A 129,533-nucleotide genomic window follows, 5' to 3' on the forward strand; every position below is an offset into this window, starting at 1 on the left:
AGGACTATCATTAAACACAGTCATTTTCTACCTGCCTGCCTGGGGTCTCTCTGACTACGTGGATAGAATGGGGAAAGAGCTGAGCTAGGGAAGTGGGAGGCCTGGCTTGGGACCTGCTCTGTTGTGGAAGCCAGAGTAGCAGCCTACCCCACCACCAAGCCTCTGGTTCTTGGGGCTGGGAAAATGTTTAGGGCCCCTCCTGCTCCATTCCTCCATCTTATCTCACTGGACTCCCTTAGTGGCTTCATAAATGGCTCTCTGCTTCCCCTACTTGCCCCTCAGACCCTCAGATCATCTTCCACTAAGTGGTGGTCACTTTATCTGTTCTTGCCATGCCCCAGCCTCTGTCCCACCATTGTCAGGACACAGAACAAAACTCATATTTACCACAGCTGACCCTTCCTAACTCTCAGGTGTCTCCTTGCCTGCCATCCAACCCTGTGTGTATCTCTTCCATAGTAACACCTACTATAGCTGCAATTTTTATCAGACTTAACCATATGAAATTGTCAGCAGTGGGCCATTTTTGACCCACTGCATTGTTCAAGGGGATACACAGATGTTTTGACGCTTTCGTTAATCTCAGTCCTCACCCCCAGCTCTAAGCGTCACAGGACAGGGCTGTCAAGTTTCACCACAGGGCTCAGCTTGTTGCCAGCACAAAGCACAGGGTTAAGGAATGGAAAAGGTTCCCACCCTTCCAACACTCATCTGATGCACTAGCCAAACCAAATACCACCTGGGCTTTAGAATCCTGCCAAGTTGGGGAGCCTTTGCCCACGCTACCACCACCCAGTGTAGTCATTCTGCCCATTCCAACAGCCGCAGGAACAGATGTGGGCCCAGAACTGAGATATCTGTTCCTAGGAGCCCTCTTATCCGCTCAGCTGAACTGCATTTTCCGCGTGGAGAAACTGAGGCATGGTACTTTTGGCCTCCTCCTCGCGTTCAGGTCTCAGTTCGTTCCTCTTCCACTGGAGTGAGTTTCAGTCCCAGCTTTAAGACTGGGAAAGCCACCACCTGAGTCAGGGCCTCGGTTGCTATTTCCACCTGCGAGAAGTTTTCGTCGGTACCTGGATTTGGGAGACAGACTGGGAGGAAAAGAAACGGGTCTAGGCTCCTTTAAGGGACTCGCGGGAGCGCGCCTCGGCTTTTTGTTTGGGCGGCGGCAGCGCGCGCGTCAGCGTCAACGCCCGCGCGTGCGCACTGAGGGCGGCCTGGTCGTCGTCTGCTGCAGCGGCTGAGGAACCCGGCGGCCGCGCGAGCACTTGGCCCAGCCCGCTCTTCGCCTCCCGACTTCGGCTCCCCTCGATTCGGCGCGTCCTGGCGCCGCTTTAGCCCTCCTGATCCCACGCAGCCCGGCCTTGGCCACCCGCCTCCACTGCCACAATGATGATGATGGCCCTGAGCAAGACCTTCGGGCAAAAGCCCGTCAAGTTCCAGCTGGAGGACGACGGCGAGTTCTACATGATCGGCTCAGAGGTAGCCCGCGGCGCGTCCTCGCTCTCCCAGGCCCGGCCCCGCGGGAGCCTCGAGGCGGGTCTGCGCGCCGGGAACGCGCGTTTCCATTCATCGTAGCGGGCGGGTGCGCGCGCACACGCGGCGCGGCCCAGTGGGGCGCGGCCCAGCGAGGCGTGGCCGGGTAGACCCCGCCCCGCGCTCCTCTGTGATTCTGAAAGTACTTACCCATATCATCGTGGTCGGGAACGCATCCTGCTGCCAGGGCTAGGGCTGAACGAGGGGCCACTGGTTTCACGCTGAGTTGGTACAGTTCCAGGAAGACACAAAAGAACGGGGTGTTTTGATAGCCCCTGCGACTCTTGAGGGGGAAGATGTTGGCAATCTCATGTGCACCCCCTCCCCCATTGCTACATTTGGGATCCTTGAAATCGCAGGTTGTAAACACCGGTTTAAGGAGGGCTCATTCACATTGTGTTCGTTGCCTTCGAAGTGGGCTGGGAGGTGTTTTGACAGTGTTTTGAGCTTCATTTACCGGGGAAGAAACAGGTTGGGAGGAGGAGGATTGCTGTTGGGTGGATAGGATCTTCCTAGTTCATTTGAGGGATAAGGCCCCAGTCCCTGAGCTTGGTCTGTCAACAATTCAAAAGCAGTTGGCACTTTGGATATCTTGGACTAACTGAATTATTACAGCGGAAACATCCTAAAGACCTTTAATCCTGAATCAACTGGTCCTTTAATCCTACAGCTGGTCCTTCAATGGTAGTTTGTACTAAGTATGTGAATTTTTTTTCAGATTGCCTCAGACTAGCCCTTCTTGGTCTAAAGGCAGCCCTCAGTGTATATTCATTTTTTTAATGGATATACAATTCATATGTGCATATAACAAGCAGTAGAGTCTTCTCATGTAATGAAATAAGTGCTAACCTTGCTAAGCTAAAGCAGTTACAAAATGCCAAGGGTTGCCTTTCCTTGGAGGAGTTTTCAGTATCAGGGGAAGCTGCCAACATTTCATTCTTGTTTTTACAATTTTTGTTGTTCTTCTTCGCAGTTGAAATAGTGTGAATGAATTAAGCCTCATGATGGTCACTCCGAGGCTATCTGTGATTCCAGGTTTGTCTTAGTTGTATTGAATAATGAGACCCATGTTCTCAGCATCAGAATTTTAGTGTCACCGTTTTTCATCATTTTGTTTTTTAAACAAAAGGCAGGATGCAATAAAAATTTCCATATCACATAAATGCTGCTCTTCAAAGATAGCCGTGCTGGGGAGATGGATCCAGTGCCTGTCCATCTGCCAAGGTTTAGAATAGTCCTCATAGGCTTAAATGCAGGATACAAAAGGCAGTTGAGGAGTTGCAGTATGTGATAATGGCAGGTTGTTTAAAGAAACCTTTACCTTATCTAATTGGCAAGAAAAGCAATCAGTTTGGTCTTGACTCTAAGTGGGTGGTACTTTTGAAGTGCAACTTTTATTTATTAGGTGGAGCAAACTGAGAAGAAGCATGTGGCCAGGTGGGAAGAAAGTCAGGAGGCCTGGTTCCAGCTTTGTTCTGCCTCCGTATCACTTTTCTCATAATGAGATGCTTTGTCTAGATGGCCTCCAAGTTCTTTTCTGTATCACATTTTAGTTTCTAGAAAGTTAACGGCGCTCTTCTCTTTCAGCCTTGTTGAATGAGAACGTTGTCCTGAGACCCGGTCAGTATAGACCCACATGGGAGAAGGGAGAGGAAGTTTGCTTTCTGAGCCTGGCTTAACAATCGTTAGACCTTTCGGGGTCTGGGAAAGGTTCAAGATCAGAATGCTGTTTGTCGATCTTCAGTAGCCCGTGTGACTGCATTAGGTGGATGGCCTCCAATTCCCTTCCCCTTGGGAGACAGGTACCATATTCAGGGAGGTGGGCCGGCCATAGGATCACACTCAGTGCCTCCATGCCATATCCATGGAGTGGTTTTGGGAAGGCACCTGCAGTTGCAGTGAGTATGTGTCACTATTCTCCTGCCATCTGCAGGCAGCTGTATTCAAGCTAGGGTCACAGACCTGAGAGGACCCTAGGATATCCCCAAGTCAACACCTTCATTTCATAGGCAAAAGCTGGTTCAGGGAAACCCAGGAAGGCAAGCCCTGGTCTCCTGTGTTCTGAAGGGGCCTTAGGAAGGGTCGAGAAGTCCTGGAGCTCTGCAGGACCTGTAAGGTAGTGGAGGATGTTATTGTCAATGTCTTTTCAAAAACCTAATGGAAACTATACATTTACCCTTGAATGATAATGGCACTCAAGCCAAATAATGCACAGTAGGTCTGTGCCTGCTGTATAGAGCATGAGTGATTCACTGTGGTCACCTTCCATCACACTGTTCAGCAGATCTGGTTGTCAATCATCAAAATCTTTAATTCATGAAAAATAGAGAAATGTTTTTATTTAATAGATATACTATGCTGGGTAGATAAATAGGAAAATAATAGAAGTGGTTCTTTGTGGAGTGAACTCCAGAGTTGCTGAGCATTTGACAGATGAGTAAAGAGACCCAGAAAGGGGAAATAATTACTGGTCACAGGTGGAGCCGGCATCTGGCACCCAGTACACTGGCCATCCTCTGCCATGTAATTCACATGATCATTTTGGAAAAGTCAATGAAACAGTGGAATTTCTTTTTAAAAACTTTGGGACTAGATTTTTTCCTTTTCATTAAGGAAGCCATGCTTGAGTATTTAGTACAAAGCAAACTAAAGCTATTATTTGGGGAAGTAATGATTTATATAGCAGTCTGGTGATTGCCGATAAGTCCTTTTTAAATTTTTCGGAAAATTCCTTTGGTATGCCTGGTTTGAATTTTATTACTAAACAAAGCAACAGGGCCACGGGGGAAATTATCCTGCATCTGTCTAAAATTAAAAGACCTTTTTGGTGTTTATTACATCTTAAAAATATCAAAGTGTAGTCCTTAAGATGAAAGTCAAAGCAGCCTTACGTTTTCGGAAAGTGCTAGAGATCTTAGTCCGAAATCAAAATTACTGTAGGCTTGTTGGGGAGCTCTGGAGGCCTGCCTCACAAAGCTTGGTCCTGTCATCAGGTTGCAGATGTTGTTGCCTCTGCCCAGAGGGGCAGATGCAGGCCAGATGTGCACTGCTGTTGAACCCTTGATGTCAGCAGAATGTGTTTTTATCGCTGGCGAAAGTCTGGTGCCTGATAGCCAGCTCATCTGATTGTCCATCGCCTGATCCAGTGGAGCCTCTGCGCCAGGACCCTTCCCTCTGTGTGGAGATGCGACCCTCATAATGAGCCTTCTTGCTTTACTCATAGGTGGGAAACTACCTCCGTATGTTCCGAGGTTCTCTGTACAAGAGATACCCCTCACTCTGGAGGCGACTAGCCACTGTGGAAGAGAGGAAGAAAATAGTTGCATCGTCACATGGTAAAAAAACAAAACCTAACACTAAGGGTGCGTCTTCACGAGGGTTTGTAAACCTGTTTCAAAACCACTCGCTTATGTCATGAAGATAAAACGTTTTCACTCCAGTGTCTTCACTGCAGCCTTGACCTTAGTGTGGCAGGGAGCATCCTAGGGAGGGGGCACACATGCAGCTCAGACATAAAAGTGGCTCCAGATAGCCACTGGTGGTCCTTTGTCAGGCATTTTCAACAGGGCCAGGGGGTGCCTGGGGAGGGCAGGGCTGGGATAGTGGGTGCTGTGAAGACATGTTGGTCTCAAAACGTTTTAGGAATGCTGTGATGCTCTGCCATCTGCCGTGGGCATATTGCCATAGTCACCCTTCATCAGCCCAAGTGGCGGGTGGTGGCCCCAGCTCCCACTCCCCTCTGGGGCTTTCACCGCTTCGCTTCCCAGAGCACATCCATCCCATAGCACTTCATTCTGGCAGCCAGTGTGCTAGAGCCCATGTGCATGTCCCTGCTTGTTGTGTCTGAGGTGTGCCTGGGGCTTGATAGGTGAGCCACCTGACACTAGTGACAGTAGAGACAGTAGCGTGCTTCAGCCGTGGCAGCTCTGTGCAGGGCAAAAGGTTACTCTCAGACACTCTGGGGGCTTCATCAGGAAAATCTCATGGTCCATTTGGGTTTGGACACAGCACAATGTTTGGCAGGTAGTGAAACTGCTTCCCTCTTGGCAGTGGCGCCTTGTAGAGAGCTGCCCGGGGCCTGGGTGAAGACCCGCCCTGAAGCCCTGTGTATGTGTGCCTGTCTGTGCGTGCGAGTGTACGCTTTGCAGCCTGTCCTGTTTGGTTGTGTTTATAGGTGCTACTGTGGTCTTGTCTACTGTGGGCAAAGTAGTGGTTCTTTTAATGCAGGAGCCGGAGCTTCTTTTTATCTGCTGCTATAACATTTCCACTCACTCGTTTTTAAAAATCTCCTTTTTGTCCTCCCTCTGCTCCCCAGTAGGCACCAGTCATTAACGCAGTGCGTTCCCAGCTTTGCTTTCCCCTCTGCAAGCCTCAGGTGAAGTCTCGGTGACTCTTCTGCCTTGTGCTTTGGAGACACTTCCCCCGTAACTGATTTGTTTCTCCAGGAGAAGCCAGGCTGGACCTGCAGACAAGTAGCAGCTCTTGACCAAGCTTTCCTAGAAGAGCTGTGGGTCGAGTTGCCTAGTATCTGTCCTGTTTCCTAGACAGCACATGTTGATTGGCGCAGGGCCAAGAGTTCATGTTCAGTGTGAAGCAGCTCTTTCCAACTCTCTGGGCTCTTGTTTTAAAAGAAAAGTATTTTTCATCTTTCATTCCATCTTTCCACTTTGCTTGATGTTGTGGATTGCAGTGGTGTCAGACCTCTTCCCACTGGTGGTATAACTCTGGAGTCTTCCTTTTCTCCTGAGAGCCCTCGTTGGCTGTGCTGCACTGTAGCTGCTGCTGCTGCCGTTGCCCTGTGTACTTCCTCTGTGCCCTGAGTTGGTGCTCCTGGGACAAATGAGTCCAAGGAAATCCTCAGGGACTGTTTACCCAGTAGGACCTCTAATAAAGTACTCAATCCAGATTGCCCTTTTGGAAGAGGCCAGCATTCAGCAGTAGTAAGGTTGACACCTGCTTTTCCTACCTCCTGCATGCGAGGACTTTGATATGCTGCATCTACTGGCTGCTGCTGCTCGCTGTGCCCCACACCAGCAGGGTGACCGCAGTGGTGTCTCTGTTTACAGATCATGGATACACGACCCTGGCCACCAGCGTGACTCTGTTAAAAGCTTCAGAGGTAGAAGAGATTCTGGATGGCAATGATGAGAAGTACAAGGCTGTGTCCATCAGCACAGAGCCCCCTACCTACCTCAGGTAATGCACCCTGGCAAGGACGAGCTCTTGGGACACCCTTGGCTATTTTTCTCATATTCCAGAACTGGTTGGGGTTAAGTTGAACTGAAATAATTTTCAGCACTTCACACACTGTGCTTACAAATCGTTTTAACCGGGTTTCAAAGTTTCTTTACCTTTGGAATTTCTAAGAAACACAAGCCACGTCTTGGGTTCTGGAGAGTGGTTAGAAATGCTTTGAAGGTGGGACTAATCTGTCAGAAAAATTAGTAGCCTAGATCAAGTCACAAGAAACAATAGATTTTAATGTACAAATTTAGAACCTTTAAGTGTGTCTATAGTAACAATCAAGCAGGCAAGTAATTGGGAAGCTATATTATAGAAAGAGTCTATTAATTTAGATTTATCAGAAAAACTTGGATACCCTAATAGATAACTAGGTAAAGGGTGATCTACGCCAGAAAGAGTGAACAAACACACTTTCTGTGATGTTTGTCCTCATATATAATTAAAAATTTTCAAAGTAAAAAAATGTAAATAGCAACATGAGAAATAGGGGAAGATGTGACAGAGGTACACTCACGAATGCTGCAGTGGCCTGTATGTGGGCGTGATCTTTTTGTAAAGTATTATGACATCAATGTTTTTTTGTTCTCTGGCCCATTAATTTCACCCCTGGAAGTTTGTCCCAGAGAAATAATTTTAAAAAACACCACCACCAGCAAAAACCATTATATGTACAGGGATACCCTTGAGAGCACTGTGACTGATAATGGAAAATACAGATCCGCTTGAGTGTTCAGCCTTGGGGAGAGGCTGAATGTGAGAGTACACCCACTGGAAGAGACGAGGTCGTAACCTCACATGTCGTAATTAAGTAGACTTGCAGTAACCAAAAACGTGGTGTACGTGAGTGAGACCTGCAGAATATCTTCTTCACTCTTTCAGTTCTCAAGAATACATGCATTTATATGCAAAAAACCCCAGGAACACTAAGTGGGGTAGAGAGGGTTATTGTTTCTAGTGGTGTAGTCACGAAAAATCATTTCTTTTCCCATTTTCTCTCAACTTGACTTTTGGATTGTTTCTATAATCTACTCCCTGCCCTGAAAAAGGTGGCACAGATCCAACCTGGCCAGCGTTAATAGATGTGTGCTCTACAGATTTCTTTTTTTCTCTGAGGGATATGGTAAAAACATAAGGATAGCTAGACTTTCTCAGGGGAGTGGCAGAAGGAAATTAGGTACATATGGATGGGACTTTCAAGTCTGCACATGTCAGCTGGGAACCTTTTATGGGGCAATAAACACTTTCTTAATGATCGTGTCATATGAGGAACAGCTGCGAAGAGTAGAGTCCTGTTACCCCTGAGGTCAGAACTACTCGGGGGAAAGGGGTAAAGGTATGAGGGAAGCTGCTTCAATGGGCTTTATGCTCAGGAAGCACCTTCTCATTGCCCAGTCAGCTCCATAAGAGGACTGGCACCTTCCCTCCTCTTCACTGGGCAGCTGTAGCAGAGGCTGGCTGCCCTCTCTTGGGCAGACATCCTGGCAGTGGAAGGGGGTTGAATTATATGACTCAGATTCTCAGATTCGTGTATGGTGTGTATTCACACTCACTGTGTCTTTTGCATAACTTACATTGTCTACTTGTGACAGCTACCAGACAGGAGGGGTTGGTAGAGCAGCCCAGACCTGAAATTGAGCCAGATTGCTACTGAGTTGGGGCAGAATTTGGGGGAAGGGGGAACCTCAGTGCAGGCTCTAGGAGGCTCGGAAAATAGGTGATGGGCTAGACCCTCGGTTCCCTAGCATAGGCCCAGTGCACTGGCATCACCCATGGAAGCTGTAAAGAATCTGTAAGTCCCAGGCGCTCCCCAGAAACTGGAGTCGCTTGACCTAGGTGAGGCTCAGGAATGTACCACTTAAAATTTTGTGCTCTAAATGAGTCTGGCCAGGATTAGAAACCACTGGCCCAGACAGGCTGTGGCAGGGACCCCTGGTCTCACCCTGGTCTAGAATCCTGGAGGCCATCAGTGTTGCCTAGGCCATCTCAGGCTGGACTGCATGTCTGAAATAGTCCAGTCATGTGTCTCCCTGCTTTAAACCCGTGGGGACTCCCAGCCATCTGCTGAGTGCAGTCAGTTTCTCTCAGAGCACACCAGCCCCTGTAATCAGGACCCCTTTCTGTGTCCCATGTCTCCAGCCTCAGTTGAACCCGCAACCTACTGTCTCCTCTCTACTGCTACCTGCGCTCCTCCTGAAATGCCTTCTCTCCAGCCCCCCACCCCAGTGAACACCGACTGAGTGTTAAGGCTCCACTCCTCTGAGAAGCCTTCCCCTTGTGCCGCTTTCCTGCAAAGGGCCAGTGCTTCCATGCAGCCATGCCCAGCACATACCATGTTACATGGCTCAAGCACTGGGCTGAGGGCTTCCCTGACTTGTCTGGGGCCCTTTTGCTCCCATCTCCTAGCTTGGGTGCCTCTGAGCTGGTGTGGGTGGGAGCCTAGGGAATAGACACCTGAAGAGTTTGGGGTGCATAGAGATCCCCACCAGGGCCTGGAGTCCAGTAGGGGCACAGTAGGCATCCACTAACCACGACTTGGTACCTGGTGGGTGGTATCAGGTAGACTGAGTGGAGAGATTTCTCATGTCTTCCTAGGGAACAGAAAGCCAAGAGGAATAGCCAGTGGGTGCCCACCCTGCCCAACAGCTCCCACCATCTGGACGCTGTGCCGTGCTCTACGACCATCAACAGGAATCGCATGGGCCGGGACAAGAAGAGAACCTTCCCTCTCTGGTGAGTGCACCTTGCCCTCTGCACTGATTCCGCCTCAGTCTTTGAACACCTTTTAGTCTCCTTCTCCCCAGAAGTGCTCTGCTTTAACCTCCTGTCCCCCTATGAAATTGTTTTCCCTTGGCTTCCAGGATGCCCGTCTCCGGCTTGCTCCTGCTCTGCCTTCTTTAGTTTCACCATTGTTTCCTCATTTCCCAAGTACCTCGAGTGGAGTTCCTGGTTTCATATGCCATCCACGTGACTCTCGCTGTGTTATTTTGGCTCCTGGAACAAATCACAACAAAATGGGTGGTTTAGTACAACACAAATTTATTCTCACAGTTTTGGAGGCCAGGTGTTTCACTGAGCCAAAATCAAGATGTTTTCTGGGCTGTACTCCCTCTGGAGGCTCTGGGGGGAGATTCTGTTCCTTCCTCTTCCAGCTTCTGGTGGCTGCTTTTATTCCGCGATTTGTAGCCGCATCACCAGTCTCAGCCTCTGTGGTCACATGGAAGTCTCTCTGTGTGTGAAGTCTCCTCTTCACACACAGAGTCTCCGTCTCTCTTTGATGAGGACACCTGTCATATAATTTAGGGCCCACTTAGATAATCTTGCAAGATTCTTAATCACATCTGCAAAGTACTCCCCTCCCCCCTTTTTTTTGTCATATAAGGTAATAGTCACAGGTTCCAAGGATTAGGACATAGCTGTCTTTTAGGGGGCATTTTTCAAGCTTCCGTTCCCACATGGCCTTGCTCATTTCTTCCCAATATCTGTATGGCTCACCGTTTTTCTTCCTATTTCCATCTCTCCCTCCCTCCTATCTCCTTCTTTTTTCCCTCCCTTTTCTTCCTTCCATTCTCTATTTGAATGTTGCTTTCTCAGGGCTGCCCTCTTTAGAATGGCCACTCCTGTCCCTTTCCTTGTCTGTATGTCCCAGAGCATGAGTCTAGCATGCGATATACTTTCATTTGTTTGTTTGTGCCCCAAGCTCTAAGAGTTCTTAGCCCTCTCCTTGTTCCACAGATGCCCTTAGGTTTCCCATGCTCTCCAAAATCCCCCCACTCTTCCCTCTTTATCTCCGTAAAACCCAGATGTGACCATGTAAAGCCCTTGCTCAGAGTCCTCCTGCTGTTCCCTCTGGATAGAGCTGGATTCCGCAGCCTGAGATAGAGAAGTTTTGGCACCTTGACCCCGTGACTTCCCAGCGCCCCCCACCCTGCTCCCCCACCTAATCTGCACCTCGCCTTTGGTGCTCTGTCTGCTGCTGCCCCAGTAGCTCACCCGTTCTCCCTGCTCTTCAGCCTTTGCTCAAGTATTTTCTCTTCTGGAAATACTTTTCCTTTCCCACAGTTTTTTGTGAAAGTCCTTCCTGTTTTAGGGCTTATATCTCTCTTCAGAACATGTCTAGGTCTTGTTCCACTGCCCAAGTCAGCAGCTTCCTCTCCCTTTTCCATGTGTCCATGAAATATGGACCCTGCTGGCCTCATCTTTGCCGACTCAGCCCTTAGTCGACAAGTCCCTGTGAGAAGTGGGTTTTCCCCATCTGGCCGGGTTTGTAGTGACCAGTAGTACAGAGAACATGGGGACCCACAGCACCCCTCGATGACTTTCCTGCCACTTCACTTCCAGCTTTGATGATCACGACCCAGCAGTGATCCATGAGAATGCGTCCCAGCCTGAGGTGCTGGTCCCCATCCGGCTGGACATGGAGATCGATGGACAGAAGCTGAGGGATGCCTTTACCTGGAACATGAATGGTATGTGGGGCTCTGTGCAGCCCTGACCATCCACCATGTGAACACTCCCCTTTGCTACCTGCTGCCCATCAAGCGGGTTCTAGATACTGAACATGACATTCAGAGCATTGTGACCTAACTGTAGAGGGTGCGGACTCTGGGTTCAAATCCTGCTTTTGCCACTGTTTTTTGTGAGCTGGGCATATGAGCGTGGGTAGTTCAAGGGCCTGGCATGCAGGGCACAGAGATCGATGATGACTTTGATGCTGCTTCCTGACCCTTCACGTACCTCCCCTTTAGCCATGTCTCCTGCCCTGCCCCCCTGTACTTTTTGATGCTGCATGTTCACGCCTATGTCTCTGTCATCCCCTTGGCTGGGAGTCCTGTCCTCACCCTCTCCATTCTTTTTTCCATCCTCACTCTTTAAGTCCTGAGTCAGATGCAGGCTCTTAGCTCTCTTCGCTGGCTCCCAAAGTCCAAATGTGACTTTGTGCAAATGTAGAAGAGAAGGGTTAGGAGGAGACATCTACTAGAGTACTTAGAGCCCTTATCACATCTGGGAAGGAGAATTAGCCATGTTTACACATGTGTTGATTTTCTTTCTTTTTTTTCCTGAATCTTTCCGACTTTTTACAACAAACATTTGTATTCAGACAAAACAAAAACAAAAACAATGTTATTTTTAAGTGAATAAAAATTTAGAGTCACCAGAATCTCACCACCCTAATAGTTTCAGTTTTATATTTTCCCTTCCAGTCACTTCTGTATACAAACATACTCAACAAAGTTGTTGTTATAGTGCGAGTATAATTTTATTTTTCTTCACTTAATAAGTATCTTCCTGGTTTCTTTGGTCTTTATAATTGGTACAGAATTTTCTGATGAGTTGTGGTGCCTTAGTTTGCTAAAACTTCCCGTTATTTCGTGTTTCCATAACAGATAACAGCTTATAACATTTTTCTTCCAGAAAGAATTTCCTCAGGGAAGAATGTTTGTGGTTGTTGATATGCAGTGGCCTTGAACTTTCTGGAAGGATTAGGCTGCTTCCTTTGGTCATCCCCTGGCAATCGGCTTGCTGGGCCTAGTCCAAGGCCCTCTGCCCCACCCTAGGAGTAAGGCCCGAGAAGTAGGGTGCTGTCTTCAGGGCCCACAGACTAGCTGGCGAGAGAGGATGTTGGCAAAGGGATGACGTGGCCAAGGGGAGACATGGTGAGGGGAGACATCAGTGAGGGGTTCCAGGAGGTTGTACTAAGTATAGACGGGGGCAGGTGTTGTGCACTGGTGAAGACTCAGCATGGGGACGATGTAGCTCATGAGTTCCAGGCCACCACCAGTGCTGTGCATCACCTGTCATAACATTCCCCGTTTATCTCAGCTGGCCTGCATTATAGTTACTTGTTATTGCATCTCTCTCCCTCTTCATTTCAACACCTTGAGGTCAGGGACTTTGTGGGTTTTTTTTTTTTTTGCGTTTCACAGCAGCCAGCACTTAGCATAGAACCTGGCCAAACACAGGAACTTTGTTCCTGTACATGTATTGCCTTGTTACTCTTCTTTTAACAACACATTGAAAGCTCCTACTATTTATTTATACCCCTGCCCTGTTTCAGAAGGGATATAAGGCAGCTTATATAATGGATGCTTGATATAAAAGAATAAAGCAAATGAAAAAGAAGTGGTTAGGAAAAACTGGATAAAGGGTAAAATAAAACTAGGAGGTATAAAATGAAGCCAGCGCTCTGGCTCATACTTATAAATTAGTAGGCATCATTATTTCAGAGATGGGCACGGCCCTCAGCCTTTTAGAACCAGGCAGAGAGAGACATGGCGATTGGTTCTGCAGTTCTTAGCGTGGTCAAGATTAGCAGCACCTGGTGGCTCAGAAGAAGCAGAATCACACGTAATACTTAAATTTGAGAGAACCTCTTCCCATGGGCTTCATGAAGAGGACACAGTATAATGTAATGAAGACCAGCATCTGTCCATGATTCCTCCAGGCTGTTCCTCATAGGAATCCTCATATACTATACCATATCCCACTAAGAGTAATTTAGTACAGACACTTAGAGGACCAAAATAGTGTTGTTCTGTGAGCTCTTCCTCAGGCTAGAGTGGTAGTGTGTCTGAGAGCTATGATTCTTAACTGGTGGTTACTCCTAACTCTTAATTGGTGGTTACTCCGCACTCCTTCATGGAAGTTGAAAGAGCATATTCAAAAGTGCTGTTGACATGCTGTTTTTTTAAGTTATATTCAACTTGCTAATTTAAATTTCAAATAACTTTAAAGGCAGGCTTGAGAGTGTTTATGAAAGGGATTAAAAATATAAAGCAGTACTAGCTGAGCAACATGAACGTATGTTATTCAGGCCATCCTTTCTAACCAGGATTTGTCTCCTGCATGCTCTTGGTAGATGTCGGTTAACAATGAGTTTGAGGTTATCTTCTCTGAGAAGGAATTTAAAGGGAGCTTATCTGAGTTGCTGGTGAAGTGTAGCATCATCTGCCTCAACATTCAGCCTCCTAAGGGAGTGTTAAAGTCCTCCAGAAAGGATGAGCAGCTGAATGAGAGTACATATCTACATAGATGCTACCTTGGCCCCAAAGAAGCATGGGGGAATCCCAAGGAAGGGCCATAAACTGTCTCGGGAAAAAGTATAGAATCTGCTTCTGTACACAGGCCAGGGGTAATCAGAGTCCTGAGGGTACACAGGCCAGGGGTAATCAGAGTCCTACACCACAGGGTATGGCTGCAGGAAGCCCTTTGTAGAAATTTGTTTCCACAAGATCACCTTGGATGCTTAAAAAATCCCAAATGACAGATTCAAGAAATTGAGTGAACCGGAACAGGATAAACATGAATTTATGCCAGGACACATTATAATTAAACTTCTGAAAATTAAACACAAGGAAAAAATCTTGAGCAGACAGGGAAAAATGGCACCTTATCTACAGAGAAAGACTTAGAGTGACAGCAGATTTCTCATCACAAACCATGGAAGCTGGAGGAAATGGCACAATGTTTTTCAAGCAGTGAAAGAAAAGAACTGCCAATCCAGAATCCTACACCCAGTGAAAATATCCTTCAGGAATTAAGTGGAATTCTCAGATAAAGGAAAGCTATCGCTTGTAGACCTAACCTAAAAAGAATGGCTGAAAGAAGAGAAATGAATAAAGATGAAACTTTGGAACATCAGGAAGGAAGAAGATGATAAGCAAAAATATGGGTAAATCCAACAGGCTTTCCTTCTCTTCAGTTTTCTAAATTATGTTTAACAGTTGAAGCAAAAATTATAATACTCTCTGATGTGGTTCTAAATGTATGTAAAGGAAATCTTTAAGGCAATTCCATTATACATAGGGGAGAGTAACGGGACATAGAGAAGTTAAGGTTTCTATATGTCACTTGAATTGGTAAAATAAAGAAACCAGTTATGTGTGTATAATGTAATAAATACACAAAGGACCACTTAGAAATGCTATACAAAGAGTTATACTCAAAAACACTATAAATAAATCAAAATGTAATTCTAAAAAATGTTTAAGTAACCCACAGGAAGGCAGGAAAAAGAAAACAGGAAAAACAAAGTAAAAAAGGTAGACTTAAGTCCTAATATGTCAATAATTACTAGTTAAAAAATAGAGATTGGCAGAGTGGATTTAAAATAGACTCAATGACATGAGCTACAAGAAACTCATTTCAAATATAATGGTTGTTATAGGTAGGTTGAAAGTAAAATGATAGAAAAAGGATATATCATGTAAACGTTAATCAAAGGGAAGCAAGAGTTGTAATATTAGTATCAGATAAAGCAGACTTAAGAGCAAAGAAAATTACCAGAGTTAGAAAGGGACATTAAATAATGATAAAAGGGTCAATCCACCAAGACAGGAATCCTAGATGTGTACATACTAAACAACAGAGCTGGAAAAAATATGAAGCAAAAACTGATAGAATGAAAAGAGAAAGACATCCACAGTGATATTGGAGACCTTGACATTTCTCTTTCAATAACTGGTAGAACGACTAGACAGAAAATCAGCAAGATGGTAGAAGGACCCAATAGCACCATCAACCAACAGAGTCTAATTGGCATTTATAGAACATTCCATCCAACACAGCAGAATACCCACTCTTTTTAAGTCCCTATGGAATATGTACCATAAAAACCATATCATGGTTCATAAAACAAACCTCAACTCAGTTAAAAAATACACATGAACCTGAGTGAAAATACAATATATAAAAATCTGTAAGATATAGCTGCCGTAGTGCTGATATGGTAACTTATAGCACCTGACACAATAATTTATAGCACCATTGTACATAGAAGAAAAGCCTTAAATCAATAATATAAGCTCTCATCTCAAGAACCAAAAAATGAAGTGCAAAACGAAGTCAAAGCAAGAAGAAGGCAAGACATAATAAAGAGAAGAACAGAAATCAACAAAAGAGAAAACAAAATAATAGAGAAAATTATTGAAACTCAACTGGTACTTCAAAAAGATCAGTAAAATTGACACACCTCTAGCAAGACTAACCACAAAAGAGCGAAATATAAATCACCAAATTGAGTAATGAAACAGAGGCTACCACTACAGACCCCACAGGTATGACAAGGAAGGGAGTACTACAAATAACTCTACATGTATAATTTTATAAGGAACACCTACAAAAAATTCTGTAGCTAACATATTTAGTGATGAAAGGCTGATCACTTTTTCCTTAGGATCAGGGACAAGGCAAAGATACTTACTTACTAATACCACTTTGTTCAACATAGTGCTGGAAATACTAGCCAGTGCAATAAACCAAGAAAGTGAAATAAAAGACATCATGGATCAGGAAGGAAAACATAAAACCGTCCTTATTTTGTAGATGACATGATTGTCTACATAGAAAATCCCACGCAATCTCCAAAAAACAAAAAAACAAAAAAAAAAAACTGAGTTCAGTAAGGTCACAAGATAAAAGATAAACATACAAAATCAATTGTATTTCTATATACTGTCAGTGGACAAAAATATGTTACGATTTACAATCACTCAATAAGAAATGGAATACTTAGGTGTGAATCTAACAAACGTGTAAAAGACTCATAGGCCGAAAATTACATAAAATAATTAAGGATCTAAATGAATGGACAGACAACCATATTCATGGATTAGAAGATTCAAGATGTCAATTCTCCCTCAATTGATATGCAAGTTTAATGTAATTCCTATGAAAATCCCAGCAAGATTTTTTATAGATATAGACAAAGCTGTTCTAAAACTTACATGGAAACACAAGGGAACGAAAGTAGCTAAAGCAATTTTGAAAAAAGATTAAAGTGGGAGGAATCAGTCTCCAGCCTTACTATATAGCTGCAGTAATCAAGACTGCATATGAATCTACAGTTACCACAAATTAAAAAGGTTTATTTTAAAAAATGTTGTGGACAGTGTACTCATAACGTGCTTAACCTAGGGCGCTAGAGCTTCCTGCTGCAATCTTGAAAATAAGCTACATTTGCTTGCTATGAGTTATTGAACATAAGCTGGCTGAGTGTGTGGGGGTCTGTCCTGATGGTGCTGTTAGGATGGCTGGTCTCTAGCCCTTCTGGGCTTGTGAGGAAATAGCGGGATTGGATATCTGTTAAGCAGACCTAGTTCTTGATAATGGAATCATGCTGTGTGCTCATGAGGGAATTCATTCTTTGTTTTCTCTTGCCTGTTGCTCATCCCAGAGTAGAACGTGGTTGTTAAGGTTTGGATTACAAGAACAGGGCAAAACGGGGAGAAAGCATTTGATCACACAGTACTTTGCTGTAGTCTGGCCAGTCACAGACAGTCCTTCTGAGCTCACTCCTGGTATAGTTACATTTTCAGGATCTAGGACTGATTACACGCCTCTACGTTTGTCATTTCGTTGAGTTCCTGTGCTGCCTAGAGTAAGAAACTGAGTGAAGTTCTGTAAAAAGCCACAAGTACCCTAATTTCCCTTAGAGATTTTTCTACTGGTGAGGAAGTGGTGAACAGACATGCATCTGCCCAATTCTCCAGTGGGACACTGGCCTCAAAGTGGCGTATCCAGAAGAAACCTATGTTAGTTTGCTAGGGCTGCCATAACAAAGTCCCACACACTGGAGGCTTAAACAACAAATTTATTCTCCCAGTTCTGGAGGCCAGAAGTCCAAGATCAAGGTGTTGGTAGCATTGGTTCCCTCTTAGGCCTCTCTCCTTGGTCTGTAGATAGCTGCCTTCTCCCTCTGTCTTCTGACCTCTGCCTGGGTCAGAAAAGGTGAATAGAGTGCAGACATGGCACATCAACTCTAAAGTGCCTTTGCCTCCCCTTCCCCCAGACTTCTCATTGGTTAGAACTAATCAAGTGGTATAGTTCTATGCCTGGGAGTGGAAAGAACCTGGTATGGGGGAACACTTAGGGCCTCGGCCACCCCCATGGGTGTGGCAGAGGAGGTTTGTGTAGAATGATGGCCAGAAGGGTGGTATGCATCCTTTGCTTCCTCTTTCTGCCGTATCTGGGAGGCCACCCTCGGTTCCCCTGTCATTCTCATCTTCATGCAAGAGGTTTGGCAGAGAAGGAAGGTGTAGCGGGGAGGTCAAGGCCAGGCATGGTGATATTAGGCCCTGCAATTGTCAGTGATCCCTGCTTTCTCTCCTAATTTCAGAGAAGCTGATGACCCCTGAAATGTTTTCGGAAATCCTCTGTGATGACCTGGATTTGAACCCATTGACATTCGTGCCAGCTATTGCCTCTGCCATCAGACAGCAGATCGAGTCCTACCCAACGGATAGCATCTTGGAGGACCAGTCGGACCAACGGGTCATTATTAAGGTAGGTAGCCCCTCTCTGTGTGCCGAGGCCTTCCTTGCGGGGGCGGTCACAGGGCACTGAGGATACATGGAATCCTCCATGGAAGCCTGTTTTTGTAGTCCATGCTATGAGACAGGGCTCCTGAAAAGCTGTCTTTCAGACAGCATGTGGCTCTGCTTACTGCCCCAAGAAGGGCAACACTGACTTCTCTGAGTAAGGTATCGCATTCTGGGAGCATTCAGACGACATGAAGCCAGCCGATGGGCAGATGGGAGAAGCCCACAGTAAGATGAGCAAACTGCCACACTCTTCCCGTAGGCCAGCTGGGCTGAGCACACCCCATAATTTAACCTGCTGCAATCCTGGGATAGATGCTGCCTTGCCTGCCATGTTTATAGGTGAAAAGGTGGGCATATGGGAAAGCGAGGCCACTTGCCCCAAAATGCCCAGCTGAGAAGTGGTAGAGCTGGGATTTGGGCCCAGGCCTGCCTGCTACAGATACTGCTCCTGTGATGTTATCTCATTGTGGTTTTGATTTGCATTTCCTTGTTGATTAGTAACAGTTGAATATCTTTTCATGTGCTTGTTGGCTATCTAAATGTCTTTAGAGAAATGTCTACTCAAGTTTTTTTGCCTATTTTCGAATCAGGTTTTTGTTCTTTTATTGTTGTTTTACAAATTCTTTATATCTTTTAGATATCAGTCCCTTATCAGACATACAATTTATGAATATTTTCTCCCATTCTGTAGGTTGCCTTTTTATTTTGTTGATAGTGTCTTTTGATGCATATGGTTTTTAATTTTGATAAACTCCAGTTTTTCTATTTTTTCATTTGTTGCCTGTGCCTTTGGTGTCATAGCCAAGAAATCGTTGCCAAATCCAATGTCATAAAGCTTTTCATCTCTGTTTTTTCTAAGAGTTTTATAGTTTTAGCTCTTACGTTTATGTCTTTCATCCATTTTGAGTTAATTTTTGTATATGATGTTAGATAAGGGTCCAACTTCATTCTTTTGCATGTGGATATCCTGTTTTCCCAGCACCATTTGTTGAAAAGACTGTCTTTTCTCCCATTCAGCGGTTTTGGCACCTTTGTTGAAAATTATTTGACTGTTTCTAGGCTCTGCATTCTATTGGTCTGTACGTCTTGTCTCTATGTCAGTACTGCACTGTTTTGCTTCCTGTAGCTTTGAAGTAAGTTTTGAGATTAGGAAGTGTGAGTCTTCCAACCTTGTTGTTCTTTTTTCAGGATTGTTTTGGCTGTTCGGGGTTCCTTAGATTCCATATGAATTTTAGGATGGATTTTTTTCTATTTCTGCAAAAATATTGTTGGGATTTTGGTAGGGATTACATTAAATTCGTAGATCTCTTTGAGTAGTCTTAGCCTCTTTACAATATTAAGTCTCCCAATCCTTCAACATGAGATGTCTTTTCATTTATTTATGCCTTTTTAAATTTCTTTCAGCATTGTTTTGTAGTTTTCGTTGTACAAGTCTTTCAACTCCGTGGTTAAGTTAATTCCTAAATATTTTATTCTTTTTGATGCTATTGTAAATGGAATTATTTTTTAAATTTCCTTTTCAGATTGTTCATTGTTAGTGTATAGAAATGTTGATTTTTGTATGCTGACTTTGAATTTGCTACTTTGCTGAATTCATTTATTAGTTTTAACAATTTTTAAATGTAACCTTTAGGGTTTTTTACATAGATGATCATATCATCTGTGAACAGAGGTAAACTTCTTCCTTTCCAACTTGGATGCCTTTTTATTTCTTTTTCTTGCCTAATTGCTCTGTCTAGAAATTTCAGTACAGGATTATGGTGAATGGAAATTGCAAGAGCAGGCATCCCTGTCTAGTTCCAGATCTTAGAGGAAAAGCTTTTAGTCTTTTACTACTCAGTAGCATATTCACTGTGGGTTTTTCATATATGCATTTTATTATGTTGAAGTAGTTTTCTTCTCTTCCTAGTTTGTTGAATATTTTTGTCATCAAAGGCTGTTGAATTTTGCCAGATTCTTTTTCTGCATCAATTGAGATGATCATGTGATTTTTATCTTTTATTCTGTTAATGTGATATATTCACATCGATTAGTTTTTGTATTGAACCATCTTTGCATTTCAGGGATAAATCCCACTTGGTGGTGGTGTATAATTCTTTCAATATGCTACTGAATTCAGTTGGCTAGTATTTTGTTGAGGATTATTAATTACATCAGTGTTTATAAGGAATATTGGTCTGTGGTTTTCCTTTCTTGTAATGTCTGGCTTTGAATTATGAAGTGTTGTCTCCTCTTCAGTTTTTGGCAGAATTTGAGGCTTGGCGTTATTCTTGTTTAAATGTTTGGTAGAATTCTCCAGTGAAGCCATTAGGTCCAGGGCTTTTCTTTGTCAGAAGTTTTTTGATACTGATTCAGTCTCCTTACTTGTTAATTACTTTTGAGAGAAGTGTGAATTTGTTTCTCTTAGCCTGTTTCAGTTTTGCATTATGGCCAACTCTCAGAAAAAGGGCACGATTGAGAAAGAAGGGGGATGTCATGGGAGAAAAATGGGGGTGTGTTGGATGCAGCAGTGGGAGCCTCACCTGTGTCTCCATGCGCAGCCTGTTACCTCTAGAGCGTGGCCCCGAGGACTCTGTGCTACATCTTTGTCCTGTAACTTTGATAAGGACATGCATGGCCTTATAGGGTTAGTCACACCCAACCACGTGGTTCTAAGTGGCCAGGGTCAGCCCCATGCAGGGTCCTCATGAGTCTGACCAGTTGGTTTCCCTGATATTTTTCTCAGAAATGAGTGCCTTTTTTTAAATTTTTTATCCTGATGGGGCTTGTGGGCAGCTGTACAGAAAGTTTTCAGGCAGTTCAAACTCTGCCTGGGGCTGCCACCTGCTCCCCTGACCAGAGGCTTTCTCGGTGACTGTTCAGTTGTCAGCTGTGGATCCCCTTCAGGTCCTCTAATCCACCTATAATCCCTACCCATGGGAAGACATTGGCTGGTAGGCTGTTGGGAGACTGTCCCCAGGTTGGGTTTCCTGTCTGGCTCAGTGGCATGAAGTTTTGGCTGCTCTATGGGAAAGCCCAGCTACTGTGAGACAGTGCTATGTTTATCAGGCCAAAGGCTTGTGGGCACTGTGACCTAGGGGACATTGTCCCATCTGATAGATGAGGAAACAGAAGGTCAAACCCAAGGTTTCTCATGTGTAATTGGGACTTCAAAAGAGCTGGTGCTTCTGTGAGGATGTTCATCTGGCTCCTGGGACATGGTGGAAGACAGGAATCTTGGGAGCAATGGCACCTGAGGGGTCTCTCTCCTCACAAAGCAGTGCCTTAGTTTGGAGGCGCCCACTTAACAGGTGTTCCCAGTGACACTGAGACCAGACCCAGGCCTGGCCACCTTAACCAAGGCACCTGGTCCAGTTTGGCTCTGCTCAGTTCCAGGGGCCTGAGGACTCAGTGCTCTTGAGAGTTAAAACATCAGACTTTGTGGGGCTGGTAGGGCCCTTTCTAGAGAGTGAAAAGGTACATGGGGTTATACAGGTTGAGGCTGGGGAGACAGGCAAGAACCTGGCACCAGTGCTATGTGCTTGCTCAGGGGTCCTGGCTCTGCCTTGTCTGTATGAGCCCACCAGGAGTCCAGCTCCTTCTTAGCACTGCACTGCTGCCACCATGCGGCTTCCTCCAGCAGAGCTCTCCATGGGAGCCAGTGTCTCCTCTGCTCAAAACACTCCGCAAGCTTCCCAGATCCTTCTGTGGAAGCTGGAGCCCTTATGACAGCCTCAGGCCTTACTCTGCTGGGGACCCTTCCCGCCAGGGAGCCACATGTCTGCTCTCTTGGCCCATTTAGTTCTTCCTAAAATGCACCTCCCCTGGGAGGCCTTTCTTGGGCCTCCTGCACCTTCTGCCCTTTTTCTCCTTTAGCACTTGGCACCATATGATATATATTCACGTGTTTAACTTATGTCTGACTCTTCCCCCAACTGCGTATCTACCCATGAAGTCAGCTTTTTATATGTTTTACCCTCCGTTGCATCTCCTGTGCCTCTCCTTGGTTGGCACACAGTCTATGTTATTTAATAAATGAAAGCATTAATGGCCAATTAGTGGGGGATAGCAACCCAGTCTGCATGGCACAGACTGGTGGCCCAAAGGACTAATGATGTTGCACCCAGGCAGGGCTTGCTGGGTGTGAACTGCTGCACTGGCTGGTTCTGTTTGGTCCCGTTAGGTCCTGTCTCATGCGTTTCTGTGGGCTGCCTGCCACTTCACTTTCTTTCCGGTCCCAGCACGCCAACGTGGTTCACTGGGCATTCGGCCCTATTAAGGGAAGGGGCAGCTCTCCTGATTCCATTCTGCAAAACTGAGACAGACCTCCGGCGTGGCGTAGTGTGGAGATGGGAAAGAACTAAGGGCTCAGCTGCAGTGAGTGGAACATAGTATACAGAGCCCAGAGGTGCAGGGCTTTGTGAACAGATTCGGGACAGGGAGGGGTCCCATGTTTCTCTGAAGACAGGGAGAAGTCCCTGTTCCGGCTGGGCCCTGAGCAGTGGCCAGTTTACTACCTGCACTGATCCTTGTCTTAAAAGCTGAGCTGTGTACTGAAGGACAGAGGGGCAAAAGGGCAGGTACACCGTGGCCCGCTGACATGGCAGAGTATTACTAGACAGCAGTGATAGTCCCAGCCTCACACAGGCATGGAAGAAGACTTGTGGACATGATGCCTAGTCAACACAGCTGGACCCCGAAGAGTGCTTCCTGTGTGATTCAGTGATGCCCAGTTTCAGAACAGGCACAGTCATGTGGGTTGATAGTCCCTGGCGGCAGGCTTAGTTGGGGTACTCCTGGGGTACAGGCTCTGTCTTGGTCTAGGTGTTACACACGCAGGGCCTGGACCCTTTGCTTGGCTACGGGCTGCAACTCAGCAGGGTGCTGCTGGCATTGTGGTGGAGGAGCAGCCACAGGCCTCTGCTTCCCTCCCAGGCTTTGCCTGTGCCTTGTGAACTGGTACAGGTGGGGTGTGCATCTGTGAGCATACTTATTTATTTAACAAGACGATTTCTGAGCAGGGCACACTCTAAAAAGAGATGGAGTTAAGAGGGTAGACGGTTCCTCAGGCGAGGGCTCAGGGATGTGTCTGATGAGTGACAAGCGAACTGAGCCCTTCCTGACCGATGTAGTCATGTCAAGATCAAGACCAACAGAGACGAAGGACAGAAAAGAGCACTAGCCAGGTTGGAGAGCAAGGGGACAGGAGGTGGGACTCAGGTGCCCTGAGACCACTTCAGGGTCTTCTCACAGGGTGACTGTGCTGGGCCCTGAGCCAGAACCCCTTGTGGCCACCCTGGTTGCTTTGCGGGATCAGCCCCATTTTGCAGATGGTGAACTGCAGCCAGAAGGACGAGGGCCAGCCCCGGTTCTCAGTAAGTCATGGGCAGGGTCCATCCCGGCCTGGTGGCTCCAGGCCAAGCCATTCCACCTCCTCACAGCCCCTGGGTTGGATGGGTTCTGACTGCTCTAACTTGGGTTCTTTGGTTCTGGCCCCAGCTGAACATCCACGTGGGGAACATCTCTCTGGTGGACCAGTTCGAGTGGGACATGTCAGAGAAGGAGAACTCACCGGAGAAGTTCGCCCTGAAGCTGTGCTCAGAGCTGGGGCTGGGTGGGGAGTTTGTCACCACCATCGCCTACAGCATTCGGGGACAGCTAAGCTGGCATCAGAAGACTTATGCCTTCAGGTAGGATCATGGACGATTCCCTCCCTCATTCCTCTGCAAACCGTTTTGGGGAGAAGGCTTCTCCCTTTGCATGGTGATTTCTCTGGGACTTTCATGAGCCTCGCAGTGTGGTCTGGCTGTGGGCAGCCTGGTTGCTCCTGCCTCATGTGTCCCAGCAGCAGGGCTCCCTGTCCCCTATCATTGTGGGGGCAGATCTAAGGAGATGGTATATCTGTGCCCTTTGTCCTTCACCCACCTCACACTGCCCTGGGCCGCGCTCTGCAGCCCTCACACCCCTCTGTCCTCTTCTCTCTGCACTGTTGCCCAGACTTTGCCTCTGTCAGGGTCACCCACCTCAGCATTCATTATCTTATGGACTTGTGTTTTGCCTCAGATAAGGGCTACTTCATACAGCCCTCTCAGGCCCACAAGAGTCAGGGAGTCCTCCAGCAGCTTTTTGTCACATCTTGCCATGGTCAGTCAGAGACCAGTTAGTGAGCACCTGCGGCTGGACCCCCTGTGGAAGATAAAGAATTCGGGCTGCCTATGAAGGTGGAAACGTAAACAGAACATTCTGGTCCAGTGTCCTGTATGCTGGGGTAGGGGATGGATTGGGGACAGGGGCTCTTTGATAGACAGACATGTGCTTCCTGTTGGTGGTGGCTGCAGAGTGCAAGGCATGGCCTAGCCAGAGGTATTGTTAACTGAGTAACGGTGCCCGTCCACCTCAGAACTGTTCCATCATATTCAGCTCTGTCCCCTGAGCTCCTCTTGTACGTTTGGATAGTGTGTGTGTGTATCCTGGGAGGAGGTTGCTAAGTATCCTTGCATCAAAACAGGATGTTAGGATTTATTCTGCTCATGAAACTGTCATCGTCTACATGTGGTGGTCATTACTTAGGGACTGAAGCTTAAAATGGTGCATGAGGGGCAAGTATGAAGGTCTTTTGCAAAGGCATAACAATTAATGGGGCTCGTGAGTATGTTTGTGTCTCATCTGGTTCTCCCATAATTCCCAAGAGACAGCTTACTTATGGCTTCCTGTAAATCTGAGCAAGAGAGAAGGAATGACTATACACCCTGCAGGGCTTGAGGTTCCGTGCCTGGGAGACTGCTGAGCCCTGTGGGGATCTGCGCGCCCAGCATCCGGGCTGAGATGGCACATCCGTCACCTCTTGTAACCCGCCAGCAGCCCTGCAGACGGGGGTCCAGGCCCAGAATAGGAAGGGATGTCTGGCCCATGTCTCTCACTTTCTGTGAGCGGCCTGCTTGAGATATGTCAGTGTGTGTTTGTTAACTGCACTAGAGCCAAGACTGATGGGCCCGAGACCAGTCTGGGGTGGCCTTGCTTCCGGGAGCTGATCTTGAGGTCCTGGGAGGTAGAGACGTTGTACAGGTCTTGGGAGTGACATCGACACCAAGTACTTCACACCCCAGATACCAACTGAGTCAGAACCCATGTTCTCCCTGGCAGGTATGGGAATTGGGAGGGGGTCATGCTGCTCTCAGCAGTGGGGCCCTTAGGGTGTTGACACATAGGGCACCATCCCTCCTGCTCTGACCTCCAGGTGACCCAGGCCATCCACCTAAAGCCCTTGTCAAGCCTCAAGCCTCGGGACGTCTGCATTTTGCCAAGTAGCTCTAGAGCAGGCCCCCCTCTGGAGCCCCTGGTGGTGACAGGTCAGGACTTACAGATGGATCTCCCCCTTATCTCAGCAGCCAGTTAATGAATTCCAGTTGTGTGGACAGCGAGTGTCACAGACCTCCCTTTTGCCGCTGTCTCTAGTGCTGAGTGTGCAGGTTTCCACATCCTCGTGATCGAAGGCAGGGCTGCCACACTGGGGACCAGGGGGAGTACACATCTCCTCTGCAACAGCCTGGGTCAGCCTGCCTGGGGGTCTGGGAAGTGTCCCAAGAGCCTCTTTTAGCATCAGGAGGGCTGCTTGTGTTTTCCCAGCTGATGAGGCCTTGTGAGCTCTTCATGCTAGCCTGGCCTGTTGTGTGTACTCTGTCTGGTCCAGGCAGGCAGATGCTCTGGAGAGAGCTGGCAAGGACAAGAAGGGGAGCCTTGGGTCAGGGCCAGCTTATCACAGACTTCATTGCCCGGGGAACAGAATTGCAGTGAGCTACGGGAGTTCTGTCCTCCCTCCGGCCTGAGCCCAGTGCCCGATGGCAGTGCCCGATTGCAGTGCCCTTTTCAGCAATGGCATTGAGTTGTGTCAGTGGTGGAGCAGAGCAAGCTGCTGGTCACATGTGTGAGCAGGGGCAAGATGCCCACAGACAGGGGAACCAGGGCAGAGAACAGGCTGTTCCCCTTCAGCAAGTAGGACAAACAGGCCGATGTAGGTGAGCATCGTGGGGAGGGGGTGGCACAGGCATGTTGCAGGTGGGTTGGGGGTCCTAAGCCCCTGGAGGATGGAACTGAACCAGAGCGACATATAGCTGTCTTGGAACCAGTGGAATGGGGACAGAGAGACAGTGAGTGACAGGAGAGAGGCAGGGCTCCACCAAGGGAGGGGGCTGGGCTGAGCAGAGCTGGTGAGGGTGTTAGACATTTACCGAGACATGTGAGCCACTACGTATGAGGAGAGTTGCATCCAGCAGTTACTGGCACCTTCTCCCTGTGACTTAGGTTGGGTACCCTAACAGAGACTTGTATTCATGGCCACCAAAGGCACCAGAGGCTGCTGGCACAGGGATGGGGGTAGTGGGTGTGATGCATGGAATCTGAGGTGAAGTGGCCAGGGTGAGGTGCTGGCCAGGAGGAAGCTGGGACAGGCAAAGAGTCAGAGGACCTGGCAGTTGGGCCTGATGGGGACAGCGAGGCAGTGTTACTGGTACAGCATCAAGGTTGGTAGATACCAGGGTCACTTAGGACTGGTTGACCATGAGCCACTACGGTTACTCCTGGAGTTCTCCCCTCCTCCCCAAGGTTGCAGGGTTTGCCTGCTTGTTTGTTTTGTAATAGGTTTATTGAGGTATAATTCCCACAGTATGCAATTCACCCATCTAATGTGTCAGATTTGGTATATTTATAGAGTGTTCAACCATCACAGTCAGTTTTAGAACATTTTCATCACCCCAAAAGGAAACCCCACACCCTTTTAGCAGTTACCCTCCCAAAGTCTCCCGGCCCTGGGCAACCATTAATCTACTGTCCGTATATAGATGTGCCTGTTCTGTACACTTAATATAAATAGAACCATACAGTATACAGTAGTCCCCCCCATTATTTGTGTGGTATGTTCTGAGACCCCCAGTGGAAGCCTGAAATTGGATAGTACCGAACCCTATATGTGTTATGTTTTTTCCTATACATGTATGCTTTTTTCACTTAAAGGGAGTATTTATTGGCTTTTCTTGTGCTTTGAGGCCATTGTGGAATTAAATAAGGGTTACTTAAAAGCAAGCACTGCGATACTGCGGCAGTTGATCTGATCACCAAGACAACTACTGACTAACGGGCTGGTAGCACATACAGTGTGGAGACACTGGGCAAAGGGATGATTCACATCTGGTCAGCATGGAAAGGGATGGCATGAGATTTCATCACGCTACTCAGAACAGCTTGCAATTTAAAAGTTCTGTATTGTTATTTCTGAACTTTTCCACGTAATATTTTCGGACCATGATTGATTACAGGTAACTGAAACTGGAAAGCAAGACCATGGATTAGGGTGGATTACTGTGTGGTCCTTTGTGGCTGACTTCTTAGCATGTTTTCAAAGTTCATCTACGTGGTAACCTGCCTGTATCAGAACCTCATTCCTTTTTATGGCTGAATAATAGTCCATCTATCGACACTTTGTTTATTCAGCCATCAGTTAATGGACATTTGGGTTGTTTCCACTTTTTGTGCTGCTGTGATCATTCACGAACAAGTTTTTGTTTGATCACCCATTTTCCATTCTCTTGGGTGTGTGCCAGGAGTGGAATGGCTAGGTCATGTGGTAACTATGTTTGGCATTTGGAGGAACTGCCAGATTGCTTTCTAAAATAGCTGTACCATTTTACTTTTCCACCAGCAGTGTGAGGGTTCAGTTTTTCTCCCTACCATCACCAACATTTATCTGACTTTTTGATTCTAGTCATTTTAGTGGGGGTGAAAGTGGCATCTCATTGTAGTTTTGATTTACATTGCCCTAATGACTAATGATATTGAGCATTTTTTTCATGTGCTATTGGCCATTTGCATATCTTTGGAAAAATGGTTATTCAGATCTTTTATCTATATTTTAATTTTTTTATGATTGAGTTTTCAGAGTTCTTTTTATATCCTAGGTACAGGTTCCTTATCAGATATATGATTTGCAAATATTTTCTCCCATTTCATGGGTTGCATTTTTATTTTAGTGAAAAAGTTTTAATTTTGATATAGTCCAGTTTATCTCTCTTTCCTTATGTTGCTTGTGTTTTCATTTTAGTGAAAAAGTTTTAATTTTGATATAGTCCATTTTTTCTCTTTTTCCTTTTGTTGCTTGTGCTTTTAATGTCATACCTAAGAAACCATTGCCTAATCCAAGGTCTTGTTGTCCCAGCACCATTTGTTGGAAAGACTGCTCTTTCCTTGATAAGTAGACTTGGCACCCTGTCGAAAGTCAGTTGATCCTGAATAGGAGGGTGATGTCTAGATTTGTCTCCTCCTCCTAGCTGAGTGGCTGTGGGCAGGTCATTTCGCTTGTAGTCTCCATTCTCATTTAAACAGCGGACGTAGTAGTGCTTCTGAGCCAGTCTGTTGTATCATGTGTGGTCATAAAAGTGAGAACACATTGAAAATGAACTTCAACATACTCTACAAGCATTGGTCCCAGTCCCTCTGTTGCCTCCGAGACGGCTCACCCTGCCTGGGCTCTGGGTCCCCACCTGGACACTAGGGGCGAGTGGTAGGGGCCTTTAGGCCCGTGAATCAGAATTACCTTAGAGTGGTTCTCTGCCTGTGTGTCCCCCTCAAACTGGAGTCAGGCCTGTTGGCTCCAGGCCCATTCATGGTTTGAGCAGTTCTTATTTTATAACAAACCCACTGGAGTGGAATCTTCCCAGAGCCCAGGGGAGGTAAACAAAAGGGCCTCCAGGACCCACTCATCAGCTCTTGTTTAAATTAAAAGGAAAACATGTTTCTTCCCCTCGGCATGGGCTTGGCGCCTTTCATGTCTGCCCTTCTGTGAAAAGCGGTTAGGAGCCCTCGAGGTGAGGAATGATGTTTGGGTCTGTGGCTGGGTGGTTCCTGGATTGTCAAACTACCACATTAGCTAGAGAGCAGCTGTCAGGAGCTGCTTGGGAGGGGTCGGCTCAAGGGTGCTCCAGGGTGGGGGCTGGCAATGCTCAGTCATTGGCTTCTGAGTCACCAGCACGAGCTCAGGCTTTCAGGCCTTGTTTGTGTGGACCCCATGGCCAAGCCTTAGCAACAAGAGGTGAATCCCACATCTGCAGGGGAGCCAGGGATAGCTCTAAGCTATGGTACCAGCCTCAGCCTGCCCCCTGGGCTGTGTCCTGTGTGCTCATTGTGCCTGAGACCCCAGGCCAGGAGAGCAGCATAGGGAGACTGGAACAAGCCCTTGGCTATCCTGTGCTGGCTGGTGTCTTGAGGATCAGGGGCTCTACGGTCAGGCCTGGGTGGATGGATGCTCCTCGCTAGCCAGCCACTCATGTGACCTTGGGCACAGGATTCAGGGAGGCTGTGTGAGAAGGTCTGGGACCCTAGGAAGCTCCCTCAATGGATGTATGCTGGCTGCTTTAATATTAGTAATGCTCTGAATATCCCTCAGGGCAAGGGCAATAATGTCGTTCCTATTTTCTGGATGAGGCGTCAAAACCAAGGCCACCCTACTAGGGGCCTATCCTCTTTTTATTCCAGTAATGCCTACCAGGTGCCTCTCCTGGGCCCCACCTTCCCCTGCTCCTTCCAGAGCTGACAGTGCTTTGCAGGGCTCCAGGTTGTGGTGGGCAGACTCCTGACAGGCTGCGGTAAAGAGCAGGGCAAGCCTTCAGTGGTGCTGAGCCTCGAGAGAGAGGCACAGCCACCTAGCTAGAGAGGGAAAAGGGCCTGGGGAGGCTGAAGTGGTGAGACATTGGGAAGAGTGGGAAAAGATCACAGTTAGGGCCACGCTCTGAAGCTTGTGTGCCAGGCTAGGGGTTTAGGCTGTCTGCCCTGCAGGTGGGAGGCACACGGGCCCTCCTGGCAATACGGCCTCCATGCCTCTTCAGGCTCCAGTCCCACAGACTTGGAATTTAGGGCCCAGAGAGACTGCAGCTCAACCTTGTCCTCCCTCCCCTTGTGTTCCTGTCCGCCCTCGCCTCCTACCCCCATCCCCGTGCTCTCATAGTCTTCGCCCAGGTTGATCCCCCCATTCCCCAACTGTATCCATTTGGCAAGAGGATGCGCAGATGGCCTCGGGGGGAAGGACCGCAGGGTGTGTGGGTTCAGGGCCCAGCTCTCTGCCCTCAGCAAATAATCCAACCTCTCTGGAGTTTATTTCAGCCCCAGTGAAGTGGCCAAGTGTGCGGAACGTTCGATAGCAGACCGGCCCAGTGGCCCACAGTGAGGGAGCATCCAGGACCCTTGAGTGGCCTCCTTCTTTTGTTCTCCTTTCACCCCCCATCTGTCTCTCTGATCAGTGGGTCTTGGCTCTGGACACTAAGTGGGGCAGACAGTCCTCCCCTTCTTCCCAGCCCCAGTGATAACGGCTGGACCAGCCACCCTGTTCTGTCAAGGGAACCACCTCCGTAGCAAACACCACTAATCACTCTCACAGACCCAGAGACTGAGGCTGCAGCGAAGGGCTTGTTGCTTTGGAGAGAAGCCTGGGGTCACGGAGGCAGTGCTGTTGCGATCAGGAGAGGTCTTGGTGTCTCCAGGCAGCTCCGCCTTGAGACTCAGGTGACAGGAGCATTCCCTGCTGCCTGTACCAGGAGTGTTGCTCTGAGGAGCTGGGCATAGAAATAGGCTCAGTGGGAAAGAGGTGGAGGAGGGGGCAGGAAAGGCCTGGGCCTTCCCGCCATGCCCTGACTCCAGCGTTCCATCTGCCGGCAGTCAAGGGGTTGATAGTGGTTTCTGGGGCCTTTCTGGCTGCTGCTCTGTGAACTAGTACTTTCTCCTCTCTCCATCCCAGTGAGAACCCCCTGCCCACGGTGGAGATTGCCATCCGGAACACAGGTGATGCTGACCAGTGGTGCCCGCTGCTGGAGACCCTAACAGATGCTGAGATGGAAAAGAAGATCCGTGACCAGGACAGGAACACAAGGTACCCTGCCCCGCCCAGGGCCCTTGCAGCTGTCTCTGCCCACAGACACCGTCTTCTAGGGAGGTGCAGAACCAGTGTCTTTCTCCAGTGAGCCAGTTTCTAGGAGGGGGACCTAGGTGGCCAGGGGCAGGCCCCAGGATGAAGAGTCCAAGTCTAGCTTCCAGGATGCAGATTTCAAACCCTGAAGGGAGCGAAAGCCGTCTTATTGGGTCTGACTGCATCCCAGACCCAGGTTTCAGGACCCCTGGAGAGGTGGGCAGGACCTGAGCAGGCAAGTGAGAGGGCAGCTTCAGGGAGCACACAGGTTGAGGCTGAGAAAAGAGATGGGCTGGGGATCCCACCTGCCATTTCCCGTCTCTGTCTCCACTTCCTTGGCTGCCCTATAGAGCCCCGGGGCGGGTGGCAGCTGCCCAAGGCTGGGAGCTAGCCGTGGGTCACTGCCCTCTCTTCTCCTGCAGGCGTATGAGGCGTCTCGCCAATACTGCCCCGGCGTGGTAACCAGCCCACCAGCACTTGGCTCCCACGGAGCGTTCAGAAGACCGGCCCGCCTCTCCTTCATCTTCTGGCAAGGCGGGAGGCAAGCGGGCAGCCCAGGGCTGTCCTGAGGAGCACAGGCAGGGAGGCCTTCCAGGTCACCCTCCCCTGGGCACACATTCCATTTGCTGAGCCCCAGTCCCCGCCACTTGTCTCTGGCCAAGAAGAGGCTTCGTTTTGGGTTGTGTTTGTTTTTGTTATAGGAGCCCCAGGAAGGGCTAGCAACACTTTTTAAATAAAAGGCAACAGGTCATATTCCATTTCTTCCAAGTGGTAGCATAAAAATAAGTGTGGAAGAGAACAAGGAGTGGGGTGGTACATGGCCAAGGTTGATGGTTGGCTAGGCCTTTCACCCTGCTCTGCCTCAGATCCCCAGGTGGGCAGGTTGGCATTGAGGGGGCTCCAGGGCTCCACCCTCAGCCACCTGCAAGGCTTGAGGCAGAGTGTAATCTTTGCTTTTCCTTGGGCCCTCCAGTTTCCCCACCATCACATGTACATGGATGTCCTTGAAGAGTGGGAGAAATGACAAATGTGGTCATGAGGTTCAGAGGACAGGGGCCCACTTGTCTTTCAGTGGCAGCCCTACCACATCCACTTTGCTTGACCTTGTGAAGCAGCCGCTGGCTCTCCCGCTGTCCTTGGGCTCTGTTGCATCCAGGTGATCAAGCTATCCCTGCTGGGAGCATTCCTTCTCTGGAGACCCTTGCAAAGGCCCATCCTATGCAGACACTGCAGGGGTGTCGCCAGCACGGGTGCCTGTGCCTGGCCATTCCAGCTCCAGCAGGTGTGCAGCACTCTAGCCACACCTCTCAGTAGCACACACGTAACAGGTGGACTGGGTCCCATCTCCACCCCTTCTAGTGCCACAACCCTGGCCAGTTCCTCCCTTAAGGGTGGTTGTGAGGAAGAACGTATATGGAGTAGCATTCTTGGCTTGGTGCTGGCTTGTGGGGTGGAGTTGTATGTAGAGAAGGAGGCACAGCACCGGGCCTCTTCTCAGCTGTCTCTGTATCTTCACCTCATCTGTTAGTGTGGAAGTGTCCCCACTCTACAGAAGGGATGCGGGATCCCTGAGTGCGTATGTGGGTCTTGCTAAGCCGAACACTGCTTGGTGAACTGGGCATGCAGTGCGTATGTTGGTCTTGCTAAGCTGAACACTGCTTGGTGAACTGGGCATGCAGCTGCACTTACTGAAGATAGGCCCAGACCCTCAGCACTCAGCTAGTACCATCTTCAATTGCTGGCAGGTCCTTCCCTGACCAGGGCAGGGCTAAGGGTCAGGACTGCTTTGCTCCCCGGTAGTTTGGCTGGGGTCCCATAGCATCTGGCTCCTAGCCCAGGGAGGGATTAGGGTTCTCAGTTGCCAGGCTGTAGGGTGAGATAGGCCTTGCCATCTTGGCTAGGGGGTTCCTGTGAGCATGTCTTAGGACATGACAACTGCCTGGGGTTTTGTACTCAGGCTCCTGCCTTTCATCTAGGAGTGGAATTTGCTGGGACAAAGGTCCAGCTGGGCTTCACTGGAAGCTCCTGACAACGAAGATTCTAGGCCCAGGCCCAGCTGGCCTTGGAAACAAGTAGGCTCCATTAACAAGGTGTTTGCTTGGTCTATGGGACAGGAGACAGCCCTGTGCCTCCATAGCTGGTAGGGTGGAATGAACCCTCCATAGCTGGTGGGGTGGAATGAGGACGGCTCTCATTGCTAGCCCACATTGCTACAGGGCCAGATGTTGCTCCACAACATTTTGCTATAAAATTAAGGTCAATTCTATGGCAAATATTTTTATCCATGAAAGTGACAGTCCCTGTGCTGTTGATCATCCAGGAATAAACCAAAATGCAGACTCAACAAGGAAAGCTGGACAGGTTGTCTGATGCCCATTTTACAGAAGAGACAAGTTAGCTGTGGGGTCGGATAAGGCTCCTACAGTCCTCAGCTAAAAAAGGCAGGGACAGTACTTCCAGAGGTCTCAGCCTCAGCCAGTGCAGGACTCTACCAAGGTGAAAACTTCTCAAGGCTTTGGGGCCACAGAAATGGCAGAGGACCCAGTCCTGGCTCTCCTTTGCACGTGACTCCATAGGTCCTTGGCCACTTCTGTTAGTTGCTCAGCTGGAAAATGGGGCAAAGTTCCACTGGTTGGTCGCTGGTGAAGGATGGGAGGGGCTGAGTGAGGCATCAGCCTGAGGGCACTGCAGACAGGAGTCCCTGCAGACCAGTCTTGGTACAACTGGGGACAGCCTGGCACCTGTCCCTGACATCAAGATCTGGCCAACCCCCTCACTGACTGGCAGGGAACAGAGGCCCAGCATGAGTGGAATTTGCCCAAGGCTCCATTGAGGCAGTGAAGGGACTGGGATGAGAACCCCTGCGCCTGTCATCTGTGAGCTCACAGCTCTGCTAGGAAACTGTGGGCAGGTTCTTGACCCTCTCTAGGCTTTCCATCCAACCACCTACGACTGGTATGAAAGGGCAGTCCAGGCTTGATGGGAATAGAGCTGTACCCTGGGCCAGCCCCACATCTAGGGCAGAAGGTGGACACAGGGTGGCCCAGGCTTGGTAGCCCTAGGTCAAGGCCAGCAGCACCTGCCCAGCGTGGAAGGGTATGGCCAGGTGAGGCAGGGGAAGCCAGTGCTGTGGACGAAGAGGCTACAGGTCATTCTGTTTATTTGGGTAGGCCTTGGGCACAGGCCTAGCCTCTAAGGCAGGTTTCTCTGCTGCAAGTAGGGGTTAGGGGTGGGATGGAGGCTTGCCAGAGGCCAGGGAAACAGGCCCCTGGCCCTAGGTAGGGTCACTGCTGCAGGGGTCCTGGCTGCTCCTCAGGGAGGGGCAGGTAATTCGGATCCTCTTCTGGGGCATCCAGTAGCAGCTTCCTGTGGAGAGGGGCCCATGCTGAGCTGAGGCCAGCACAGGTCCCCCAGGGGGTTGGGAGCCATATGAAGGAAGTAGGGGCAGGGTTGTTTAGCACTCACAGGAAGCTGGGAGTCAGCAGCAGTCTCTTGCCTCCAGGCTGGTTGGGAAAGACATCCTCCAGGAAGTAGTAGATGTGGCCCACAGCAATCCCTGTAGGAGAGCTGCGAACTGCTAAGGCCACCCTCCCTCCACCATCCAGAGCCCAGGGCCACCACATTCTAATTTGGGCCTCAATGCACAGCCTTGGAGGCCCAGCCAGGCCCAGAGCAACCTCAGGCCTCAGAGCATGAGTGGCCAGTGTCCTACATAGACTGCCAGCCCAGGGCAGGGCTGAGGTTGGCCCAGAAAGACACTCTTACAGGACCTAGAAGAGGGCAGGACCTGGGGAGGGAAGTGGGAGCCATGGCTGGAACACTGACCCACCTATCCCACCCTGGTCAGGTCCCACACAAGCATCAACAAGTGAGCCGTGACAATGTGAAGCCTGTAACCTGGCTGGCTTGTTCAATGGGCTATAAGACTAGAGATGCTGGGAGGGCAGGCAGAGGAGTTGAAGAGGTCCAGTGTAGGTGGGAGGGAGGGCTCTGGTGGAGCAGCCAGCCTGGGGTGGCTCTCCCACAGGCCTTCGTGTACCAGACAGCCTGCTTGGGGTGGTCTGGGTAGACAGGCAGGCTCACCCAGCAGGTCCACGAGGATGGAGTTGCCCAGCAGCAGTGAGAAGCCCATGAGTGCCCAGGGCAGGAATGGTGCCTGGAAGGTGAGGAGGCCGAAGAAGTTGACTCTCACTTGAGGGCTGCGGCGGCTCCATACATACACCAGCATGGCTACAAGGGCCTGGCCCAGGAAAAACAGGCTGCCCAGGAACCCCAGCAGCTGGGCCAGAGTCAAGGTGCTTGGAGGCCCTGGTACAGGCCTCAGCCCCTGCTCAGGTCCCCTCTGACTTGCTAAACCTCTGCAATCCTGTCACTGGTTTCAGTTCCCTCATCACTCCTATGTGTCCTTCCCCCATCAAGATGTCTCTTCCCAATCTAAGGTCCCACATGAAGAATCTGCCTTGTCTCTCTACCTCACCCCAGCCTCCCACTACTGTCTGTTATTGCCCCAGTTTCTCCTGCTATTGGCAGTAGGGCTCAGCCCTGAGGCACCCAACATGGCTCTCCGATGCATCACCCTGTGGTAGTTTCTGTACAGCCCTGAAGATCTAGTCCTGACATCTGGAGCTGAGCACACGCTACACGCTCAATACATCCTAAGCTGAAGTGAACGACTGTCCCCTCCCTGGCCTGGGTGTTCATTTGGGGCCCAGGGCTAACAGGCTGGACCCAGAAGGCGCTGCGGCCTGAGCTTCCATAGCCGGGGAAGGATACGGTCATGAGGATGCCCCCGAAAAGAAACATGAAGACGAAGTCGGCCGTTCGGCCGCGGAAGGAGCCCTCTTCCAGCATGCGGCAGTAGCGGAACCTGCGGCGTCAGTATAGGAAGTGCCACCTGGCGGGGTATCAGTTTCCCCGCTCCCGGCCGCCTCAGCCCGGCGGGCCGGCCCCCTCCCCGCCTGGGTCTGCGCGGCGCAGGATACACAAATAGCATGTTGAAGAAGAAGCTGAATCCCAGGGGCCCGAAGAAGAGGAAGTTGGTGACGAGCCTCCAGACCTGCGAGGGGCGGGCAGTCAGGCAGGCGCTGGGTAAACGGGGCCAGGCCGTCAGGTGCAAGGCGGGGGCGGCCTCACCTGAAACTTCCGGAACACGAGGTGCGGGTTGAAGTAGAGCTGGAAGGGGCTGAGGAGCTCCAGCTGCTGCGGAACCAGGGACGCGTCAGGGTCTAGCCCCGGGATTTATCAGTAACCATGGCGACACCCCCGCCCGACCTGCAATCACGGCAATGCCCCACCCTCCCAGTCAGCTCACCACGGCGGCGGTGGTGAGGATGCAGGCTGCGGTGTAAGCCCGCGTTACCGTCGGCACCTGCAGGAACTCGGCTGCCAGCCCCTCCCACGCCATTGAACCGTCTCAGGCACGCGTGGCCAGAACGCCTGCACGCTCTTTAACCCGATTCCAAACCCCGCCTTCCCGCCAATCCGCGATGGGACGTAGTGCGCGCAGGCTCAGGGGCGGGGTCTTGGGTCAGGTAACCAATAGGAGGAAGAAGCGGGAAGCGGGGGCGGGGCGGTGACGTGGGCGGGTCGAGACTTAGGGCCAATGAGCAGGTCCATGGCTAAGCACGTGGCGGTTGTTGTGATGGCTGTGGCGGCGCGGGAGAATATGCAGCCAATGAGAAACTGGCCGCTTCGAGACGAGCGACGGGAGGACCAATAGCGAGGACCCACGAGGCCACTCCGGGGGCTGGGCTAAAATTGTTAGTGGAGAAAAGACCGATCCAAGCACAGCGAGACAGAAAGGGGCGGGGACATGGAGGGGGGCGGGACCCGAGAGTGGCGGTGAGGTTCTGTGGGTCCACGTAGTGGCCGGCGGCCTGTCCTCCACCCCTCAGAGCCAGAGACAGTGCCACTTCACCTACAGCAAAGGAGGCTTTCAGCAGCATGTCCAAATACCCCCGCACGTCCAGGGACCCGCTGGAACATGTCAGTTCTTGTTGGGAGTCTTCTTGACGGCTCGCCAGAGGAAGGGCCGGGCTGAGGACGTGCAAACCTCGTGGGACGCCAGGGTACCGAGGCGGACCAGAGCAAGAGAATGGGCTGAAGAGGGCCTCATTATTTTGGTGAGAAATTCCATTAATTCATTCTAATGAAGAAAGTCAATCGTTTATTGAGCACCAACTGTGTGCTGGGCACTGTTCTGGATGCTGTATACACAGCAGCCAACAAAAGACACTATCTCTCATGATGTAAACTAGGAGATGTATAGTAATATGCCTATGCTAATATGAAAGTTAGTGTTCACAGGACAGTGCACTGACAGAAATAACAGCTAAGTGGGGCGTGGAAGGTCAGATAGTGGGCTCCATGCTAGGATGGGGTGATCTAGGAAGCCTCTGTGAAAAGGTAATCCTTGATTGTCACTTAAAAAATATCCCTGTGGCTGCTGTGAGGACAGTAGACTGCCAGAGGAATCAGTGAGCAGGGGGAGGCTGCAAGAGACATCGGTGGCTTGGGTAGAGTGGATTCTGGAGGTCAAGGAAAGGTGGGATGTGAGTTTGCTGACAGACTCGACAGAGCTGTGACAGAGGCGTCAAGGGCAACTTCGAGGCCTGAACCACAGGGTGGATGGAAGTTTAATAGCCTTTTCCGAGATGGAGAACGCTTGGGGAAAAGGTGGTCTGATGGGGAATCCTCTTCTGGCCTCATTGAGCTTGGGGGATCTGTGTGACATCTGCCTGGAAAAATCCAAGTGTGGTGTTGGTTGGGAGAAGTCAGGCAAGTGATCTAAACGTAGATGTCAATTATTAGTAGATCAATGGTATTCGTAGCCTTGGGCCTTTGTGAAATGTCCAAGAGTCAAGGCTAGACTGAGAAAAAAAGAAGCCAGGCCCGGGCAGCTTGACCTTCATTGGTCAGAGTGAGAAGGCAGACCCAGCCAGGGACACTGAGAGAGACTAGGGGGAGTGGGTGGGCAGGAGCCAAGCCAGAAAATGGCTTCAGGAGCAAGGCAGTGAGAAGCCCTGGGAGATGAGGCCTGGGAAGGGACTGTGGGGTGCAGCCATGCCGAGGTTCCTGGTGGCCAGTGTAATAGTGGGCATGAGGTAGAGGAAGGTGCCCAGATGGATGTGCCCTTACCAATGTAGCCTTGCGTGTACGTATGGAAGATGAGGGATGCTCAGGACAGGGCCCCAAGGTCCTCCAGGAGACTGGAATGGAGGAGAACCTCCAAGAAATAGGTGGATCCTAAGAGAATGAGAGACTCACACGGGTGCTAAGAGAGGTCCTCTGGGGAGAGGCCCAAGGGGCCCCAACTCCAGAGGGGAGTGGAAGGGAGAGAGGCTGGGAGCACTGAAGGGGGTTGTGCATTGGGTTCAGGAGTGAGGAGGTCTGGTACAGCAAGAGTTGGACCAAGGTGCTGAGAAGTTGGGCAGTGGGAGCAGGCTAAGGGAGCCCCCCTCAGCTAGTCTCCTTTTTTCAGTGAAGTAGGCCAAGGTCATGTTCAAGGTAGAGTAGATGCCATCCAGGTGGAGGCTTGGCAGAAGGCGGGGATCCAGGGCCTCAGACGCCAGGGTGGGCGCCTGACTGTCACGAAGGAGCCAGCTAGGGAGGTTGGGTTTCTTGTCTGCTGGGGAAAGGGTGGTATTCCTTCCTCCAGGCACTTAGCAGGTGCTGGCAAGCCTTCCACTCAGGGTCAAGCTGGGGCTAATAGGAGGGGCTGTCATTGTCAACAGGGGCAGTGACTTGACTGATGATAAGGCAGGCGCCTGGTTTGGGGGTGGAGAAGCACATTCCTGGGAGGCTGGGCGCAGCCAGCTGGGCCAGACATCCAGGGGAGCAACGGTGGGTTCTACTGCAGATTCTCCTTTCTCAGAGCCTGGGGGATTCTCAGATTGAGAAAACGAGGCCTATAGGAGGCAGAATAAGGCCTAGGGTCCAGTCCGGGCTTTTCCTGTTCAGTCTCAGGCCCAGGAGAAGCCATGATGGAGACACCGGGTTCACTTCTCCTCCGATCCTCGAGTTCTGTTAGACATTTATGGAGAGAAGCTCTGAGCACTACACATTTCCAGGGGCCTAAAGACATAGGCAGGCTGTGTGCTAGAAGCTAACATCTATTTAGCTCTCTGCCCAAAGCCCTGATGGCTGGGTGCTCCTCTCCTGTGCTGAGGGCTATAGCAGAAGGCGGGCCTGTGTTCCTTTGTCAAAGTGACAATGGGCCTTGCTCCCAATCCACCTCTCTGGCCTTCTGACCCTGTCTGCTGCTGTGGAACAAGGAGCTCTGGGATCCCCATGTCCGGAGACACCCAGAGTACCCCCAAATACCCTGTCCAGGCTCTCCCAGTGCCTATAGGCCGGACAGCATCCCCCTGAGTGCCCACGAAGCCTGCCTTCCTCTTCACTGGCCTCACACTAGGAGAGACCCTTACCAGCCTGTGACAGTCCTGAAAACTGGGGTCACCCCTGCCCACGTCGAATCTGATGCTCCCACAGAACTCTCCAGTTCTTTCCCTCCACTCCAACACACCTTGTGACCGCCACCACCTCTTATTCAGGCCTCAGCTTCTCGCCTCTGGGACTGCCCTGGATCTTGTTCATTCATTTTCTTCCCTACCAGCCTAGATGTTCTGTTAAAAGAGGAGAGGAAGGGAGGGTGCCCCCTACTCCAGGAAGCCCTCCCTGAAGGGACCAGAGCTCACCTGTTTTCTGTTAGGGCCCCATGCACTTAATTTTTTGTTTTTTACAAGTTTATTTGAGCCGAACTGATGACATATGCTGGGGAGTGAGATCTCAAATGCTCCCCCATGCACTTAATTTTAAAATGTACTTTATTCCAAAGGCAACATGTGCCTGTGATAACAAACCGGAAGAATCAGAAACAAGGTGAATGTTTTTGTGTGCATGTTGGAGACAGCTACATTTTGACAGTACGCGATGGTCTCTTCCTGGCCTTGAGCATCCTCGGTTGGGGGTCTTTCCTCTGGGGCTATAAGCCCAGTGCTTACCTGCTTCCAGCACATGGACCACCTCCCCAAACCATGGTGGGCGGGCCTCTACTGCAGCTCTAGTGAGCTCCTCCCAGAGCAGCTGTGTCCCCACTAGCCCTTCCTGTCTGGGTCATGGGATATTTTTAGCACTGAATCCGGAACCCGCTCTATGGCAGCTGCTCATGGCCAGAGTGCAAGAATAACAACCATCCAGGTGGGCTGTGTCAGGCCTGGGCAGCAGAGGGAGTGACCTGGGCCAGGCCTTCTGAGCCTGGTAGCGGAATCTGGACTTGCAAGGACTTAATGGGTCACTGGGTGGGATGGGCAGGGAGAAGGCTATGCAAGACAGAGACGGAGTAGGCGTTAGCCAGACCTGACAAGAGAATAATCTGTGCAAAGGCCCTGAGTTGGCAGGAGCAAGGAGAAGGAGCTGCGTGAAAAGTGAGGCTGGAGAGGGCTAGGGCCAGGCCAATCTAGGCCACGTGGGATGTGATTTCTGTCCCAAGGGCAGTGGGGAGCCACAGGAGAGTCTTCAGCATGGTGGTGAGGTTAGGATCAGATGGTGGCTCTTTGGAAGAAGTGGACAAGAGTATAAGCAGTGGTCAGAGTGGAGAAGGGTAGAAGCGGCCTGCAGTGGCAGGCACGTGACAGGGAGGGAGTGAATGGGTCAAGGAGGTGGAAGCCATAGACCCTAGTGTGCACTTGGCTGAGGGCTGAGATGGGAGAGGGCCAGATGTGAGAGGGAGACCACCCATTGGTTTGGGACAGGCTGAGTTTGGGGTGCATTGGGGATATGGCCACCTCAGAGAAGCCCTCCCTGGCCACCCCAGCCTAGTCTTCACAGCTCCTTGTTCTCTGTGGCTTTTGTCACACCCACAGAAGCTCTTCAGCGTATTCTTTCTATCCCTGGTGTCTACTACAGTGCTGGGCACGGGCAGGCCTCAGACCTGGACTCCATTACTGGACCTGCAGCTTAGGCTGGTGGTGGGACCTGGCCACTCCCCGCCACACTCCTCCCCACCAGGGTCCTTGTCTGAACAATCCACCTGTAGAGTTTCCTCCAGCTCAAAGGCTGTATCCAGGTCTATGGTGGGTACATCTGAGATTTCTGGGCAGGGACCCCAGCCATGTGACAGTCATGCTGGCCTCCCCCTCCAAAGCCAGTTCCTGCTGTTAACCAGTGATTGCCTGTGAGCAAGAACGGGCTGCGGAAGGACTCTCTCCCCTAGGCCTATGTCCTTGCCTGCCTCCTCCTGATCCAGAGCTCTCACATACCTGTGGCCAGCAACATCCACTGAAGTCTGAAGGGCATGGTGGGAAGGTGACGGGTTCTCTGTTCCCCAGGAGTTCTTTCTCTGACCAGGAAGACTCGGATACTAACATTAAGCCAGGCAGGGAGCTTGACTGGTGAGCGGTCCAAGGTCAAAGAACCACGGGCCCTCTGAGAGGCTGCCAGGCAAGAGGGCTCTTGACAAAGACGGTGATGGAATGGAAAGAGGAGAGGGCATGTTAGACAGGGAGAATGGCTTGCGCAAAGGTGCAGAAGCTGAAATGAACTTGAACTCATGTCTCATGGGTGAGGAAGGGCCACTGTGGAGTGGAGCTGCTCAGAGCCTTGGTTGGAGCCAGTCCCTACAGTGATAACAGCTGCTCAGTGACCTCTCCCGAGACTCTGCACCACAAATTTTGCTAACCTCATTTGAGCCTCTTCACCACCTTACAGAGTAGGTTACTATCACAACTGAGGAAACAGGCTCAGAGAGGTTAAGTAACATACTTGAGTACACACTGCTAAAGAGGTACCAAGACACCAGCGTGCCAGTCCTGGCTTTGCCACTGTGAGGGGTGATAGAAGGGGCCGGTGGGGAGGTAGGGAGCTGCCTTCATCTTATCGTTGGGGCACAGAGGGGATTCACCACAGGGAGTGAGGCGCATCACCCACCTGAGCCCATGGAGAGTGTCACCAACCAAGCAGTACCACGCAGCCTCAGACCTTTCTCCAGCCGCGGTTGGGAGGAAAAGCTTCTCTGCCGTCTCTGGACTCCTGGAGTGTCTCTGACATGAGACTCTCCTTCCCTGATGCTCCCCTGTTGAGCAGCTTGGGCATGTGGCTCCCTGACTGGGACTCAGTTTCACTGTCTCTTACCCTCAGTGGCTGAACGAGATGGTTCCTTCTTGCCGGTCCAGCTTGAGCCTGTGCCTGGCTCTCACGGCCCTCAGCAACTGCCCCTAATTCATACTTCCTGTTGTGGCCACTGCTGGAATGTCAAAACCACTTTGGCCTGTCCCCAGAGCCCCAGAGTGTCTGGCGGGCCTCCCTCTTCCCCACCACAGCTATTTTTGGGCTCAGCACTGTGGGCCGTGTTTTGGGAGAAGCAGATTATTGCTTGGCAGACTCAACCAAATGGCAGGGCCAGGATGAGAGTTTATGGAGACTGTAGAACTTCGAGACACGGCGAAAGACTGTGAGTCTGTGCTGCCTGTCTGCACACCTAGGAGGCTGCATAATGGGGTCTGGGCTGTGTGGCCCTGAGGTACATGTGTGGAACCCAAGGCCATACAGCCCTGCAGTCTTCCTACTCATCACCTGCTGGCCAGATCATCAGGCAATGCTGGTCTGTGGCCTGGCAGGGGCCTGGAGTGACAGGGGCCACCTCTCTGGGATCCCTTGCTCAGGACTGGTGATTCAGAGTTCTGGGCAGATGTATGGAGAGGCTCAGGAAGGCCCAGGGTTCACTCACCTCTCACCTGGCACACACCACTGACATCCTCACCAAGCAGCCCAGGCTCTGCTCACTTACATCTGGGGTGGGTGCTCCCCATGCTAGGTATTTGTGCAGCCACTGGGATAGAAAGCTCATACCTGTGGGCAAGGACAAGAACCCAGGCATCCTTGTCCTCCCCTGGTGATACAACCAGAATTCCTGCCTCCACGTTTTGCTCAAGATGTTTTCCCAGCCCTCACATGCCCTGCAATTTCATGAGGTACTGAGGACCTCTTTAAGAAAACAAATGCAATGCAATATTGTAGATGCAAGACTAGGTGCGAAAGTGAATATTAGCTTAGAATGAGAATGCAAACAAAACAAACGATAAGTTCATAAAAGCGGACAAATATTACCCCAAATCATAAAATCCAGAAAAAATTCCCTCCCTGATCAGAAGCCTGTGGCTGGACTTCCGCTGTGCCCAGGTCAGGCAGGGGTTGGCAAAAGAACCAGCGTGCATTAACCAGGCCCTTGTGTGTCCCCTCTGCACGGCTGAGGAAATTGAGGCTGGGGTGTGGGGAAGGATGGGACAAGGCGTGAAGGTGGACCCAGAAGGGATCCATTGCCTGTTCAGCTCCTTCCCAAGTTGCACCAAGCGGCCCAGCCACAGGGGACTGGCTGCCTTGGTGTCCTCCCCTCTCCTCTAACACGGCCCTGCTGGGAGGGGCCTCCCCTTACGTGGAATGCATGCATCAGCGCTTCAAACTCTGGCTTAACCGCCACCCCCTACACTCACCTCCCACCCTTCCCCTCCAGATGTGGGCGCAGCTGTATTTTTGGAACAGTTAACCACGAGGACATTCTTTCTAATTAAGAAGGTTTCAAGTCTCCTATCCGCAATCAGCCCCATTGTTCAGTCCTCAGATATCAAAGGGTAGTCAGGAGGAGCCGCCTCAGCTGGTTGTAGATTGGGTATTTTTTCTTCCTTTTGAATCATCAAGTTGGAAATATGACCCAAAACTGGAGTGAATGCCAGGTCTGAGATTGGGGGGCAAAGCAGGATTTTGGGTGAAGCCTGCAGGAATTGCCCCAGGGCCTTGCCCTCTGCACCCTGTCCAGGCTGGGAATGTTCAGCCAGGCTGTATAGCTCCCCATGTTCACCCACCCAAAGGTATTGTCTGTCTGAGGCGCTGTCTGAGCCAGTGCCTGCCTTCAGGTTTCCCAGTACAGGGAGGGTCAGCAAGCAAACACGGGTGCCCAAGGGCATAGCACCTGGTGGTGAGCAGGTCGGCTGTTATGATGTCCCTATTTTCTAGGTGATCAAATGGAGGCTTGGAGAGAGGACATAACTGATAGAACTGCAGGAGCCCCTTTGGCGTTGGCTCTAGCCTGCTGTACTTGATGGTGTCTCACTGCCCTCCCTGGCAGCCTCGTGCCCAACGTCAGCAGGCCTCCTGATCTCCCCCCAGATGCCCGTCAGGAGGATCCTGGTGTTGGGCAGAGATGCCAGTCCAAATAGGAGGAATCAGGCTGCAAGGAGAAAGAAACTTTGAACAGCCTTGAACCACATGGAGCAACAGGCTGCTCTCACTCTGTAGCACTTCCTCCAAACTGCAGCTGACAGATGAAGAAACTGAGGCTCAGAGAGGCAGAGAGGCGAGCCCAGAGCAGCTCAGCCTACTGGTGGTCAGGTGCTAGGTACCCCAATTTGCCATAGGGGCCCACCCACCAGTCACCCCAGTGATGGACAGGCCTGCTGCTGAGCTGAGCCTGGAGGAAAAGCCAGGGGCCTTGGGGTCCAGCTTTAGCCCTGGCTCCAGGGTGAAGGCATCTGCCCAGACCCCTGTTCCACTCCTCATGGAGCAGAAGAGGAGGTTCAGTATGGCAGAGGCATGGTATCTCTAGAAGCCAGGCCTCCCAGCTCCTGTCCAAAGCTCCCCACCCCGGTTCCCCACCTCCACCTGGCACTTAACTGGTTGGCTGCACAGAACAGAGGAAGTGAAATCACCCAGGGGTGGATGGAGCAGGGGCCCCTTGGGCTGGGAGACACGGTTCAGGACTCGGGTGCCCAGGGGCTGTAGGGGTAGCCCTCCCATGCGCCTGGGGCAACAATGGCTCAGGCCTCTTTGTTCTCCTGCCACACTGAGCCCTCTGGAGGCAGCAGCACTCAGCTGCACAGAATCCTTCAGAGTCCGGGCTTTGTCGTCCCCTCATGGCTGGAGCGGGTCATGACAGTGTCAGGCAAATGCCGGGAAACCTGCTAGGACCTTGCTAGGGGCCTGGGGAGGGCCGAACGGGACACTGAAGGGTCTAGAGGCCGAATCCCCGGGATGCCCTTCGTGCCGGCCCGGGTCCTCAGGCTCGAGTAACGGCAGAGGTATTTTCTGGAATGGGCCCGGGTCGAGGAGGCAGCCCTGCCGCTTTTGCGGAGGTAAGGGAGAAGGTCCCGCCCGCCCGGGGGTTCGTTGGTGGAGCGGACACGGTGGGCGTCAGCGCCAGCTGCTTTGCTGTATTATTTTTTAGTGTGAGCCACGCTCCTCCCTGCTTCCTGCTGAGTGCCAGGGACAGATCATCGCTGCTCTGGGCCTCGGTTTTCTCATCTGCAGAGTGAGAGAGACTTTAGCTTTAAGGAAGCGTGGGGGCATGGGCTCCCAAGGTGAGGGAGGGGGATCACCACCCACGACTGACCACAGGCCCTGCAGTCCCTGAGCAGCTTGTGGCCGTGGGCAGGTCACCCCACCTCTCCTGCCTGTCACTTCTGCCTTCTCACCCAGGAAACAGACTAGGTGAGAATCAAACCCGGGAAGTCCAGGGCTGGAAGAGTCAGGTGGTGTTCTTTCCATATTCTCCCAACTCATGACTGGTTTGGACATGCTGTTGGGGCTAGGTGGGCGTAGACCCCCATCCTGTAAGGTCTGGTGGCTGGACTTAGAGATCTGATAAAAACCAGCTTTGACTACAGCAGGGTTGTTGCAGGCAGGTTGATGGAGACACATATTTGACCTGTAGAATCTCAAGGACTCCTTTGTAAAGGAGACTGAAGCCATCCATGTGTGGGTTGAGAGAATTAGCAATCAGCACCGAACCCAAAATACAACCATGACTTTCATCTGCCCAAGGGTAAAATCCAGGTTAATGTTTCCTGAGGAGAAAGCTCAAGCTTCCTGGCTTAAGGATAATAATTAACGGCTGGGGAACCCATGCACTAGGGGTGCTAATCCATTCAGGTGTCCTGGTAGCATTTCAGGAAGAACCAAGGGTGGGGTGGGCAACCTGCTATGATCACAGCAGTGGTCCTCGGTGGAGTGCAGCCTGGTGGGGTCCTGGACTCAGAAAGTGAAACCCAGTTCTGAATTTGGTATTTATCATCCCATGCACACCCTCAAGGTTTTACTACATATGCATATATTCCTATCTGATATAAGATATGAGTGTGGTTTTGTATATTTCCAAACTTAATATAAAGGCTTTATAGTCTATGCAGTTTTCTGCATCTTTATTCACACAGCATGATTCACCTGTGTTGATGCCTGAACAGGAACTTGGAACCTGGACCCTCAGGTTAGAAACCTGGTGCTCTGCCAACTGAGCTATCCAAGGTCCCTGATTCACCTGTGTTCACCTCTAGTTCATTGTTTTTCATTGATGAATGGCATTCTAATGTATACCACAATTTATTTCTCCAACATCCTGATGATTAACATTTGGGTTGTTAAAAGTTTTCCGGTAGAAATAATGCTGCATTTGTAGACAGAAGTTGTTGAGCGTGGGATTAAGCATTTCTTCAAGGTAAACCCAAGAGTAGAACTGTGGTAATTGCTGGGTTGCCAGGTATTTGCAACTTTAGTTTACTAGATATGCCCAAATTGCTCTCCAGAGTTGAAGCTTTTAGCTTCACCTTTTTATGGTCTTTTAACACATATTTTTAATTTCAATGATGTTAAATTCTCACAAGAAACCTGTGAAGCTTATCCTTATTTATCCTAAGGTTATAAAAGTATTCTTTATTTTTTTCTAAAGTATTTAAAGTTTGCTTTTCGCAGTAGGTTTGTGTGCACCTGGGTGATTTTATATATGGGGTGAGGTAGAGATTTTCATTTTTTCCCCAGATAATTAATTGTCCCGCCACCATGTATTAGCCCATTCCTTCTCCTCTAATTTTTCAAGGAGGAAAAAAAAAATAGTTGTTTTGAAAAAAAAAAAAAAAAGACTACCTAAATAAAATATTAGCAACTGAAGCCAACAATGGTTTAATAGCAACAATTACAACATTATGAACAAGTTGTGTGTACCCCAAGAATTCAAAGATGCTTTACCATTAGAAACTCTGTTGATGTAATTGAACTCATAAAGTAGAAACCCATATGAAAATCTCAATAAATTCAGGAAAAGCATGCAATTAGCAATTGTTAATATTTTATTTATTGCATTTTGCCTTAAAAAATGGTGTTTTTAGAAATGTTTAAAAGTTCAAAGCAGCAAAATCAAACAAAAATGAAGCACGAGCAATAGAGATACTGCAGTATCCATTCTGGTGTATGTCTATGTATGTCTAGCACAGTCTTTGCTCAGATAAATTCTTAAGGTCACTTTCAGGTCTAAGTTTCTGTGGCTACAAATAGCATTTTTGGCAAGTTTGGTTTCAGTTTGGCCGTTATTCAACTCCTAGATTCCATGCAGGGCCTGAGAAGCCCAAAGAAATAAAAGATAACCCAGTCCACTGGACCCTATGATTCCTCACTTCTGAGCATTACCGGACCTTAGACCCAGCCGGCCTCTCACGCAGTGGATCTCCTAGCATTAACCCAAGACCGGTTCTCTGCATTCAAAGTCGCCTGCTCAGCCAGAACGGGTAGATAAGAGTGCTCCAGAGACTGGTGGGTCTGCCTATCCTCCCTCCTAATTCTGCCCTTCCCCTGGGGAAAAGGTGGAGACACCTGAACTTGGCGAGGGTGGGGATGCCTGTGCAGAATCAAGGGCTCTGGTTTTAGAGAGTGCCTGGGGACGGACCTCCCGGGCCCCGGTGGCAGGCAGGGGCGTCAGATGGGGGTTAAAGGAGGACGGCCAGAAGGGCTGGAAGGGGAGGCGGAGGAGGTTCGATGGGGAGCGAGGTAAGGACCCGCAGAGATTCACGACGCAGGCGGCGGAAGGGGAGGGTACGAAGGACCAGGGCCGGAATTTCCAGTGGGTCTGAAGTGCAGCGATCACAGCCACCGGCTGCTACCTGAGAGGGTGGATGTAAACGGTTGGCCGGGGTGACCTCAAACCAGAGCTCCCTTCAGGTCTGCAGGCATGGCCAATTCAGGAGTGAGCCTCAGTGCTGCAGGAAGAGGAATGGAGGATGAACAGGAGCCGCCCTTACGGCCTCAGACTCAGGTGACCCGCTCGCGCCACCCGCCCTAACCCTAGTGCGCCTTCACGTGTGCCTCGGCCAAACGCTCTGGCTGTAGATAATGTTTTGCGCGAGCCTTATGCTGACCATTTCAGTACCCACTCGGCTTTCACGACCCCTTCGGCTTGGACTTGGAGCTTCTCAAAGACTCACTGCGCATGCGCTTCCTTCTCCCCTCAGATGTACTTTTGGCAAGCGTCCCATTGAAATGACTGCACATCTTCCCCTCAGCGCGCATGCTCTTCCTCCTGCGCCGCTACCGCGGCCACTGCCCCCATGGGGCAAAGCCGGACTGCACAGGCTCCTCTTCCTCAGAATGCTGGAGAAATGTATACATGCTAGATGCCATCCTGCGATCTGGAAAGGTCTGAATTCCGAAACCCGTCCAGCCGTTGCGTTTCAGATGAGGGACTGCGGCCTGGTGTGAACTGCATTAGGCACAGCCACTCTGGAAGGCTTAACGAAGGCACCCTGTTTTCTGTCTCCGTCGCATCATCTGACATACTATATATTTTCTTTGTTCATTTTGTTATTGCCTGTCCCACTACCACCAACCTCCACCCCCCGCCAGAAGGAAAGCTCTGTGAGGTTATGGATTTCGTCTCTTGTCCCCTGCTATTTCCCCAGCTCCTAGAACAGGTTTATTGCTTGCAGTAGAGAGTTAAGCAGTATTTGTTCACTGAATTAATAATCACCGTCATAGCTAATGTCTGAAAGCTTTTCATGACAAGTCATGAGACTAGGCAATCTCCATGCACAATCGCAATGAATTCAATAATTTCCTGCTGTCTTGGAGACCTGCCAGCATCCTTCTCCACATGGGCTCACATGTCATCAGGCACTATGTCTCTTGCTGCTTCCTGCAGATCTGCTATCTTAGTGGAACTCTCATCTCCACACAGGCTGCATGGAGCTTTGACATGATTCCAGTGAAACCAAACCCCTGGATTCTCGCCTGGTTTCCTCCCATGGCTTCTGGCTTGGGAGGAAGTTACACAGGCCTTATAGGAACTGTGGCAGACAGGGTGCCTGTCAGGACCTGTCTCCAGACCTGTGGCAATCAATATCTTTGGCAGAATCCTGCCCTCCCTCCAGAGCCTCATTCTCTGCCTTCTCACACCTGGCACAGTATCTCACCAAATGGTGAATGTCCTTCTGTCTTTTCCCTGGCTATATCTGTCCCCAGCACAGTTCCTGGCTGGGACAGGCACTTGATGTTTGACTGAGGAATGAGTAAATAGTCCTCAAGTTCTGGAAATTCTTCGGAAAATCTTTAGCCAAATATACTTCTGCCATGAAACTTGTATTTAAGTATTGAGAAGATAATAAATTTGACTTGCAGCTTTTTAAATTTGCAGGCCTATTCGCGAGAACAAGAAAGACGGTATGATTTACTGGAAAAAGATCACTAATTTAATTTTCGTATAGTTGATTACATTGTGAATGCCTAGGAAAATATCTGAGTTAAGCAGTTGATTGTTATACCTTCGAAGGAGCGAAGACCTTTCAGCACATATTGCATTTTTAAAAATTTTAATGAGCATGTTATTTTGTAATTAAAATTATACAAGGAAAAATATAAATAAGATTGTGAATTCCTAAAAAAAAATACCAACTAAATGGGCGAGGCATCAGGGCACTGAGTCCTCATGGCTGGATGCCTTGGGGAGTTCTCCCTCCATCTCTAAGGGTGTTGCACTAGGATGAAAAGCTGTCCTTTACTGTACCAGGTGTGTATGGCACACATCAACCTTGGCTGTTCCACAGCCTGGAGGTAGGCATTATCATCTCCAGGTCCAAGTGAGGAAGTGACTCAGTGAGGACAAGGGAATAAGGGCAGAACTAGTTGGGACCCAGGCACTGGCCCCAGCTGCAGCTGCTCCCTCTTGCTCCATGTGCCCCCCCAAACCCCACACATGGCCCCTTTTGTTAGCCTCTCTGCAGAACAGGCTGGAAGGTCAGAGAATGAGGCCCAGCCACTCTGCTGGAGAATATTTCTCCAGGATGAGTCCCTGGGATTTAAGGGCTGCTACCAGGGGCAGAGCTTTGCTCCACGGGCCCCCAGCTCAGGGCATTGTCCTCTAGAACCACAGCAGGCATGCCCAGGGACAGCTTGGCAAGCAGGGCCAGGAACTGCTGTCCATCTCAGAAGAATGCTAGTGGGGTGAGGGGCTTGAGAAGCAGCGGGGTCCTGGACTCAGAGCAGAAGGCTGGGGTTCTTCTCCTACGTGCCAGCCATGTGACCTAGGTAATTCTTTTCCTCTGTGCCTCTATTTCCTCTCATTGCCTGGTTCAAACAGATAGCAATGATGAGATTGGTAGGTTCTGGTCCTGGGAGGGAGGTGGAGGCTGTTATCAATCACTCTGTGTCTCCCCCGTCTCTCCTTAGATTCCAAGCAGGGTCCTGTTTCTGACTATCTGTGCAGCTGGCATTGGAGGGACTTTTCAACTTGGCTACAACCTTTCCATCCTCAATGCCCCGATATTGGTATGTACCCTCTGTGCCCACTGTCATCAGCTGAGTGGACGCTGCTAGGTGAAGGCTGACAACTGCCTGCTGTGGGGTTTCAGGCCAGCATCCACTTGGCGGCACTTTCTCCCATGCATTCACTTCTGCTGGGATGTCTCACAGATCCTGCATGTTCAAATCCAGCTCTGCATCCTTTCCTGAACCCACATTCTTCCTGAGTCCCTGATGTCAGTGGATGACTCCATTGTCCACCCAGTGACTGAGAGTCAGCCTTGACTCAGCCCTCCCTCCCTCAGACACCAGGTCCTTCCTAACTACCTCTAACATCCAGCCATTTCTCCCCATGTCTCTGCCACAACACCTGTTCAGGCCCCATCTCTCCTGTCTGGATTGCTGGTCCAGCCTCCTCACTGGCCTCCCTGCCTTTAGCCTCTCCCCTTCTAGATCCTCTCAAGTTTGATCAAGCCAATTCCTTGCCTAGAAACATTCTATGGCTTACCACTGCCTATTGGAAGGACAGACACATCCACCTGTAGTCCAAGTTCTCCTGGGATCAGAGCCTGTTCATCTGTCTCCCACCTTCATTTCCCCAACTGCACAACAAAGCAGGTTATGCAGTTCCCTGATTACACACAGCCCTTCCTCAAACCCTCCTTCCACTGGGAAGTTCTCTCTGCCCTACCTGCAGAAGCCACTCAAGAACTACCCAAATGCCATCATCCTCCTGAAACCTTCCTTCAACAACCCCTCAGCAGGAAGTCACCTCTCCCTCCCCAGCCCTTGGTGCAGGCTGTCACCACTCAGGTTGTATGTAGGGTGTTTTGGGCCCATCTCATCATCTTGCTGGTTTGCTATTAATGTAGTCTTCTGTGAATCCCCAGCAACTGACGCTGGCCTGGCCCCTGTCAATGTTCAGTGGGGGGCTATGGAAAGAGTGAGTGGTCAAGCCCCAGTGATAGAAGCTGCCTCTATATTGCTTAAGAAGGGCAAGTGTCCTGTCATGTAGCTGGGAAGGATGTGGGGCTGTACTCCTCTGGACCTACAGGGACCTAGTGGGCACCTGTCCTGAGCCAGAGAGAGCCGGCCTAACGCCTAAACCCGCTGCCCCCCTAACATCCTTCCTCACATCCAGCTGGGAAGCCTGAGACCAGCCAGACACTGACATTTCATTTCTAACAAAGGGTAGGTGGGTATCTGGGCCTTTCTCCTGCATAGTCACCCCTAATCATATGTTCTCCATTCACTTCCTGAGTGGCAGTTCTGGGGGGTCGGTTCCAGGTGTGGCTGAGGTGGTGGGCAAGTCATTTTACCTCTCTGGACCCAATTCCCAGTCTTAACAATAACCAGGTTAATTGTGTATCTAACAGATGAGTACTTCCCAGGGCTTTTCACAGTTGGGGTCCCAAGGAAACATACGGCACACTCCAGATAATTCTAGTAGGTTTAGATACCATAGAGGATGGTTTTCAAAGGATCGAGTGGGGCATTGAGAATGCACAAGGCCAGTGGGAGTGTAGTAATAGTAATGCAGACTTAGTAGCACTGGAGTCATTACCACCTCTACCCCCAAAGGGACAAGTGGAAGGCCATGTGACATAGGCCCCCTTGAGAGGAGCAGTGACCTTTGGTTGACTGTTGCAGCCAGCCTCAGGGGACCTCCAGGGAGGGAGGCCGGGGAACAAATGCCCCTCCTGCTTCCCTCTGATGTCCTCTCCTGGCTCTTATGATGCCCTACTGGTGCTCACCAATGGCCAGTTCCAACAGAAAGCCACTTGGCACGGGCCACGCAAGTGGCTTTATGGGCCAAAAGCTGGGGGGACATGGGTGATAGTGGACTCGGAGGGTTAAACAGAGACTGTTTACTAGGCTCTAATACTAGGCTCTAGGATACACTGTGTGTGAAGGAGACCAGTACAGTGCCCTGCACATGGTAAGTGCTCAGGCAAGTTTGTCCTGCCCACAGCAGGGGAGTAGCATTACTCAGGTGACCTGGCGTCTGCTCAGCAGAGACAGAGCCCTGAGGGGGAGAAGACCTATCCTATGGAGGCTGACTGGCATCTCTGTCCACAGCACATTCAGGAATTCACCAATGAGACATGGTGGGCCCGGACTGGCTGGCCCCTGCCCGACCACCTGGTTCTGTTTGTGTGGTCCCTCATTGTGTCTTTATATCCCCTGGGGGGCCTCTTTGGAGCGCTGCTTGCAGGTCCTCTGGCCATCAGGCTGGGAAGGTAAGTGCTTCCTGTGTACCCCTGAATACCCTTCAATGAGGGGTGCCATTGTCTGCAAGCTGAAGAATGTGGGAGAAGGACGATGGCTGGCAGACCCCAGGCTCCTACTCCACCTGTAGTGTTACCCTGAGGGTCATAGTTCCAAGCAGATTTGGTAGAGAGAAGAGTCCTGTGCTGTGAGGGAGGGAGGACTCTAGTTTCTAGTTCCACATCGTATTGTTTGACTGTAAACAAATGTTTTCTTCCTGGGCCTCGTTTCCCCCTTGCATTCAACTGATGCAGTTCTTGGGTTGCAAACAAGACAGACCGATGCTGACTTAATCAAAAATTGTAATAACTGGAAGGATGCTGGAGCAGCCCACAAAATGAAAGGAAGTGCTTGAAGCCAGGCCTTGAGAAGGGCAGGGTGCAAGGTGGTGCTGGAGATCTCAATAGCCAGACCTTTGAACTTTCCTCCTGGGGAGGATGCCTTCAGTGTATCAGCTCCAATCACATTTTATCTCCACTGTTTTCATTCAAGATTTAGAATCCAGGAAGACAGGTTGTTATGGGCCGCCTTGTGTCAGATGCCTACACTTGGGAAGGAAGAGAGATAAGCCATGGCAGGCAGGAAAACAAATGGTTACCACAGTCCACCCCTTTGCTGGCTACCTAGCATGCATAGACACCTTTCTCCCATGTAGTCAGCTGCAAACATGCCCCGCCTCCTATCATTACTCAACCATCCCATCATATATACCAGCATATGTATTTATCTTTTCCTGAGCGAGACCACTTGAAGCATTGTCTTGTCACACCCACTAGGCCTGATATAAAGGGGTATCCTTTTTGAGTGTAGGATTTCCATGTGATAACCATTCTGCTAGCCCTGCAGTTAATCTCTTGATATTCAGCAATCTACACACTTTATGGTAAATTTCACTGCCATCAAGACACTAATAGGAGGAAGAAAGAAGAAAAAGCAGGGGAAAACTAATCAAGGAAAAGAAAAATAGTTGGTGAATTTATTTTAAAGCATATGACACAGAAGGCCCAGAAACACAAGTAGAGGTTCTACTTGTTGGTTCTGGAACCAGACATGGGCCGTCACCTGCATCCTTCCAGGTGACTTTCATCCTCCCGTTTTTCACTCTTGTCTTGGGCTAGCACATCCACTGGTTGAGGCTCTTTGCCCATCGGGGTGACCCAAATCATCTTTCTTGAATGGGCTTGGTGGTCCTGATGGTGTGGGATCTTCAGCAGGTTATTACGCTCTGAGGTCATCTGCTTCTGGATGAAGGGATTCCTGATGCAATAATGAGTTCCATGGGCTCCCATCCTTCCTCTTTCATTGATGCAACTTCCTTTGTTGGATGCAAAATTGCATGGTGTCATATTTGTATATTTATCAGGTGTATCTGTTAGGATATCGTCAACTGCAGATAACAGAAAACTGAGACTCAGTTGGCCAAAACAATAGGAGAGCCTTTGTCTCACACAACAAGTCTGTAGGTGGGTGACTTCAAGGCCAGTTTAGTGCCCAAGATTCACTCCTCTGAGATTTCTTTGGGTGCCAGTTTCACTGAGTGTTGGTTTGATCCCTTGGCTTGTAGCTAGAAAGCTACAGCAATGCCTCACTCAGATGCAACAACACCCAGCAGAAGGGGGATGTCTTCCTGGCTAATGCTTTACACTAGAAAGAAGACTTTTCAGTGAGGTACCATGTTTCATTGCCCAGCACTGGGTCACTAGCATAGAGAATAGGATCACCATCACTAGGTTAGATTATTGGGTTCATTGCTAAACCATAAGGGATAGGGGCATGTTCCCAAACAAACTGAGGCTCTTGCTGCAAAGAAGAAGGAGGTAATAATAGCTGCTGCCCAAATATCTAAAGATACCTGGTGTAGTACCCCTAGATGATAGCACTGGCAAAGCATGAAGGGAAGGAACTGAAGATTCAAATTCAGCACATAAGCCTGTTTCAACGATAACCAATTACTGCCCCGTCTCCATGGCAGGGATCCAGTGGAGTTCATCTTCCACCCAGTAGCTGACTGGAGCCCTGACATGTGTTGCCATTTCTGAAAGTTGAGTTGGCAAGGTGTTTGGTCAGCTTGGTGACAGGAAGCCTTTGTCCTTGATTTTATGTACATTTTCTGTCCTTGCAAACCTACCTGCTTTGTTATGAGCCAAGGGAGTGAGTGCTGGCCTGGCTGAGGAAACAGCTGAATGCCATCACAGAGGTGGCCATTCTGTCCTCCTGATTATGAATAGCCTCCTCTGCAGTGACAAGGGGCTTCTGGTGAGCAGAAACATGACCATGGTGTATGTTCAGGTTTTGGGCCAGTTCTGTGAGATCCATATATTTACCCTTCCCTGCACCTCCTTGAAACCAGTCATCAAATTCTGCTCTAAGACTTTGACTATCCAACCAAACCCTTCAGAAAAGGGACAAAATTTCATGTTCAAGATTCTGTCAAAAAAAAAAAAAAAAAAGATTCTGTCTACAGGAAGGGTTTAACTCCTTCAAAATTGTTTAGAGTTATTTTTGAGTGGGCTTTAATGCCATAGCTTTACCTTTCTGACAACCAATATAGATGCTCAACCATCTGCAAAGTAGGGTCAAGCTTTGTCTTGTTTTGTTTTAAACTAAAGACAAGGCCTGGGTGTGCCTTGAGAGCAGGACGGCAGCATGGTCAAGTAGGCCTGCTGATGTGACCCACTTGTGGGACTCTTTGGGGCCCACGTGGGGCAAGTTTGGTGTTTACCACTTCTGTCTAGTGATGGAGTGCTGTAGGTACACTCAGCCTTAGCACAGGAGTGTCATATGGCACCCAGTTCACAATGGGCACATGGCCATCAGGTGTCCCAGTAGGGTGTTTAGTCACCACCAGGGCCTTGTGACAAGCCAGGAGCATTTTCTTATTCAGAGGATAGCAGTTTGCTGAAATAGAGTAGCTTTACTCCCAAATCCTAGGTCTTGCTTGTGGTTCTCATTTTCGACAACTGCCACAGACACTTTGAACACCATAGACTCTCTTGGGTCTACAGAGTTAAGCAGCAGAACTCTTTGCACCCAGATTGGACCCACTAAGGATACTCCCCTTGCTGAGCTCCACTCAAAACTGCCAGGTTTTCAAATCATCTGGGAATGTGTCTGATCACGACACCGAATGTAGTACATGCAGCCTCCGAAATGAAAAGAAGCCCTCTGAGATGTGCCCATCCTTCTTAGAGGAAGGGCAGCAACTTGTCATCAATTTGTCATGCATTTTGGAGGGAATATGCTGACATATCTTAGTCCATTGGAATTCAGGACCGTCATTAATGTGGCAGCACCCTCATTTTTAAGCTTTCACTCTTTGTCATGCTTGTACCTTACCAAGACATCTAGTGTGTTTGCTGCTTTCTCTTCTCCAGGTCCTTTTAATATCAAGTTATCAAAGTAGTAGGGCCAGCACAATGCCCTGTGGAACAGATTGTGCCCAGAACTGGAGAGTTGCTATATCCTCTAGGCATGTCGGTAAAGATGGAATACTGTCCCTGCCAGGTAAAAGCTAAGTGTTTCTGGTGTCTCTATATTGACGTGCAGCAAAATGCATTCACCAGGTAAATAGCCACAATCAAAGTACTTTGCTAATCTGTACCAGCAAGGAAGCCAGATGAGATGTATTCGTTACAATTGGAGTTACCACTGGATCCAGTTTGTTATAATCTACTGTCCTCCGTTCTCTAGACACAGGAGATATAAGCTTTGGTTCATATTCTATCACCACTGTGCTGTTGACTTTGGGCAGAGCACCTGGCCTCCTCTGGGCTCGAGTTTCCCTGTGAGTTGTGTGTTCTACAGTGAGCTGTCCTGGGTGACCTGCATGACAGCACGTCTGAGCTCAGTATGTGCAGCTGAGAGCCTATTCTTCATTGTAGTGGAGCAGTGGACATTTCTAGTGCCCCCGTCCTGGCTCACAGTCTGTCCCACTGAACTAGGCATGGGCATCCAGCCATTCTGAAGGTTCTGAGAAGCGACTGTAACACATGGAGGAAAATGGGAGGGGACTTTACATGGGTTCCTTGCCTCACTCTGAAAGTCCCTGTTCTTCCTCCCTAGGGCTTTATCGAGTGTGAGAAATCAGATATTAGGCCCTTCATTTTACAAAGGAGTTTAAGGAGAGTAATGCTTAATCTGTAGGGATAAAGCCATAAAACCTAAGTTCTGCCATTTCAAGCTGTGGTACAGGCAGAAAGGAGAGTGATTTGGGGTATGTTGGGGGAGGGGAGTAGGCGTATGCTCCTCAAGGCATACCACAGGTGACCCCAGGTATAATGGCCACGTAGTCACGTAGCTTAGACTCCTTGACACAGTTCACGCACACACACAGGTCTGATCAGGGCCAGCTGGAGTTGCAAAGAGGGGTCCCCAGGGATAGTTCCTCCAGACTAACTCGAGCCTCCCTTGCTCTGTTTCACTTTCCCCAAGGAAGAAGTCCCTCCTGGTGAACAACACATTGGTGGTAGCCGCAGCGATCCTGTTTGGCTTCAGCCGCAGAGCAGGCTCCTTTGAGATGATCATGCTAGGACGGCTGCTCACAGGCATCAGTGCAGGTATGGGGGCAGGATGCCTCTCTTTCCCTACTCATTCATTGATTCCCTTTATGCCTTTCATTCATGTATTCTCTTTATTCACTGATTTACTTTTCATTCATCCCCACCTTTTTTTTTTTGGCAAAATGATTAAATATGTTTTATCTTAAAAGGCTCGTGTAATGAGACATCCGAAGTAGATAAAAAAAAAAAAATGCAGTAGTCGTACAAGAGTGTGAGAACCAACCTCTCCAAACCCGTACTAACAGAAGTCCTGTATTTGAGCAACACTTTAAACCATGAGCTTCCTGGCAGCCAAAGTGTAAAGGCATCTAGGATGAGTTCTCAGATCTTCCCTATAGAGTTAGAATAGCCTGTTAGGGACTCCTTAGTTTTTGGAACTTGTTATACAGTCACATGTCAATGTCTATATTAGTTATCTTATTCCTGTGAAATAAAGTATGCTGAAACTTAGTGGCTTAAAACAGTCAACATTTATTATCTCACAATTTCTGTGGGTCAGGACCTGGCGATGTCTCAGCCGGGTGGTTCTGGCGTGGTGTGTTTCCTAAGGCTGTGATCAAGCTGTCAGCGGGGCTGCTGTCCTTTGAAGGTTTGGCTGAGGGTGGAGGATCTGCTTCTCAGATGGTACTCTCATGTACTGCTGGCAGGAGGCCTCAGCTCCTCAGCCTGCGGGTCTCTCTCTCAACATGGTGGCTGGTTTCCTCCAGAGTAAGTGATCAGGGAGAGAGAAAGAGCACAGGTGTCCGTGCACAAGAAGAAAGTCCCAATGCTTTTTATGTCCTCATCTCAGAAGTCATACACCTTCAGTTCTGCCACAGTCTACTTGTAAGAAGTGAGTCACTAAGACCAGCCCACACTCCAGGGAAAAGGAACTAGGTCGGACTTTGTCCTCATGTCCCAAGGGCCTAGCACAGAAGGGGTCCCTCCCTACATGTTTGTAGGAAGAGCTGGGGTGCCTCTCAGACTTTTTGGCAATCAATGCACACTCCTTCGTCCCAGCTCCCTCCACCCAGTGCTTAGAGAGAGAGGATTTAATGAGAGCTGTTTCTTGATCCCCGGTCAGGGAGTGGGGAGCAGCTCTCCCTGAAGTTTTCCCAGATGGATGATGCACAAATACTGTGGCCTCCTAGCTTTTGCCAGCTGTCACCATCTGGCCTGGGCAGTAGGGGTGCTGCCCAGTTCTGTTTCCCCACTGGCTGCCTAGGTGCCAGATGCCTCCCTAGGGAAGCGGGATGAGGTGAGAAGCTAAAGCAGTAGTGGTCAGTGAAAGTGTTGATGTGAGAGCTGGGACAGCTGGTAGGCCTCTGGACACCACCCTGCCCTTCTCCTCCTAGCTTCCACTCAGAGCCCTGCACACTCATCCTAGGGATGGGGTCTAGAAAGATTCTATGACCATGGTGGGACCATGGTGAGGGAACAGGATGGGAGCTGATCTGAGAAAGACTTCTCTCTCATAAGTACTAGGGGTGGACCTTGAGTCTTGCTGGCCCTACAGCAGGTGAGGAGGGACCCCTCCAAGCGTACAGGGCGAGGGAGCAGCACTCAGTGCCAGGGTCCAGTAGATGAAGTGCCAAGGGGGCAGGGGGCAGGGGGCAGGGGGCAGGCCCGGGCATTGCAGAGGATCCAGCCTGATGACTGACTCTCTCTCCTGTGTACCTGTCCAGGTGTGAGCATGAACATCCAGCCCATGTACCTGGGAGAAAGTGCACCCAAGGAGCTCCGAGGAGCCGTGGCCATGACCTCAGCTGTCTTCGCTGCCCTGGGGATCATGATGGGTCACGTGGTCGGACTAAGGTAAGCCCCCTCCCCCTCAACATGTGCACTAAGTGGTTTGAGGGATGCCAGTAAAAGCCCTTCTTTGCCTAAATTTCTCCCCTGCTCACCAGGTAGATTAAGGCATTGAAATATGCCCACTTCCATCTAGTCAATACACAAAACAGGTATCAGTCAGCCACACTTCAGTGTGAATCATACTTTTCCGTTTTCTCCAGATCAGGGAGCAGAAAGCAGGTCTTGACAGAGAAGAGGGTAAAGGTTTGGGCTTTTAAAGGGGAGCATGTCCTGGTCATCCCAGAAAAGAGAGGAGAAGGCAGAGCCTGGAGCCCTAGAAAGAGGAGTTACTAGGGATGAGGTGGGGCCACATCCTTGCCCTATCTTGGGTCCCCACCTGAGTGGGAGGGATCTTGGTGTCCAGACCCAGAGCTGATTAGGAAGAGACACAGCAATGCAGACCATTTGCTCTCAGGAGAGCAGGCAGGCAAGAGGCTGGGGATTGGGGGCGGGAGGATAGGGGCAGGCGGGCAGGGAGGCAAGGCTCTGACAAGGAGGCTTCTGATTCATTCTCTCCTCTGCCTCCCCAGGGAGCTCCTGGGCAGCCCACAGGCCTGGCCTCTGCTGCTGGCCAGCTGCCTGGTGCCCGGGGTGCTCCAGCTGACCTCCCTGCCCCTGCTCCCTGAGAGCCCGCGCTACCTCCTCATTGACCGCGGAGACACTGAGACCTGCCTGGTAGGTGAGTCTCTGACCTCAGGTCACCAGACCACCCCTGACCAAGGGGCACGTCTGCCCAGAGCTTGGTCCCATTTCTTGGGTTTCATTTATCAGAGAAAGTTATCCCTCTCTTTGTGCTATCCATCAATCCCTTCAAAACTCTTTATCAAAGGACTGTCCTGAGTGCCAGGGCAGTGAGATGGAGCAGACCCAACCCCTGCCATCCAGGAACCCCAGGGTGGTGCAGGGAAAGAGCCACCCACACACCTGCAAGATAAAACACCATGTAAGAAGAGCTTATGGTCCCCGTGCCAACTGGATGCCAATGGTCTTATCCGTTAGCTATGAGCACAATAAGGATACCCAAGGAACAATCCCCAAATCTCTGGCTTAAAACAATAATCATTTACTATATCTTCTACTCTTACTTTCTGGGCTGGCTGCATGACTCTGCTGATTTCAGCTGGCAGTTGGCCAGTCCAAGCTGGTCTGGGCTGGAGCAGTTCAGTTCTGCTGAATATGCCTGTCCTTTCACTCTTGGTACCAACTGACTAGCCCAGGAATGTTCTTGTTACAAGAATGCGCAGAGACGCAAGAAAGCAAATCTAATTGCACAAGCACTTTCCAAACCTTTGGCCTCTCATGTCCATTAATATCCCATTGACCCAAGAGAGTCACGTTACTGGGCCCAGTTAAGGGATAGGAAAATCGATGGCATATCCTCTCACATGGCAAGGGGCGTAGATTTAGGGACAGTGAAAACAGGGCCCACTAATGTACTCTTCTCAGTTTGCCATCGTAGCCCCAATTATTATTCATGTCCCTCCCATCCAGGACCCCCAAAAGTCTCATCCAATCACGGCACCAGGTTTGAAGTCCGGGATCTTAAGATCACATGAAGTCTATATGTGCCTTCTTTTGATCCGGAGACCTAGGAGCTAAAAACACAAGTCTTCTGCCCTTCCCATACTTATTGGTGAAAGTGAGACAGCATAACCAGAACTTACCCTCATTTCAAAGAAGAGGGTAAGGAAGCCGAAAGTTTCCATAGCAATGCCGAAGTGCTGCTACGAAAACACTGACAGATTCTCCTGCTTGCGGGGTGGGGACTGTTCCTTGATCAAGCCCTGGAATGTTCCTCTGCCCCCTGGGAGGGGCTCCCCAGGCCATGGTTTCCCCAGGTTCTTGCTTCTGCCCTCCGAGATGTCCTTCCTTTTCCATCGCCTTCCTTGACACCTTCTGAAGAGGGCAATTGGAATGTACCTATAGCAAACTGGGGCACAGAAGGCTCTACGTTTCAAACTATGTAGGTGTCTTTTCATCCAGGCTGGCAGAACTGTCATCAATACAATTTTCTCAATAATGATGTGAATTTTTTTACAAATTTGCTTTATGTGCCAAAAAGCCATATCCATAATTCTTTTTGAGATATGCTTCTCTCCTGAGACTTAGTTATTGGAATTTTGAGCATGTCAGGCAGCTGTGGACCAACACACTTACGCCTCCATAATGCCCGTTTTTCCAGCCATGAGGGTCTCCGAGGCCCTATCTTAAGTGACATCCTGATTTGTTCTTTACCCTGAGTCTGTGACTTCCTGGCAGGCTTTGGATTTACTCTTTGCTCTCAGGCTGTAACTTAATTTGGGACTCTTTGCTACCTGGAGAGGCTAGAGATGAGAAGCCTGGTTCGTTTTTGTTTTTTCATTAAATCAACTTAGCAAGTTTAAAATAAGTTAAATTTAATTAAATTTTGTTCCTTCTTTTGTACTCATGCCTTTTTTATAGTAAGCTTAGAATACTCAGATAAAAGCAGCCAGTTCATGCTTTCAACACTTGGGAGATCTCTTCGCCCAAGTCCAGAAGTTCATTAAGTCTGTTTTCTTTCTTCCACGCTACTGCCCTACGTACATGGCTTGTCGTTTTTCCAGACTCCCCACCACCCTCTGCCTGGTCTGCAAACAAATACCATAGGTCACAGGTCCTAGTTATGGTAGCACCCATTCCCAGTACCAATTTACTGATCAGCTTTATATCGCTGCCTAACAATCACAGCATCTCAGTGGCCAACAGAAGAAGCAATTGCTTAGCCCAAGCCTCTGTGAGTTCTTTGGGGCTGGCGGATGTAGGCTGGGTCTGGCTGGTGGCTCTGCTCCTCTTGGTCACTCGTGCAAGTCAGATGAGCATTGGCTGATCTAGGAGGGTACTAGCTGGGCCACCCTTGCTTCTCTTGGGACCAGGGGCTAGCCCAGCAAGTTTCAAGGATGATGTCAGAAGAGGAAAATAGAAATGAGCAAGGTCCTGTAAGGCTTGGGCTGAACAGTGGCATGCCCTCCCTGTGGACTCATCCTATTGGTCAAAGCAAGTCACATGGCTAGCCTAGCACCAAGGGATGTATACTTGCCCCTTTAGTGGAATCAACTGCAAAATCACATAGCAAAGGACATGAATACAGGAAGAGGTGAGGAACTGGGGATGATGATGGCAATCTGCCACAGTTGCCCTGCCCTGTCTTATGGGTCCACAGAAACCTGAGGTTCTAAAGCCTTTTCTGGTCCATGAACTGTGAAATGACAGGGCCGGGAAGATCACCCCATCTGACCCTGGGGGCCCAGAGAGAGAGAGAAGGGAGTTGGGGGCGGGCAAAGGAGAGCTCAGCACCCCCTCTTGTGCCCCAGCACTGCAGCGGTTGCGGGGCACCGCGGATGTAGTGGCGGAGCTGGCGGAGCTGGAGGAGGAACGCGCTGCCTGCCAGGGCCTTCGCGCTAGGCGCCCCTGGGAGCTGTTCCAGGATGGCGCCCTGCGGAGGCAGGTGATGAGCCTGGTGGTACTGGGCAGTGCCATGCAACTCTGCGGGAACGACTCGGTGAGGGCCCTGCCCCGCCCCACACCCTGGGCCTGGGGGCTGTGTGCTGCAGGCCCCTGGGAAAAGGGAGGTTGCAGGGAGTCAGTGGCTCAGAGCCGGCCCAGAGCCAGCCCTGCACCCCTCTCTCCAGTTGTACGCCTACGCCTCCTCCGTGTTCCTGGAGGCGGGAGTTCCCCAGGAGAAGGTCCAGTACGCCATCATCGGGACCGGGTGCTGTGAGCTGCTCACCGCATTTGTCAGTGTGAGTATGACTCTGGGCTGCTCCTCCTCCAGCCCTGACACCCTGAGGACTTCAGTCCCCTTCCTTAAGCCATTTCCCACTCCAAGTCACTCTGATAAAACTTGCTACTTCCAAGTTAGCAAGCATTTATTGAGCATCTACTCTTTGCTGGGCACTCCGACCACCATTTTGAGATGAGGAGACTGCATGAAGTTGAGTGACCTCTGGGAAATTAATATCTTAATCTCCTGAAGTCATAAACTGCTCCTTACCCCACCAGCTTCCTCACGAAGCCCCTCCTTGCTGCCCACCCCCAAACCAAGGGGACCATGGCCCGGTGGCTGGGCCCAGTGACTGAGAGCCCCTTTCCTTTGCAGTGTGTGATCATTGAGAGAGTGGGCAGGCGGATGCTGCTCATGAGGGGATACTGCCTGATGACCTGCTGGGGGAGTGTCTTCACAGTGGCACTGTGCCTGCAGGTAGCTGGGCTGGGGGAAGGGCAGGTGGGTGGCTGCTGGCTGATCTCCGCCTCACCCCACCTCTCTGCTACAGAGCTTCTTGCCCTGGATTCCCTACCTGGCCATGTCCTGTATCTTTGCTTTCATCCTTAGCTTTGGCATCGGCCCTGGTGAGTGGGCCCAGGGGCTCTGGGACGTCTGGGTGAAGGATGGGTAGATGTGAAATGCAGTATCACTTGCATGCCCCCACCCCCACCTGTACAAGGCTTCTGGAAGGAGAACACCAAGGGACCCCTACTTCCACGTCTGGGGCGAGGTTGGGGAAAGGCAGGGTGGAGAGTCCTGGCTGGCAGTCCGCTGTTCCTGCTCCTCCTTCCAGCCGGAGTGACAGGGATCCTGGCCACGGAGCTGTTTGACCAGACGGCCCGGCCTGCTGCCTACATGGTCTATGGGGCACTCATGTGGACCATGCTCTTCCTGGTGGGGCTGGGGTTCCCCTTCATCCTGGTAGGTTCGCCCCTCCCCCTAAGGATCCTGCCTTAGGTTTTATCCCTTTCAGCATGAGAACCCCAGTGGGAGGCCTCTATCCAAGGAGACTGAGACTGAAGAGGGTGGGGCTTATCTAAGCAAAGAGGAACAAATCCCTCTCATCACTACCTGTTATGGGGTCTTCCGTCTGGGGGCTGAATGGGGCCACACCAGGTCTCAGGGTCTCTTTCATTCTACAGAAGAAATTGTCACACTTCTTCTATGTGCCTTTCCTCGGCGTCTGTGTCTGTGGGGCACTCTACACTGGCTTCTTCCTCCCTGAGACCAAAGGCAAGACCTTCCTGGAGATCTCCAAGGAATTGCACAGACTCAACTTTCCCAGACGAAGCCAGGGCCCCACATGGAGGGGCCCGGAGATCATCAGGTCCACAGAGCTATAGCTCCACAGGTGCGGCTGGGGCCCAGTTCCAGCTGCTGCTCTTCCCTTTGCTTCCTCTTCATTCACTGGTGCCTGCATTTGTTCTTTTAATGAGTGTTAAATGAGCACCTACTGTGTGTAGGCATGGTGCCAAGGTGCTTAGCAATAGTCTTGAGCCAGAGGGATGGAATCCGGGACCGTTTGGTGTTCCCCAGCTAGAGGCAGTTAACAGGAAACCAATAAGAACTAACTACAAACTTGGAGAAATGCAGTGGAAGAAAAAATACAGGTTGCGAAGGGTGTGTATCCTGGGGGGAATGACCCAGTTTGATGGGGGCGTGGTCAGAAAAGGACTTTCTGAGGAATTGATTTTTAAAGATCAACTTTATTGAGGTACCATTTACATACAATAAAACGTATCCATATTAAGTATACATTTGGTGAGTTTTGATAGATTCCACCCTTGATACCACCAAACCACCACAATCAAGGTAGAACATTCTTCCTTATGCCAAAAATCTTCCCAAAATCTTCCTCATGCCCCTTTGTGATGAATAACCCACCCCATCCCCAGCCCCAAGCAACCACTGACCTGCTTTCTGTCACTATAGGCCAGATTTGCCTTATTTTAAGAATTTGATATAATTCTTATGTATTTATGTCTGGCTTTGTTCCAGATAAATTTTTTCGAGACTCATGCATGTTGTCACATATATTAGTATATACTCCTTTGTATTCCCGAGTAGTATTTCGCTGTATGGATATACCATAATTTCTTTATCCATTCACCTATTGGACATTTGGGCTGTTTCTTATTCTTGGCCATCATGAATAAAACTGCTATGAACATTTCTGCATAGGTTGCTGTTGCTGTGTAGACATATGTTTTCATTTCTTTTGGGTAAATGAATTGCTGAGTTTAATAATGAAGGTATGCTTAGCTATAGAAGAAACTTTTCCAAAGTGATTGTACTGTTTGACATTCCCACTAGCAAAGTATGAGAATTCCAGATGCTCCAAATCCTCATCAGTACTTAGTATTGTCCATCTTTTAAATTTAGCCATTTAGTGAGTGTGTAATGGTGTCTCATTGTGGTTTAATTGTGGTATTTCCTTGATGACTCACTAAGTTGAGCATCTTTTCATCTGCTCAGTCTGGCCATTCATTCATCTATCTTCTTTTGTGAAGAATCTGTTCAAATATTTTGTTTAGTATTTATGAAAAATATTTTCTTAAGGACTTCATTTTGCTAGAGCAGTTTTAGGTTCACAGCAAAATTGAAAGGAAGGTACAGAGATTTCCCGTATCTCCCCTGTCCCCACACATGCACAGCCTCCTCCATTATCAGCGTCTCCCAGCAGAGTAGGACGTTTGTTACAATCAATGAACCTACAGTGATGCATCGTTATCACCCAAAGTCCACAGTTTACATTAGGGTTCACTGTTGGTGTTGTACATTCTATAGGTTTAGACAAGTTTATAATGACATGTATTCATCACTATAGTATCATACAGAGTAGTTTCACTGCCCTAAAAATCCTCTGTGCTCCGCCTATGGTAGAGGGTTTAGAAGGAAGGTGCCAGCCTCAGAGCCTGGTTGTCTCAAGACAGGGAGAACCTGGGTCTAGGCCCTTGGGGAAACAGTACTGTCACCATGAGAGAGATGCTCCACCCTCTTTTGGGTCTCCATCCGTGCCGACATCCCGACCCAGACCTGGTTGGGAAGAGGTGTAGAGCAAGGCGGAGCCTCTGTCCTCAGGAAGACAGGAAGGCCGGGGACATGGCTCTGTCAAGGAGGAGTCTGGCCTGGCCTCTTCTCTCCCTCCCCCAAAACTCCACAGGCCTGGCCCCTACTGCTGGCCAGCTGCCCAGTGTCCAGGGTGCTCCAGCTTGCTCCTGCTCCCCTAGAGCCAACACTATCTCATCACTGACAGTGGAGACCCCCAGGCCTGCCTGGCAGGTAAGTCCCTGAACTTGGGTCCCCAGACCAGGCTGGAGGGTTTCCCACAAGTCTGTGTACCCAGCTAGACCCTTCATGTCCTTGTCTGCTGGTTTCTGTCAGGCTCCAAATCCCCCTGAAATACTTTCCCCCCCATACCAAAATGCTCCCAGCTCGGCCCACCTATCCAGACCGCAAACCCCAGATGGACCCTCTCTACTGCCCAGAGCACTTGGTCAGCTCCCTGCATCCCTCCTTCCCTTGCTTGCTGGTTACCTAGGCTGTGAGTTTCTGCTTCTCAGGGCCTCCCGCCAGGGGTCCAGCCTCTTCTACTAGGCCAGCAGACAGTGGTCCATTGGGTGGGGTGTGGAGTGGCTGCCTGGCTGTCGGGTTCCACATGGTGCTGAGGGTCAGGTTGTGCAGCTTCCAATGGCTGCCTTCTGTTCTCCCACATTTGCTTCCTTCCACTCCTCTCTTGGACCCTTGAGACTCTGGTTCCTCTTTGTTGAGACACAGGTCACTCTCTTCGTGCCTCAGCTGAAGCATTCATTGACCCTTTGGTTTACACATCTTCTCTCAGGGCCCACTGCATCCTGAGGTGGCCGTCCCAGTCCCTGTCCTCGGCTGTGCCCAAGGTTGTGCAGAGGCAGGCAGTGACCCTCAGCTCGCAGAAAGCGAAACAGTCTCTCAACACCACCACCACCATTCAGAGCTGATATCTGTGGACGGTTTTCTGCCTGTCAGGCAGTTCTGAGTGCTTCACCAGTGTTGGCCTCTTTAATCGTAACAGGGACCCCATTTAATAAGAACTTTTATAATCCCATTTTCACACAAGAGAAGCAGAGGCACGTGAAAGCAGTGACTCATCCAAGGTCACACCACTAGGTGGCAGGGCCAGGACTGGGCCTGGTGATCTTAACCACTGCACCACACTGCCTCCTCTGTTCTGGCTGTTCTGCAACCCGATGCCCATTCTGCCTGGGAGGCCTAGAGGCCACCCTGAAAGGTCCAAGGTGACACTGTGGATTAGGATGCAGCTGGGGCTTAAGCCAGTATTCCCTGAGGGCAGGGCCAGGACAGGGATGTGAAGGACATGGAGGCTGAGTGGCCACAGTTCAGGCTCAGCAGAGGCAGGTGGGACACTATAGGTGGCACTGGCAACAGAGCCTGTGGGAGGTGAGGTTGTGTCCCATTGGTTTCCTAGCTCCATTCTGTAGGCAGCAGGGAACCACTGAAGATTAGAGAGGACCAGACACCCAGAAAGACAAAGACACTAAGGGGGAGCCCAGGTCCTATCCCCATGGTCTTGGAAGTGAGTAACATCCAAGGGACAGATCCCGACTTTTTGCCTACTCAGTCCTATTTGGCTCCGGGTGGCTAGGAAAGGAGGCTGAGAGCCAGGAGAGGGTGGACACAGAGGGGAAGAAGACAGAGCTCCAGGCCTGGCACATACACACACACACATGCACGCACACATGCACACATATGCTTTCTTTAGAGGCACACCATGAAAATGTAGCCATGGAAACCCGGAGATGGGTGGATTTTTAGCTGGGAAGGCTTCCTGGGGACCATGGGTGCTATAAGTGAGGATGGTAAAGGCTGAGTATGGGGGCGGGGCGGGGGAGGTACAGGAAGGGAAGGCCAGCATTCACCTGGATTTCATGTGGGAAAGAGGCTCTGAGATGGGGGTGGGTGAAAGCCAGTCTGGAGAGTTTATTCTGTAATCATGGGAGCCAGACCCTCCAATGGTCTCTTCCCATGTCACTTCAATGACCAGTGTCCCTACACTCCCTGAGCCCCCACCCCCGACTGAAGTGCATGCTTACACCTCAGTGTTCCAGGAGGTGAGGGTATCTGAGATAGTCAGTACCCCACCTTTGGGACAGGTTGCTGTGAGCTCTTGTGGCTCTTGTCCATGTGAGTCTGAGCTGCTCGTGGCTCTTGTCCATGTAAGCCGAACCACTGTCACCTCCTGTGCAGCAGTTGGAGCAGGCCCATTCCCTGGGGTTTCCCAAGCAGCCTGGCCTCAGTTTTGGTGGGGCCCCTCGAGGGGAGGGGCAGGTGGTAACAGAAACTGGCCCCAGGGAAAGAAAGCACAGTTGCCTGCTCTGCCTAGATGCCCACCTTAGGGTTCAATCCTGTTCTCCCATTTCCTGCTTTAGGACACTTGGTTGCAATGCAATAAGATCAGGTAGCGTTTATTGAGCACCTATTGTATGCCAGGAACTTTGCGCTTATCTCCTTTGATCCTCACACAAGGCTCTGGATACGGAATTATCACTGCCATCTTGAGATGATGAAAATGAGGCTCAGAGAGCTTAAGTGACTCAGTCCAGATCACCCTGCTGGCCACGATCCCTGGCTCCCCACTGAGCCTACGCCCTTCCTCTGTAGTGTGGTATTCTCCTGGCAGACACCCCTCTTTGCAGTCTTGTACCTTTAGGTATGGTTGGGTGGGTGTCACCAGTAGGGGTGATGACCCCAAGGTCCTCTTCCACTATGATTAGAGGGGAATGGGGTATCTTTGTCTTTGCCGTGACTTTTACCACATTCAGTGAACAAGGGCACAGAGACTGGTGAGTGAGGGACGGTCAGGGGTTAGGGCCAGCTGGGTTCTTGGGACGAGAGGGAGATATGAACTGTGTATGGCTGGGGTGTGATGCTGAGGGACATGAGGTTGATGAGGGAGCAGTGGGAGCAGTGGGAGGGTGGACTATCCATGGACATGAACAGATGACCCGGTCCATGTCAGGAAGAAGCAGCGAAGGGAAGAGCAGGTCGCCCCTCAGGGGGACCTGGCAAGCCCTTTCCCACCATGCCCTCCATCTGGCATGGGAAATTCAAGTTCTGCCCTTGCAGTTGTTCAACCCAGGGGCTGGCTACCCACTTCCAGGGCCTGCCAGGTGCTCAGTGTAAGCCATGGTCCTCCTCATCTAGCTGATGACTCCTTACATTGTGAGGTTTTCTTCCACCCCCTTTTTCTACCTGACAGCCTTTACTCACAGGATGTGATGCTCAAGAAGTCCTCTACACAAGCCAGGAGTTACACTAGAGCTGAATTCTAACAAACAGTGCTTTGAACAGAGAAGGGTTTAATTCTCTTCTTTAACTGCCAGCTGAATGGGGCTGAATGGGGCTGGGCAGAGCTGTCAGAGCCCCAGGCACCCCTAGGTTTCCATTTCCCACTCCTTTGCCTGTGTTTTTCCAGCTCACAGTTGCCCAACAGCTCATGCACAACCAGGGGTTATGTCCAAGTTCCAAGCAGAGGAAGGAGAAAGTGGGTAGGATGGCGCCTCTGTCGGCCAAGCAGCTGCTTCCCCATAAACCCTGAACATCGCATGCCATAGCTTCCTCAAATGGCCACATCTGGTTGCCAGGGGCTCTGGGGCAGCGAATGTTCTAACCAAACAGAACTGGGATTCTGTCAGTGAGGAGGAAGGGGAAAAGGATCTCAGGCAGGGCAGCAGCCCTGTCTGCCAACGCTGCATAGAGCAGGTGTCCTGTCGTTTAGCAGATAACTACTGAACTCCATTAATGCCAGTGTATTACTTTTCTATTGCTCCTAGAACAAATTACCACAAATTTAGCAGCTTTAAACAAAACAACACACATTTATTATCTCACAGTTTCTGTGGGTCAGATGTCCAGCATGGCGTGACTGGGTCTTCTGCTTACAGTCTCGCACAGCTGAAGTCAAGGTGTCTCAGGTTGACTAGGGAAGAATCTATTTCCACATTCATTCAGGCTGATGACAGAATTCAGTTCCTTGCAGTTGTACAACTGAGGCTCCTGGCCCTCTTCATCTTCAAAGCCAATAATGGCCCATGGATTCCTTTTCCTGCTTCGAGTCTCTCTGACCTCCCCTTCTGCCACATCGCTCTGACTAGCTGGAGAAAATTCTCTGCTTTTAAGGACTCATGTGATTACATTGGACCCACCCAGATAATCCATGATAATCTCCCTAATTACACCCCATAACTTTAATTACATCTGAGAGATGCCTTTTGCCATATAACGTAACATATTCAGAGTTTCCAGGGATTAGAGCGTGGACATCTTTGGAGGCCATATGCTTACCACTGAGGTACCAGGTCAGGAGGTAGTCAGACAGCAATGGCCAGAAAGAGACAGTCTCCACTCCCATGGAGCTTACCCTCTACAAAGGAAAGTTAACTCACCAATGGAAATGTGTTGGCCTCGAAGGACAGGACGGATGCTGGGCACATGACAGACCCGACAGAGCCAGGAGCTCTGGGGACTTTCTTAAAGAACTGAGCCTGAGTCAGATGAGAAAAAGTGAGGGCAAACTGAATCTCAAGACCAATGCCCAAGCCAGGAGCCAGGAGCATGGCACTAAAGGCCAGTGCACAAGACCCGGAGAACAAGAGTGTGGTGCAAGATGCAGGGTGAGGAGGTCACCCAGGGCATTGTGACAATACTGCCTCTAACATCAGAGACACTATCACCAGTATTTAGGCCACTTGATCCTCACAATGCACCTTTGTAAGGTGGACACTGCTGCCATCCCCAAATTATAGGTGGGGAAATTGAGGCTCAGAGAGGTTAGCCAAGTGTCCAAGCTAGTAAGAAGGGAGACTGGGAATCATCACCTCGTCAGAAAATTGGTGCTCACTGTTACCAGAAACAGGTTGGGGGATGGTAAGAGCAGATGGCAAATGGCTCAAGTCACATGGCCAGATGTCACGGGCTCCTCTCTGAATTCACACTGCCAGATGTCACGGGCTCCTCTCTGATAAGTGGAGGCTCCCTTATGCTACAGTTACAACCTGAAAATGGCAGTGGTTTAACTACAGGGGCTTTGCAGGTGTTTGCTGGCCAGGCTACACCTTGTCACCTACTTCCACTATCTCAGAGAGCAGCAAACCAGGTGCTGGCTCTTAAATTTTCTGCCATGTCACTTCTGTTCACCTTTCACTCAGCAAGGCAAGTCACAAGGCCAGATCTGCTGTCAGGATAAGGGAACTGGGCTTCTCCCCCAGGAGTTCAGGCTAGGCCAAAGGTGATGTGGGTGGAGAGAAGTGAGGATAAATAAAGAGGGCCAATGGATAGACGTACATTTCACTGGCAGGCAATCAGGTGTGAGAGGAAAAGTAATGTACTTAGATTTGAACATAAAGAACAGAAAGTGCTATGTTGGCTGCTGGGGCTCAGAATGGCACCCCAGGCCAGAGACACGTCACAGAGTCCATCGTCAAGGCCAGCTGGTGCTGTGCTACCTTAATCGGTTGCACCTACCTGAGACCTAGGACAAGACTTTTCTGGAGAGCTCTGAGGACTTGGCCAAACACAACATGCCTCCTCCAGCACCTGAGATTCATTCCCCAGTGTGGCGCTCTGACCAGGCGACTCCTCAGAGCGGAGTGGGAATGGCCACTTAGCCACAGGCCCTCCTGCCCAGCGATGACAGGGTCTGTAGGCTCATCCCCAGCCCTCCCTTTGGTCAGGGTCCTAATCCAGTTGCTCCCTGGCCTTTTCCTGCCTTGTCATGGCTATCTTCATTCACCTATTCATTCATTTAGCCAGTATATTAGTCTTGTGTGCTTCGCACCCACTTAGATGTCTGCTGAGCTGAGTTAGTGGAAGAGACAAAGAATTCACCAGGGGCTAAGAGGGCACCCTAGAGAGTGGGACTAGGGTGGAGCTTCCGCGAGGAGCTGAAGTTCCTGGACCTGCAGAGAAGTTGCCCAGGGGATCTCAAGTTTGGGGGTGGGCGCTGAGGCTGAGTTGCTGACAGCCTTTGGCCTATGAAGCTCCGTCTGGCCTCATCTACTCCCCGCCTGTAGGAGCCTCCCAGCATTCTCGCCCACCCTGAAAGGGAGTAGTGCAGGGAAGGAAACTAGATGTTAACGCTGCGTTGCTGCCCTCCTCCCACCTGCAGCAATGACTATCACTCTCCAACGCCCTCGCACGCACACACACACGCACACAGATACATACAGGACTGTAGCCCTTAGGGACTTGTGGCCCCTGAGACTCAGGACGCACAAGGGCTCAGTGTGTGTGATTGATGAACTGGGACTTGATCTACCTGGCCAGCTCTGAGCCCCTGGAGGGCCAGGGGCCATCTGTGCTTATTAACTGCTGCATCCCAAGCTCCCGCTACACAGACCTCACTGAGTAAGCATCATTAAACGAAAGGACAGAGAAAAGAAGAACAGGCAGATGTCTAGCCACCTATTGGAGAAAAGCTTTACGGGGATGCGCAGGGTTAGGGGGCCCTAGCCGAAGTACAGGCGGTGGACGCCACCCGGAATCCAGCCCACCGCTTCCGCCGCCGGCGTCGTCACCAATCGGGAGGGAGCCATGGTCCCGTGGGGGCGGGGCCTCCGCCGGTGGTAGCGTCACCGGAGGCGAAGCCGCTGCCGCCAGGGGCCGCACAGGGGCAGCACTGAGCGGCGGTCACGTAGGTCAGGTTTCCCGGCTGCAGCGGCGCACGTTGATCTGTTCCTGTGCCACAGTCCTCGCCGTCCCTCTGCCATCATGCCGATGTTCGTGGTGAATACCAACGTGCCCCGCGCCTCGGTGCCAGCCGGGCTCCTCTCCGAGCTCACCCAGCAGCTGGCGCAGGCCACTGGCAAGCCGGCCCAGGTTTGCCGGGAGGGAACAGGAAGAGGGGGTTGGAGCAGAGGGAGGCGGCTCAGGAGGGGAAGGGGCGGGTAGGGGCGCCCCAGGCCGGGTGAGGTCTCTAGAGCCCTCTGACTGCGTCCCCTCCCTCCGCAGTACATCGCGGTGCACGTGGTTCCGGACCAGCTCATGGCCTTCGGCGGTTCCAGCGAGCCGTGTGCGCTCTGCAGCCTGCACAGCATCGGCAAGATCGGCGGTCCGCAGAACCGCTCCTACAGCAAGCTGCTGTGTGGCCTGCTGGCCGAGCGCCTGCGGATCAGCCCGGACAGGTGAGGGGAACGCCGGGGGCCAGGGGCGGGGGCAGGGGGCAGGGGGCGTGCAGTCGATGGCCCGCGAACGTGCAGCCAGCTCAGCCCGGCTTCCATCCTCCACAGGATCTACATCAACTACTACGACATGAACGCGGCCTACGTGGGCTGGAACGGCTCCACCTTCGCCTAAGGCCAGCCCGGACCCGTCCGCAGTATTTTGCCTGCCCTGCTCCCAGCGACCTCCACCTCCCAGTCGGTAGAAATAAACGGTTTGGAGACCGCGGCTGTCTCAGACTTCTTGGGCTTAATGAGGAATCTGGGCGGGGACAGTGACTGGGGAACCAAGGCCTGGAGAGGTGCCTCGGTCTCAGACTTCCTGGGCTTATGGAGGAATCTGGGCGGGGACAGTGACTGGGGAACCAAGGCCTGGAGAGGTGCCTCGGAATCTGTTGCCCGGTGCCTTTTGCCCAGTTATTGATGGCAGTGCTGCCCTTGGCCATAGACCCAAGAATCAAACTCGAATGAAAGCCTCTCAAGGCAGGTTTATGGCTGCGTTGGGCCAGTGTTGAGTCGTTCCCACCCGCAGGAGCAGGGCCACCACATGGGCTAGGGCTACCACATGGGCTAGGGCTGGCAGGGAAGAGGAGGGAGGGAGGGTTGAGGATTCAGACTTGATTGGCCTGAGAGGTTGGGGGATCAGCTGGGCCTGGATCTTTCTCTCAGCCCCGCTTTCCTCCATCTACCAGATGGGCAAATGGTACCCTAGGGAGAGAAAGCCTCCTCCTCAACACCACCCCAGGTCACTTTCTGCTAGGCTGGTGCCCCAGTTTCTTAACCTGGAAAATCCCATTGTTTTGGAACTTTGGGAATCAGTATCAAGGTCCAGTGTGATTGGGGTCTCCTGGCCCAGGATCCCTTCAGCCAAGTGAAGTGTCTCCTTTGTGGGGGTGGTAATAGGCCATTGGGCAATTTTAGTGCCTAAACATGGACCGCAAGGGCCTTGGCTGCCTTTCTGCCCATCCTCCCTGCTAGAGAGTGGCCTGCCAGAATGCCTCACCACCCGGCAGAATGAGAGCCTTTATGTGCTCCAGCAGCAGATGCCAAGCAAGGGCCAACCACTGTCACTAGGGATTCACCTGCCTGGAACTGGCATTAGTCAGCCAGGGCCAGCACTGGTATCTTTGCCAAAGTGAAAGGCTAGCTTGACCCTACCTGCATTACCTGCCCTGTAGAGGAAGTGACGTTTATTTCAGTTGTTTGCACAGAGAGGAAGCTCCTTGGACCCCGTGAATACCTTTCCTGGGAACTTGATAAAGGTGGGGCCTCACCTCTGGACCCCTGCTGGCCCAACTCTTTCTCAGTCTCAAGGCAAGAACATCCTAGATGGATGGTGATTTTTTAAATTCCATCAAATTTAAGTGAATTTGTGTTTGTAAGTTGAGGGGCTCTAGGGAAAGGAGTACTGCCTGAGCCAAGACTGGAGCCCATTACTTCCCTTCTGACATTGGGAGTGCCTCTGAGCCACAGGCAGTGATACACTCTTTCCTTGGGATAGCTGCCAGTGGCCCAGCCCATGCTGCACCATGGGCTGGGCACAAGGCAGTGTCTGCTGTAGCGTCTGAACACACAGTAGGCATGGGCAGGAAACCTCCTGGTGTGCTGCCCAGACTTGAATATGACAACTTCAGTACAACCCAGGCCCAGGGCTGCTGAGCCCAGTCAGTTGGTGCTTTCCACATGGATCCACATTCTCCCTCTCTTCCATCACAGCATTCTTGGCAGAATTTGTCCTTGGGGGCAGCTCACCATCGTCAGCTTGCTGGTCAAGGTGCTTGAGAATTGCTGCTTTTCAGTCCAGGTGCCAGAGGTGCTCTCTCCGCTCAGCCCTGGGTAGCAAGGATTTATTTCCAGAAAAGCAGTGAGAGTAGCTTGGGGGGTGTCTGGAAGGGTATGGTCCATTTTGTGAGGTAGGATGCTCCTTTTCCACAAAGGTCTCTGAGGGTCTTGCTCTAGCTCACCTCTGACTCATTCTGTTTTCAATGAAAAGGCCATGGAACCCAACACCTTTCTCTGCTGAGTGGGGAGCATGGTCCCAGCTGCAGTCAAGGTCCCACTCATCCCAGCCTAGCTTTCAGGCTGGGGCTTCCCTCATGGATCTGAGTACCTGCTGAATAACAGGCTCCCGTCTTGGTCCTGGCCTTTGTCACATCACCTCAGCTTCTGTGTGCCCTGAGCCTACCAGTTCCTAACACAGAACCTCTCCTCTGCTTGAGGTCCCGCTCTACCTGGCCCTTAGCCTTTACCTCTCAGGGCTGCATCATACATGGTCATGAGGGATTAGGAGTGTGGGTCTCTGTGAGTGTCTAGTCAAATGCCCTCATTTTACAGATGAGGACACTCACCCTGGGTCCCCTGGGTGTGCCACTACCCAGAGCTCAGTCACACATTCACCCCCACTACCCCCCAGTAGTGCTCTTGCCTCTGGCCACATATGAGCAACGGTCTACCCAGCTAAAGTTGCAGGCAAGGCAGCCTGGGCACCTGCTGTGTTGGAGATGGCTGGAGGGGCTTGCAGGAACCAGGAGAGCAAAGCCTGCCTCCCCTCACGAATCAGGGAGCATCAGGCTCTAGCCAGCTGGGGCACCTTGGGAAGGAAAAAAGGACCCATGTTCTTGGCCCTGCCCATCGTACTCCCTCCGAAGTCCCCCGGAGCTAATAGCCTGCCCTGTGCCCTACCCTCAAGGCGTGTCCTGCCCACCACTCCCTCCCGCACCCCGTGCCCATCACCCCCTGGCCAGTTCAATTTTCTCCAAAGCAGGGGCTCTCCATTGCCTGCCCCAGGGCCCACAGGGGTGTGGTCAGCCTTCAGAATGGCAGCAGAAACTCATGTCCAAATAACACCTCAAACTGAGATGTGGAACAGATGGGTTGGGGCACAGACTGCCGCCTGCTCTCCATCATCACTCAAGTGGTACCATGTCATCTGATGATGAAGGCCCTGGCCTATAGGACAACACGACTTTCCACTCTCTGTTTTCAAGAGACAGCAGGCCTGACAGCCTCACACCTCCCCTTTCGGGAACTGTTCCTTCTATATGGAATGCCTATCCCCTATCTGCCCACTCTGAGCCCCATGCTCTTCCCTAATAAGGAAACTTCCCTGAGGCTGCCAGGCTTAGGATGACACCAAAGCCCCTCTACTTTGGCCCAGGTCCTGTGAGCTGGGGTTTCTATTCCTCTGTCCCCCAGCAGCCCACTGGTGTCAAGAAGCAGCTGCGCCCAGCTCTGTGATCTCTGCACTGGCAGCCTTGGGGTCTTTCAGGGCTCGTCCACTCTGGTAAGCCCAGCAGTGCAGGCTCATCCAGGGGCCACCCACCTCACCAGGCATTCCTTCATTACAGAGACCCCACTGCCCGCTACCCCAGCCTTGGCTGAGACCCTGCCTTAAGGCCCATTTCCACCCACTCCCCTAAGTCTTCTGTCTGCTTCCTTTGGGAGACTGGAGTCAGCCTGCTCCGCTCCTCCTCTGGGCTTCAGTGTCCCCCCACCTGTGAAATGAAGGGATTCATCAGATGTCCTTCCTCCATATTGCAACCATGGAGCATGCAGACTATCTCAGTCACAGGGGCACGGAGGGTGGGGAAGGAGCGAGTAAGCGGCCTGTGCCTGTACTCAGGTCTTGATAAATTGTGAGACCCCTTCCTTGGGCAATGAGGGAATGTGGACAGGTATCTTCGAAGCTGGCTGCACCTAGATCTGGGAGGTGCTGGAGGCTGATGAGGAAGGCAGGCACATGGCCCCTGTGGGAATGCTGCTGATACATTCACTGTGGACCCTGGCCCACACCAAGGGGCCCACGAATCACAGGAGTTGGCAGGTCAGGGCTTGGGGTTACCCTGCTGCCTCTAGAGAGGTAGATAAAAATAGTGCAGAGCAACTCAGTTTTCTGGGGGAGGTCAGCTGATCCCAGGAGTGTGGGCAGTTTCCAGTGTTTCTAGGCCGCCAACATCTTCCTTCACTCCTTGCTCACTGGGCAATTAAGTGTTGGCTGCCCAAACTGTGTCTCTGTGAAGCCCTCTACTGCCAGCCCAAGCCCCAGTTCTGAGCTGAGCAGTTGCAAAGCCAGGTCCCAGCTCTCTGGGCCTTCCAACGAGAATTCCAGAACCAAGGTGGGGTTGCGGGGTGTGAGGGAACATAATGCAAACCTACCAGCCACTCCCCCAGGCTCTCCCTCCTGGCTAAGTGAGCACACCCTCTCACTTCTGTGTTTGAAGCCCACATAAAATAAACAAAAATTGTCAGTTTTCAGAAACTGGCTCTGTTCCCTCACTCCTGGAACCTCAGCTACCATCTGAAGACAATAAATAGGGTCTGGACTCCATATTCTCATGGTTCCAGCCCCCCAAAACACCTAGACAGAGCTCCAAATCCAAAAGTTACGAATAAGTCTTATCCCGCCCCTGCCCGCCATGTACCGTGACCGTGCCTCCCTGAGACCTGGTTTCTTGAGCACTTAATTTTATTCTCATTTTAATAGGTAATATATTTACATGCTCAGTTCAAAGCATTCTAAGAACCCCCTCCTAAAACCTCCCTCCACAAGGTAACCCTCTCTCAAATCCTTCCAGAGGCATTTTGTGCTTATACAAGCAACTATGTATAACCTCACCTCCTGCTTCCCCCAACGCCCCGCCCAATGGTAGTGTATTCTACACAAGTTTTGCACTTTGCTTTTTTTTTTTTTTAACTTTAAAGTCTTAGTACCCGAAGAGTCTCCAATATTACCTTTCTAGGACAATCCAGGATTCCATTTAACCAGCCCCCATCACGAATGTTTAGGCTGTCTCCCGTCTTCAGCGCTTACCTCTGCCATACTTAATTCCACACATGGGTGAGTACATCTGTAGGATAGGTCCCTAGAAGGAGAATTGCTTGGTCAAAGGTCATGATGCTGTTTTAATATGGCCAGATGTCCCTCTTAGAGGGGGGTAGGTCTATGGCATCACCCAGCTGGGCACGAGAAGCTCTCCCAGCCCGGGGTTTGACTTTTGGCTGTCTGATAGGGAAAATGTTTTTCTCTCAAACTGAAAAGGTTTTAATTTGCATTTCCTTTATGAGGTTGAGCATCTTTTCATTTGGGGAACAACCGTTCCCTTTTACCGTTTTAGGAACTAAGTCAAATCCTCAAGCCCATTTTCCCACCGGATTTTTTGTTTTAAAGCTTTTTATAGATTAGAGAAATGAACCCTTTGCTCTGAATTACAACTATGTTTCCCAGATTGTCATCTGGCTTTTGACTTTGTGGACAGGCTATGGAGACACACTTATCAAACTCTTCTTCAGGATTTGTGTCATTCTTGGGCTTTCCCCACTCCATGGTTATCAAACTATTTCCCATGGTTTCTTCCAGGACTTCATGTGATTTTGTTTTGACAGTTACATTTTTGCTCAGTCTGGAATTCCCCTGTGTCAGGTCTGAGGTGTAGCTCCACCTTTTATTGTAGATGCCACCCACCTGTTCCCTCACCATCTGTTAAATCATCCATCTTACCCCACTGTTGAAATGCCACTTTTATGCCAAATTAAATCCTATTTTGTACTTGTTCTACTTCAGAGCTCTTGATTCTGTTCCCCTGGTGGGTCCACTGGATTTCGTTTGTAACAGACAAACATGTTTTCAGACTGTCCCAGCACTGGGGAAGGCAGGGACCCTTTCCCTATACCACTCTGGAGACCTTTCAGGCCTCATCCTGGCCCCAGCTCAAACCCTCCAACCCTCTCCCTCAGCTGCTTCCTGCTGCCCTGTTTACCCTACTGCCTGCCTCCCAGCCTGCCAAATATTAACCCTTCTTGTCTTGCTTGCTTGAAGGACCTTGCCCACTGTGTCCATCAGGCAGCCTGCAAACACAAGGGTCTCAGATGTCTCGAGTGTCATGTGGGTGACATACTCTCACACTTTGTTGATGCTGTCAGCAGTGAAAAAGCAGCTGCAGCAAATTCCACAGTTTTCAACTTGGCTTATAAATCAGGACCTCTTGTTGGTGCCAGGCTCCTCCTCCCTGAGAAGTTTGTGCCCTCACACCAGTCGCTTTGCTGTGCAGGCAATGCCCATAGCAACTGTTACCTTAACGCATGCTCCTCAAAGATGGTGTAAATTTCAAGGTGTCTTGACCCTTTCTGAGAATAAACTTGGCCAGTCAAAAAAAGCAATACGATGTCAATACCTCCACACAGAAGAAAATCGAGTGGACCTCTGTTGGAGCCTTTCAGTTTTTCTACAAGAGAAAACTTGACTCTTTGGGTAATGAGTCACCTCACACATTTGCTCTCTGATAATTTAGAGGATAATATTCTTGTTTATAAAATAAGCCCATTTTTTTCTTGTTCTGAGAGAAATGAAAAGACCCTCTGGATTTAATTCCTTTTGACTATTCTTTAAATTCTGGTGAATACTCACACTTCAACATTAGGTCTGGAAGGAAAGAGAACCAGGGGTCAGACCTCTTCCAATGAACACATGGCTTTGAAGAAGAATAGAAATGAATTTGTTAGAGCTCAGGGCTCATGATGCCCAGGTGACAGTGCTCCTGGGTGTCCTATTTGGGCAGTTGGACTGAAGAGAAAAAACAAAGAGGAAACAGCCAGCTAAGAGGTGGGAGAAGCTCCCCCTCCACCCTCTCCATTCAGACAGTGTAACTGGTAACCCCAGCCCCTCAGACAACGGCCAGGCAAGTCAATAATGCCTGATAACAAGAGGTGAGTGACTGCGTCTTTGAACCCCATCGACCCATAGGGCTCCTCCTCTAACATCAAAGCCTGAATGAGAGCTGTGTGCTAAGAAAAGTTCTGGAAAGAAGCCCTGTTTCCAAGAATGAATCCTTCAATAACGGGGTGACTTCTTAGTGAGTTGCAGCCAGTCAAAATAAAACACAGCTACAAAGCAGAGAAGTTCAGCCTTTACTATCCATCCCTCTATTGCCATTTAAAGGTGTAGAGAAGGATCATTTTTGTGTTGACATTAAGGATAATGGTGATCATGAGTATATACAAAAGCCAAAGAAGGACATGAAGGGTGTGAATTTATACAAGTTTAACATTTAATCCCACATAGTGTCACTACAGTAACATATTTACCAGACAAGCAAGGCAGAGATTATTTAGAATACATGCACTGAGTATCAATGCGGAAACAGACATTTTCCAGAATAACATATGACTACAGATACCATACAGAATATGACTTCATACATTCGAATAAGAGAAGATGGTGGGGGGAGGAAAATAAACAAGCAATTACAGAATAAGTTGCCCTGTACCTAGGAATAAATCTAAGAAGTGCAGAACTCCACAGCGAAAATGAGCACCCTGAGGATCCCTGAAGAACTAATAGAACAAACATATCTACAGATTGGAGGCAATACTACAATGATGTCACTTCTCCCCAGTTTGGTTTATGACAACACAGACCCAGAAGGTCCAACGGATTTTTTGGATGGAATTTGACAACCAAATTCTAACATTCACATGAGAACCCAAAGGACTAAGAGGAGCCGTAACATTTTCTTGAAGAAGACAAGGTGGGAGGACTCACTTTTCCAACGTCAAAATCTGTTATCAAGCTGCGTAATTAAGGCAAAATGAAATCAGCACAGGGGCAGATAATAGACCAATGGAATGAAAGGAAATCCCCAAAACAGACATCCGCACACACGTAGGACACGATATACAATGGGGCCGCGGTGAAGTCTGTGTGAAGGCCTGGCCAACCGGGTACAATGGGAAGCTGGCTATTGCATGGGGAGAAAGATCAAGCTGGATTCCTATTCCCACCCACACAAAAATTAGTTCTCCATGAATTAAAGCCATAAAGATCACAGAAGATCCTAAAAGATCATATAAGAGAATATCATCTTAAAGATTTCATGAATCAGATGCAAAAACATACATGACTCAGGAAAAGATGTACATACTTGACCTTGTATTAGTAAGACACCATAAAAAGAGTGAAAAGATTTGCTGAAGCATTTGCAACTCATGATTGACAAGTGACTCATCATATCCAGAACATATAAAGAAACTTGTACAAATTAGTAATATACAACCCAATAAAAAATTAGCAAAGGACTTAGAAGCCACTTCATGAAAGGGAATATACAGATAGAAAAGGTGTTCGACTTCAGTAGAAATCAGGGGAGTGTAATTAAAGCTTTCACAAGATACCATTACCAACCTTGGTGTCAGCTATAATTAACATGCCTGCAAAAACACTCCTAGGCATATACCCTAAAGAAACTTGTATCTGGAAACAACCAAACGTCCATCAATAATAGAATGGATAAATAAATTGCAGCATATTTATGTCATGGCATACTACACAGCAGGGAAATGAACAAGCTATAGGTATGCGTATCACCATGCATAAATCTTACAAGCATAAAATGTTGAGCAAAAGGTACAACATACAGATAATGCAATCATTTATTTACAGTTCAAAAACAGGGAACCCCAAACTACATTGTTCAGAGGTCCAGGCTTAGGTGGCAAAACTGATGAAAGCCAGGAAACAATTTTCCTCACAGTCAGAATAGTCCTGGGAGGAGGGGGGGCCATGACTCAGGCAGGACACAAGGGAGTTGATGGGTCGCTGCAATGGCATTCTTTTCCTCTCTGTTCTTACAAGTGTCTGTGTTATATTTGTTAAAAGTTATGCATTTTTCTGTGTGTGTGTTATACTCCACAATACAAATGATTACACACACACATAGGACGAAGGGAAGACCACCACAAGCGTACCATACATAGGTGCTGCCAGACCCCCCAATCCTCTAAGAACTTGTCACACTCCTGTCCATGCCCAGGGCTGACCTCATTTCGCTGCCCTCTCCTCAGCCCACCCCCAGCCTCCCTGAGTTTCCTGCCACTGGTGTTCCTGCTGGGGTTGGGGGGCCCTTACCCCATTTCCTCACATTTTCCTATGTGGTGCTTCCATCCCTGGAGAAGCTCTCCCAGACTCCATCTGCACCCTGAACCGCCTGGCTTGACCCCCTGTACCTGTGCAGCCGTGTGCTACCACCTGCCTTGCGGCACATGCTATGATGACACGTGCCACAACTATGGCAGAGGCCCTGAGATTGGAACTGGAAGAAAACTGTTTTCTATTTAGGCCTCCTCAAACCCACATATTCTTGTGCAATGGCTTCGAGCTTTGAGTCCACACCAGTCACCCCCGGGGAAGGCTGCAGAGAGGCCCGGCATGTGCGCAGGGGCTTCCTGGGGATGTTGGTGGCTCCCCACGATGCTTTGGTTCTATGAGCTGATGCTTATGGTTGTATGCTTGGCTCTTAACTATTGGCCCTGGTGACAAGCTTCATCCTGCTATGCGAGCAGGGTTCACATGGGGGTTTGACCTCAGCAGCTCAGGGTAGCGCTTCGGGGGCGGTCACAAACTCACAGTAGTGTTCTTTCTTTAATACGCGAGGCCTCAGCAAGCGCTGGCCACTGGGGTTTGGTGAGCAGTGGTGGGGGTCTCAAGTGGGCCTTGACCTGTGAGGGAAGAGCGGGTCGGAGGCAGCTCCAGAGAGCTTGAGTCTTCTTAGGCAGGTCAGGGGTAGGGGTTCTCAGCCAGGTCCAATGTAGGCACTTTCAACTGCAAAGGTAGGAATTGTGTGCCAACATAGTGGGGCAGTGACCGGTGACTTCTTGCCATAGCAGGGGCTGTAGATGGTCCCTCCCGCACTCTGGAAATACATCCTAGGCTCTTGAGAGTCTGTCCCCTGAGTTGGGAGACTGAGGCCTGGCTTGCCCACAAAAGGATGAGAATTTGCTAATGGATAATAGGATTCAAAGGAACTGAGGCCCTTTAGAGAATATGCCATTTTGTTGGTTGAGATATAAAACCAACTTGCTGAAATCACTGCGCACCCAAAGCTAGCAAAGCCATGCAGATGCTTGTGCTGGGAGCCATCTGTCCCAAGGAGTCAGATTTACTTGGGAGATTCAGAAAGAACTGGAATGGTTTGAAAAACATGCCACAGCCTAACCCTCAGAACATGAGCAATGGAAAGGGAGGAAGAGAGACAAGCTATGGAAGAGGAACATTCTTAAGAGAATGTGAGGTGTCAGGAGACAGGCTGGGCAGAGATGAAGGTGTCGATGAGTGCTGGAAGGGACCAGATGGCACAGACCAACTCAGGGGACAGTCAAGCTCCTACTGGGAGAAGGCGGCAGAGGTTTGGGGAAGAGGCAAGGCCATCCCTGAGAAGCCAGGTGACCCAGAACATTCTTGAAGAGTTGGCCATTCAATGCTGAACTCAGGGACTCCGAAAGAACCAGAAGCATCCTATGAGCTTGGCAGCTCTCAGAAGCTGTAGATGATCTGGGCAAATTCAGAAACAGAAGATGAGCATCAGATACTGAGAGGATTTAGGGGTGCTTTTTTAGGTTGGCACAGTTACTGTGGGTGGGGATCCAGGGAATCGCTCAGGCCCCGAGGGAATATGTTCTAAGATGTATGGATTAGGTCTTAAGAAGGCACAGCGGAGCCCAACCAGAGGCGAGCAAGGCCAGGTGCTGGGAGGGGAGCTGGCCGCAGGTCCCGGAGCCATGGGACTGTTTCAACAACGGATGCTTGTGATGAACCTGGAATTGACTGGTTTTTATTTCTCTTGCCATGGGAGACCCCAGAAGACAAAATCTAGAGGAATAGGTTAGAAAAAGTAAATGTTTGGGCCAGAAAGCAAAGAAAAAATAAAAGGAGGAAGGAAGGGTACTGGAATCCAATTAAAATGGCCAGCCCTCTGTGTGGTGAAGAAAGGATAACATCACCACCAGGAGCCCGCAGAGCACAACTGCTAAAGGCTCAGCTGAGCCGTCCTGGAGCCGTGAGCCAGCAGCAGTGTGCGAAGACAGACCTTCCCCAGTGGGAACCGTGTTGCAGAAACAAATACCACTCAAGGCTGGGAGCATCCCCAATGGAGGACAGCCAGTGTCCTGAGAACTGCACAGCTGCTGCTCCCTGGCCCTTGGCCGGGGAACCTGCCCCAGGCAGGAAGTGCTGATGGGGTGGGGAGTCACAGCACGGAGGGCGCCACCCACTGGGCAGAGGCCACACTTAGTCGCCCTGTCACTAGGCAGAGCTCGGCACCGGACAAATGGCAATTACGAGGTTTCATACACACCGGAAGCTATCATAAATGAGACCCAGCGACTGCGCTGTCCCCCGGGGCAGGTGATGCCTGTTCTCGCCAAGTGTGGCACAGATGTGCTCAGAGAGGAGAGGGAATGTAGGAGTTGCTCCTTGCCCCACCCAACACGGTGGCGGAACTGGGCTAAAGCTGACCCTGCATTGGGTCAGACTCCCAGTGTGTGGGGTCTGGGCTATCACTCTCTTCCCTGTCCACTCTCCTTCTGTCAGCTGCCAGGGATGTTCTGCTGGGGCCTGGAGGCAGTAGGAAGAGGGGTCTTACATGGGGCTGCTGAGCACTGGATTCTAAGGGTACCCAGTAGCTATAGACTTTGAGTTTGGATCTAATTTAAGATAGAAAAGAGGAGAGAGAGAATTCTTTGTTTGGGGTCCAACATGCCTTCGGTGTTTAATAACACCAGGTTCTGACCGATCCCAAGGCCTAGGCGTGGGAATCTAAACTGCCTATGGGGCCGCAACCTGTGAAGGTCTCCCTCTATCACCCCAGACCCCCAACAGGCTGTTGACGAGCAGCCCTCCCACTCAGCCCCATGCGTTCCCCCGCTTCCCCTCTGGCTTCCTGCTCTTCATCCTTAATGCTGCAGTCAGCTTCATTTTGGCTCCCCTGACCTCAGCCGGCCTGTCCCCAGAACCTGACACCCATTTTCTCTGCTGGAAGCGAACCTTAAACTATCATTTCAAGTAAGCTTTTTGTTTTTTAAAGGGCTTACTCCGTACACATTGGAAAGACAGAATACGTTCAGATACTGGAGGCAGTGGAGAGCGGGAGCGGGGCGAGAAGAGCAAGCACCGGGTGTCCTTGGGAAGAGAATCAACCAGTAAAGCAAGCAGGCCCGTACCCTCCAGGAGGCTGTCTGCCCTGCAGCCGGGTCCTCAAGCGCTGGTGGTGCCCCGACTCTGGGCCCAGAGACTGAGGTGAACCTTTGGCTTCGTAGTCTCTGCTCAGTTGGACCCCTTGCTCTTCCCTGCCTGACCCAGGCCCTGGGGCCACCCTGTCACCGCCTCTGTTGACCGGTCTCCCACATGCACTTTCTTCCCCTGCGGGAGGCCCTCATCTGGGACCCAGCCTCCACTGGTTCTCTTCCCTGCAGCCCCCTGGAGGGGTAGGCTGGGCTACCTCCCACAGCCAGGGCCTGCTGGAACAGAACACCAAATTCTCCGTATTCCAGGCTGCTCCCATGGGCCCGGCCCTGGGGTGCCTACCAAGTGAGCTCAGAGTTTCTCTGTGATGGCGCCTGCATGTGCCAGGGTGAGGGAGATTGTCTGGAGCAGGGCTGCTCCACCGGAGGCAGGGTCAGCTTTGAGTGAAGGCCCGGGCAAGTTCTGCAGACAGGCCAGGCCCAGGCTAGGGTCCAAGGCCTCTGAGTCTACTTCCCCGCTTTGGCCAAAAGGATTACAAAGGGGTCCTGTATGAGTGACTTTTCCCAATTTCCCAAGCAATTGCCCCAGACATTACCCCGTGTTATCCTCACAACAACCCTGAGAGGTAAGTATTGGCAGCCCTATTTTAAAGGGGAAGCCGAGTCCCAGAGAGGTAAACAGGAGGCTTCTCCCACAGTCACACAGCAAGTTAACAGCAGTACCAGCCTCAGGTACAGCAGCACAAAGAGAGCCGCCCTCACCCCACTGCCCTCCCTTCTAAGCTGTGGCCTTGTCTCTTCTCTTCCAGTTCTGCGTTTTTTCTCCCTTGTTTCGCCTCCCCTGCTGACATGTATTTTTTTACTTGTGGACTTGTTCAAAACAGCCGTATTACAGGACAGGCAGGTTAAAGGGGAGCTTTTAGGGCTTTTAGAGGTTCTGAATCAGCTTTTCTGGGTCCCACTCATTGCCCTTTCAGGAAGCGTCCCTGTGGTTCAAAGTTCAGCTTCACCAACTCTGTGTGTGCGAGAGAGGGCAGGGCATGTTCAGCAGAGAACTCTGCTCAGGGCCAAGGGCCTGCTTTTGGGGTGGGGAAATCTCGGGAACCTCCCTTTTGTGTATGTTTTGTGGGGATAGGTCGGGGAGCGGGGAGGAGGTGGGTAGATGGGGGAGCTTGTGTATCAACACAAAATTAGCCAAAATTAAGAGTAAACTAGCCCCCTGGATTGTTCAAAGGCTTACACTAGCTTCCATTGAACTCTCCAGGGGCTAACCTTGAGCCCTGCATAGCTGCAAATGTTCCGAGGTGGATTTACAGTGAAGGTAGTAAGTGGAGCTTAAGCTTCAGGGCCTCTGTCCTGGGAGAAGCATCAGCAATACTTTCAATCGTCAGATGCTTTTGGAAAATTTGCCCAAGATATTTTTACGAGTTGGTTGAGGCCCACTGTCTCTTTCTGTTGCAAATTTCCTGTCACACATCTGAGAGAGTAGCTATGGGCATTTCGGATGTGGCTAAAAGGGAAGGTAAAATTGGGGGATCACTAATGTATGGGCAGAGTGGGAAATATTTATATGCTTTGAAATATTTCTGTGTCCATTTAAATTATTATTGCTATTTGGGTGCATAAATGGCTCGTGGGGATGTGTTTACTCCCAAAGGAAAGATGACGGAATTATCTATTCTCCCCATTACAAAATCATGGTCACATAAAAAGGTAACCGAAGAGTCTGCAGTTAAAAAATATGGAAAGGCGGGGGGAGTATTTTAAAGGTGAAAGTATGTCCAGCAGTTAAATTTTAAAAAGGAAAAAAAAGTCAGGATTTTTTTTTATGATCTTTTGTGTGTTTGTAAAATTCATAATTTCTTAATCTAAATAATTGCTTTATAAGAAAAGGATTTATCATTTTCAGTGTGTTGACAATGACCTGGTTTTCTGTTCAGCCTCCTTTTCCAACCAACTCTTCACTGCTCCCCAGCCCTCCCCGCTTATACGGGTCAGATTCTAATCAGCTATCAACAGGGACCCTAATGTTCTGCACGGCTCTGTTCTCATGCCATCTGCTGAGTCCTAGAACTAAACACCCCACTAATGCATTTAAACTGTAATGTGACCTAATAGCTTCCTTATCTTAAGCTTACTGATTCCTACAGGAATCATCCCAAAATCACACATGAGGAAACTGAGGCCAAGGCCAATGCTTAGGCTAAAGATGGTGATGGTGCTGAAGATGATAGCATAACATAAGGGATGAGGACAAAGCAACTGATGAGGTCAAGATGGCTTTAGTCCTTTGTCCCTAGGCCCTTCCAGTTGGTGACAAAGTAACTAACAGATTCCCAGCCAGAGCTCCTCCCCCACAGCAGCAGCCTCCCTCTGGAGCCAGAAATGCCTTGGTTTATATGATTTTATTCACAAGCCATCTTAGTTCTACTTAAGCAGGAAAGCTGAAATGATTTGCCCAAGGTCACCCAGCTACTAAGTGACAGATCCAGATTTCAAATCCAGGTCTCTGGACTCAGAGCAAAGTCAGGCAAAAAGAAGGCAAACAGACTGGCAGCGAGTTAAGCTGACTTGAGCCTCCTTGGAAATGGGGCAGCAAGGAGAACGCGGCTGTGGCCTGAACAGGTTGACTCCAGCTCCTTCTTCTCCCAGCAATTCCCCAAGCCTCATGGATTGGGTTTTCTTGTAACACGTCCTTGCCTTTGAGGGCCCCGTACCCTTAATTTAAATGGACTTTGTGTCCTTTTCTCACTAGGTCTCTATAACAACCTTAGAAGAAGCCAGAGCAGTGGTTATTTTACAGATGACAAAACGGCCTCAGAAAACTTTGGGAGCTCAATAACCTCCCCATAGATATAATCAGCAGTAATGTTCCCTAAAGGCACAGAGTCCATTTGCCTTATGCCATAGGGAGACCACCAATCTCCTCCCTGAGGGATGTGGCCTGAAACCCCAGGGCTCCCTGGCAAAGAATAAACAAAGCATGAACAAGATAGCGTAGTGGGGTGGGGAGTGGAGGGGGAGTGGGGTGTCAAGCCCAAGAAGTGGATCCCACATGAATTCTCCTTATTGACAAAGATTACCGAGAGGGGTCTTTTCCAGACCTCCTAGTCTCACACTTGGTCCACCACACCCTGAAATGGGATTGGGGTGCTCATGACACAGACTTCTCTGAAAACCAGCGTCTAGTTCTCAGCAGGCTGGGCCTCAGTGTTGTTCTCTCCCTCGCCTCCCACTGACATTTTTCCTTAGTATATGCCCCTTCCTCTTCCCCCTCCTTAACCCAAAGGTAAGTCCTCCAAGAGGTAAAGGTAAGTCTCAGAGTGATTAAGAGGGAGCTTTAGGCACCAATGAGCACTGTGGTGAGACTCCTAACTACCTGTGCGAAAGCAACCTGAGGTCCCTTCCTGCTCCAGAACTGGGCTCTTAAGATCAAGAGCTTTTCTTTTCTTTCCTTCTATATGCCCTGCCCCATCCCATCCCCCTTTTTCCTGATCGTACTTTCCCTGCCCTATCTTGTACATAAAAAGTACTGACTTTACAAAAATTAGTAGCTGTCTATCATGGTTTGCTCAATGATTTGGTTTCCTTTTCCCCAGTTCTTTCCCTACCCTATCTTGTACATAAAAAATACTGACCTTCCAAAAATTAGTAGGGTTATATCATGGTTTGCTGTGATTTGGTTTATAAGGCTGGGGAATGATGTCATAGACTTAGCTTTGCCAGGAGGCCGCCCAGCTGTTTCTTCTATCTCCATTTCCGCCCTCCACTTTTTGAGTCCACCCTCTTCACGGCTTTCTGTCTTCCCTTCCCTCCTCTGGGACCCCTGTTCCTTCCACTTCGGATGCCTGAGATGCCTTTCTGCCCAGGGATCCAAACACCTGAGACCGCCCCCCCAGACCCTTCATTTTTCGCCTCAGAGGCCCCAACACTCCACACTGCCGAGAGATTTTTCCACCTCTTCCCTTCAGCCTCGGAGGCCGCGTGGCAATGGAGCCACCTGGCGCCCTCAGAGGTCCTGGGCACAGTGGCCGCTCTGGTCACCGGACCGTAACGGACCAGCGCGCGCTCACCTACTCGTTTCCCTCGCTGAGTGTTGCCAGGGCAACCTACCCATTAACCCCCACCTCCTTCCAGCGAGCTCCGCGCGCGGGGCGGGGCCGAGGCAGGGCCGGGGCGGGGCCAGGGGGCGGAGCTGGTGAGTAAGTGAGTCCATCCACCCCCCACCTTACCCCCAGCAGGCTCTGCGCGCAGGGCGGGGCCAGAGGCGGGGCCAGGCGCGGGGCCGGCTTGGTCTGCGATCCCAGCAGACCCGAGAAACGTGTACTAGCAGCGCCTTTCTTGGGGGCAAGTGAGGGGAAATAAAGTGCAGTGCAAAGGTCCTGCCATAACGTACGATGATCCTTTTGTTACTATGGTGGTTTTAGTTTGTTATTATAAAGAATAATGTTTAAATACTCGTGGATTCCCCATTGGGTCAGGCTGAAATGAATCCTCTAGGAGTTTCCGCCTCTGCCTCCACAGAGGAAACAACCCTCAGGAATTTGGTGTTTAAAGTCGTGAATGTGTTTGTAATTGAAGGAGTTTAGAACATGCCACCCCCAAATAGGCCTCTCTGGCATACTGACTTTTGAGTTAAAGATGTTATCGGAACAACAACAAAAAAAGGGTGTCTGTCAGCCTACGTGCTCTCCTAAACCAAGAAGAGATAGATACGTGCAGGTTTTACAGCAGAGTAAGATTTATTAGAGTTGCAAGTCCCAGAGGCACAGGCAAGCTATCGCTCAAAAGGAGTACGGATTATATAGGGAAAAGTTAGTTGTCATGGAAACTAAGGGAGTTAGGGTCCTGGGTGCTACTAATTGGACAATTGGACGGGGATAAGGTCATTGTGTCTGGTCCTGGAATCAGCCATGGCACCATCCCGTCTGGGCCCTTTGCCTGGTCCTGTGTCCAGTGGTGGTGTTGTTCTGCCTTGATAGGCCTGAAACTGAAAGACAAGCCAAGATATTATCCTTAAAGTCCAACCAAAACCTATAGACGGAAACCTATAGTCCTCCAGTTTATAAACTTGAGCCTCAGTTAATCTTATATCCTAAGGCTTAATGAGTAAAGGATTAGGCATAGAGAGGATTGGGGGAAGAGGGAATAGACGGCTTGAATTAGAGAAAAAAAACTATTAAAGAACTGAAGTTTGTGTGCAATTACAAAGACACTAGAAAACAGCAAATGCAAGAAAAACACTTTGATTTGCCCTCTTTTCCTTAAAAGCAAGAGATGAAATTACCGTGTGAAAGATGTCTTCCCTATACCAGAAGGAAAGTTTTATCATCAAGGAGGAAAAAGAATTCTGTAGATTGTTTAAAATATTGTCTTCCTTTATCCTTCCCACATAGTTTCTTTACTTTTTCACAATTGCCTCTGTCAAGGTTCATAAATAGCCAAAGTAGAATCAGTGAATCATTGAAGTAGTAATTAAACTTTTAAAATAAAAAAAAAAAATTTATAGTGCACATACCAAAAAGACAGTTTGTAAATGGAATACTCAAACCAAATTTTGGATTGAGGCTCAAGGAAGTGACCAAAGCAGTCAGCTTTGATACCTTTTAAACGAAGAAACAAGTATTTGTGAAAAATTGACAAAAGGGTTCGGGCTCGGAGTAGCAAATTACTGAAGTGATGAAGTTTGTTTATACACCTTCTCGGCCCTGAATTCCCTATCTCTAGCAATAAGGGTGCCTCTTTCTTTGGTATAGGGAGGGTACCTTTCATGGGAAATTTATTTCCTGCTTGGGGGTGGAGGACAAAGGAGGGCAAGAATGTTCTTGAAACAGATGATCTTAAGTAACTTTGTTACGGGAGAGTAGAGATCCTCTCCAGAAGCGTTGTCCAGGTTCTTGATGTCTCGAACAAAGAATTGAGCAAGACACTGAAATACAGTAGAAAAGAAAAGCTTTATTAGAAGGGAAAGTACACTTCCAGACGTCGGAGAGAGCCTGAACAAGAGAATCGTGGCTCAAAAGGCCTGGTAACAGAGCCTTTGGGGTTTTTATCCCTATTTGCTGTGGGTGGTTACTTTTCTTAGAGGGTTGGGCTTCCTCGATTGACAACTAAGATCAATAGGACTCAGTGACTCATCATTTGCTTTCTGCGCATGTTCCTTTCCAGAATTCAGTCTGTTATAATGATATTAATAAACTTCTGGGCATATGCATCATATCATAATGATTGTATAATGAGGCTCAGGCGAGTTGAAGGTCATTAGGGTGTCTTCATTGCACAGGTGTGAGTGACTGGCTTAAACTGGTACTTAATTCTCTGCTCACTTGTTTCTTTCTAGGAGCTACTTTTAGCCCCCAAATACCTTCTGGCTTGCTTAATTTGCGGGCGTATTAGGGAGGACCCCCTTCTAGGATAGGATGACCTCAGTGTCTTTGAAGGCAGACCCGAAAACCCCTAACTAACGCTGCCTCTTTTCTAAGAGCCATAAACCCCCTTATTATTAGTATGGATGTTGAGGGACGGGAGGTCTTTGCTTCCTGCTGAGAAGATCCATTGTCCTTGCCTATTGGGGTTTAATAGAGCTCTTTCCCTTTCTGCCTTAGTCTGGATGGGGTCCTGGGTTTCCTGCTGAAGTGCCACCTCAGTCCGTAGACAAGGAAAAGAAGATACAAACTTGTTATTTAAATCATATATCTGTTCCTTTCTATTGATTTGCCTATTAAGCAAGTAAAGGGAAACAGGCTTGGTTAAGATATTTCTTAAAGAGTAAAAAAGACCCTTGGCCTAAAGTCCCCTCCCTTCTCAGACTCTAGGGGCCCTGTCTGGCCTAACATATTTCTGTGAACAATGGGCCAATGACCCTTATCAATAGCCAGAAGATCTGAGTCACCAGTTTCCGGGCAATTGTCGGGATTTGAGGGAGAGGGCCTTTTTCCTAAAGAAAGGAGGGAAGAAAATTAGGTTTACTAAAAAAGATTAAGAACTCTGCAAGAGATGTCCCATATCATTTCCTGCTAAAAGATTAGGAATTTTACAAGTGATGTCCCGTATCAACTTTAATTTAAAATAATATGCCAAAGTGGCATATTTTGGGGAGGCCTGCCCTGAATCCCATCATTAGTCTTGCAAAATAAGCTAAATTAAGCCTTGTTTGTATGACTAAACTGATTTGGTCTGCCCAGGGAATTTTCAAGGCTGGTCTTCCTTTGTTCTTGATTTTAACAATTCCCCCCTTTCGGTTATTCTCTCAGCCGGCTGAGAGTATCACCAACCAGTATAGTGTTATTCTCGGTACCAGTCAGGCTGAAGAATCACCTATTTGGTATTTGCACTAGTTGAGTTGTCAGGCCAGAGGGCCATGTAGTCATCATCTTCATTATTTATGTAGTTATTGTTGATTTCATCCAATTGTCTGGTCCTGATGGATATCATTTGGCATGTGAATGGTTGCCAACGGGCATTTAAAATCCTTGAGAGTATTTAACATACTAGAGAGGTTAATATGATGACTATAAAGGGAATAATAACCAAGGGATTGAAAAATTTCCCAGAGCAGAGATTTCCAGAAGCCAGTATTTAACTAGGTAAGTCAAATGGGTTTCAATTTTGTTTAAGTTATTTACATAGGCAGAACATATTGCAATAGCAAATACATGTCCTCATAATTGCTTAGGATAGCATTAACATAAAGATATTTCATTTCAGGAGGTGTTGCAGGTGAGTTTCCACCTAAATTAGGTCTATATGATGTGAGCAATCAGGTAATTTAATGAGAGGCATTTCTGTGGAAACAAAAGAAAAACAAAGTTTAATAGCTGGAGCAAATTATAAATTCACTCTCTGAGTTCAGAGAGCAGGCATTTGAGAAGATTTCTAGATTTGAGTTTGAAACAGCTTCAGATAGAGTGAAGGCAAGCAGTGGCAATCTGATAGATTTTTCTGGTTTGCATTTTGAGTATCTCTGGTGATCCTTCTGAGAGACCACATAATGACAGTCATGAAGATTGTCTACCCATGAACTGTGTGGCGATTCCTCTGAAATTTATAACAAGTTTTCCAGCTGTAGCTTGCATGGCTTTGGGAAAAGGGCAGATTTAGTTTTATAGTGATTCCAAGTCAAAAGAGTGGGAGAAAATTAGTTTGGAGAGTTGTAGCCAAATATTTAAGGAAACTAGAAGAATTTAGGATCTAGTCTAGTTTACAGGTAGAAAACAAAACCTCGAAGACAATTAATAGCACTGGAATCTGATATCCACAAACATGTATTTACATAAGTGCAGCAAGAATAGTGACTGACCATATAGGCTTTTGAAAATCTGCTTTGCTGGAACTTTTCATAAGAAATCACACAGATTATATCTTAAAAGTCTCTTTAAGCTAAGAAGTCAAGCCAAGGACTCGTCCAGTTGTGTTCTGTTCTAAGGAGAACAGATTCTTATTGAACTTATGCAAATACATATATTATCATGAAAAAATAAGAACTTTTAATAAGAGTTTCAGGATTCTGGGAAGGATCGGGTATAGAGAGAAAAAGATAAAAGTTTCAACCTTTGTTGCAAAGATATATTTTACCAAATTGCTGTTATAGATAGCTGAAAGGAGAGGAGAAAAAGGGGCCTTTAAATCTGAAAACAAAACATTAAAGAATCAGCAAGCAATGTTGTACGTGAAATCATACAAACTATGATCATCTTCATCAGTTTATTCAGTCTTATGTAATTAATTCTTGTTTTGCTTCATTTTGGGTTAGCAGCTTTATGAATCAATCAGTTTTTCATTAGGGTTTTGAAAATTCTTACCTAGTTCAGTGTTATGATCTTAAAGCTATCAGAAATCTGCAATTTAGAATACTTGTCCAGGGTTTTTTCCACGAATCTCTTTGAAGAAGCATTTTTGCTGGAACATTTTGGCAAAAGCATCAGAGTAAAACAATTACTGTCTTCAAATGACAAAATATTAAAAATAGCCATGGTAAAGATCTGGTAAGTGTTCATTATAATGCAATTGACAAGGGAATTTGGTAATTTCTGTGACACATGACAATTCAAGATAATAACTAGAATGTGACTTATTATACCAAAACCAGATTTTTAAGAATTTCATATAATTTTGGAACATTTATATTAATAACATATTTATATGAATATAAGCTAAAGAAAGTTTAGCATCATTCATACTTGACAGTGCTTCCCATGAAATTCAACATATCAAATAAGTCTAATCAGTCTAACGTCTTTCTTTTATAAGGAGAGAGAACAGTTCTTTGAGATGTACCAGGGATTATCTGGAACTACCAGTTCACAGTCAACAAAATTTCACCTAGAATTTGACTCCTGGGAAGTTTAAAACATCTGACCATAAGTTACTGTGAAACAATACTTAGTTATCCATCCAACCAAAGTGACAATTAAAAGGTTTCAAAGGCAAATACAGAAAGCTACATAGTCGTAAAAACAAAACAAAACAAAACAAAACAAAACAAAACAAAACAAAAGCTAGTTTTTAAAATAATGACTCAGTTTTCTTAAGTAGCCATGTTGTAGCCGCCAGCCCCCGAAAGACATACGGACCACCAGAAATCAGTGAGTTATAGGAAACACTCTTTATTCAGCCAGCTGGGTCTGCCAGGGGTACGCAGACCCCAAATTAAGCAGCCCCGAAATGTAGAGGTACAGGGTTCTTAAGCCCTAAATCCCATTCCTCATTCTGTCTTAACACAATGATCTGTTTTTTCTCTTATTGTCAACCCATGGGTTGGGTTGCTTGTTATTTGAATGTTATGTTCCCATAATTAATAGCCTATGTTCTCATGGCGATAGCCAAACAGTAATTTCCAGCTAATAATAAATTTTAAGCAGTAATCTTCCTAAGCAAGTAATAAATTTTATGCTGTAATCTTCCTATGCAAGGAATAAATTTTAAGCAGTAATTTTCAGCCAGCGCAGCCAGAGATCTGATATAGAATTTTTATTTTCCAAGCAGAATACATTAAAGGTAAAGAAAAACCTTTGTTTACAATTTCTTGTTAAAAGCAGATTGATAATCTAAGAAATCTTTGTTCTTTTAATGGAGGGAACACCAAATTCTAATTTTGCACCAGCAAACTTTTGATATCAAAATTCTCCTTTTAAAAAAACTTAAAGAAATCTATTCCAATCTTGACTACATACAAAATTCCTTTTCTACAATCCTTATACAACTTTTTATTTCCAACTAGGTTTTGTCCTATCCTTTTCCTTTCTTATTCTGAGACAGTCATTTTACTTTAGGACAAAATGTTTTTCTTTACCGCCCCCTCCCCCCTAAAAAAACAATAAATAAAACAACCATATCCTTTATATATTTCTTTGCTGATAACGCACATCCTACTTTTCACATATAGTCATTTTTTTCATCCTTATTATTTCTAGTACTTTTGTAAAAAAACTTCACTATTATACATCAATTTCGGCAAGGGAAATCCTATAGCAATTTGTGTTTTTTTAAAAAGCATCTTTTTAAAAAAAAGTCTCTGTAGACAATATTTTGGTTGTCTCCTGGGGCATTTACATTTCAAGGACATGAGAAAATTTACAACTTTAAGGGACAGGGAAAGAATGCAAGTTTTCTTTTCCTACACATTTTTTCTGTTATCGATCACTTTAACATCATTCTTTTCATTCTCGTCATTTTCCCAGTTTCCACCTCTCAGTGTCCTAATCAAGCTTTGTCACAAGCACTTGGATCTTAATCCGAGACAGCTTGTGCCCTCCTAGCTTTACAAAATGAGTTCTCCAATTTATCACCCTGTTTTCCCACCTAGCTTCATTCATTCATTCATACATACATACATACATACATACATACATACATACATACATACATATATATTTTTTAGATTCTGGAAAGCGCTGGCTGCTCAGTGGTTCACTGCATTGTTATGCTGTGAGATCTCTGTATGTTTATGTATGTATATGTATGTATATTCTAGATTTCAGCTATTGCTAATTTGTAATACTAAACAAGCTTAAACAAACAAATGCTTGCTTATATGAGAATTCTCAAAATATAACAGACTAACCCAAATGCTTTCAGAGTCACATGATCTGAAAAAAATATTTGATGCTAAAGCTGGTTTTGCATTTGGATTAGTTAAATGGGCATATCTTTAGAATCATCAGCATTAAATAATACTTTTGTTCTATCTGGGTTTTCTAGTCAAATAAATTCATGTTATCTTTGTTATAAAATCTATCAGCAAGAAAAAAACCATATGGTAAGATTTTCATTAGTAATCTAAACTACTGTTAGGAACAAGTAAATTAAATAAATGTAAAAGGAAACTTGTTTCTTTTAAACTACCTATGACTTAATAATTTGGTAAATTATATCTTTGTACACAGAATTAGGACTTTTATTTTTATTTTTTCTCCCTACTGATCCCCCAGAATCCAGAAACTTTTATTTTATTTTTAAAATTTTTTTCAGAAACTTTTAATGAGTATTTTTATTTTCATAGCAATGTATTATATGCATAAGTTCAGTAAGAATCTGTTCTCTCTTTATTACAAGACGTGATCGGAAACTGGTTTTTATTACCAAGCCTTTGACTGGAATGTCAGGTTTGAGAGAGAGGCATAGACTGGGACTTGACCAGTCAGCTTTAAGAAATTAAGACTGACTTATGGAAGCCAGTAAAAGCCCTTGGAAATGTTGGCCTGATACCTTGCTTGTATGGTTCCCAGCAGCCTTACCATGTGAGTAAAGAATGTCACTTCTTGATAGGTGCAGGAACCTTAAGACATTTTGGGGACCTCAAGAAGAGAGGAACTCACCTGAAGCCTGTAGGTATTGCAGGCATCTTCTGATGGCAAGTCCTTGCCTTGGCTTTTCTGGCCTTGCGAGGCCTTTTAAGTTCAATCTTAGTTCAATCTAATTCCGCAAAGCAGAATTGAAAGTATCTTACGGTTAATTAATATTCTTGCTAGAATTATACAAATGAATAGGCCAAATTTATTAAAAGGATTTGCTTTGCAAATAAATTAGTCTTAATTTGGTCATCATTGGTAAAAATTGGGGTGATTAGCGAGAAAAAATAAAAATTATAATATATTTTTGTGCATGTTAGATTCTAATGTTGTTCACTGTCTTTTGGATTTTGTTTTGTTTTCTACTTGTGAACTGGACTAGATCCTGGACTAGGCAGTTAATATCTGCCTATGACTTTCCAAGCATGTTTCCAATTTTTCTCCCATCCTCTAGGAATCATTGAAAACTAAATGTATTTGTTTTTAAACCATGCAAGCTAAAGACGGGCAACATGATATAAAATTCAGAAAATTGCAATAACAGCTCATGTTTAAACAATCTCAGTGACTTGTGCTGTGTAAGCCACACAGAAAGCTTGCCTTAGCACCTGGTAATACCATCAGGGACATATTAAACTACAAAAAATAAAGCTTCCAGCCTTACCTAGAAATCTTGATTGACAGCCTTACGAACTTAGAAGCTGGTTTATAATTTGCTCTGATTATTAACCTTTGTTTTTCTTTTATTTTCATAGACATCTCTTATTAAATACCTGACATCGTAGAATTTAACCTGTACAGTCAGCTGTTTTGGCCTATCCTATTGCTCAAGCTCTAACACCCCAATCAATCACCTTAGAGTCCTCAGCATATTAATTCTAGACAATAGAAAGGCTTTACTTGCTGGTAAAGCAAGGAGTTCATGCAATAGCTAATATAACATGCTATACTTACATCTCTGGGGAAGTTAAGAGTCGGATAATATTTTTAATTGAATATAGGACAGTGTTATTCCTATAACCCTTGAACTCCACTCCTTTTCAGCAGAAAGTAGTCAGAGATGTTGTCGCCCCTATTTCCTCAAGATTGGGGAATATCAAACAAAGAGAAGAATTTTTCAGCTTCGATCTATCCTGACTCACCTCCTGGCTCCCCAGCTTCACTAGTTTGAGGGAGTCATTTCTTATTTTTTTCTTGTTTATTATAATAGAAATTGTTTCTTGCTGTTGCGTTCAATGTGTTCCCATGTGTAAATCCATTGTCAGCTGGGTACCAAGGGCCCGGTGGTCTCCTAAGGCCCAAGACTTCCTTCAGAACTTTGATCAATTCTATCTTGAACTGATTTCATAAATATGAACTTTACCTGTTTGACAGGGGGGAATTCAAGAAGAGCCCGGTTGGGATGCTGGTAGTAGAAGCCTCACAGCGTCCCCGGCCTCACTTGTCTTTACCCTATAGCTTAACAATAATAGATTGTCCCCAGTGGCTTGACCCAAAGTTTGGAATGTCCCCTGATATAAAAAGTTGCCCTAAAACTTAAGATTAATGCCTTTATGCTTACTGATCACAATTCTTCTGGTCTAGCATTCTTTCCAGACTACTCCCATCTTTGTCCCTGGTTGCTAACGCCACCAGAGGACCATGTTGTCAGAGGGATGGCTCCGTGAAGCATAACAGACCCCTCTGGAACTGTCATGTAACCCCTGGACTAACACTCAGATTTTCCTTTAAATACCCTAAGCCGGCCTGAGAAAGTAAGGCAGTTTTGAAGGTGTTAATCTGCCGCCTTCTCAGCTCGGCGGTGCTCTGACAATAAACATTCTAAATATCCCAACTCCTGTGTCAGTCTATTGGCTGGGCAGTGCAGGCAGCAAAAGCCCCGGACTCGGTTGCCCTCCAGTTTCAGTAATACCATTCAAAGGTAGAGAATATCATATATCTATAACATAGAAACATAAACATAGAAACGGACATAAACAGATCTGACGGGTATTTTTGTTTTTGTTTTTGTTTTGTTTTGTTTTGCTTTAATTTTAGCCATGTCTTAGGTGTAAAACTCAAAAGAATAGTTGGATCCAAGTCGAGTGTCTGGCAGGTGGACTAAGGTTACTTGCTCAGATGGCCAACAACTTTTTACTTGTGCACTGTAATTTTTTATTTGTGCACTGTAAGGGCCTTTTTAGAGCTGTTTTGAAATCTCTTGCTTGTGGTTGGAGGGCATAGGAGGGCAAGAATGTACTTGCAACAGCTGATCTTAAGTAACTTTAATTGAAAGTAATCAATATGCCAAAGTAACATATTTTGGGGAGGCTTGCCCTGAATCCCATCATTAGTCTTGCAAAATAAGCTAAGTTAAGCTTCGTTTGTATGACTAAATTGGTTTTGTCTGCTCAGGGAATTTTCGAGGCTGGTCTTCCTTTGTCTTTGATTTTAATACCTCTCTTTGTTCAACCTTTTCCATTTCTTTGGGTCTTTATTCCTTATGAAGCCTCCCATGTCACATCAAACTTATATTAAATATATCTATATGCTTTTCTTCTGTTGATCTGTCTCATGTCAATTTAATTCTATACAGGCACCGTTGTGGCCTGTATAGAATAGACCAAACCAAGTATGCTCTCAAAGGCTGTTTATTAGCCAGCGGCTGTCCTGTACAAAGGAGCAGCCCCGAAATGCCACATACAAGGTTTTTAAGCCCTAAATCCCATTCCTCATTCTGTCTTAAACACAAAGGTCTATTTCTCTCCTATTCACTACCTGTCAACCCACTGGTCAGGTGTGCAAGCGGGAAGTACAGAAGCAGAAAGCCTATTGTTAGAATGTTATGCTCCAATGGGTGATTGCCTATGTTCCCATGAGCAATAGCCAGTGTTCCCATGGGCGATGGCCAAACAGTAATTTTCAGCTTATATACAATTGATTATTTTTCATGCCACACAAGCAAGCAGGATTACACAGGCTAAAATTGGCAGTTAGCGTATGAGCTCATTGTTACAAGTTTCATGATTAACAGAATGCAGTTAGGGGTTCCAGAAACTAGGCCTAAGGTATAGACTTCCTTTGTCCAGTTTCAGGTTTTAATTTTCCTTTAACCCTTTCACATTTCAGCAGGCTATCACAGGACCAAAAAAACCCTAAGGTGGTATAGCATAAATCCTGACAGTTGTTTTTTATTTTTTTCCTTTTTGTAATGCCAAGTACCTGGGAAAACTTTGATTGCTGTCTAAGGCCATGCTACCCTGAACAAACCCAATCCGTTCTGATCTCGGAAGCTAAGCAGGGTCAGGCCTGGTTAGTACTTGGATGGGAGACCACCTAGGAAGACCAGGTGCTGTAGGTGTAAAAAATAAAATAAAAAAATAAGAGATCATAAGCTGACAAGGTCCTTGTAATCTATAAGGTCAACCAAGTGTTGCCTCGCCTAAAAATTAAATTAAAAAAATAGTAATAATAATAAAAGAAAAAGAAAAAAAAAACTTTGATTGCCAAGGTATCCACTTCAAAGATGACTACCTTAAATAAACACATTGCTAATTAACCATATAACTAGATAAAGAGCCAGGCTTCCTCTCCCCACTGAGGCTCCTTGGCTTTAGAGGTCTCGGTTGGTTTGATAATTAACCATTGGGCCACTTGTTTTTTGTCTTTTCATGCTTTAAATTCCTACTCTAATGCTTTAAATTCACCAATAAAGAGTGAGCCCCTGAAGCCCCAGCTTCCCCTCTCCACCTAAAGGCCAAGAAAAGCAGAACCTCAGAGCTCCATGATCTCTCTCTCTCTCCATACATAACCTTGCTATGGCCCAGGTGTTCTATGTAATTTCCAGGTCCTATAAGTAATAAGCCTTTATTTTTTTCAGTTTCCTTGGAAGGGCATCTTGCAATCATAATAAGAAACTCAAGGAGCTTGTCCTACCGCAACACTGGTTCTTGGTAGGCTGAGACCAGTACAAACCAGAGGGTAAAAGTAAAATTTTGCCTCCTCTACACAATCTTTATAGCTAGCTTCATGGTTTGGGTTTCCTTCCAGCACTTTGGCCTACAGCTGTCTGAGTTGCTCCCATGTGGATGTGTGAGCTTAATTCACTAATTTTCACTTGGCACCATGTTCCATTTTCTTCCTAATGGGCATTTAGAATGTTTCTAATTCTTTGCTATTACAAGATTGTAATAGCATATTGAACAGTGTATTGAACATATTTTAAACATACTAACGTGATGGGTGTGAAATGTTATCATTCATTGTAACCTTAATTTTTATTTCCCTACTTTTATTAATAAGTTTGAAATTCTGGTTTTTTTGGCTACTCAGTTTTCATGTTCTGTGAATTGCCTGTTCATATTTGCCCATTTTCCCATTGCATTGCACTTTTTTTCTTATTGATTGGTACAAAATTCTATACCTCAGTGAATACAAATATTTTGCCTGTTTGGTGCATTCACTGCAAATATTTTCTCCTACTCTGTAGCTTGCTTCCTGCCCTACCCACCTCCCCAGGTATCTTTGAAAGCACAAGTTTTAAATTGTAGTATAGGTGACTGTCAATCTTTCCCTTTATAATTTAGGAATTATGTGTCTTGCTTAAGATCTCAGCCCCTACCCCCTAGGTTATTAATATATTCTTCTGTATTTTCTATTCAGGGTTTTTCACAGATAGGTCTTTAACCTACTTGGATTAACTTTTATGTGTGATGTGAGATAGTGATCCAGTTTTATCTGTAGTGCCTGTGGGTAGACTATTCCAGCATCAATTATTTAATAGTCCATTCTTTCCCCACTACTCTATCATATGTCAAGTTGGAAATCTGCTGTTCTGTTGGTTATCTGTCTAGTGCTGAATTGATACCCCATAGTCTCCAGTGATGTAGCTTTAAATAAAGTCTTGATACCTTTGTCAATGAGTCTCACTACCTTAATCTTTGTCTTCAGAAATGTTTTGGCTACTCTTGACCGTTCTATTCTGTAAATTTTAGAATTAGCTGATCAGGTTCCATGAAAAATCTCATAGGGATTTCATTTGATTTGGCACCTTAAAGCACTGACATTTTATCACAAACATAGCCTATATCTCCACTTATTTAGGTCAATTTTAATGGCTTTCAAAAAGGTTTTATAACTTTCTCCATAAAAGTAATGCCTCTTAGCTCAGCCTCATTTTTTAGTGTGTGTTTGTGTGTAATATTGATATATTTGTAATATATATAATTATAAATGATATCTGTTGTTTTTATTATATTTTACATAGTAAAGATAGTACCTTATTCATAATGCTACAAACTTGAGTCAATGTTTTTGCCACTGCTCAAAATACATTTTAGAATCATTCTTAATCTAATTACCTTTGCACTGAGTGGTGTGTTATTTTGAATATCCTCAGCTACAGGGAATCTTCACCCTTTAACCATGCACTTGAGTTTTGGAAAAAGCCACTGGAACTCAGACCTTGAGTCTAAAGTCACATTTCTCTGTACCTGAAGTACATCCTTTAAGAGTTCTCCAGGCAGGTCTGTGGGTAATAAGCTTAGTTGTTTCTCTGAAAATACTGTCTTTATTTTGCCTTCATTCTTAGGAGATTTTTGCTAGGTATACAATTCCAGGTTGACAGTTTCTTTCTTGAAACATTTTAAAGATAGCGTTTCACTGTCTTCTGGATTCCTGTGGTACTTTTGAGAAGTTCAAGGTTCAATCTTTTTCCTTTTTCCTGATGTGTTTTTTTTTTTTTTTCTCTCAAATCTTCTCTTTGTCCTTAGCATTCTGTGCTTTCACTATGTGTCTAGGTATGGATTTATTCATTTTTATACTGCTTTAGATTTGTTGTGTGTTATGAGTTGAAATGTGTCCCCCAAAAGGATATGTTAAAGTCCTAACTCCCAATATCTCAGCATATGCCCTTATTTGAAAATAGAATTGTTGCATATGTAATTAGTTAAGATGAAGTCATACTGAAATAGCCAAGGAATGCCAAGGATTGCCAGGAACACTAGAACTTAGGAGAAATACATGGAACAGATTCTCTCCCAGATCCCTTCAGAAAGAGTATGGCCCTGCTGACTGACAACTTGATCTTGACCTTCTAGCCTCTAGAATTGTGAGAGAATAAATTTCTGTCCTTTAATCCACACAGTTTGTTGTATTTTGTTACAGAAGCCTTAGGGATATAATACATTGAGTTTCCTGAATTTGAGGTTTCGTGTTTGTCATTAATTTTCAAAATCCTCAGCCTCCATATCTTCAGTATCACTCCTCTACATTTGTTCTCTCTCCTTCTGGAACTTCAATTAGGCATATGTTAGACCTCATCAGTGCTCCTGTCGCTTAAGTTTTCTTTCATAATTTTAATTTTTTCTCTCTGGGTGTTATAATTTGGGTAACTTCTTCAGATCTATATTTTTGTTTATTAATTCTCCCTTCAGTTATTTTTATATTCTATTATTTGTTTTTTAATTTCTAGTCCTAGTTTGTTCTTTTTCAAGTCTTCTATTTCAAGTCATTTTGATAGTCTTTTATTCCTTGCTCATGTTTCATTTTATTTATTTATTTATTTATTTATTTATTTATTTATTTATTTATTATTTTTTCAAGGATTCTCATCACTGGGGTGGAGATGGTAACAGGCTGCCAAGAACCATCCTTGTTCATGTTTTAAACTCAATATTTTATTTTATCAAATATTTCAGCATGCTTACTATATATTCTATATTTTATAATTTCAATATGTGAAGTCATTGGGGGGTTTATTTCTGCCTTTTGTCTTACTATTGACTCTTATTTATGCTGGCTAGGTTCTCCTATGGTCCATGACTTGGTAATGAGATCTATAAGCATCTGGATTTTATGGGCGAAAATCCTGTAAGGCCTGGTTGCGGGAGGGGAGTCCCCTCTAAAAAGGATCTAGGTTAGCTTCTGCAAATGCCTTGAAAGTGTGGTAAACTTGGGACCACAGAAAATTAACATGGGGTTTTCTGGATTGTTCAAGTATTTATAACTAAAGCCAACCCCATATGGCAGGCAGGCTTCTATTACAAGTTCTCAGGAGTTATTTATTCCTACCAAAAGTCTAGGCCAGGACAAATAGCTTCCTTGTCATCTGCTTCTGCCATTGGGCAGGTTCCTGAGTCCAGGGCTCTGTATGGGGTCTCAGGCTCACACCTCCACACAGTACAGACCCTAAGGTTCTAGGTCACAGAACAGGTCAGGTGCCCTTAAGGCAGTGATAGCTTTAGCCTCGCCCACTCCATTCAGACCACACTGATTTTCAAACCCCTCTTAATTTTCATCTCTGGAGATTTTGCTTATTTTTTATGAGCTCAGCTATACCTTTAAGAGAATATGTACTCTATTACATCAAGCATTTCTATGTAATTTACAGCAGCGAGACACTTCAGGTTTCCCACACCCCTCAGTACTACTGTGCATTTTTAAATTCTGTCTTGTGGGTTCATACGCAATTCTCTACAATTTTCCTGACCAACTCTGAAATTCTTGGTCAAAATGACCTTCCAATGCCCCCACCACCTGAGACTTTTCTCCCAGTCATCCCTCTGGGTTTCTTCTGACAGATCTCCACAGACTGTTGGGGGATGAATACATCTTCCTGGGCAGAGATGAGAATTTTCAAAGAGGACCCTGGAAAGGGCAGTGCATAAATTACCAACCAGGCTAGTGAGCAGGAACTGCCTTCTTCATGGAAACTGCCCCTAGCTCAGAGGACTGTGGAGCATCCAGGAAGATGTCACTAAATACTTGGGGAATTTAGGTCAGCCCTGATATGTACATCTCTTACATATTTACAATGGAAAATTACTTGGCCATAAAAAAAGAATGAAATCTTGCAATTTGGGATACCATGGATGGACCTAGAGGGTATTATGCTAAGTGAAATAAGTCAGAGAAAGAAAGAAGAATAGTATATAATTTCACTGATATATGGAACCTAAAAAAGAAAAACAAAATAAATGAACAAATGAAACAGAAACAAGCTCTTAGATACAGAAAACAAACTGGTAGTTGCCAGGAGGGAGAGAGGTTAAGGGGCTGGGTGAAAAAGTTGAGGAAATAAAGAAGTACAAATTGCCAGCTATAAAAATAGTCACGGGATATTTATTTTGGGGGTTCTGGTCTTCGCTCAGATCTCGGGGAACTGATTTATCCTGAAAATGAACCAGGAAGCAGTATCATACCAAGCAAGGTGAACCCTACCCTGCGTGAAGCAATGACCATGGTTGCAGCCCAAGTCATGGGGAATCATGCCATTACCATTGGAGGCAGCGATGGACATTTCAAGTTGAACATTTTCAAGCCAATGGTGATTAAAAATGTGTTGCAGTCAGCCAGGCTGCTGGGGGATGCATCAGTTTCTTTCACAGAAAACTGTGTGCTAGGAATCCAGGCCAACACAGAAAGGATCAACAAGCTAATGAACAAGTCTCTAATGTTGGTGACAGCTCTTAATCCTCGTATATGGTATGACAGGGCAGCAAAGGTTGCTAACACAGCACTCAAAAATGGATCCACCTTAAAGGCAACTGCTGTTGAAGTTGGTTATCTTACAGCAGAGCAGTTTGATGAATGGTTGAAGCTTAAGGACATGCTGAGTCCAAAGTGATTTGAATAAATTTATATTACAAATAATTATGTTGTGTAAAATTTAAAAAAATGAAACAGACTCCTTATATTTCTTAAACAAAATGGAGAAATGTGAAAGAAAACTGGCATTGAACTTGACAATTTGTAGCAGAGCAGTTTGGTCAGTGTATGGAAAAACCTCAGGACATGCTAGATCCAAAGTGAATTTAAAAAGGGTAAAATAAAATAATTGTTTAAAAAAAAGTCATGGGAATGTAAGGTACAGCATAGGGAATGTAGTCAATAATGCCATAATAACTATATATGGTGTCATATCGGTACTAGACTTATCAAGGTGATCGTAAGTTATATAAATGTCTAATCATTACATTGTATGCCTGAAACTAATATCATATTGTACGTCAATTGTAATTGAAAAATTAAAATTAAAAAGAGTGGCTTATTCTGCGGAGAATTTTAGACATTTGCTGTTGGGCGAATTAGAGGGAAGTGCAACAGTCACCTACCCATGCACACAACAAACACACATAAATGCTCTTACACACTCAAGCACGCACTGTCGCATTTCCACACAGATAGTCCCCATTATGCACACACATATCCACTCATATATCTGTTCACATACATACACATGTTCGCATGCATATATACACACATATACACTCTCATACATTCACATATACACACACATACTGTTTTAAAATGTACCCAGGATTTGTTTTAATCAGGTATGGTTAGACACACAGACACAGAAATGATTCTCATGAAAGAAAGAGTTTTTGACTCACAGTTCCCTGGAAGCAAGAGGCAAAGTGGGATTTGCAAGAACAACTCTGACTCCTTGAAATATGGTGAAAGCATTTGTTTGAGAAAAGGAAGAATGAAGGAGCAGAGTGTGGTACACTTTTGGTGCCTGGGTGCCTATGGGGTTGTCCCCGGTGTGGAGAAGCCGCTGAGCTGCTGTCTGTTGTGAGAGGTCAGTGTTACCTGTGGAATTTGAATATGACAGACCTAGCCCCAGGGGAGTGGGCTGGCTGGATCCTAGATAAACGGAGAAAGAGTGCGGGCTAGGTGAAACCTTTGCTTTTTGTTCTCTTCTCCTGGTGGGAGGGGAAAGGGCACCCCAAATTCTCAAAGGCTAGCTTTGGATGGACTAAAAATGTTAAAGGCTTCCATTGCACACTCCTCCAAGTGAGAGGGAAAAAAGGTTGTTAGTTCACAGGGCTGATGCATAATTTTAGATAAGCCAGAGGGGGGAAAAGGGAGAAAAAAACACTCCAGCCTTCTTAAGTCAAGCTGCAGTCCCCCTAGCTTCCTCAAATTCCAGCCTAGAGTGTCCCTAGAGCCTGCAATGTTAACCTAGTAAATGCTGGATTTACTGTTAGAGGTTTGAGTGAATTTATAATGAGAACAAAAGGGAAGAATTTTTTTTTTTTTTTTTTAAATGGCTTTTGTATTTCGGGCTTATAACATGTAGATCTCGGGCAAAATTGATGTGAAATGTTATATATTTTAATTTCAAAAATGTTATAAGGATTGTTCCAATTAGGGAAAGCCTCAAAGAAAAGACACTAGTGGGATACAACTGCCTTGTTTTGGGGCCAGTTAAAATTTAAATTCTTTGAGTATTGAAAACAGAACAAGTCTCCATAGCTGATGATATCTGCCTATTAGAGCCTCTGGAAAAAGGAAGATGATGGAAAAGATAGGCACTCTCTAAACGGAGATACATTTTTGGAGTTTAAAATAGAAGTGGTACTTTGCCCAACAGCTCTTGTGATTCAGATGTCTGACCCTTCAGGCTAGAGGTTTTGGGGCTCAATGGGCCTATTTTTGAGGAGGCCAATTCAGAGTATAAGTTGGACAAGGTGAAAAAGACTCAAGAAAATCTTGCTCTCCAGTTGGACTTTGGAACATAGCTGTCTGGCACTGTGGCAACTTAAAGAAAAGCTCTTTTGGAATCCTGAATTCATAGATCTGACCTTAGCTGACTGGACTTGGCTGACATCCTATACTGTCTTCCATGGGCAGATGCAGCTTCAATACAATCTGTGCCTGTCTGAAAGTGGGCAGGAGAGATGGCTCTGCTCAAGGAACAAGATCACAGACACTGGGACATTGCAGATTTAGGTCACCTCTCTGTGGAGCCCTAGACTGTGATGCTGGCTGGATTGACTGGGTCACATACAAGTACCCACATAAAATGGACCATTTGCTAATAGGCTGTGTATTTCAGATACAGAGACTTGACTGCATTCCTAGCTTGAGAATAATCCCAAAAAAGCTGGAGGTGGAGGGCACATCATAGGGCCTGTGATCTCTCTGCAACGATGGGACTCCTGACCCTATATGAGGGATGTATCACTGCTGTTGGCTCATGGCTTTCGGATGGACTGATAGCCTAGCTCTAGGTCCCTCACCTTTCCTTGGTACACATGCCTTAGGAAGGCAGTATGTGAAATGCAGCTGTTCTCAGAGAAAGAATGAGCTCTGCTAGGCCCTTACTGGTTAACCAGGACAAAAGAGGTGGGAGGTTATGCAAACCCATTTGAAAATTGTTGAAAATTCAGGATTTCGTCCTGATCATATCCTCAACACGATGGTGTCTTTCTGGTTAAGTTGTACAAAAATGTTTTTTCGTGAAAATACTTTTGTTTCTCTTGCATACAGCCTTTCAAGACAAAGGTCTAGATGAGACTAGGGAATGTAAACTTTTGATCCCTAAATGGGACACCCCAATTTTACAATGAGAGAAAAAACTCCAAACCCAGGCACCTGAGGAGGTAAGGGGTGGGTGGGCTGAGGGGTTGGGGGAGGAGAGAGGGGAGGGGGAAAGGGCATTAATGATCATTGTTCCTGGAAGCTTTCCCTTCTTCCTGAAGGAAAACTTTCCAAGACCGTCCACTTATGATGCCACCTGACAAGTGACTATGAGAGATCAGGGGAGTGGTCCCAGCTCCTGGACTTTCTATGTAGAACATGTCCAGATGTTGCCCACACTTGTGAAGTGGATGAACTGGGTCACAGACAAGCAAGACGGTTGGGAACTGACAGCCTCAGGCACAGCCTATGAAACCAAGAGCTGAACTGAATCTCGTAGGCAGGACTGAGAGCCCCAGTGGGAGGCCCCATAGGGGGCCTGTCACCCAGCTGCCTGTGCTGCTTGGTGTGCCCTAACATTGTATCGTAAGCTGTGTGTTTTTTAGAGACCACGTGTGCCCTCTGGTATACTTCTGTGTGTGCCCTGAATGTAATGACAGCCCTGGAAAAGCATTCAGATTAGCTTCAATTTACTGGCCAGAGATGTGCTGTGCTTGAAGTGATGATGCCTCAAGCCAGATTTTAAAAGGCTCCTAGAGAAACTGAAGGAGGAAACTACCTGGCTTACTAAGATGGGCTTTATGGCTAATGAATAGACTTCGTTTTGGCTGGTTAAGTCCAGTATAGGCTGAGGATTTCCAAAATCACCAAGTTGTGCTTCATGTTTGCTTAACAGTTCTTCCTTCAATTTCTCTCTCTCCTAACATATTTTACTATCAACAGGAAAAAGAAGCCAGGTCACACTTTGCTTGGAAATCTCAACTAAATATCCAAGTTCATGGCATACAAACTCTGCCTTCCACACATCTGTCCAAGGCAATTTAGTTAAGTTTCTACAACTATGTAACTGGATCCCCTGTAACCTCTTTGCTGTTTGACAGAGTTCTTTTCCTTGGAAATGTCAGAAACTCAGGGTAAACTAGTTTAACCCAGAGAGGGATTGAACACAAACAAACAGACAAACAAACAAACCATCCGGTTGTATTGCTGGCTCCCAGGGGAACTGGGATCAGAACCTGCTTCTCTCCCCAACTCTCCTCTTCTTTGAGTAAGATTCTTTCTCTCAGGACAGCCTGCTTAGTGAACTCGAGAAATGTGACCAGCGGTGGCCCCAGTTCACGACCTCCACATTTACCTTCCCAAAATGACCCCCTGTCTCCTGGATTCTAATTTCAGAAATCCCCCTGCTCCCCGCCCTAAATCTTTTCCAGCTTCGGTCACTGGGCTACTCTGAAAGATTCAGCTATTGCGGGGCACCCATCCCTGCACCATCACGGTGGCCCCTGACAAAATGTTCAGGGTGGAGTGGGGAGAGTGAAGACCAGAGAAGAAAGGAGATTACGGTGGGGAAAACGTCTCCCTGACCGGGATCTTTGACTATGCCGAGTATCCCACGAGGCCTCTCCTAACCGTGCCCTCTCTCTGGGGTGCACGCGTTATCAGTTGAGAGGTGCCAGCTGGCAAGCAGCCAACCTTAACCCTCAGCATTTGCAGCTCGGTGTAAACTCGTCTCTCGTACGTGACCCAGGATCCCGCGCGGGATTGAGGTCTGAGCAAAGCCTTTTTACAGAAAAACGTGTTGTGGCGCGAACAATTCTGAGACCCACGGAGCCAATTGAGATTAATTATGAGCCTTTATTAGCCGGCCGGCGACTGACTCTCTACCACGCAGGGTTAGAGGAGATCAGCCCCGAGCTTCCCCAGCAGGCCACTTATAAGGTTTTTCTACTACATTTGAATGAACAGATGACAAGAAGCAGAATTTAGTCATTAACTCTTTGTACACAGATAAATGTATTCAGGGGAACTCCCAGCAAACAGGGCCTAATAGACAGTTTTATGACCTTTGCCTTGCAATGTTGCGCTTCCCCCTGGGGATGGTGCCCAGGCATATCACCTCCCTGCAACTGAGTTACTGCTCTCCCTAGGAGATGGTGCCTGGAGAAAACTTCTTCCTTGAAACTGGAGAATTTCCACTTTTACAAACGTTCCTGTACAACTTAATCAGACAGGGGTGGTGCGGGGCGGGCGAGGGGGTGAGATGAATCTGGGCAAAAGTCTGGGAGGCACACACACGTCACATATGGAGAATCCAGAGGGGAGGGGCTCTAGCTCCTATTTCAGAGGGCAGCCTGCCCCAGCCACGGCTGCAGTTCCTGACAGCTGTCTACTCCTTTAGCGCCATGGGCCTGGAGCTCTACCTGGACCTGCTGTCCCAGCCCTGCCGCGCCGTCTACATCTTCGCCAGGAAGAACCGCATCCCCTTCGAGCTGCGCGCCGTGGACCTGCTCAAAGGTGGGCTGGTCTGGCTCCCCGGATGATCACGGGCCCCATCCACCCACGGGCTCCTTGCCTGACAACTCCCTGGGTGTCCCCACAACCCCTGTGACCTGTATAGCTCCCTTATTGCCCGTATTGGCTCCCACTGGAGAATGCCCTCAGCTAGGTGGCTTTGGACAGGTCACAGGCCCTCTCTGAACCTTAGCTTTCCCCTCTGAAAAGGATAACGTTACCTTCTACTCTGGGATGGGGAGAAAGATGGATTTTCAGAGTTCCTGCCCTGAAAGCACTTACTGAAGTTCAAGAAGCCCTAAAGATGGTGGGGAGACCACCACACTGTTGTAAGAATTAAGGGGCAGGAAGAGCCAAGCCATCCCCCTTTACCTCCCCTCCCTTTGCTCACCCCAGTCCTGGCTAAATAACTTCTCTTCATCCATCCGCGGCAATTGGCTGCACCCACCAAAGCCGTGGGAGGTGGCAGGGCAGGGAGGCCAGCCCCTACTCCATCAGGAGGCCCACACAGGGAGTGAGGTGAACCCCGTGCTCACCCCAGACCCTGCTGTTTCTCAGCCCAGCCTGGCCAACGGGCTCTGGTTGGGGGAGAGGCGGGAGGGCAGGACAGGTGTGGTCCTTGCCCTGAAGGCCTTTTCTGACCTCTCTCTCCTCAGGGCAGCACATGAACAAGGAGTTCTTCCCAGTTAGCCTGTCCTCAAGGGCGAAGGTGCCTGTCCTCAAGGATGGTGACTTCGTCTTGAACGAAAGGTGTTCTTCCCTCCCACTTACTAAGACTCCAGCCCAAATGGCCCCGGTTCTCCCACTGTGGGCCCTCCCATACTCCTTGGGCACTGAGGGCCGAGATGAAGGGGCAAGCCCAGAATGACCAGGGGCTGACAGAGCACATCTCTGTAGCTCTTGTCTTCGGCCTGTGCTTCTGGACTCCAGGGCCGCCCCACTCCCAGACATTAGAATAAAGGACATGGGAACATTTGTCCAGCATTGGACAGAAAGGAGGCTCCACAAAGAGAATCTGAAGGGGCACAGCTCATGGTAAGGGCAGGCACCAGGCAGGAAGAGGACATGAGGTCAGAAGCTACAGGAGCAGTGGCTGGGGGACCCGTCAGAGGGCGCTCACGACATATTTGAGAACATGCTTCCCCTCCTGGTCCCCGAGCCATGCACTGTGTGCCAGGCCCATGCAGAGTTCCAGAAGTCCAGGGAAGCTTTTCTGAGCTGTGCAGCCTTGGACAAGTCACTTAACTATTCTGAGCCTTAGTTTCCTCATGTGCAAAAGGGATGATAAGAGTCTGAACCTCATAGGGCAGCTGCTGGGATATCAAAGAGATGAGGTCTTAAAGCGCAATGCAGAAGGTCGGGGCAAGAGTCAGTGCCCAGGGCAGAGAAGAAAAGAGATCAAGGAGGGTATAGTCAGCGGAGAGAGAGGAGGCAGTGCCCAGGGAGCTGAGCTGTCCAATGCAGAGAAGCCCCAGGACCCTGCTGGAGGATGAGAGTAGCTGGATATAAAAGCCATGATCCAGGTCCTCGCAGCCACTGATCCCGCCCTTGTCCCTAGTGTGGCTATCCTAATTTACCTGAGCTCTAAGTACCAGACCCCGGACCACTGGTACTCAGCTGACCTGCAGGCCTGCGCACGCATCCATGAGTACCTGGGTTGGCAGGCCGACTGCATCCGTAGCGTCTTCGGCGTGCCTCTGTGGGTCCAGGTGAGGAGAGCCATCTGTGGAGTGATTGACTGTCAGGGACCTGGGAGGAGGTAGGGGCCACAGACTGAACCTATCCTTTGCCCCTGTCAGGTACTAGCACCTCTCATTGGGGTTCAGGTGCCCAAGGAGAAGGTGGAGTACAATAGGACCGCCATAGACAGGGCACTGCAGCAACTGGAAGACAAGTTCCTGAGGGACAAGCCCTTCCTGACCAGCCAGCAGGTGACACTGGCTGACCTCATGGCCCTGGAGGAGCTAATACAGGTGAGAGCTTGACCAGTAGAGCAGCATTTGTAGGCAGCACCTCTCTTATTGCTACCCCCGTTAGGCAGACAGAAACACTGAGTTTGCCCAGTATCACAGAGCAAGTTTCTAGCAAGTTTCATGCTGGAGCCCTGACCTGCTTCCCTCCTGGGTGGGATTTCATCGTGGTGCTCTTGGGCCCTGCGGCTGGCCGCACTGCCCTGGGCCTCAGATGGAGCTTGGGGAAGGGACCTGACACCTGTTGCCAGTGTTCCTGGCATTGGGATTGCCGTATTAGCATAACTTTCCAATCTTTGTCCCTGCAGCTTGTGGCTGTTGACCATGACCTGTTTGAGAGATGGCCGCAACTGGCCGCATGGCGTGAGCGAGTGGAAGCTTTCCTGGGTACTGATCTGTGCCAGGAGGCCCATGGTGTGGTCTTGAACATCCTAGAACAGGCAGCCAACAAAATGCTCCCAGATCCTCCCTCAGAAATGCAACTGAGTATGCTCAGTCGTATTTCCAGGATCCCCTGAGGGGTCTGGGATGAGGTCGATGATGGTCAGAAGATTTAGCAGTAAAGATTCATTGTGTTTCTTGTCTCTTTTCATCTTTTCTATCCTGTTTCAATCTCTTGTCTCTGACTCCAGGTGGAGCTCTGCCCAAGCAGGGCACCCAATGTCCTTGACAGTGCTTCTCCTAAGGTGTTGCAGATGTAATCAATAGATGACTAAAGAGCTCCTAAAATTCAATAACAGGAAGAAAAATAAACCAGCTCAAAATGAGCAAATTTCATTGGTCTTTTAAATATAATGAAGATTCCGAATGCTTTGATAGGGAATCAAGAATTATTGCTTTTATTACATCGTTGTATTATAGTGTTGAGTAAAAGTATGTCCCAATAACCTTCATCTTTGTTAACCAAAGTAACCTGTGCTGGCAGGGTCTATGGTATCAGTGGTTTGGTTTGTTCTTCCAGCCCATCAGAAACATCGCTCCCCTTCTCTTTCTAGTTCACCAGCAGTGAAAAGAATCTTATTTCAGTTATCTCTAAAACCACAAAGACGCTGTACTCTTTACCTGAAAACATTAGTACAGGTACCTATTAAATTGCTTCTGTGCACCAATTCCAATGCGTGTATGTTGGCGGGGAGTTAGGTTTTCCCCATGACACCAAGCAACTGTGCCCTGCTGGTATCTGAGAATTCGACTTGTTATGGCGCCAACGATTCTGAGACCCACGCAGCCAATTGAGATTAATTATGAGCCTTTATTAGCCGGCCGGCGACTGACTCTCTACCACGCAGGGCTAGAGGAGATCAGCCCCGAGCTTTCAGAGGAGGCAGCTGATAAAGCTTAAGACCATATCCTGGTGGTCTCCTGAACAAGCCAGCAGATTACAGAAGTGGAAGTTGGCTTTTAGCATATCTTTGCCCGGAACAACACCCTTAATTAACAAGTAAATGGATTACAGAAGCAGACATTGGCCATCTTCATATCTTATACAATACACTTCCTAAACCACACACAAGCAAGTAGGACAACTTCTAGTATCTAAAGATATTTCTTCCCTGTAGCTGACTTAGCTAGTTGGCTCACTTGAAAATTTCCCACCCTTAACAAGCCCAGGTTCTTACCTATACTTCTGACTGGCTATCAATTGGAGGTTCCCATGAACTCCTCCCTGGGTTTGATTAATTTACTCGAGCAGCTCACAGAATTCAGAGAAGCATTTTACTCACAAGATCACCGATTTATTTTAAATGGATATATAACTAGTAACAGCCAGATCAAAGTATAAAGTAGGGCAAGGGTATGTGGGTATGGGTGCGGAGCTTCCGTGGTAAGCCCCCAAATCTTTGTGTGTTTATTAACCCAGAAGCTCTTTGAACCTGTCCTTTAGGGATTTTAGGGAGGCTTTGTTACATAATGCACAATTGATTAAATCATTGGCCATTGGTGATTGATTCAACCTCTAGCCCCTCGCCCCTCCCTGGAGGTCAGGTGTGGGACTGAAAGTTCCAGCTCTTAACTACATGGTTGGCTCAATTGGGGACCAGTCCCTCATCCTTAGATGTGGTCTAAAAATCACTTCATTAACAACAAAAGACATCCATATTACTCACAACACTTAGGAAATTATAAGGTTTTTTTTAGCTGTGAGCCAGTGTGCTGGCTGGAAAATTATTGCTTGGCTATCGCCCACGGGAACATAGGTTATCACCCACGGGAACATAACATTCTAACAAGAAACTTTCTGCTTCAGTAGTCCCGCTTGCACAACCTACCTGTGGGTTGACAGTTAGTAAATAGGAGAAAAATAGACTTTTGTGTTCAGAAAGAATGAGGAATAGGATTTAGGGCTTAAAAATCCTGTACCTCTACGTTTCAGGGCTGCTTAATTTGGGGTCTGAGTACCCCTGGCAGACCCAGCTGGCTGAATAAAGAGTGTGTTTCCTATAACTCACTGATTTCTGGTGGTCCGTGTGTCTATCGGGGGCTGGCGGCCATAACACCAGGAACTATGAACTAAGACCTAATATATGTGAAATGTGTATTTTGGTCATCTGAATGACCAAATATGTGTTTGTTATACATCATAATATCACACCTATATTTTCTATAAAATGATGATATAGACCCTCTTAAAGAAAAATGCACCCCATTATATGGTTTCAGGGAGTGTTATGACGCGAACGATTCTGAGACCCACGGAGCCAAGTGAGATTAATCATGAGCCTTTATTAGCCGGCCGGCGACTGACTCTCTACCACGCAGGGCTAGAGGAGATCAGCCCCGAGCTTTCAGAGCAGGCAGCTGATAAAGCTCAAGACCATATCCTGGTGGTCTCCTGAACAAGCCAGCAGATTACAGAAGTGGAAGTTGGCTGTTAGCATATCTTTGCCCGGAACAACACCCTTAATTAACAAGTAAATGGATTACAGAAGCAGACATTGGCCATCTACATATTTTATACAATACACTTCCTAAACCACACACAAGCAAGTAGGACAACTTCTGGTATCTAAAGATATTTCTTCCCTGTAGCTGACTCAGCTAGTTTGCTCACTTGAAAATTTTCCACCCTTAACAGGAGGTTGCTTGGAAAACCATTTGGATTGATTCCTAAAACATCATCCTGATGTAGGAAAGACACATGAGAACTAAATATTAAACTAACTTGTATTCAGAGGCTGCCAGGTGCTGCTAGACACTGGAACCTGGGTGATTAGCATATGGCCAGATCTTGGGGACCTACAGGAAGTGCCACGGTCCAGCCGCGGCAGGATCCAGTGGGCCCCGAAGGTGGGCAAGGCGTCGGCGCGGGAGACAGTCGACTACACAGCTCAGAGGCTGTGTGACACTGTTTCGTTTTATTGTGATTTGAGTACAACTTTTATACTTTTTATTTTGGCATTTGATTATACTTTGTGGTTAAGGTAGCAGGGAGTTAAATTTCTGTGGTTAGGCGAAGCAGAAAATCTTATAGAGTATATTATTGTTAATATTCATGATTAACCAGTACATTTTTCTCTCAATCATTAGAACAGAACTACCTGATGGAACAATCTAAACTTTTAATTCTTATATCTATTACGTAAGATACAGTTTGATTTAAGTAAAGGTGATAGATAGATGTATTCATAACAGCAGGTATTGGCTTGTGGGCAGACACTGTTCTTCTTTCTGCCTGAGGAAATCTTTTAAATGCTATTTGATTTATGCTATATCTAAAGTTCAAGCTGAACCTTTCTCATAGCTGTTCAAAAGTTTCCTTGGTGCAGTATTGAGGAAAATATTTATAAAAATCAGTTTTACAAAGCTGCTTTCGTAAGCTAAGTTTCTGTTTCTTTGTTTTTTAAGCACCAAGGAGGTCCTGACCTAGCCAGCCTTTCTATGAAACTTAAACTACTATAAGGCACATGAATTCCATCTTTATTCACTATACGTATACTATCTTTATTATAAGCTCCTGTATAAGGAAAAGGAAGATTAGGTAATCTTTTCATATTATTAGCCCCCCTAGGTGGATACCAGAGTTTTTCCTTTATCCATTAGGCCACAAAAGGAGGCCCTTCCATAGTAGGCACAGGCTTATGAGTAAATTTCTTATCTTTTACTAATTTTTCTACGAACTGCATGGGAACAGGAGTATAAACTGGTTCTAGTAATTCAGCTTGTTATAATTTATTCATAACATCTTTAAGAGGCGCGTCAAAAGGAATTTCTCTTAATAATTGTTTGAATAAAGGGTTTACGTATTCTGGACACGTCAGGGTGACTAGAGCTGATTCCATACGCGGGGAATTTACTATGTTTTTCTCAGAGCCAATTTTGAGGAAATCCATTTGTACAGCGTTTACACTTACTAGAATTTGCGCTACCCAAATTCCCCCTATTAATAGGATCATTTCTAAGAAACCAATTATCCCTAAACACATGCCACGTCCTCATTCTTGACGATGCATTCCTTAAAGCCTCTGTCCCCATCTCCGGACCTTGTCACGCAGTAGGGTAGAAAGAGGACGCGGCAAGGAAGATTCCTGTCGACATCGCTAACGACTACTTCTCCATGCCTTTAAGGATGCATACCCATCCCCTGAAAGGAACACAGAATTAAACTGAATTCCTTGAACTCTTGGTCTCGCTCTCTCATTCTCTGTCTTTGAGAGGAGACCACATCTCTGTCTATGGAGAGTTATTCCTTCTCTAATAAACTTTACTTTTGTTTCTAACTCTGGTGTGCGCTTGAATTCTTTCCTGTGTGCAGTCAAGGTCCCTACCTCCTCTCTCTCTCTCTGCAGGACTTGAGTCTGTACTCAAGCGGATTCGCCCTGTCCTACATCAATCCCACCACTCTGCATCTTTTGGTTCAAAGTATAGTTTATTGTCACCAGTACCTGTTCCTGCATTCTCGTGTATTTAATAATACACGCATTGATTGGTTTATCACTTAATGTTCCATTGGTTCATCAGCCTTTTCTGCAGGTTCATCAGGTTTAGCAGGCTATGCCTTTCTCTATGCTTTCTTGAGAGCTTCCAGGAATGGGGACAGCATCATCCTCATATCAAAAACTCTAAGTCTTTACCAACGACTTCAATGGAAATATTCTTTATACTTAGTCTCTGTTTTGTAGGAAGTGTCTCTTGTAAGGCACACACACCATGCTTAACCAGTTCATTCAAACTGTACTCCACAAACTCAGACATATGTCTCTCCAAGAAAGTACAAGCCGATTGAGAATTGGCTCCAGTGGACATAGCTCTGCAGTCAAAATAATTAGCAGATGGACAGTTTTGGAAAATGTGAAGGCCCATATCATCACAACTAGCAATCAGCAGCCCAACAACCTATGGCCTCCAGCCACATGGTTGCATATTCGGTCATACAGATGACCGAAATACACATTTCACGTATATTAGGTCTTAGTCCATAGTTCCTGGTGTTATGGTTGCATGTGGGTCTAGGTCCTGCTTCTAATTAGAGATATGAGATGAGACACAAGGAGAGGTCTGTCAAATACCAATCTGAAATCTACTTAGGTGCGTAAAATTACACAACAGTCTAGCATCAACATAAGTGCCGCAACTGAGATATCAATATGGTTGTCCACATAGAGAGTTTTTTTCTGACTCGACTCTCTTCAATGCAACCAACACTGCACGGGTTTTCGATTTCGGACTAACTGTGGCTGAACCTTGTTTGATAACTTCTATTACATATTCAATTTGACGAATCCTGTCCTGAGGGCTCCGCACAGTAAAGGTTATTGTCATACCAAGTTCTAGTCTGGGTTCCCAGGCCTGGCAGCGACTTCCTGCAAAACGGTGTATCACAGCATTGCTCTCGTTATCTTGTGAAATCCTGTACTTTTTGAAAGATTTACAAATGCATTTGAATTCGAAAATATCAGTGAAATATTAATCTGTCAAGATGTTGACGCGATGGGCGGGTGACACTGGTGTCAGGGAGACACAGTTTTGGGGAAGTATTTTGACACGTGGCCATTCATTAGCGAACATTTTGTCTTGAAGAAAGGGGAGAAGCCAAGTCGTGTAGACAAAAAAGGGGCCGCATACGAAACCTGACGAGCTCAGAAAAGGCTGTCATGGCAGGTCTTATGAACTCAGAGACCGAAAGTAACCACGTAGTGATGCAAAACAGCAAATTTCCCCAAGTAGGGGGTGGGGTAGGGGAGGAGACCAAGTCCAGCACTGAGAAAAGAGGGTTCTTTGGCCAAGAGTGTAGGAAGAATTCAACACACGCCAAAGTTAGAGTCAAAAGGAAAGGTTATTAGAAAAGAGGTAACACTCTACAGACAGAGCGTGGTCTCCTCTCAGAGGCAGAGAGTAAGAGCTTCAGAAAGATTCAGAGAGACAGAGACAATAGAGACGAGGACAATGAGAAAGAGAGAAAAAACACTGAGAGTTAAGTCAGTGAGAGGGACTCCTGAGTGTTTGGGGGATTCAGTTTAAATATCATTCTTTAGTTCCTATGAGTTATAGTTTAAAGACTTTGTTTACCCATTTCCTTTGGTGTGGACATACAGTGGGGAAGGGGAAGAGTATGTGGAGTGAAAGGCCTGCTGGCACTTCCCAGCTTTATTCCATAGGTTCCCCCATGGTTTTAGCCATAGGGAATGAATGATTTTATTTGTGTAGGGCAGCCACTTAGAAACTGTTTTTCCTTCATAGGTGTGGGAAATGGGTTGTTAGCAATCCCCGCAGAAATCTTCCTTTGTTCTGCAGGTGTCCTCCTGGCCTGGCTGCAGAGCTGATCAGCATATCTGCAGTCTCTGAATGTAGCTTAATTTAACACTTTAGTTCTCTTGCCTCCTCTCTACATTAATAGAATGGTCTGAACATAAAAATTCATAACTAAAAGCAGGTTATGGCAGGTAGTCACATCCTAGGCCTGTAGCTTCCTTGACAAAGGTTAATCTTTAACTAAAGGGAGAGTTTCTATTGTCTTTTTGCATCTAAGATAATGTACCTTTGACATATCAGAGTAATTTCCTTTTTCAGACCCCTCAGGGAACCAGAGCAGGAGACCAAGAACCCTTCTTTGTTATCTTGTCCCGGAATACCATCTCTTTGTGCTAAATGTTAATTGTTAACTATCCTGCATCTCTCTGTTTTACTTTTTATGCAATCCCAGAGATTGGCTTAGGGTCCACTCTAATGTCCTCTTTTTAACTTAACCATCTCTTTAACCTTACCTCCAAATCAGCCACATTCTGAAGTGCTGGGGTTTAGGGCTACAACGTACGAACTGGGGGACAGACACACTTCAGCCCATTATAGCACCCGCCAACAGTGTCTGACAGTGTTGTCCCATACAATATGCTAAGAGGCTTGACCTTGGCAAGTTAATGAGGGCTGAGCAGAATCTCAGGCAATTTTCACTGGGGAGTTACATTTTTAGGCATAAATCTGGGTATTTTTCAAGTGTTTGGGAGCCATTTGCGTTTCCTGTCATGGGACATTTTCAAATCATTGGTGACAGGCCCTCATAGGTTGCCTAAGGAAGGTGTTTGGGATATGGGTGGATAAGCATCTTTGAACCCAAGGTCCTAATCGGGGACTGTGTCCTTATAGCAGCAAATGGCCCTGAGCTCACTCAGCCCCCAGCTCACTCAGCCCCAGCTGCTGTTGGCTTCCTTGAGGTTCCAGCCAGGCTAAAGTCCTGTCACCTCAACCAGCTGCACCGCTCTTTCCTCTCTCCCATCCCTGCCCTGTGGGCCTGGAGGCTGGGGCTCCTTCCTACCCGCTGTTGCACCTTCTCCTCGTCTCCCAGAATGTAGCTGAACTCTTGCCCCCTGAAGCCCCCTCCTACTCTGTTTTTTCTTTTTTTTTTTTTTGGCGAGGCAATCCTTGGTTGACCTTACAGATTGCAAGGACTTTGTCAGCTTACAATCCCTTATTTTTTATTTTTTACGCCTATAGCACCTTATCTTCCTAAGTGGTCTCCCATCCAAGTACTAACCAGGCCCGACCCTGCTTAGCTTCTGAGATCAGACAGGATCGGGCTTGTTCAGGGTGACATGGCCATAGACTCCTCCTACTCTCTTTCCCTCCTGAGTGTACATCTTTCTGTTCTAAGGCCAGCATTTCAGCCGGGTTTCCAGAGGAAACCAAGGATTGTCTTTAACCATCACAAGTGTGATAGCCTGCTGAAATGTGAAAGGGTTAAAGGAAAATTAAAACCTGAAACTGGACAAAGGAAGTCTATACCTTAGGCCTAGTTTCTGGAACCCCTAACCGCATTCTGTTAATCATGAAACTTGTAACAATGAGCTCATATGCTAACTGCCAATTTTAGCCTGTGTAACCCTGCTTGCTTGTGCGGCATGAAAAATAATCAATTGTATATAAGCTGAAAAATTATTGTTTGGCCATTGCCCATGGGAACACTGGCTATTGCCCATGGGAACATAGCCAATCACCCATAGGAACATAACATTCTAACAATAGGCTTTCTGCTTCTGTACTCCCCGCTTGCACACCTGACCAGTGGGTTGACAGGTAGTGAATAGGAGAGAAATAGACCTTCGTGTTTAAGATAGGATGAAGAATGGGATTTAGGGCTTAAAAACCTTGTATGTTGGCATTTCAGGGCTGCTCCTTTGTACAGGACAGCCGCCGGCTAACAAACAGCCTTTGAGAGCATACTTGGTTTGGTCTATTCTATACAGGCCACAACATTTTGGAGGCCCCAGCGAGATCCACATCTTCGGGTAAGGAGATCTGTTGGTTGTGTGGGTGGTTCGGTTGGCACTGCTGTGATGGGGGCGGGGATCCCCGTGTGCTTGGGGAGACCTCTGGGGATTTCACCTAGCCCGGGCCGGGATCCCCCCTCCTCTCGGCGGCGGCAAAAGGGGGAACCACCTGTATGCTCTAGGGCTGTATCGAAAGGGGCCCAGGTGACCTAGTGAGTCGGACGCGACACAGGATCACTGGTCCAGTAGGGGCTGTGACGACAGACCCCCACCTAGGTTTGGTGTTGAGTGTGCTTATTCGTTTGTCTGTTTGTCTGATTGATTGTCTGTGTTTGCTTCTGCTCTGTTTTGTGTAATAATGGGGCAAACATCTGGGAAACTGACACCACTCCAGTGTTTACTTAATCACTTTAAAGATTTTAGGAAAAGGGCACAGGGATATGGGCCTTCAGTAACTCCTTTTGATTTACAGAGATTTTGTCAATTGGACTGGCCCACCCTTGGAGTCGGGTGGCCCAGTGAAGGTTCGTTTGACTTGCAAACGGCTTTCAGGGTCAGAGGTATAGTTTATGGGAATCCAGGCCACCCCGATCAAGCCCCTTACATTGATGTATGGATTGATATCGTGTCAGATGCCCCTAAGTATTTGAAAACATGCCGAAGTACTGTATCATCAATAATGGCGGCAGTTCCAACCAGCCCGCCCCAGAAGCCGCCAGTATTGCCGGCTCTGCCAGAAGATCCGCCTGAACTGGCCATACCCCCTCCATACCCGCGCCCCAACGTTTCGGGGTTCGGAGCACATGGAGAATTAAGTAGTCCCCCACATACCCGTACTGGGTTGCAATACCAGCCTCCCCCTGATTCCACATCACCGGTGCCCGTGTTGGCAGCCTTGAGAGAGGTCATGCCACCTGGAGACACCACCCCTATGATGTTGTATGTTCCTTTTATTACTAGTGATTTGTATAATTGGAAATTGCAGACCCCGCCCGCCCATTTTCTGAAAAACCACAAGGGTTAACTTCTCTACTTGAGACCATTTTCTTTACTCATCAGCCTACCTGGGATGATTGTCAACAGTTGTTACAGGTTTTGTTCACTACAGAGGAAAAAGGCAGAATTTTAGAAGAAGGGAGAAAGCATGTATTAGAACCCACAGGTCAGCCCACCACGGATCCTGTTCGGATGCAACTTGTGTTCCCCAGTACTCGTCCTGACTGGGACCCCAACACCACTCAAGGAGGCTCTCCAACGGTATCGCCGGTTGCTGTTGCAGGGCCTAAGAGCGGCTGCCCGTCGCCCAATAAATTTGTCTAAGGTAAGCGAGGTGTTACAGGGGAAAGATGAATCACCATCTGCCTTCTTAGAAAGGTTACTGGAGTCTTATCGCTTATATACTCCTATAGATCCTGAAGATCCAGTCAATAGACGGGCAATTCATTTGGCTTTTGTTAGTCAGCCGGCCCCAGATGTTAAAAAGAAATTACAAAAATTAGAAGGATTTGAGGGTGAGACTTTATCCAAGCTACTAGAGATAGCACAGAAGGTATTTAACAATAGGGACGATGTGCAAAAGGTCATGTTTGTGGGACAACAAGGAAACCGACCTCCTTGGAAAAAAAACCCCTAACCATAGAGGGAGACCTAGCAACGAAGAAGGCCAAAATAGAAAACCCAGGCTAGGAAGAGACCAATGTGCTATTTGCAAGAAGAAAGGCCATTGGAAAAATGAGTGTCCTGAAAAAGGGAAGAATTCTAAGGAGAAAGAAGGAAAAAGGCCCCTCGTTCTTTTAGAAGATGAATAGGGGCATCAGGGCTCCTATCTAATGAGCCCCCGAAAGCCCAAGGTAACTTTGCAAGTAGGGGGCAAACCTGTGAACTTTTTAGTTCATACTGGTGCAAACTTACCCAGTTTTAACAGAAACTGCCGGTCTATTTTGAATGGGAGGATCTAGATGGAATGTTTTCGGGACAACTAACATGGACTAGGTCGCCACAAGGATTTAAAAATTCCCCCACATTGTTTGATGAGGCATTAGGAAAAGACTTGATTGAGTATAGACAATGACATCCGAAGGTCACACTCTTGCAGTATGTGGATGATTTACTGCTAGCTGCTGACACGAAGGAAAAATGCCGACAGGCGAGAAAGGATTTGTTGCAAGAGCTACAAAGGAAAGGGTATCAGGTGTCTGCCAAAAAGGCCCAGCTTTGCACTTCGCAGGCCATGTACTTGGGATATAATTTAGAAAGAGGGACCCGAAAGACTCTCACCCAGCAGGATCCAGGCAATACTTGGCATCCCTACCCCACAGACTAAGAGGCAGGTGCGAGAGTTTCTAGGGGCGGTAGGTTATTGCCGTCTCTGGATTCCCGGATTTGCTGATCTAGCTAAACCCCTGTACACTAGCACAGGGCGAAAGGAAGACAGACTGAGCTAGGGCACGGAACAACAACAGGCCTTTGAAGCCTTGAAGCAGGCCTTGACCTCAGCCCCCGCTTTGGCTCTGCCAGACTTAGAAAAGCCATTCCAACTATTTGTGACTGAGGTAAGAGGAATTGCAAAAGGGGTTCTCACGCAAAGTTTGGGACCTTGGAAGCGATCAGTGGCATATCTCTCAAAGAGACTAGATCCGGTGGCTGGAAGATGGCCTAGTTGCCCGAGAGCACTAGCTGTTACTGCTATATTGACCAAAGAAGCTTTAAAATTGACCTTGGGCCAAAATATTCAGATCGTGGCTCCACATGCAGTTGAAGCCATGCTGGGCAGCCCTCCTGAAAGATGGATTTCCAACGCCCGGATTACTCAGTACCAAGTACTGTTGCTTAACCCCCAACAGACCCAGTTTTTGAAAACTGTAGCCCTGAACCCCGCCACGCTGCTCCCGGATGATGACCTGCAGGCTCCATTGCATCACTGTGTTCAGTGCCTTGAGCAGGTAACTGGACTACGGCCAGACTTGAAGGATGAGCCGTGGCCTAATCCAGATGCGGTATTATTTACCAATGGAAACAGTTTTGTAACCGACGGAGTAAGGTATGCCGGGGCAGCCGTAGTAACAGTCAGGGATGTGATGTGGGCACAGGCCCTAAGCCATGGGACATTGGCACAGAGGGCTGAACTTATAGCCTTAACACAAGCTTTATGGTGGGGAAAGAATAAGACTGTAAACATCTATACTGACAGTAGACATGCCTTTGCTACTGCCCACGTACATGGAGCTTTCTATAAGGAAAGAGGACCTTTAACATCAGGACGCAAAAAAAATTAAAAATAAGGAAGAGATATTAGCCCTGTTAGAAGCCATTTGGCTACCAAAAAGAGTAGCCATAATTCATTGTCCTGGACACCAAAATGCAGAGACTAAGGTGGCACAAGGAAATTCCTTTGCAGATCAGATAGCAAAGGATGCTGCCAGAAAACCAGTGGGGCCCGTAGACATCTTGCCTTTAAAGCTTCCCCCAGCCTTTGAAGAAAGGCCTGAGTATACCCCGTTCGACTTGGAATTAAGTGAAAGACTGGGAGGACAAGAGGGAAAACGAAGATGGAAGACTGCTCCTTCCTCAGGCTTTGGGAAGGACCTTAGTGGACTTAACACACCAGTCCATCCATCTAGGAGGAACCAAGTTAATTGAACTATTGAAAAGGGATTATTATGTTCCTGGACTGACAAGTTTAGCCAAGGACGTGGCTAATAGGTGTGCAGTATGTGCACAAGTAAACCAAGGAAGGACCTCCACGGAACAAGGAGTGAGACTCAGGGCAAAGAGACCTGGAGAGCACTGGGAGCTTGATTTTATAGAAGTTACGCCTGGAACTTTTGGATTTAAGTACCTATTAGTTTTTATTGACACATACTCTGGATGGACTGAGGCCTATCCCACTAAGCATGAAACTGCACAAGTAGTAGCTAAGAAATTAGTATCAGAGATAGTTCCGAGATTTGGCCTGCCCATAACATTAGGGTCCGACAATGGCCCAGCGTTTATCACTGTAACTAGTCAAATTATGGCAAAACTACTAGGAATAGAATGGAAATTGCATTGTGTTTATAGACCATAGAGTTCAGGCCAGGTAGAAAGGATGAATAGAACTTTAAAAGAAACATTGACTAAGTATAAATTAGAAACCGGCGAAAATTGGGTAAGCCTCCTTCCCTTTGCACTTCTCTGTGCTAGATGTGCCCCCTATGTAAAAGGAATAACGCCTTATGAAATTATGTTTGGGCGTCCACTCCCTTTACTGCCCAAACTAGGAAGTAGAAAAGAAATAGAAGTACATAATCTGTCCTTGCTTAAGTCTTTGCAGGCTTTACAATCAGCCCGAAGAGATGTAAATCATCTGGTGTCGGCCACCAGAGAAGATGAGAACTTCTCCTTCCAGCCCCACTCTTATCACCCAGGTGACTGGGTCTGGATAAAGAAAGTGCAACCTGCTGCTCTTGAGCCTCGATGGGAAGGCCCGGTTCCTGTCGTCTTGATCACACCAACAGCAGTTAAGGTCGCTGGACCACGGCATTGGATCCATCACACCCGACTCAAAGTGGCCCAGCCTCCGGATCCTGACCAGCGATGGAAAGCAACGCCCACTGGAGATCCCCTCAAATTAAGACTTTCGCGGGTTTAATATTTTGACTTGCAGCTTGTGTAGCTGCCAATCCTCATCAACCCACATTGGTCAAATGGGACTAAAAACTACTACAAGGTCAGTCATGGTATGAAGGTTTATTTAATGCAGCCCCTCGGTTAACAACATTATTGTCATCTATTGCTGGACCTTTAATATTGGCTTTTCTAGGACTGCTGTTTGGACCATGTACAGTGAATTGCCTTCTAACTTATATTAAACAGAGAGTCCAGGCTGTTAAATTAATGGTATTATCTACTCAAGTAACAGGGGTACTTCAGTTGCCCCTAGTTTATAAGAAATCAAAGATTTGATATATGCCTGAAAACCAGTGGGGAATGTGATAGCCTGCTGAAATGTGAAAGGGTTAAAGGATAATTAAAACCTGAAACTGGACAAAGGAAGTCTATACCTTAGGCCTAGTTTCTGGAACCCCTAACTGCATTCTGTTAATCATGAAACTTGTAACAATGAGCTCATACGCTAACTGCCAATTTTAGCCTGTGTAACCCTGCTTGCTTGTGCGGCATGAAAAATAATCAATTGTATATAAGCTGAAAAATTATTGTTTGGCCATTGCCCATGGGAACACTGGCTATTGCCCATGGGAACATAGCCAATCACCCATAGGAGCATAACATTCTAACAATAGGCTTTCTGCTTCTGTGCTCCCTACTTGCACACCTGACCAGTTGGTTGACAGGTAGTGAATAGGAGAGAAATAGACCTTTGTGTTTAAGACAGAATGAGGAATGGGATTTAGGGCTTAAAAACCTTGTATGTTGGCATTTCGGGGCTGCTCCTTTGTACAGGACAGCCGCCGGCAAACAAACAGCCTTTGCGAGCACACTTGGTTTGGTGTATTCCATACAGGCCATAACAACAAGGCCTGCAACTCATTTTATGATGTTATGGCGTGAACGATTCTAAGACCTACGGAGCCAATTGAGATTAATTATGAGCTTTATTAGCCGGCTGGCGACTGACTCTCTACCACGCAGGGGTAGAAGAGATCAGCCCCGAGCTTCCAAAGGAGGCAGCTTATAAAGCCTCCAACTATATCCTTGAATAAGCAGATTACAAGAAGCAGAAGTTAGCCGTTAACGTTTTGTACAAAGATAAATGTATCTGGGGGAACTCTCAGATCAAACAGGGCCTAGTAGACAGTTTTATTATCTGCACCTTGGAATGTTGTGCTTCTCCTGGGGCTGGCGCCTGGAGATATCACCTCCCTGTGACTGAGTTTCTGCTCTCCCTGGGGGCTGGTGCCTGGAGATATTACCTCCCTGAAACCGGAGAATTTCTACTTTTATATTCCTCACTGGTTTTCAAAGGGAAATCAAATCATTGATTCTCCGACTTGGAGTGGTTGATAGTTTTTTCTGAGGACCATGAATTTTACTGCCTGGACCCGCTTTCTGACATAGGCAGTTATCCAATTAATTACACAGGGGCTAAATAGCAACCCCAGAAATACCAGCATTAGGGGTCCCGTGATGGAGGTAAGCAGTGTAGTTAACTAAGGGGATCCGTTGAACAAGTTCTCATACCAAGACCCTGTCCGCTGATGTTGTTCTTCTTTGTCACGGAGTTTTTGTTTGACCAGGGCTAAACTATTTCTAATAATACCTGAATGATTAGTATAGAATCAGCAGGTTTCACCCAGAGCCATGCAAAGACCTCCCTGTTTCAGGAAGAGGAGATCCAGTCCTCTCCTATTCTGTAAGACTACCTCTGCTAGGGAGTTTATGGAGGTCTCTAGGTGAGAAACCGATGTTTCTAAGTCTTGCAAGTCTTTGTCTACTTGTTGACTCAGGGTCTGGTATTTAGAATCCCCCGTAACTAAGGCTGTCGCTCTAACAGCGGTTGATCCTGCTACACTTAGGCCTACTAGTGCAGGTATTAGGATAGGCGCCCTCTTTGTAATGTGATAGTCTATGTACTGGAAATGTTCGCGGCCTCCTTCCCTGGAGTAGAAATACACTTGAGGGATAACGTGAACTAATACACAGAAGCCATATGTCCCCTGGGACCAGTAGTTGGAGCTGATACAGGGGGTTAGACTGGTATTACAGGCAAACCAGGTGCCTGATACAGGGGGTTAGACTGGTATTACAGGCAAACCAGGTGCCTTGTGGGGCAACTAAGTAAAACAGAGGAGTAGTGTCCGTGGGAGTGATGCTGTCACAATTCTGGGCATAGGGTGAAGTGCTTAAGGGATAGCTAGTAGAGTGGATACAAGTGCCCTGGCCTCGTAAGTCTCCCAGAGTGAGCTTGGGGGTCTTACCCCAAGGGCACAAAGCGCTGCTATTGCTTACTGAAATATTCCTAATCTGGTGAGTAGAATTTCTAAAAGCAGCAGTAGCTCCAAGCCCTACATAGTATGGTGGGGCTGGGTTCAAGTAAAACCAGCAATCACTGGTGATATTAGGGTTAATCTGATTAACAAAACAAAAAATTGTGTTTAACATACTTAACACCGGATTGTGGAGTTGTGGTGGCCTTAGGATGCTCTGAATAGTAGGGGTGGTGGGGGTAGCACTTTCAAAGGAGTTAAGGGGCAGAGGTACTTCCTTTGGGGGCATGGGTTGAGGTAGAGATGGCAAGGGCAAAGGAATCAAGGGGTTTAGTAGGTGATTGGGTCCTATCGGTAGAGGTGAGAAGCGGCGGTTTACCTGCCATTGTACAGTGATGAGTATACCAGGATCAACTCCCGATACATATAACCGAAGGCCCCATGTTTTCCCTGTAGTCCAGGCCTGTGCATTTTATTGTTTTACAATGAGGGTTACAGGGTTACAGTTTCCTAGGTTAGTACATATAAACTGAATAGGGCGGCTGAGAGACATGTAATGTTCTTTCCCACCCAGTTCACTCTCTTGTGGTGCGATTGTTTCGCAGCCCCAAGAAGCACAACAATATTCACTTAGCTTAGCACATATGGGGCTTCCTTCCTGAGGACACATATAAAGCTGTGTTCCTTGAAGGCCTTTTTCCATAGCGAGGTTTCCGCACCCGTATGGGGATGACCAGAGTTGGCCCCTTGCCTTATAGTGAGCTTTGCCAGGCTGCCTGAGGATGGTACATAGATCTACATTGAAAATTGGTTGGCTAGAGGTATTCACTATGGAAATAGGAATGCCTGTCTCGGTTCTAGTTAACTCCCATTTATACACTTGGGGCCGGTGAGGATTGCTGGAGTGACAGTGAGTGACGTGTAGGAAGATAGAGACAATTAAGATGGTCCAGTCCGAACCTTTGAAAAGTCTTATCTTTAGTGGGTCCTCTGACCAACGTAGGGTTCATTGTTCCGATGTCTGTGGTGGATGCACAGCCTTGATCCTAGTATGGTGAATCCAATGACGATGCCCAGCTACCTTGACCACGGTGGGTGTTGTAAGGATGACAGGGAAAGGTCCGTCCCAGTGGGGCTCAGGAGAAGCAGGCTGTACCTTCTTTACCCAGATCCAATCACCTGGAGCGTGGTTGTGTGGCTAGACTGGATGCTGAGC

General features: G+C 47.9%; 5 protein-coding genes, 1 long non-coding RNA gene and 3 pseudogenes across 20 annotated transcripts; 6 read left to right on the forward strand and 3 right to left on the reverse strand.

Moving 5' to 3' along the window:
- The first annotated feature begins 1,190 nt into the window (after positions 1 to 1,190).
- Positions 1,191 to 31,781, forward strand: SMARCB1 (SWI/SNF related BAF chromatin remodeling complex subunit B1). 2 transcript variants are annotated; one of them, XM_039868473.1, is made up of 9 exons: positions 1,191 to 1,482; positions 4,760 to 4,898; positions 6,603 to 6,732; positions 9,373 to 9,510; positions 11,119 to 11,246; positions 17,894 to 18,060; positions 23,577 to 23,767; positions 30,856 to 30,987; positions 31,446 to 31,781. In XM_039868473.1, the coding sequence occupies exons 1-9, from the start codon at positions 1,390 to 1,392 to the stop codon at positions 31,483 to 31,485; spliced, it is 1,158 nt and encodes a 385-aa protein (XP_039724407.1). In that variant the 5' UTR covers positions 1,191 to 1,389; the 3' UTR covers positions 31,486 to 31,781. The 2 variants fall into 2 exon arrangements, with proteins under 2 accessions (XP_039724407.1, XP_039724409.1); XM_039868475.1 differs by having other exon boundaries at positions 1,192 to 1,482; positions 4,760 to 4,871.
- A 2,385-nt stretch (positions 31,782 to 34,166) lies between these two features.
- Positions 34,167 to 36,495, reverse strand: DERL3 (derlin 3). Of its 2 annotated transcripts, none has more exons than XM_039868476.1 (7): positions 36,335 to 36,495; positions 36,157 to 36,222; positions 36,006 to 36,079; positions 35,797 to 35,890; positions 35,107 to 35,302; positions 34,489 to 34,579; positions 34,167 to 34,389 (listed from the first exon to the last, which is right to left on the reverse strand). In XM_039868476.1, exons 1-7 carry the CDS (start codon positions 36,425 to 36,427, stop codon positions 34,308 to 34,310), a joined length of 696 nt encoding a protein of 231 aa, XP_039724410.1. In that variant the 5' UTR covers positions 36,428 to 36,495; the 3' UTR covers positions 34,167 to 34,307. The 2 variants fall into 2 exon arrangements, with proteins under 2 accessions (XP_039724410.1, XP_039724411.1); XM_039868477.1 differs by having other exon boundaries at positions 36,157 to 36,219; positions 36,335 to 36,477.
- Positions 36,496 to 37,005: 510 nt separating this feature from the next.
- Positions 37,006 to 65,408, forward strand: SLC2A11 (solute carrier family 2 member 11). 12 transcript variants are annotated; one of them, XM_039868461.1, is made up of 16 exons: positions 37,022 to 37,145; positions 44,032 to 44,156; positions 47,385 to 47,567; positions 47,998 to 48,091; positions 48,288 to 48,472; positions 50,497 to 50,595; positions 52,648 to 52,808; positions 57,268 to 57,392; positions 59,060 to 59,189; positions 59,756 to 59,904; positions 62,558 to 62,745; positions 62,876 to 62,986; positions 63,343 to 63,444; positions 63,518 to 63,593; positions 63,803 to 63,930; positions 64,152 to 65,407. In XM_039868461.1, exons 5-16 carry the CDS (start codon positions 48,344 to 48,346, stop codon positions 64,350 to 64,352), a joined length of 1,599 nt encoding a protein of 532 aa, XP_039724395.1. In that variant the 5' UTR covers positions 37,022 to 37,145; positions 44,032 to 44,156; positions 47,385 to 47,567; positions 47,998 to 48,091; positions 48,288 to 48,343; the 3' UTR covers positions 64,353 to 65,407. The 12 variants fall into 12 exon arrangements, with proteins under 12 accessions (XP_039724401.1, XP_039724399.1, XP_039724398.1 ...); XM_039868460.1 differs by lacking the exons at positions 37,022 to 37,145; positions 44,032 to 44,156 and adding an exon at positions 44,163 to 45,146; XM_039868467.1 differs by lacking the exons at positions 44,032 to 44,156; positions 63,803 to 63,930 and having other exon boundaries at positions 37,006 to 37,145.
- A 7,238-nt stretch (positions 65,409 to 72,646) lies between these two features.
- On the forward strand, positions 72,647 to 73,452 carry MIF (macrophage migration inhibitory factor). The gene is made up of 3 exons (XM_039868478.1): positions 72,647 to 72,882; positions 73,015 to 73,187; positions 73,293 to 73,452. Exons 1-3 carry the CDS (start codon positions 72,775 to 72,777, stop codon positions 73,357 to 73,359), a joined length of 348 nt encoding a protein of 115 aa, XP_039724412.1. The 5' UTR covers positions 72,647 to 72,774; the 3' UTR covers positions 73,360 to 73,452.
- Positions 73,453 to 100,242: 26,790 nt separating this feature from the next.
- LOC120606912 (uncharacterized) lies at positions 100,243 to 100,361 on the forward strand (annotated as a pseudogene).
- Positions 100,362 to 110,559: 10,198 nt separating this feature from the next.
- LOC120606864 (glutathione S-transferase theta-2) lies at positions 110,560 to 113,484 on the forward strand. 2 transcript variants are annotated; one of them, XM_039868480.1, is made up of 5 exons: positions 110,560 to 110,722; positions 111,376 to 111,469; positions 112,278 to 112,428; positions 112,546 to 112,692; positions 112,998 to 113,484. In XM_039868480.1, exons 1-5 carry the CDS (start codon positions 110,611 to 110,613, stop codon positions 113,205 to 113,207), a joined length of 714 nt encoding a protein of 237 aa, XP_039724414.1. In that variant the 5' UTR covers positions 110,560 to 110,610; the 3' UTR covers positions 113,208 to 113,484. The 2 variants fall into 2 exon arrangements, with proteins under 2 accessions (XP_039724414.1, XP_039724413.1); XM_039868479.1 differs by having other exon boundaries at positions 110,563 to 110,722; positions 112,519 to 112,692.
- Positions 113,485 to 117,617: 4,133 nt separating this feature from the next.
- On the reverse strand, positions 117,618 to 119,908 carry LOC120606716 (proteasome subunit alpha type-1-like; annotated as a pseudogene).
- A 701-nt stretch (positions 119,909 to 120,609) lies between these two features.
- Positions 120,610 to 120,728, reverse strand: LOC120606926 (uncharacterized; annotated as a pseudogene).
- A 451-nt stretch (positions 120,729 to 121,179) lies between these two features.
- LOC120606865 (uncharacterized) lies at positions 121,180 to 122,602 on the forward strand. Its single transcript, XR_005654007.1, has 3 exons — positions 121,180 to 121,197; positions 121,368 to 121,409; positions 121,574 to 122,602. It is a non-coding gene; the product is annotated as an uncharacterized LOC120606865 (long non-coding RNA).
- The last annotated feature ends 6,931 nt before the right edge of the window (positions 122,603 to 129,533 follow it).

The sequence above is a fragment of the Pteropus medius genome, unplaced genomic scaffold (genome assembly GCF_902729225.1).
Source record: "Pteropus medius unplaced genomic scaffold, Ma_sr-lr_union100, whole genome shotgun sequence".
NCBI classification, from domain to species: Eukaryota; Metazoa; Chordata; class Mammalia; order Chiroptera; family Pteropodidae; genus Pteropus; species Pteropus medius.

Coding starts and splice junctions, on each gene's coding strand:
- LOC120606864 (XM_039868479.1), top strand. CDS start 110,611: ATGGGCCTGGAGCTCTACCTGGACCTGCTGTCCCAGCCCTGCCGCGCC. Junction 111,470..112,277: donor GACTTCGTCTTGAACGAAAG/GTGTTCTTCCCT, acceptor CCTTGTCCCTAG/TGTGGCTATCCTAATTTACC. Junction 112,693..112,997: donor CCCTGGAGGAGCTAATACAG/GTGAGAGCTTGA, acceptor TTGTCCCTGCAG/CTTGTGGCTGTTGACCATGA.
- MIF (XM_039868478.1), top strand. CDS start 72,775: ATGCCGATGTTCGTGGTGAATACCAACGTGCCCCGCGCCTCGGTGCCA. Junction 72,883..73,014: donor CCACTGGCAAGCCGGCCCAG/GTTTGCCGGGAG, acceptor CTCCCTCCGCAG/TACATCGCGGTGCACGTGGT. Junction 73,188..73,292: donor CTGCGGATCAGCCCGGACAG/GTGAGGGGAACG, acceptor CATCCTCCACAG/GATCTACATCAACTACTACG.
- SLC2A11 (XM_039868461.1), top strand. CDS start 48,344: ATGCTCTTCCTCCTGCGCCGCTACCGCGGCCACTGCCCCCATGGGGCA. Junction 48,473..50,496: donor CCATCCTGCGATCTGGAAAG/GTCTGAATTCCG, acceptor GTCTCTCCTTAG/ATTCCAAGCAGGGTCCTGTT. Junction 57,393..59,059: donor GCTCACAGGCATCAGTGCAG/GTATGGGGGCAG, acceptor GTACCTGTCCAG/GTGTGAGCATGAACATCCAG.
- DERL3 (XM_039868476.1), bottom strand. CDS start 36,427: ATGGCGTGGGAGGGGCTGGCAGCCGAGTTCCTGCAGGTGCCGACGGTA. Junction 36,223..36,334: donor TCCTCACCACCGCCGCCGTG/GTGAGCTGACTG, acceptor CTGGTTCCGCAG/CAGCTGGAGCTCCTCAGCCC. Junction 35,891..36,005: donor TTCTTCAACATGCTATTTGT/GTATCCTGCGCC, acceptor CTGACGCCGCAG/GTTCCGCTACTGCCGCATGC.
- SMARCB1 (XM_039868473.1), top strand. CDS start 1,390: ATGATGATGATGGCCCTGAGCAAGACCTTCGGGCAAAAGCCCGTCAAG. Junction 18,061..23,576: donor ACCAACGGGTCATTATTAAG/GTAGGTAGCCCC, acceptor TTCTGGCCCCAG/CTGAACATCCACGTGGGGAA. Junction 23,768..30,855: donor CAGAAGACTTATGCCTTCAG/GTAGGATCATGG, acceptor TCTCCATCCCAG/TGAGAACCCCCTGCCCACGG.